Source organism: Schistocerca nitens, chromosome 3, assembly GCF_023898315.1.
Source record: "Schistocerca nitens isolate TAMUIC-IGC-003100 chromosome 3, iqSchNite1.1, whole genome shotgun sequence".
NCBI lineage: Eukaryota > Metazoa > Arthropoda > Insecta > Orthoptera > Acrididae > Schistocerca > Schistocerca nitens.
In genome coordinates, this window is record NC_064616.1 from 639,771,039 (window position 1) to 639,915,217 (window position 144,179).

The 144,179-nt window shown below is 40.8% G+C and overlaps 1 protein-coding gene across 2 annotated transcripts; it reads right to left on the reverse strand.

The window, feature by feature from the left end:
• Nucleotides 1-8,711: 8,711 nt before the first annotated feature.
• LOC126248594 (uncharacterized) lies at nt 8,712-52,179 on the reverse strand. 2 transcript variants are annotated; one of them, XM_049949717.1, is made up of 6 exons: nt 52,017-52,179; nt 50,387-50,535; nt 49,236-49,335; nt 31,247-31,434; nt 31,099-31,149; nt 8,712-10,794 (listed from the first exon to the last, which is right to left on the reverse strand). In XM_049949717.1, the coding sequence occupies exons 2-6, from the start codon at nt 50,471-50,473 to the stop codon at nt 10,711-10,713; spliced, it is 510 nt and encodes a 169-aa protein (XP_049805674.1). In that variant the 5' UTR covers nt 50,474-50,535; nt 52,017-52,179; the 3' UTR covers nt 8,712-10,710. The 2 variants fall into 2 exon arrangements, with proteins under 2 accessions (XP_049805674.1, XP_049805675.1); XM_049949718.1 differs by having other exon boundaries at nt 52,012-52,179.
• Between the last annotated feature and the right edge of the window lie 92,000 nt (nt 52,180-144,179).

The following is a 144,179-nucleotide window of genomic DNA, read 5'->3' on the forward strand; positions in this document are numbered from 1 at the left end:
TAAACCATCCACAAAATCATGCATTTTCTTCAAAGCACTCATGCAAATACGTCAGCAAACACCCTTCTGATCAGCTGAACTGTGCTTACCAGCGTATATTTCAATAATGCATTAGCAGCGAGAGCTTCATTGTTGCATACATGTTTGCTACATTTTAATCAACCTAACCCTGAATAAGAAAAATGTCTCTTCTGATCATAAAAAAACTGAAAGGTAGCTCTGAATGTCTAGATTGGTAAGTCTGGTCTCAGTTGGCATGCTTTGCATCTGGACATGGTACAGCGACTGCCATGCCTTGCAAATGTTGGACATTCAGTGGGCTTTGCACCTGAAGACAATGTGGAGTTAGCAGCTTCTGCACCTGAAAAATATTTTCTACAGCCATTTTCAGCAGTTTATAGTGGTTTTTGCACCCTGAAACCTATTCCATCATGTAGGGACTGAAAAAATCTATATGGCAGTGTGCCCAACTCAAAATCAACAAAAAATCCATTTAGCAGCTTTTGCACCTGGGGTAGTTTAGAGCTGACAAATGTATAATAATGGTCTAGTAGGATTTCCTTGCCGAACAATAGAATGTGCAACTATAGTGCAGTTATGTTTGAAATAATCCCTTGTAACATATTTTAAAAATGGGCTCTTTCAGTTGCATGGCCGTAGGCTGTGGTACTTCGTAACATTCAATCCTGTGATTGACCTTACTTTGAGATCACTGAGGCATGCCAGCCAGTAACTATGAAGTATTTTTAAAATTACATAAGGTGTGTCATTCTCCAAACTCCATTTACAAATGGAACAGGAAAGGAGGGGTACAATAGTGGTATCAAAAATACCTTCCACTACTTGTGTAGTACAGATGTACATACAGAATATGGTAATCAACGTGAGACAGTGGTAGACAACCAGCTGAAGAGCTTCCACTCCCCCCCCCCCCCCCCACACACACACACTGTTTGAAGTCAAATATTGAAGAACGCATTTGTGCCAATTTGTTGGTCCACCTCAGTGATTTGAACTCTTGAACTCCCTACCCGTCAGCTCTTAGCGCACTGTGCTGCGGGTGCCACTTAATGCCGGAACTGCTGAGCTGCAGAATGCAGACCAGAGTGAGGGAGAGTGCTTGGCCTACTTGCAGAGAGGGTAGTTCTGGCTGGTAGACAGGCACAGGGCCTGTGTTGATATGTAGTGGTAGTATGTGTGTTGTGAGCTTTGATTTCAGATTCAAACAGAGACCAACTGCTGTGGCTTGGGCTATTCTCTGATGTTGGGTAGTTTTGATAGCTTGTTGCTGAATTATGTCTACTCTGTAGTGAGTATCCCATTACTACAAACTGTAATCAGCCTAGGTAGTTTTGATAGCTCATTGCAGAACTTGTGCCTGCTCTATTGTGGGTGATCCATTATTATAAGTGTGTTTGTCAAAGTCATGTGGTTGCTGGTAGCTTGATATTACGGGTTGTCTTCAGGCAACATGGTTTTGGTTTGTGACACCAAACAGTGTAGAGTTTACTGGAAGCACTGGCCACTGGTATTTGGGTGATGTTTGTTGCTGCATGGTGCACATAAGATGTGAGATCATCGTATGTTGAGGTCGTTGGGGCACACTTTTGATCACACCATTGGTTATTGGTGGATGTGCTTAGTTTGTTGGTTCAAGGCGTTTGAAGTTGATCACTGAATTCTGCTTCTGCATGAGTGTTTCCTCATTAATCCATTATTACTTGTTAGGAGACATTTGTTCACTGTGTGTGTAAAATGCTGGTGCAATCCATGAGTTATGATTTTTTGTCTAGTACCTCATTCTGTTTGTTGTATTTTTGAGTTTGCTCATCAGTGAGAAAGGGGTTGCCTTGCCATCCTTGTAAGAGAAGGACACTATTCGGCCAGACAAAAGACAGTCAAATGATGGCAAGTGAAGTCGGTTACCGAAAGGACAGAGTATATAAGTCTGCTCTTGTTATTATTTTAAATGGTTGGTTCATTGATGTTGCAAAAGATTGGCAGTTGATTCTGAGTGTGTCATGTAAGTATAAGTTGTCTGTGGGTGAAACTTGCTTAGTTGTATTGGCTGACAACTTGAGCTGTTATGGTACAGAATCCGAGTGGGTTTCCAGAGACACTGTCAATGGTATTAATTGCTTGATCTTGTATTACTTGAATGGTTTTGAAAGCACATACTGTCCAAATACCTAGAGGTCCTGTTGTTTCAATCTGTGCTGTGGTGACTTTGTGTTTCCGTACGAATGACTGAGGAAAGCAAGGCTTAGTTACCTCAGTTCACTTTAGGGCACAGAAGGGTTTTTCGGTACTCAACCATAACTGCACAAGTGGAACATTGCAGTTGAGTGCTGTTATTTGTATGTTCTGCTAATGCATGATAATGGTGTTCACTGCCTTGTCCAGCGTGTCTCTTAGTGATTAGCAGTCAGTGATTAATTACGCTTGCTTCCCTGCATATAAGCAAGCTATCACTAAAAGTACAGTTTAACTTGTGTTAACTGAGCTAGTACCTGACTAGTGATGTGGGGCTAAAATCTGCCAAGTATTAAGATCTAAACTAAGTTATTGCCAGTGCCAGTAGAAAAAAGATTTGATCCTACTAGTTGAAAATTATAAGAACTGAGTGAACTTAATGCCTTGCTTTAAGTGGTATTATAGTTACTGAGACTATGTAGTTGTAAGAGAGCTCTAGGTGTGCAGTAGGGTGTTTTTTAATTTTATTTTTTATTTTTATCTGTCTTAAAAACCGTGTGTGTGTGTGTGTGTGTGTGTGTGTGTGTGTGTGAGTGAGAGAGAGAGAGAGAGAGAGAGAGAGAGAGCCCTGTGGAATCCAATGTCCTTGTACAGTGAAATCTGGTATTTTGGTGCTCACTTATTGAAAGACGTTTTTGAACATGACACCACATGATATTGAGATTTAATTGGGTTTTATAATCATTATTAAAATAACCTTTTTTTAGTATTATAACTGTTAAAATAACTTAGTTGTGACTTTTACCAGAGATTTTATAATATTAAGTATCTTGGAGCTCCAGAGTTTGCTTGAGACATTGTTTACTCATTCCATTTTTAAGTCTGGTTATGTTACAGTTGCATGGCTGTATTGCTTTAAAGAGGTAGATATGATGTCTATATGCCAAATTGATTAGTTATTCTGGTTTCTGTTACAGATCAAGGGTCTGCCACCAGTTTCTTCACCCATGGGGATCCTCATAAAACGCACTGTTGCAGTCATCGACAGTGTTTGCTACAGCAGTGAGGAGCAACGGTGTCTGTTGTTTGGTCTCCTTAACCAGCACACCACTGTGCCTACACGCAAGGCTCGGAGTTCTGTGGAATTGGAATTTCAAGAGCATAAATATAATGCAGCAAGATAAATAAAAGAAATCTGAATCAACATGACTTATCCTTGATTAAAAACCCAGCACTCAACATCCCAATTTCTTTGGTATTAAGTAGTGGCACATATTTCAATTGCTGCTCTCAGCAGTTGGATTGCAATTGCTTCCCTGGTCCACAACACGATACAGTGGATGGTATCATATCTGCCAGAGCTGACACCCTCTCCCTACTAAGAATGGGCAGTTCTGAGCTTCAGTATTATAAGAACTTTGTGCTGCCTGCTCAGAGTTTAGCAGTTACGAGAATGGGTGTAGAGCAGTAAGTCTCCAACAGCTGTCACTCCACCCCTGGGATCATTCTTGCCACTGACGTAGCTTCACATAATTTGGCTCTCTTATGTACAAGTGCCCACCCTATGCCACAGGTCTCAGTTCTTTCAAATGATTTCCAAGTCCATTCATATCCTATTACAGTTGAACCATTTTTTGTCCAGGTTCTCCACATGCTTCTCTGTCAAATATACAACCTACTTAGATCAGGAGAAAGTGCAGTTGGATTACTGGAACATGCTTTCAGTAATGTCTGAAATTCCGCACCAGGGTAGCAACTATATGCAGTTATGTAACCCAACAGGCACAGCTGTTTTGTTTCCTTTGCTGTCTTTTTCATTACTTCTCCCAGCATAGTGAAAGTACTGATGACATGGGTGAAGATAGTCTCTTTCAAGCAATTATATACTGTTTTCATCAGTCTAAGAGGGAGTTTGGGGTTTAACATCCCACTGATACAAATATCATTAGAATAAGCTCCGATTGGTGAAGGAAACTGATTGTGCCCTTTTCAGAGGAACTATCCTAACATCTGCTTTAATCAGTTTAAGGAAACCAAGGAAAACCTGAATCTGGGTGGTCAGGCAGAGAAATGAACTGCTGCTCTCCCGACTGACTCCTTTGTCTTAACCACTGAACACCTTACTTGGTACCAGTCTAAAGGTGAGCTGGAGATATTTGGGCTGGATTCTGCTACCTTTGTTGTGCTGTTACCCCGACCTTGTTTGTGAATGATTTAGGATAAGAGAGACCACTCACTAAATAGCAGAAGTGTTGAGTCGTTGACAAACCCACACAAAAGAGAAAAAACTTGCAAAGTTTCAAATAAATTCTTTGACAAGCTTAGAGAAAGTGCTCACCCCAGCCCCGCCACATACACACATTTGTGCCCTTACATTGCTCTGGCTGGACACACAATGCGGATTTGCATTAAAGCAGATGGACTGGGGTGGGGGTTGTGTTGGGCAGGGAGGGGAGTGGAGGGGACAGGAGGGGGAGGGTGGGGGAGGGGGAGTGGAGGAAGAGGGTTTGGCGATGGGTAGCTAGTGGCTCAGAGGGAGGCAGCAGGTTGGCTAGGAATGCAGGTGGAAGTGATGGCAAGTGTACAGGTTAGGCATGCGCTACAGGGGTATTGGAGCTGGTGAGGTGGAGCACACAAAGATTATGTGGAGTGGGAGAGGGTAATATGACAGAGCTGGGTGTGGCAACAATGGGTTAGCACAGAGTGAAGCCAGGAGGGTTACAGGAGAGAAAGGCTGTGGGAACGAAGGATGTGTTGCCAGGATAAGTCCCATCTGTGTAGATCAGAAAATCTGGTGCTGGAGAGAAATATCCAGTGGCTTGGATTGTGGAGTAGCCATTGAACTCCAACATGTCATACCACTTTGCTCTTGACCCCAGCTGGTTTGCTGTCATGCCACCATAAAAAGCTGTGCAGTGATTGCAGCAGAGTGGTATACGAGATGGCTCCTTCTACAGGTGGCTTCTGATGGGATAGGAAAAATCCGTCAGGACTTTTCGACAATTCGTTTTCTTGAAGGTTGTGACATATGTTAAAGACTGTAACTCTTTATAAGAACTGATGGCTCAGCATACGTAATATGGTTAACTATCTTCAGCTATTCACATTTTTTTATTTGTGGTAACACTGAAAACGGCTTCTCATGATGCTCAAGTGATTTACACATACACTAGTAATGTCAAACATTTATTTCACAATTCATATGCACCTAAACTACAGTCTTACACCTTTTACAGTATAGGGAAAAAGTAAGGAAGATTAGGGTTTATTGTCTTGTTGACAAAGTTATTAAAGATGAAGCACAAACTCTGATTGGGAAGGAAATCAGTCATGCCCTTTGAAGAGAACTGTCCCTGTATTCACCTTAATCAAATTAGAAAAATCACAGAAAACCTAGGTCTGGATTGCCAGACTGGAATTTGAATTGCTTATCAGAATATGAGAGAGTCCTGCACTATGCAACCTCACTAAGTATTTGCATCACAGGATAGTATGGTCAAATCTAAAACTTAAGGCATTGCACTGAGGCTTTAACATGTTGATTGCTGCACACATAATGATGGATGTTTCACAGTCAGGCACAGATCAGGTGTGCAGTTCTGTTGTGACTGCCACCAGCCGTCATGTTAACATGTTTACGCAAACTGAACTGAAGGTAAGAATGACAGGTTACATCCTCTGCAGTTCGTCATTGACTTTCACTGAATATATTTGATTTCAATTACCCCTTCATTTACTCATCAATTTTGCAATAGTACTTCCAAAAGTGCATTAGGTCACCGTCAGTACAAAATCCTTGCTAAAATTGAATATTTTGAAGAACTGATTTTACATCTGAAGGAAATCCATAGGATTACGTACACTTAATACAGATGGAATGTGGGAGGTGTTCCCTAGCAACTGTTCAATAACACCCCAAAAATTAAGAGTATCCTCAATTATATTGTCACAGATTAGACATTGAGGTTTAAATTTCTATGTTCCTTGTAAACCAGGCCAACTTTTCACTATCAAGCCTAACAGAATTTGCTGACGTATGGCAACAGAATATAATGGAGGCCGGCTGACACACTGACATCTCCCTCCCCCACTCTGAGTCCATACGTTTACGCAATCATTAATGGCTGACACTGATTTTTCTACTTCAAAAGTATGATGTAAACGAACTGAATAAAAACTCTGAACAAAGAAGAAACAAAGTATAGTGCGCGCAAAATGCCATGGCTGCTAGATGCGCAGACAGCTGGGGAAGTGTGGGGAGAGCAGCAGTTGTAGGCGGTCGCTCAGAGAACTTTAGGGGAAGTATCGAGTGCTGGAGGGGAAGTGCTGTTCTAAACTGAAGCCTATGCTCACATTTTTTGTAAATATTAAGTGGGCCCCCTCCACACTCACACTTGAATGGTGACCATTCAAAAAAATCTACTGTCACCTCTGCTTTCGTTAGTATCTAAAAAGAACTCCACTGAGAATGCAACGACTTATTTTCGCCTGCCTTGTTAACCGTTTGTAACTTTCAGAGAAACATCATGAATAGCAAATTTTGAGTGAAACCTACACATTTCTCTGGTTGCCATGTCAAAATTTGCTTGTTTTGCCAAAAGGCAGTGGAGTTTACACTGTCTCACCTCACCTTGTGCAGACACAGTTGTGACAGAATTCTGAAACAGTTGTTTATTAAGTTTATTAAATGAGGAACTAAGGAAAACTCAAGTCAGTAGCTTGTGAAATTGCACATTCTCTATATAAAAAAGCCTGTAATGTCTTCACATATGTTGTTCCAAAACCTATAGCATTTCTCGTTTCACCAGCTATTGATGGCCCTTAAAAATTACATTCTTTCACCAAAAAAATTAGTAGCTATTAGCATAACACAGTAGATAATGAAGTTACTAGATAATAACGATATGGTAAAATACTCTTCTCTTTGCATACTATCATTTGCCAAAATTTCATTTCGATATCAGAAACCGTTAACAAAATACGAGGAATGTTGTGGATATTTCACTCTGGCTTTATTGCTGGGACAGCACCATCACAAATGAGTGTGCTACATCAAATCAGTTTTCTCAAGATTGGTGACTTGTAGATACTTCTACCCATGTCTAAAGAAAATTTCAATGTTACCCAAATTTCATATGCAATAACATATTATGCAATATGCACCAAATGCAAAATCATAGCGACCCCTATTTTTCATTGCACACTTTCCGAATTTTGCACAGTATTTTACTTTTGCATAAATCACAATAACTAATATCATTAACGAAATGCTGGGCACATCATCAGTAAGATGCCATGTAAAGCTATCAGCAAAGCAAAAATGAAATTTTTTTACTGAATAGTTTCTGTAAAATCATTTGAAAAAGATTGCCGGGTGCGCACATCGATTCTGTCATCGCTGACTAGTCGGAAGGTGGAAAACACTTGTTGGCCTCCTCTTCCAAGGAAACGAATGAACTAGCCCAGCGCTTTGGACGAAAACTGCACATTGTCCAACGTATCCTGTGAGAGGTGTACAGGGAATTATCAATAGAATACAAAAAGTTTGTCACATATCCCCCCCCCCTCTTCCCCTCTAAAAATAAATATTAGGAATCACTTATCACATAGTAAACAGCACCTCTTGACTGAAAATAGGAATTCTAGGAGGGGAAACTTTCTTCATTGAATCACACAGCAGATTTTCAATAAAACATATGTTTATTAAACATTTTACTGCATAAAATATTGTAAACATTTAACAAATGTATGTACGTAAAAATGCATTTGACAAAGATGCAACAATGGATGGATTAGTTTTCACAATGAAACACAGTTTCTTAATTGGACGGAATTGTGTAGAATACTTTAAGGTACATTCTGAGTAATCAATGTTTGACAATTTTTGTGATGAAAAAATAAGAGTCAGTCTTCATCAAAGACTAACATTAACTACTACAAAAAGTACAAATATAACATTCAACTACAAAATAACATTACAGTAAAAAAGTTTTATAATACTTCTCACTAATATTTTATTGGACATATTAAGAATTAGAAACAATGATGCATGTATACGATTTTCCCCTTGCAAACAGTGGTGTGCAAAAAGGCAACCACAGTTTAGTAAAAGATTATTAATAAATTTAAATTACTCAGTGGGGAACAGAGAATGAATGTTTCAACACAGACTGAACATACAAAATAATTCAACCCTCTAAAAACAGAACCTGTGGCATCTCTCCTTAATGCACAGTATTTATGAATTTGAAAGTATGACAGATACTTTTAGATTAAAATTTACTGTGTACATAATCAATACACATTAGTTCATGTGTAGCATTTTATAATAATCTTACTCTATCTAAAAGTACTATTATGCTAGTCACTTATTGGTTTGTAATGTACATTCTCTGACACTTCACAGTAGGTGTGAAATATATCTTGTCTATGTTTACAAACTCTGTGAGATTAGAAATACCTTCAGATACTGATAACAGGATACACTGCAGCATTAATCTTATTTGTAAAATGATCGCTGTTTTTGTGTGTGTGTGTGTGTGTGTGTGTGTGTGTGTGTGTGTGTGTGTGTGTTGGAAGACTGTGATGCAAGAATATTTTAATTACTGAAACAGGCAGAAGCAAATTTTGCATCTGCATGATGACAAAACTGTACAACATATAGCAAGGCCTCTTTGCTGTAGAATAACTTTAAAAATAGCCAGTTTTTTCAGTGATAATCACATGTAAACTAGATAGTGGCTACAAGTGTAACGGAACACAAATTTTAAGAATGCATCTACATTATCTTTGAAAAACTACAGATGGGTGTTATCCATACATTCAGAATACCAATGCCCACAAATGGTAATTCTAAGTCTGATTGGTTGACAGGAACTAGTTTGTAGTATTTACTGATACCGTAGCATGGAGTAAATGTTCCAGAACATAGTGTTCCAATGTATTATTCATATGAATGCAATATAAATCACAATGGTTATATGGTAAGATCCACAAATGAACTTTCCTCACAATGAAAACTAAAAATAGACATAATGCTATGGACACTTTTATTTGAAGTGGACGTACTGTTTCTATTCACGTGAAGTAACATAATAAAGCCAAAGCATGCTGGGGAATTTTACTGGATATTGTGCGCATAATGAGAGACCAGATCCCTGTGTTCATCTGAGGAAAGAAAGGAGGAAAAATACTTAACTTCATGCCAGTAGTGGCAACATAAGAAAATACAACAAATACTTTCCCATTAAAACTTACTTGCTGAGCACATACTCAACCAACATGCATTAGTTGTTGGGTTGTTTATACTAATCTTACAGTATCTAAAAATACTATGATGGTATATTTCTTCTGTGAATAATGCCATCCAGATCACTTAATACATTTTGATTAAGAGAGGAAAGAGTTAGAGCTAACTACAAGATTCCATAATTAAGTTAATTTTCAAAGCTCTGGTAAAAGGAGCCACAGCTGGATCTTATATGCCTTTATGTGAATATCTTGGTGACTTCACGCAACTCCCGAATCATACTTTCCCCTTAGCTGCTAATCGTAGGAACCTCCATTTGTGAACATTTAAGTGTTTAAGCCACCTTTTGTTTTCATTTGTGGGAAAAGAAACAAAAATGAATTATAATTAACAGACCACCACCATGAACTAGCAATTTCTGGCTTATCTTACTGTTATCTGCTGGAGCATGGTGCTAGTTTTTGATTGTAACTATGTAACAACGGATCTAGTTCAGAAACAATGAATATAGGATGCATTTGGCACAGTTAATGAGTAAAATGCATGTCACTTATTCAATTAAAGAAACCACAAACAAGAGAACTGCAAAAACAGAGGTGGTGCATGTATTCTTAAATGGTATTACTGATGACAAACTGGTCATGACAATCTCATAAAAAGTTACAGTTACTATTTTATGAGCAGACTGAAGGCAATACTGGTTGCCTCAATACTTCAGTTTAGAGAGACCAATCATTTCACTGAACAAATGAAAATAAAAGCAGCACTGAACAGAAGGCAAAAAGCCACTACAGATCACTTTCTTATTAAAATAACAAAACAAAATTTATAAGAAAGCTACAGATAAAACAAACCCTTACATTATTAATGTCACACTTGATAATTAAGTTCCAAATCTCTTCCAAAATAAAAAGCTCTTGCTTTATGAGTGCACCTGTTACTTTTTCTTTCACAAAAGGTCATTAGCATTCATTCTTTGGTTACTCATAATACAGAAGTTTCATGTCACGTAAAAACCATCCTTCAAACTTTACACACTGTCTCTGTAAATACTGGAGTAAATATTCATTACAAAAATACAAAATATCAATATGAGATTCATAATCTTGTACATGAATTAAAGTTTCCTCCTCTTATAAACCTGAAACTTTACACACTCTTATTTGATATGTAACTCCCCGTTTAAAAAAAATTGTGGTCGTAACTATATCTAATCTATTCATAGATTTAGATGGTGCTTTTCTGATGATCAGAGCAACTGCTATAGTTCACGGGTACAGCAGTTCAATATTCGGAGACTGCATTTCCTTAAATATCTGGTACAAAGAATACACACAGGTCCAGCAGTATGCCTGAAAAAGAAAAACAAAGCTCCAGAAAAACCTCTAATCAAATATCTTAATGGAAAAAAAAACAGCTGTTCTTTCGTAAAACTCATCAACACAAGAACTTAAAAGTTAAATTAGAATTAGGTTCACATGCAATTTCATTTTGTTGCAGTGATTAAGAACACCACAGTGAAAATGTAACTGAGTAGTCCTGAGCCATTATAAGGAAAGACTCAAGACAGTTAAAATTTTGCATTTTGTTAATTAACTGTACAAAGTTTAAAACAATATATTAAACAATAGTGGCTAATGTGTGTTGCCCACTAGAAGCTCATCTGCTGAATATAGCATTTACTCCTATTTTCATAGTCTTATCAGCTTAACATGAATCTTACGTCACACTGCAAAAAATAAAAATCATGTTTATATGCGAAAGGTACTTCTTCATATTTTAAATAAAATATGAATGGTCCCAAGCACAGCACTGAAAAGATTTGTGACTATTTGCAAACAAATGGCAAGCTACTGAATACCTGATGTCGCAAACTGCATTTCAAAAACAAAAAGCAACTACTTTAAACTGTTTAATATAAGATCAAACGTCTCTTCATTTCCTTGATGTACACTACTACTGATTCATTTTTGGAGCAACTCTATGCAGACTCCACTGTTTACAGTGTAGTGGAATCAAGACTGCTACAGCATCACTGCATGCACCACCTCAAGATCTCTCTGCTCAAGTGACTTATTATCACAGAAAAGTAAATACGCAAATGGTTCAAATGGCTCTGAGCACTATGGGACTCAACTGCTGAGGTCATTAGTCCCCTAGAACTTAGAACTAGTTAAACCTAACTAACCTAAGGACATCACAAACATCCATGCCCGAGGCAGGATTCGAACCTGCGACCGTAGCAGTAAATACGCAGAATGAGCTAGTTCCACAAACCAGTTAACTGTTGGGCTGCAGAATATCGTTCAACATGCAGTCACAAAGGTTGCTACACTGAGTTACATGTTTTATTCAGCCAACCTGTACCCTTTTGAAATTGATTACACACACCCAGGGAAACTGTGGTGTGTAGTATTATCAATGCTATAGTTGTCTCAAATAACAATACAAACAAAAATAGATGCAAGCTTGAAAACATTGTATCTTAACAAGAGTACTATGTGAGAGAGAATGTGTATGCATGCACACTGTAGATAATGTGACAATACTTATTTTTGTGAAAAACTGAATACCATACATGGATGATTATAAAAGCATGGAACTTGTGGGATATACAAAACAATGTTAGACATGAATGTGATTAGAAAAACTGCGAGAAACTATATCTACACAGCACATTACTTCATAAAAGGTGGTAGTAGTCGTACAGAAAACGATCTCGCAAGGAACCAGACAAAGTAACTTCATCAGTGAGCTGTAGATGGTCAGAAGGCATTCCTGTTTCAAATTGATCTTTCGCTGTAGCTAGTCACGTGGTGAAAATTATGTGGCTGGAACATCAACAATTCAACTCAGTTCCCGAAGTTTATACACTAGAAAAAATATTAGAGGATTTCACTATGTGTGAGTGATAGTAAAACCAGAAAGGGAATCCTGCATGGTAATATGCATCTTCATATGGGTCTTCACATTCAGGGCATACCAAACTAATATGTGAATTACAGCATCTCAATACATACAGGTGAAATGGAAAAGCTTTTAAATACAATTACAAAATCTAAACCCAAAATTAAGAAATGTAACCAGGCATTAAACACACAAACACTAACACTGCACATAAGGTGTATCATTTTCCTCTATCACACCTTTTCTTAAAAAAAAAAAAAGTATCGGCAAAAAACTACCTGTGGAACACTAACCAACATGATTGCCAGTTTCTGTTAAATGTTTCATAAGAAAGTATACTCAGCAGTACGTCTTTTTTTAAATAGTATCCTACATTTTTTATTCAGTAATCTTCTTCCTCTCCTCAAGAACTCTTCCAACACATCATCCAAGGATATTCATTATGTTGATCCATATAAGTAGTCTTGCTATAAGTGGCACTTCATTCAAAAGACTAGAAAGAATTAAAGAGAGAAAGTTAGCACATGCCTTGTGCGTTAGGTCACCATTGATGAAATAAGGGACAATAATTTTAGTATCAAGTATCCCACACCAGAAATTAACTCTAGATTGACACTGATGTTATACATGCCTGAGAAATCTCTGGTTTTCACTGGACCAACAAATGTATGTTCTTTGTATTTATCTGTCTTTTGTCTGAAAAGGAACATTTATCAGTAAAAAGAAAATCAGAAAAAAATTCTGGTTCATGAGGATTTGCTGCTGTGTCTACTGGCAGAATTGTACGCAATACTGGAAACCATTCCCATGCAAATCTTGGTGTAGGTCTCCATGACATATCTAGAACTCGCGACGTGTTGGAATGCAATGTACACTGGTCCTAGGAATGCCAATAACCTGTTCAAGCTGTCATGTGCAACAGAAACAGGAAGAGTAACTTTGTTATCTTCATCTGTGTATGTTCTATGTTGTTTCTGTTGCTTCGGGTTGAAACTTCTTGTTTCCTCAAGCATCACAACAAGAAGAAAAAACATTCATCATCAGGAAGGTGGTTTTTGTCAAGATACTGCTGTCTGTAGGGTTCGTCTGGCCGAGTAGCAATACACCTACCTCAAACCACAATAAAAGGAAAGTGATTGCAGTGCAGTTTTTAACCAAGTGCTGCATTCACTGTACAAAACACATCATTTAAACAAACTTAAGTACTGTACTACATGTACCCACATTGTAAATACAACAAACATTATTGTAACGACTATGCTGTTAGCTTCATTCTCTGTAGATGAGCAGCATTTCTGCCCACTCTTTGTTGGTATACATTTTACTTGCACAAAGAGTCAACGGAAGACTGTATGACCAGTGTGCTCTTTCCTTGAGTTTCCATTTGTTTACAGTCATCACCAGAAAGTGGAAAAGTTGCGCTATCTCAAGTACCTGCATTATGTACTGGTACAGGACACTCAAAGGCAATTTTGTGTTACATTTCTGTTAATGTCATGCTTGCATGAATGGTACAAAGTGATATTTTTTAACATGTCTTGAGGAGAGGAAATTGACTGCTGAATAAAAAATATAAGGTGGTATTTTAAAAAAAGTTTACTACTGGTCATATCTTCTCGACAAAATTAAAAGAGAGGTAATTACACTCGATACTGTATCCCTGGTAATAATATAACATTTGCTTGATATGTTTTTTTTTATTTTGTTTCTGAACAAAGAGTTATTTGGGGTTGTCAAGATAATGGAAAACCCCAGGACAGACTTGCTGAATTCAATACAGATCATAGAACTGATATTACAAGAAACCAGATTCACAGATGAAGAAACACTAGAGTCAGATAATTATCAAATCTTGAAATGGAAATAAAGACATTGTGGAAAGTGTACCACACTTACTAACAATATCCACATACATTTGTACCAAATTTATTATTATATCCAGAAATAGTTTTGGGAACAACTGGAAGAATGGTTGATTAACTAGTAGGGTTGAAAGGAACTGAACAATAAAGCCATCAGTCCGATCTTCCTTTAATAATCCAAGCCCACGAGATTCCATGAGGAGAAAAGGACAGACAGCCAGTATGATCTTTTGCAGTATCATCTGATGCATAAGTAAAAAGTACATGGCGGGACGAACAAACAAAATAAAGTAAAAAAATCAGTGAGGTGGGGGAGGTGCAGCATCCAGCAATCAGCCAAAGGACCATCGAGGGGCAGGGGGTAAGGAGATTGCTCCCCCCCTCCCCTGTTTCACATAAAATACAATGGTCAACATAAATGCATAAAGAGTTTAAAAAGTGTTTATCAAGCTGATATACCACTCAAGGCCTGCTACACAGCCAACCGAATCTCAAGTAATTTTATCTGAAGTGTAAAATATTGTCAGAAGAACAAAGTTAAACAGCCATACAAAAATGAAACAATACAGTGAGGTAGGGGAGGTGTGGTGGTCGAGACAGCTGGAGATCCTTTGACATTAGTGCTGCAGGTCAACTTCCACACCTGACTGATGACCTTCCAGCCACTTTAGAATACAGGCAAAAGGCCTGCATCACAGAAAAGTAAGAAGAGGCGATGAAGCTGTGTTGACAGATTTTAAATGACGGTAAACAAACAACTCTCTTGGATAAAATGCAAGACCACATCTGCCACATGGATATCATTACCTAACAGCAGGGGTATAGAGTCTTCATCAAGCTGCAATGTTTGCCAAAAAGCAGAGAGCTTGGGTACTAACAGGATATGGGCCACATTCACAGGAGTACCACAATCACAACTGCGTGGCTGCTTATCTGAGGATGTGACACCGAGTCAGCTAGGTGTGGACAATACACCAACCGCGGGACTGCTACGGTCGCAGGTTCAAATCCTGCCTCGGGCATGGGTGTGTGTGATGTCCTTAGGTTAGTTAGGTTTAAGTAGTTCTAAGTTCTAGGGGACTTATGACCTAAGATGTTGAGTCCCATAGTGCTCAGGGCCATTTGAACCATTTTTTTGACAATACACCCTTTGGAAAGCGTGAAGGCAAGCCTGCCATGCAACCATGCACCCTTTTAGTAATTGCTGCTTGTGAATAGCGACCATGGCATGCGAACACCCCTCCCCTTTGCCTGCAGTCCAAACCTCCAAAAGTTGAAGATGCAGTGTTGACTGCAAGTCAGACCCCAGGATATTCATCTTCTAGAGTAATTTCCCGCGGCCACCTTTGTTAACTCATCAGCCAGCTTGTTCCCATGAATTACAATATGGCTTGGGGTCCAGAGGAACAAAATCGAGCTCCAAGTACCCTAGAGGTCGCAGAAAGATCATGTATGGTCGAAACCAATAGGTTCTGAGGATAGAATTGGTTTACGGCTTGTGGAAAAGAAATCTGTGGGTCTTCTATATGACACTCAGTTTGGTTTTAGGAAAGGAAAAGGTACCACGGAGACAGTTCTGATGTTATACTTGATAATGGAAGCAAGAATGAAGAAAATCAAGGATTTGTCAACCTAGAGAAAATGTTCAATAAGATAAAATGATGCAAAATGCTCAAATTTTCAGAAAACTCGGAGTAAGCTATTGGGATAAACAGGTAGTATACAATATGTACAGGAAGAAAGGAGGAACAATAAGACTGGAAGACCAACAAGGTGCTCGGAGTAAAAATGTGTAAGATAGGAATGCAGTCTTTCATCTCTGCTGTTTAGTTTATACATCAAAGACGCCATGACTGAAATAAAAGACTGGTTCAAGAGTGGGGTTAACATTCGATAAGATTCATTAATGACACTGCTATCTTCAGTGACAGTGAATAAGAATTAATGGTCTATTCAATAGAACGAATAGCCTAATGAGCACAGAATATGGATTAGCATAAACTGTAAAAAGACAAAAGTAACAAGAAGAAGCAGAAATGACAACAGTGATAAACTTAACATTAAAACTGGTGATCATGAAGTAGATGATGTCAAGGAATTCTGCTATCTTGGAAGCAAAATAACCCATGACCAGCAAAGCAAGGAGGACATAAAAAGCTGAGTAGCACAGGCAAAGAGGGCATTCCTGGCCAAGAGAAGTCTACTGGCATCAAACACAGGCATGAATTTGAGGAAGAAATTCCTGGGAATGTATGTATGGAGTCCAGCACTGTATGGTGTTGAATCATGGACAGTGGGAAAACCAGGACTGAAGAGAATCGAAGCATTTGAGATGTGGTGGTACACAATAATTTTGAAAATTAGGTGGACTGATAAAAGATGAAATGAGGAGGTTCTCCACAGAATTGGTGAAAAATGCAACACACAGGAAACACTGACAAGAAGAGAGATAGCATGTTAGAACATGTGTTAAGACATCAGGAACTTCCATGGTATTATTGGGAGATGTAGAGAGTAAGAACTGTAGAGAAAGTCGAGAGACTGGGATGCATCTAACAAATAATTACAAGTGCTACTCTGAGATGAAGACATTGATGCAGGAGAATAATTTGTGGTGGGTTGCATCACACCAGTCAGAAGACTGAGGACTATAAAAAATGGCTGCAGACTACTTATAATTAATGTCATTGCAGATTAGAAAACTCTCCCAAGGTTGAGTGGGCACATAACAGAGGGCTTGGACAATGGCCATTAATTCTGCTCAAAAAAGTGTGCCCATATGGGATGGATGTTACTTGTGACCCCCAGAATTTATGAAGGGACAGCTGGTGATATTATCAACTTCAAGCTGTAACTACAGACAACTCTGGAACGTGAAAGTTCCACAAGAAACGAGAAACAAATACGAAAACAGGTGGTCTACCTTTTCTTTCTGTCCAAATTAGAAGTGGATCCTTCTATGAGGTATAAACCACTGTTGAAGAGGGGGTGGGGGTTGAAGGGGGTTGGTGGTGGTGTGTATTACAAAGGTGATCTGATAAGAGGATTCAATGACAGAAGGTCAAGATCACAACAAAGAGATTCCAGATGAACTTCTGCTGGGACACCCAACCTGGGTCACCTTTGTGGGAGGTGAATCATCCTGACAGGAAAAAGAATATGGTTCTGGGAAGTTGAGGACATGTATTGCAAAACGCAATGGTAACTGGTGGCACCTGATGTGCAGAGGAGGAATTCCAGCCTCTGCGAAGATTCTATCCACAGAACTTGTCCAAAAGGCACCAGTTACAAGTCAGATCCCACAATGGTGCACTGTGTACAGTAGCTGTAATACAAATGTGGCCACTAGTCCATAAGCCCATCAAAATAGGACAAGGGCTTAGCAAAGTTTCAGCAGGATGGAAGCCCTGGCTGAGGGCCCAGTGACTCCACTTTCATTGAGGCACCTTGTAGCTGGCATTCAGCAACACTGGCAGATGAAGAGCTTTCATATTTACTAAAGTTGTCAACATACAGGGACAGTGAGGTAGCTGGCCCCACAGCCTATGTGAGCCTGTTGGTTGATTGATTAATTGAGTGGGGTTATGGGGCCAATCGGCGAGGTCATCAGTCTCTCAATTCCGAAGTGAGTCACAGAAGAAAGATGGTCTGCTAAAAGTGGACGGATCCAGTCAGGGGAGTCAAATTATAAAATAATGATAATTACACACACACACAGTAAAGGCATAAAAGGTGAAACCAAATTTAAAAACTGGCGGTCATGGGGTCACAGACCGAGAAGACTGTAAAAGAATTCCCAACCACAACCAACCTGCCCCTGCTGCAAGACTAAAGTAGAACCTTATATCGGGAAACAAAAACCACTTTCACGGAGGAAACTGAGGACCAGGTCAACCATCCATCGATCGTCTGCTAATATTAAATTTAGGGAATCGGGAAGACTATATTTAACACAATGGGCCAAAAGAAGGGGTCATTCTACCAATATGAGAGAGATCGTCAGTCTGGCTCCACAACCACATTGTGGGGGTGGGTCATTATGTAGGAGGAAACAATGGATGAGCTCGGTATGACCGATGCGTAAATGGCATAAAACAGTTGACTCCTTGTGAGAGGAGTGGAAGGAAGAGTGCCAAACTGCAGTAGACTCCTTGATTGTGCAGAGTTCATTGCTATGAGCAGTAGCACTCCAGATGGCATTCCACTTTTGGGCAAAGAGAGATCTGACGTAAATTTGCATATCTGCAGATGGAATCATAAAAGGAAATGGGGGGTAAGCATCTGCTTCTCTAGCCAAACGGTCAGCCAGTTTATTCCCTGGGATGCCCACATGACTTGGGACCCAGAGAAAGACACCTGAACAGGCAGAACGCTCAAGGGCAGCGAGAAGGTCATGGATAGCAGAGACCAAAGGGTGATGAGAGTAGCATCGGTCGATAGCCCGTAGGCAGTTGATGGCATATGAACAAATTAAAACACTGTGGAGGGAGGCCTGAAAAACAAAAAGGAGGGCCCTGTGAATGGCTAAAAGCTCTGCTGTGAACACACTACATGCTCCCGGCAATAAATAGTGTTCGAAGACGGTAGGGAACATGAAAGCGTATCCTACCTCATCGATTGTCTTAGAACCATCAGTGTAAAAGATGGTGGCACCCTGGAACTCTGCAAGGATGCCACATACAAGACGCTGGTAAACCGTATGAGTGACAGATACCTTAGAACAATGAAACAGATCGGTCCTAATCCATGGTCTAGGCACCATCCAAGGGGGGTATGGGAGGAAAGACATGGGGTGCAGTCCAGTGAGTGTAGATGGAGATCCTGATACAGGGAAGTGAGACGCATGCCAATCGGCAATCCCACCCATGAGTGGGCGTTAGCAGGGAGACATCCCTTATTGGTGAAGAGCACAGGATACGCAGGATGATCAGGGAATTGGCGAATGACGATTGTGTAAGAAACAAGGATTCAGTTCCGTGGGGGAAGGGGAATTCCCGCTTCTGTGACAAGACTATCAACAGGACTACTGCAAAAGGCACCAACAGTCAGACGCACCACACAATGATGGGCTTTGAAGGAACTGCTGAGCCGTAAACCTCACTACCACAATCTAGTCGGGACAAGACCCAAGACCCCAAGATGTGTGGGCCAGAAGGCAGAGAGCTTTAAGCTTCCGTATACATGTAATCTTTAGGTGGTTATCAAAAATAAGGCCCAAGAAACAGGACTGTGCTACAACATTGAGGAGCTGGTTGCCTAAATAAAGTTCTGGATCGGCGTATACTGTGGGTCAACAACAAAAATGCATAACCCGCGTTTTGGAGGGAGAAAACTGGAAGCCATGGGCGGTGGTCCACACAGAAGCGCCTTAGAGCTGGTGGTCAGCAGATACTACCGAGCGGGAGCTGCATCAGATGCAAAAATCGTCGACGTACAGTGCTGGGGTAACCAGAGGCCAACAGAGATCACAATCCCATTGATGGCAATGAGGGAGACTGTCACACTTAACACAGAACCCTGTGGGATACCATTCTCCTGAATCTGAGGGGCAATGAGTGGAGTGCCAACTTGAACCCGGAAGAGCCGATGAGATAAACACTCGCGGATAAAAATCTGAAGATCACGGAACCACCAGTCATGGAGGGCAACTAAAATGTGATGGCACCAAGCCATGTCATACGCCTTATGTAGATTAAAGAAGACCGTTATCAGACAAACTGCAACTCAAAATGAATGACACTGGCCCATGTGGCAGTGTTTAGCTTGTCAAGTAGGTCCAGATGAGGTAACCATCCACTGAAGTTTGCCAGCTGAGTAGGACTTTTCTACCAGGAGGTGGGGAACTGAGGTCCCTGTAGTTGGTGGTGTGGTAATGTATGTTTCCTTGACAAAGTAGATGTGGGTATCTTCACCTTTGCTACATACAGAAAGCTTAGTCCCAATGTTCTCAAACTTTTCTGTCATTTGAAATCGTTGTAGGGCTTCACTTTTTTCCTTTGCTTCAAAATACGTAAGACACACAAAATTTTCAAAAGATTGAAAATCTGACACATTAAAACTTAAAGGTAATAACATGGAATTCATAAAGCATCTTTGAAAATTGGATTCAAGAAATTTGGAAGAAATAAAACAGGAATTAACCTGTGCAGAAGAAGAAATAAACTAAGTAGAAAGAACAAGAAAACACTTCTCGTGGTAAACTGATTGTGACAAAACAGAAGAAAGTCTAGTGGCCTAGAATTGTGTTATTAAATATGCAAACAAATCATTAGAAGAATCTGAAAACTACAGTAATGTAAAAAAAAAAGAAGAAAGAAAGCTACAGAAATTTTAGCCACCAGATCAGTGTTTTAGGGACCAAGACAATATCCTGTATACGAATAACAGAGACAAATGTAAAATTTCAGCTAGATATTAAAGTTATGAAAAAATCTGGGAAGACACAAAAGTTACAGAAGAAGTGAAAAATAGTACCTAACCACACACCACACAAAAATGGGCGAAACATGTCAATAACTAAAGTGGTATATCCTTACGCATTGCAGCCATTTTTTCCTGCAGCATTTGTCAGAAGTGCTGAACAACTGGACGCAGAATTCCGGAAGTCTTAGGCAGGGTTTAGGAAACATAGGTGGTTAGTAGAACCAGGGTGTATACGTGGACAAGGTAAAAAAAATTCCCGGATTTTCCTCGGAACTATAAAACTTATCAATCCATAGAATCAATAGGTTTTATACACCGGCATAAAATTTCCCGGCACTTTACAAAATGAAACTCAGGTGCGGGGGGGGGGGGGGGATACACACACACACACACACACACACACACACACACACACACACACACACACATTTTGGAAATATCTGTGAGCAGCAACGTGTACGCTGCATATTTTCATATTACGAAAGTGTAAATATGAATTCCACCAAACACCTCATGTTACTTTCTGAAGCATTAAAAATCGAGATTGCGATGCGATTTTGTAAGCCAGTCATAGCTCATGTCACGTGATCTCTCACCAACCAATGATGGCAGATATTTAGAGCATAGGACATGTTATGTAGTCAGCCAATAGCAATATCACTGTCAAGAAGTGCGACCACACAAATAGGAGAAGTTAATGGTTTAAATATACATAGTGTAGCTACAAGAAAAGCAAAGCTTTCACATATAATACTGGCCTCAAAGATTAATAAGCTTTAACAGAATCTAAGCTTTCACACATAATGTCGATCTTTTATAAGCGTGTTACACTTTAAGATACATCACAAAAATGCGACAGTAAAATTTTTGATGATGGCATAAATGTCTGATCATCTTGAGTTAAAATTCTTCAAAAGGTTGTCCTCAAAGAGTTGATTTTTAAATGAGAGTCAAGCACTCTTGTGATTTACGAAATTTATCGTATATTCTCGCACGTAATTCATCTTGCGTAAAAGGAAATTTACTTTGAAAGTAACGCTTTTCAAAGCACCATTCTCAATATTTTCCCACAGCCTGTTAGAAATAGGTTCGTTTCAGCAGTTGCCAGAGAGTGCCAGATAATAGGCGTCACCGCACCTGCGGAGCTACGATGACGCTGGAAGCCCATATATTTGTAAGTGTAAAACATTAAAAGATCTTACATTATGTCATAAATGAAACAAGACATCAGAGGACACTCCAAGAGCATCAGAATTTTGTGAACCCTACTAAAATGCATGATTCGGCTTAAAGTGGACACTTGTGCTTAAAGTGCACACACTTATGTCCAGATTCAGATGTAAATTTTCTTGGAGTACCAGTAGTGTATTACCACATGTTTGGTTCTTTATTATGGCATAATGCCATACATGCTAGAAGATGCAAACGTGCACTTGAAATGCAGAGAATTAGCCAATAGTGTGGAATTAATTGCTTTATTTCAAATAAATGGACTGCCCTCAGTAGAAAAGGTTAATAAAAGCCCAATTTCTTTAGCAAACCGACAAAAATAACTTCACTATTCTACAAGGCGATTAATGTTTGACTGTCAGAAAGGTGGAAATAAAATAAAATCTGAAACTAATAACTTGTTTTAGCCTTCCATAATTATGTGAATGTGTTTTAATTCACTTAATAGCTCCCAGCTACAGAAATCCTTCTTGTTTTCATTTGACGTGAGAGCAATAAACAAAGAGGGAACAGCAAAATCACTAAACATAAACAAAGATCACGTGGAGACTACCCACCTCCCCACTACAACTCTGACTGCTTGGTTGGTTGGATTAGAAGAGGGGGAAAGGGACCAAACTACGCGGTCATCAGTCCCTTGTTCCGAATAAAACATTGCCACAAGTGCGAAAATAAAACAAACGAGACTGACTACTCAAAAGAGAATGAAAGGAAAAATCACAAAACGATGAAGGGCAACAAACATGTAAATGGACAAAAGGGGACAAGAAAACCACAGAAACACAAGAAACGGGATGAAGAGATTAAAACAAAAATGCAGATTACCATGGCTGGCTGAACATGAGAATAAAAAAGGAGAATCCAGCCATTCCGCAATACATTGAAGCCTCCACTCTAGAAGCACTAGGGTGTAGGACGGAGAGGGACAAAGGACATGCGCTAAAACTTAGATCTAATGATAAAACTCACCCTCACAAATAAACCATAAAACTAAATCAGCCGATGAGGCATTGTCAGAAAAAATTAGCGGTGAGTCCGGTAACCCAAGATTTTGTCGCTGGGCAGTCAAAATGGGATAGTTAACCCGGTGCCACACCAACACTCAGGCAGGTCTTCACGATGCAGGAGGTAACTGTGGGTCGCCTAGCATGGCCAATGCAGAGCCGGCAGAGGACAACTGATTCCCTGCGAGAGGCCTGCATGGAAGACTTCCACACATTTTTAGTCTCCTTAATGACACACAGTTTGTTGGGTGTACTGTTACGCCATTCCGTCTCCCAAAGACAAAAAACCCAATGGCGAAAGTCAGAACGCAGGTCAGGTTAAGATATGCCCATCTCCAGAAGCGGTTTCCGCGTAGCCTGTTTGGCCAGCCTGTCATCAAGTTCGTTGCCTGGGATGCCGACATGTTCTGGGGTCCACGCAAACACCACTGAACAACGGGACCGGCCCAGGCCATAGATGGACTCCTGGATGGACACTACCAAAGGATGGCAAGGGTAGCACTGGTTGATAGCTCGTAGGCTGTTCAAGGAGTCAGTACACAGAAGAAACGATTCCCCGGCGCATGAAAGGATATACTGAAGTGCACAAGAGATGGTCACCAGCTCAGCAGTGAATACACTGCAGCCATCGGGCACAGAATGCTGTTAAAAATGGCCTCAGTGGACGTAGGCGTAGCCAACATGACCATCACCCACCACAGCATCAGTGTAAACCACTTCAGAGCCGCGAGACACGTCAAGAATCGAGAGGAAGTGACAGCGGACAGCAGCAGGAGTAGCTGAGTCCGTAGGGTCTTGCAAAAGGTCCAGACAAATTTGCGGCCTAGGTATAAACCATGGAGGTGTATGCAGACGGACCTGGATGGGAGGTGGTAAAGGGAAGGAGACTCCAGTTCAGACAGAAGGGATTGCATGCAAACCGCAATAGTTAGCCTTAACCTGGGCCGCCGATGTGGGAAGGGGCCATCACACAAAGGCCGAAACATAGGCCGAAACATGTGAGACTCCTTTTAGTCACCTCTTATGACAGGCAGGAATACCTCAGGCCTTTTCTAACCCCCGGACCCGCAGGGGGCGAGGGGGGGGGGACTCTGACTGCTCTGCGTATCAGTCCTGGATCTACGATATTTCCAAACTGGAGTAATACTAGATAGTGGTGCCCCCCCCCCTTCCCCCTCTCCAGCGTTTGAGATAGGGTGCCAAAAATTAAATCAACTTTTCAAAAAAAATGTTCATTTTGTAGCGCACATCTTTCTGAAGATGTCTCATACATAAAACATATGTCTTCCAGGAAATGAAAGCCATGTTATTTGGTCTTAAGTGTTCCAAAGTACATTGCCACGTCTCTTCACACAGCATTCTTCTACCGCACGTCACTGTATTTCGCACTGTCGAATTCAAACGTGTTTATTTTGTAATGGATGCCATTAAACTATACTCAGGACAGTGGAAATTAAAATGTCCCGTGATGTCTCTCCTGCACAGTGTCGGCCGGTTTGACATCCTGCCCCCCCCCCCCTTTTTTTTAAAGACCTCGCAATTATTATTAGCTGTGATTATTTGTAACCGAGAGAACAAGAAATCCTCAGAAAATTAGCACTATTTATCATCTATTAGCTAATAACTTTCTATTTGGTGTGGCATATTAAATATAGGATACATAAAACCAGTAAAAGCAAGAGGCCAGCAAGACGTACACACTTCTCCAATCCTTATGTCCCAGTATTTTTTCCTCTCTAAATTTGCTATGGCTTTTCATGGTGTGCTTCCCTTTCTGCGAAAGAATCTATTACCTCCCCAAAGTTCCTCAAACGTTTTGCTACATAAAAAAACGAAATGTCATTGTCTAATACTGAAAAAGCTGTTAATACAAACAGTACCCAAAACTGGCGTGGTTTCTAAAGCTGATTATGTGTATTTTGTCACTGTCTGCTAGTTACAACAAAATAGCCCTGTCTAATATTGCAGCAATTTTAATACACACCAAATAAACGAAACTGTTTTGGAACAAATGGCCATATAATTCACAAAGTACCAATATCGAACGCCAAGGCCTACTACAAGCAAAAAGCTTTATGATAGGAAATAGTTTTACATTTCATTCATAGGTGCCAGTTTCTCAAGCACGAGATCAAAAAGTAGTGGTTCAAAAGTTTTGTATAAATTTGGAATTGTCATATTCTTCCACAACTTGTGTGATGTCCCCATTTTGTCTCCTTCCTCATTCTAACAAACTATCTTGTCATCACTAATTCTGTAACTATTGCCTACCAGTGTCAAAACATACTCTCTGGTTAACTTCACTAACCCTGCCACAATCGCTGGTTTAGTTATCCTATGTTTATTCTCAGGTTAGGTGTTCTTATGCGTTCGTACAACGCGTTTTCCGTGCTTCTCTCACAATAGAACTTACGCGCCTGCTAGCAGGGGACTGTAAAACTGGCCCTTACTAGTGTACTGGTCTGGCCAAAAACTTTGTCAAAATTTCATTTTCTTGGATACACCGGGAAGATAACACATAATCTTTCTTACTTGTTATTCCTGTTAGTCCTTTATTTCCACTCTGGCAGTCTAAATCTATGGCTTTTGCTAGTAATTATAACAATGCTGAACATTCGCAAAACCCAGTCAACCTCATAAATAAACTGCAATTGGCATTCACCCATTCGGCTTTATTTCGCTCAGCTCATATAGCCCCATTCCCTTTTGTTTGCAGGAAAGTTTATTTCTAGATGCGACAGGGGTTCTCCTGGCAGAGGGATCATGTACAGTACGCACGCATTCAAAAATCAATTTATGATACATTCAGAAATCAACTTAGAATGTTTTCAAAAATGTTCAAAAACCAACAGAGATGTGTTTCTAAATCATATGAAGAATCAATAGGCCAATGTCACTGGACGCTAGACACTTTGTGAAAAAAGGTTTTTCCTCAAGAATATGAATTTGGCCCCACCCCCTCTGAAATTGCCGCACGGGGCAGATACCCAGGTTTGTCCCCGCAGTCTAGATTTGTGCCTGTTGCACATGCGTGAATCTGGCAGCTTGGGAGTGCCAGTAAAATTTTTTTGTGTAGCATCTGGCTGCTTGCTGCTACTGCTTATACAGCTAACAGCCACACTTCTGTAGCCAGAAGCGGGAGAAGGTACTACTCATACACAACTAAATTGCGCACGCGCATGAGCCCGCCCGCAACTGCGCAAACAAATTTAATGTAAATAGTTGTGACGTCACATTCATTGGAGGCAATTTGTCATTCTGAAGTATGGCATAGTCTTCCTAAAACCTTTATGACACATTTTGCTCTTGGCAGGCGTTTGACGAACACTGTTTTTTCCTTGTATATGGTGTTGTGTTGGCAGAGGAGCCAACACCGTGTTACTAGAGGAGGCCGAAATGCACGCGTTTTAGCTCACACAGGCAGGCATGAGGAGGGAAGGACTATACTGACGTGAGGTCTGGAAGACAACAAGGAATTAGAATTCAGAAAGCGGACGTAATTAGTTTGATGCTTAACTTTAATCCATTAATGATGAACGTCGCTCTTGACGGTACATGATTCACAATATTATCTGTTCAGATTATAGTAACTGAATATGGTGCCTTGCTAGGTCATAGCAAATGACGTAGCTGAAGGCTATGCTAAACTGTCATCTCTGCAAATGAGAACGTATGTAGACAGTGAACCATCGCTAGCAAAGTCGGCTGTACAACTGGGGCAATTGCTAGCGAGTCTCTAGACTAGATCTGCCGTATGGCGGCGCTGGGTCTGCAATCCTGATAGTGGCGACACGCGGGTCCGATGTATACTAACGGACTGCGGCCGATTTAAAGGCTACCACCTAGCAAGTGTGGTGTCTGGCGGTGACACCACATATGGTGCATTTCCTTTATAACTAAGTTTTATTTTCATTTTTTTCCCTCTCGTTCATGTTTTATTGCTGCAATATTATTCTGCAGTGCCAAGATATGGTAATATCCTTTGTTAGAATATTGGTTCTTACCAGTCAAAATTACAAAAATCTAATTGAAAACTGAAACCATGAAAAATTCCCCAGAATCTTAAAAAAATTTACGGGCTTTTCCCAGTTTTCTCCCAGATGAAATAATTCCCGGGTTTTACCTGCATCTACTGGGTTGTATACACTCTGAGAACAAATCAGTAATCGCTTCTGTACAACAACCAACTTGATGCACTGGACAGACTGACATGCTCGGCACCACCTCATTCTATTCATCTACATTCAATTACCCTTGTTTTACTTTTGTCGATACTCGTACAACAACCTCCCTTCAAGAAACTGTCTGGTCTGTTCAACTAAATCGTATAACCTTTCCCTTTTTATCCTTCTGTTTTAAAGCACAGGCTGAAAAACATTGATGTTAGGCTACAATGTTGTCTCAGCCCTTTGATTCTTGTAACTGTAAGTCATGTTACCGTAGAAATTGTATATAACCTTCTGCAACCTGCATTTTATCTCCACTACATTCAGAATCTCAAATTGTGTATTCCTCTCAACATTATTGAAAGCTTTCCTGAAATCTACAAGTTCTTTAAACATAGGTTTGTCTTTCTTGAGTCTATTTTGTAAGGTAAGTCATATACTTATTTATTCTCACAGAACATTAATTCACTTTCAAATTCCTCCTCAGACTGCTCAATGTACGACAAGTCGTAAATTACCTGTAGATCAGAGTATCTCAGTTAACAATGCTAAAGCTTTTGCACAAATGTTATAAACAAAAGTTTATTTTCCTTCAGCCTAGCTTCTTAGATGAGCTCTAGGGACAATATTGCCTCGCATGGTCCTACATTTCTCCAGAACCCACAGTGACCATCCCTGTGGCACACTTACACCCAATTTTCTGTAAATAATTCGTGTCATTATTTTGCAACCACGACTTGTTAAACTGATGGTGTGTTAATATATGTGCCAGCACTTGCCTTCTTTGGAAATGTAATAACTACACTTTTCTTTGAGTTGAAAAGTTTTTGCCTATCTCATATATATCCAGTTTCAGGTGAATAATTTTGTCATGTCATGGTCACCCTAGAACCTCACTAATTCTGAGGGAATAACGTCTACTCTAAGTGCCTTATGCCACCTTAGGTCTTCCAGTGCAATGCCAAATTCAACTAGCAATACTGCACTCTCATTTCATGACTTCCTTTTTATAAGGTTGTCTTCAAGTTTGTTTCCTTTAAACAGCCTTTCTGTTAAGCCTTCCACAGTTCTGACATTTCTTTTTTGCTCAGTACCGACTTACCATATGCACTTTTAATATTCATATTGGAGCTTCTCGTATTTCCAAATGTCTCTTTAATTTGCCTATAGGCAGCTTCTATTTCCCATATTCATGCATGCTTCTAAAGTTTTCTCCTATAGCAATTTCCCGCTTTGTCACTATGCAGTTTCTGTCAGTCTAATTTTTAGCTGGTGTTTGTTCACTTTTGCTTTCAATTATTCACTTCAGTTTCACATAGTCTCTTTTTGTCAAATTCAGTATCTCATATCACCCAAAGATTCCTACCGATCCTTGTCCTTTCCTCTGCTACCTTCATTATTTTATCTCAAGATCTACCCACATCACTTTTATTGTATTCCTTTTATCTGTTTCAGGTCAATATTGTGCAATACTCCCAATGAAACTCTCAACAGCCTTAGGGCCTTTCAACTGGTCCAAGTACTCTCTCTCAAATCTCGTACCTTTCTGCAGTTTCTTCACTTTTCATCCACAGTTCATAATGAGTAAATTATGGCCACAGTCTACATCTGCCCCTGGAAATCTTTCGCAGTTTGAAAACTGTTCTCAAAAACACCATCTTATCATTATATTTCTTGTATGTAGATAACCTTTTTTCGTGATTTTTAAAGCAGGTGTCAACTATGATCAAATTGTGCTCTGTGCTAAATTCTACTGGGCAGCTTCCCCTTTTATTTCTTTTTCCTTCAATTCAATGCCAACCTCCCAAATGACAATGTTATCATCTCTCTTAACATTTGAATGATGTCTTGTTGTACATATGAATCTAATGTTGCTAATAAGAATGAAAAGGCTACAGAATACTGATGAACATTTCTAAATTTCGAACAATGCTTATGACCCTATACACAGGCTGGTTCTATTCCACAATAAGGAAGAATTTGGAATGGAAAAGAAAAGACAAGAGCTATTGCAACAAACCCTAACAAACACAATATCCCAGACAAAATTCATGGAATAAATATCAGACCCATTTCACACGAAGACACAAGTTTGACAAGATTATCGACTATTCCCTGTTTAACAGTGTGCTGTAAAAAAGATCACAGTATGGAGGAAAACATTTGCAGAAACAAACACCAGAAGGGGAATAAAAATAGCTTGGGAAAATAAAATCAAAACTGGCAGTTTAGCAGTTGCAGATAATTTAGCAAATACTGCACCATCAAGATTAAGCACGAAGTATGGAATAATCAGAAGAGTTCATAAAAATTTAAGTCCAAAGAATAATGGACAATTCGGAAGCTAACAGAGCAAGATTATGAAAATGCATTAATAAAAAACATCATTCCTTTAAACATAAAAGTTTATCACTAGAAGACTGTCATATGGCTAAAATGCATGTATGCATCAAAAACACTAGTTTTTGATGATTAAAGAATATGAAAAAAAAAAAACCAACAGAAAAATGAAAAGAAAGAAGTGATGAGGACATTAGGAAACACTGCAACAGTAGAAACATCTAAATTAAGAAGTAACTCTGAGGTATAAAAATACATAGGAAAATATTGCATTAGAAATTGGAAAATAAAACTAATGTTTTTTGAACATAGACAAAGAATGAATCCTACCATACTGACAAGAAAAAAGATAAAATATTTTGAAAAATTAAAAGTCAAACCAAACTAATTCGGGTAAGTGCATGGAGATGAAGATATTGGCGTAAGTACACACGATATGCACAAAGAACAAAATACATAAACAAAATTAACTAGTGATAAGGTTTCCAAAAAAAGAGCTTGGGGGGGGGGGGGGGGGGGGGCACAGTTACTAGATAAAGCTGGTTTGTAATGAAAGAAAAAGAAACAAATACAGAATATCAATTCCAACTGCACAGTTAAATTTTTTTTCATTTCAACTGCACAGTTAATCACGTCTCTTACATTTCTTATGATGTAAAAACCAGCTGCACATATAGACTGTAAATGACAGTTAAGAAATCATCACCCAAAGCCAAGCTAAATCATTGTGGGTGCACGGCTGTGAATTACTTTTCAACTACTCATGTTAAGCAAATTATTTTGTAAGCCCAACAATTTTACATTTGCAACAAAATCTCCACATGTTACTTGCCATGTCAATTTATGTGAAAGCATTAATACAAAAGCAACATCTCACTCGACATTTTAAATAACCACAGCATTTTGCCTTTGTGTACTAATGGTCCCCTTTCATGCCTTCTACAAACAGATCTGCTAACTTGTATTTACCTCATTGATACAAATGTAGGCCATGAGAAGAGTACCATGATCCGTCTATAGCATCCACTGCAATAACATTGATGTGGTATCTCACTTAAAATCTAGGCTTCCTCATCTCTACATATATACACTTTAAAACATAGTCAACAGCAGCAATGGAAGTGGAACCATAGGGCTTCCACAAAACACACATTTGTGTGTTCAATATATGTTCTTATTTTGTCCATGACACACAATACTATATTTTATGCCATTAGCTAAATCACTTCCAGTTCCCACCTTTCATCACTAACCTTCTTAAAAAAACCTTACAAATTTTTCTCAAGTTTCATGCTGGTATAGTCTAGGAGCTGGTTTCACAATACTTGAGACCTAATACCCTGAATCTAATTTTTCATGTAGCAGCTAGCCTAAACTACTTCCATGACTACTACTAGGTGGCAGGACTCTCATATTATACCATGTGATCTTTAGGAAATCAAGCAATGGTTTGTTGCATCCTTCATTCCTCAATACCTTTATGATGCTCTTCATTGTCTTATTCACATGAAAAACAAAGAGTGATCATCTGCACTCTTATAAATATTTAAATGTCATTACAGATGAAAACTCAGATTTAATACAGCACAACAAAAAATATTATACCATTTGTCTCAAAAATATCTTACATTTTGCTCCTGTTATTTACATTTCACTAAGTTTTGCTCAAAATTAAAAAAAAAGGGGGAATGAAATAACAGTGATCCTAAACCAACAAAACTTACATTGTATGCCATCCAAAGCCAATCAACAAGAGCTGCCATAACGGAATCCAGCTGCAAAAATAATGGTTTAATTTATTTCAGTGTAATCATTGAGTTACCACCATTAAAATATGCTTGATATTAACTCACTAAACAATAATATTCTTACATATATGTAGTATCCACCAAGCAACCACAGGCCAAAAACTAGCTGAAACAATATTACTATTCCAAAGCAGATCATCCATGGCAGCATCATTCCTCGATTAGTTTCCACCACACCAAAAATGAGGAATACAGAGAGTGCAATCAGCAGCAGCAGGTAGGCAATGAAAAACCCTCCAACACCAAGCATAGCTGCAAAACAAAATTGTAATCAAGTTTTTGCAGTACTTTCTGAGAAATAATAAATCAAGGACAAGCAAATATTAAATAATCAAATTTCAATGTTCATTCCATTTACAAACTTGACTTACTTCCACAGATGTTTATCATTACTTTCTATGTGCATGAGTTATTTACTCTTGCATTTACTACTAGCTGACTGCTGTTTTCTACTATGGTGCCAACAATGAACATTACTCACTGCATTCTTGTTCATAATATTTAAATAAATTTACAATTTAAGAATGCTCAAAAACTAGAAGTACTAAAACAGTTCACCCTTTAAGTCAGAGCACATGCTATATTAGGAACAATACCGAACTATTTGCATAAATACACTTTTTATGTATACTGATTGTATAACATTGTGTATTTTATATTGCCAAATTTTTATTTCTATATGTTACTTATCTACATTGAGTACATAAAAAGTCCATAGTATTTTAAACTTCCCGGCAGATTAAAACTGTGTGCCGGACCAAGACTCGGGACCTTTGCCTTTCGTGGGCAAGTGCTCTACCAACTAAGCTACCCAAGCACGACTCACAACCTGTCCCCACAGCTTTAATTCCACCAGTACCTCGTCTCCTACCTTCCAAATTTCACAGAAGCTCTTCTGTAAAACTTGCACAACAAGCACTCCTGAAAGAAAGTATATGCAGAGACATGGCTTAACCACAGCCTGGGGCATGGTTTCCAGAATGAGATTAATCTGCCAGGAAGTTTCATATCAACGCACATTCCTCTGCAGAGTGAAAATCTCATTCTCCATACTAGTTGTTGTTGTTTTCAGTCTCAAGACTGATTTGATGCAGCTCTCCACGCTACTATGTACTGTGCAAGCCTCTTCATCTCCAAATAACTACTGCAACCTACACGCTACAGTGAAGTTGTCTGGTCACATGTAACAGGTCTAGGTGTAATCAAGTTAACCATTTGATGTTTTTACCAGCCTCCTGATTCTGATGTGATGGTTTTAGAGTAAGTGAAATAAAGTCTATGGTCAACAGCACAGAAATACCCAGATCATGTGTTATTAATTGGAGGTGACTTAAGCCTACAGAGTATAGACTTGGATGTCTATGGATTCATTGCAGGGGGCACAGATAGGCAGTCTTGCAAAGATCTTTGAAACACATTTTCCGAAAACTGTCTTGAGCATCTAATTTGATGGCCTTCACACAATGGAAATATTTTAGATCTTGTAGCTAGCTACAACCACGGCTGACCTAATCAACGGCATCAGTGTCAAGACAGGATATTTCTGCTAGAGAGAGCAGATAGACAGCTGTTAGCATCTCACTTAGACATTAGACAATGAACTGGCATTATTCAGTTCCAGTACAATGGATGTAGAGGTATTACGGGAAAAGTTTAAATGGATAGTAAATCATTCTCTTGAAAAGTATGTGTCGAGTAAATGGATTAAGGAAAGAAAATATCCACTGTGGTTTAACAATGAAATTCAAAAAATGCTGAGCAAGCAAGGCCTGTTGCATTCTTGGTTCAAAAGAGAATGTGCAAATGACCACAGGCCAACGGTAACAGAAATTGGTGCATCTCTAAAAAGACCAATTAAAATCGCTAAGTTGCTCTAAGGGTTCTATAGAGTCACCCATTGACCCGTCTGGTGTGTCAGAGGAAGAAAGCAAAAGTAAAGCCAAAGTTTCTAATTTGCATTTAAGAAATTGTTCATGCAGAAGAATTGTACAAACACATCATCATTTGACCATCGCACAGACTCCCGTATGGAGAAAATAGCAACAAGCCTCCTTGGCACAGACAAGCAATTGAAGGAGTTGAAAGCAAATAGGTTGCCAGGTCCTGAGAATTGCTATTCGGTTTTTACAAAGAGTCCCCTATGGCACTGGTCCCTTTCTTAGCTAGCATTTATCGTTAATCTCTCGCCCGATGCCATATGACTGGAAAAAAGTGCGAATGACTCCTGCATAGAAGGGTAAAAACATGGACCTGCGAAGTTACAGACCAATATCCCTAACATCAGTTTGCTGCAGAATCTTTTAACATATTCTCATTCAGAACATAATAAATTTCCTCCACAGGGAAAAGCTTCTGTCCACAAATCAGCATGGGTTTACAAAGCATTGCTTGTGAGAAACCCAGCTTGTCGTTTTCTCACATGATATCCTGTTAACTATGAATGAAAATCAACAGGTAGATTCCATATTACAAGATTTTCGTCAAGTTTTTGCCGCAGTACCCCAATTCTTACTGACAATGTAGGTACAAGCATACGGAATAGGCTCCCGGGTACGTGAGTGGCTTGAAGAGTGATAGGACCCAGTACGTTTTCCTCAATGATAAAACTGCTACTATGTTCCATACACACAAATGATCTGGCAGATAAGGGTAAACAGAAGTCTGCGGCTGTTGATGATGCTGTGGTGTGATTGTATGGTGTCATTGTCGAGTACAACGCAAGATCACTTAGACAAAATTTCTAATTGGTGTGGTGAATGGCAGCTAGCTCTAAATGTAGAAAAATCTAAGCTGATGCAGCTGATTAGGATAAACAAATCCATAATGTCCGAATACAGCATTAATAGAGTTTTGCTGGACACAGTCACTTCAATTAAATATCTAGGTGTAACACTGCACAGCAATATGAAATGGAATGAGCATTTAAGGGTTGCAGCCGGGAAGGCAAACAGTCAACTTTGATTTATTAGGAGAATTTTAGGAAAGTGTACATCTGTAAAGGAGACCATTTACGGAACAACAGTGCGACCCATTGTTGGGTACTGTTCAGTTGTTTGGGATTCACAACAGGTCAGATTGGGGGAAGAAATTGAAGAAATTCAGAGGCAGGATGCTAGATTTGTTACTGGTTGATCTGAACAGCATGCAAGCATTACAGAGATGCTTCAAAAAACCTCAGGGGGAAACACTGGCAGAAAAGGGACATTCTTTTCGAGGAACACTATGACGAAAATTTAGAGAAATGGTATTTGAGGCTGACTGCAGAACAATTCTACTGCTGCCAAAGTGCAGTATCCGGACATCTGGCTGAATATGACTTACAAGATTGTGGCACCCTCCATTGGTAATGCTGGAATTCAATATGGTGTTGGCCCACCCTTAGCCTTAATGACAACTTTCTCTCTCAAAGGCATACGTTCAATCAGGTGCTGGAAGGTTTCTTGGGGAATGGCAGTCCATTCTTCACGAAGCGCTGCACTGAGGAGGGGCCTGGCATGAAGCCTGTGTTCCAAAACATCCCAAAGGTGTTCTATACGATTCAGGTCAGGATGCCGCGGAGGCCAGTCCATTACAGGGATGTTACTGTCATGTAACCACTTCACCATAGGCTGTGCATTATAAACAGGTGCTCGATCGTATTGAAAGGTGCAATCGCCATCTCCGAATTGCTCTTCATCAGTGGGAAGCAAGAAGGTGCTTGAAACACCAATGTAGGCCTGTGCTGTGATAGTGCCATGCAAAACAACAAGGGGTGCAATCCCCCTCCATAAAAAACACGACCACACCATAACACCACAGCCTCCGAATTTTACTGTTGGCACTACACATGCTGGCAGATGACGTTCACTGTGCATTCACCTTGCCCACGCCTTGCCATCAGATCGCCACATTGTGTACTGTGATTTGTCATTCCACACAACGCTTTTCCACTGTTCAATCATCCAATGTTTACACTCCTTACACCAAACGAGGCATTGTTTGGCATTTACCGGCATGATGTGTGGCTTATGAGCAGCCGGTCGACCATGAAATCCAAGTTTTCTCACCTCCCACCTGTCGTAGTACGTGCAGTGGATCCTGATGCAGTTTGGAATTCCTGTGGGATGGTCTGGATAGATGACCGCTTATTACACATTACGAACCCCTTCAACTGTCCGCGGTCTCTGTCAGCCAACAGACAAGGTCGGCCTGTATGCTTTTGTGCTGTTTGTGGCCCTTCACGTTTCCACTTCACTATCACATCGAAAACAGTGGACCTAAGGATGTTTAGGAGTGTGGAAATCTCGTATGACCAAAGTGACGCCCATCACCTGACCACGTTCGAAGTCCTACTTATTCATCTTCTTCTGTGATTATTACCACCCACACATCCCTCCAATACTCAATTTGTGATCCTATGATGTCTCAGAATGTGTCCTATCAAATGACCCTTTCTACACTGGTTGTGCCACAAATATCTTGTCTACCAATTCCATTCTGTAGCTCCTCATATACACTCCTGGAAATTGAAATAAGAACACCGTGAATTCATTGTCCCAGGAAGGGGAAACTTTATTGACACATTCCTGGGGTCAGATACATCACATGATCACACTGACAGAACCACAGGCACATAGACACAGGCAACAGAGCATGCACAATGTCGGCACTAGTACAGTGTATATCCACCTTTCGCAGCAATGCAGGCTGCTATTCTCCCATGGAGACGATCGTAGAGATGCTGGATGTAGTCCTGTGGAACGGCTTGCCATGCCATTTCCACCTGGCGCCTCAGTTGGACCAGCGTTCGTGCTGGACGTGCAGACCTGGTGAGACGACGCTTCATCCAGTCCCAAACATGCTCAATGGGGGACAGATCCGGAGATCTTGCTGGCCAGGGTAGTTGACTTACACCTTCTAGAGCACGTTGGGTGGCACGGGATATATGCGGAGGTGCATTGTCCTGTTGGAACAGCAAGTTCCCTTGCCGGTCTAGGAATGGTAGAACGATGGGTTCGATGACGGTTTGGATGTACCGTGCACTATTCAGTGTAGGAGATCGCTCCCCACACCATGATGCCGGGTGTTGGCCCTGTGTGCCTTGGTCGTATGCAGTCCTGATTGTGGCGCTCACCTGCACGGCGCCAAACACGCATACGACCATCATTGGCACCAAGGCAGAAGCGACTCTCATCGCTGAAGACGACACGTCTCCATTCGTCCCTGCATTCACGCCCGTCGCGACACCACTGGAGGCGGGCTGCACGATGTTGGGGCGTGAGCGGAAGACGGCCTAACGGTGTGCGGGACCGTAGCCCAGCTTCATGGAGACGGTTGCGAATGGTCCTCGCCGATACCCCAGGAGCAACGGTGTCCCTAATTTGCTGGGAAGTGGCGGTGCGGTCCCCTACGGCACTGCGTAGGATCCTACGGTCTTGGCGTGCATCCGTGCGTCGCTGCGGTCCGGTCCCAGGTTGACGGGCACGTGCACCTTCCGCTGACCACTGGCGACAACATCGATGTACTGTGGCGACCTCACGCCCCACGTGTTGAGCAATTCGGCGGTACGTCCACCCGGCCTCCCGCATGCCCACTATACGCCCTCGCTCAAAGTCCGTCAACTGCACATACGGTTCACGTCCACGCTGTCGCGGCATGCTACCAGTGTTAAAGACTGCGATGGAGCTCCGTATGCCACGGCAAACTGGCTGACACTGACGGCGGCGGTGCACAAATGCTGCGCAGCTAGCGCCATTCGACGGCCAACACCGCGGTTCCTGATGTGTCCGCTGTGCCGTGCGTGTGATCATTGCTTGTACAGCCCTCTCGCAGTGTCCGGAGCAAGTATGGTGGGTCTGACACACCGGTGTCAATGTGTTCTTTTTTCCATTTCCAGGAGTGTATTATGTGATTTATAGTACTAATCAAAACCTCAGCATTTTTTCCCCCTTTCTTTTTTGTCTTTTGCAGCATCACATTTCAAAACCCTCTATTCTCTTACTGACTGAACCGTTTATTGTCCATGTTACACTTCCACACATGGCTACACTATACAAACACTTTCAGAAAAGCTTCGTAACACTTAATTCTATATTCAATGTTAAATTTCTCTTCTTCAGAAGCACTTTTCTTGCCATTAGCAGTCTATGTTTTACGTACTCTCTATTTTGGCCATAAGCAGTTATTTTGCTGGCCAAACAGCAAAACTTGTGTACTACTTTGAAGTGCCTCGGCCGTGAGCTAATTCTCTCAGTGTCACCTGATTTAATGTGACAATATTCCATTATCAGCGTTTTGCTTTCGTTGATGTTCACCTTATATCCTCCTTTCAAGACACTGTCCATTCTGTTCAACTGTTCTTCCAAGTCCTTTGCGCCTCTGTCAGAATTATGTCTTCATTGCCCAACATCGAAGTTTTTATTTCTTCTCCCTGAACTTCGAAATTTTTCTTTGGAATCGCTCAATGTACAGATGGGACAACATCAGGAATAGGCTACAACCCTGTCTCACTCCATTCTTAACCACTGCTTCCCTTTTATGTCCCTCAACTCGTAACGGCTGTCCGGATTCCGTAAAGTTTCAAATAGCCTTTCACTCCCTGTATTTTAACCCTGCTCCCTTCAGAATTTCAAGGAGAGTATTCCAGTCAAGACTGTCAAAATCTTTCCCTGGGTCTACAAATGTTATAAACATAGGTTAGCCTTTCCTTAACCCATCTTCCAAGATAAGTCATAGGGTCAGTATTGCCTTGTGTGTTCCTACATTTCTCCAGAATTCAAACTGATCTTCCCCGAGGTTGACTTCTACCAATTTTTCTGTCCTTCTGTAAGGAAATCGTGTTTGTATTTTGCAACTGTTGTGTACATAGTTCCACGTAGTCAGCGCGTACACAACTTTCCCACTAGAGCGTGGCCCGCTAAGCACAACAGCGCAGGCGCAGCGCTCGTCCGTCTCCGCACTACGAGATGGCGCTATCTTAGAGATGGACCAAATTCTGCTTCCTTCGATCCGCATATTAATATGTAACGCAGCCAATGAGATTGCTGCTAATGTAGAACCTTTTCTCCTCGCTGATCACACTCGCGCACTGATACCTGAAGGCTCGAGGTATTATAACGAGTGTACAGACCTCCGATTAGTCAGTCTGCATTTGTCTGCACCAGTCTGCAGTCAAGTTTCAGTCTGCGCCTAATAAGATTATCATATTCCTGCACATAGCCATGAAGAGAAATGTATAGACACTTTGTCAAGTATCAGAGATGTGAGAATAAGAGTAACGTACAAAGACCCAAAGGAACTTCACATTCTCAATTGTAAATAGCATCCAGAACCAAGTTAAGTTATTTTTATGCTTGTTATTATTTTAATAACTGTATTTGAAAATTAATCAAGTTCTGTTAAAAGTTGGTCACCGTCAATCTGCTACTCTAAGCGTGCAAGTGGCATTTCTATCGTCTGACCTAACGGCAGAAGATAAACACGCCACGATAAGACCACGAGACATATTGTTGACACTCGCCTACTTCGTTACAGCTACAAGTCAAATAATCTGATGGTGTGTGTACCGAAGGTCTTACAGTACGCACACCACAGCAACCTGACTTATTAAACAGGTATTTTGGTAATGTTCACACCTGTCAGCAGCTGCTCTCTCTGGAATTGGAATACTGCATTCTTCTTTAAAGTCTGAGGATATTTAACCTGTCTCAAATATCTTGCACACAAGATGGAAGTTTTGACATGACTGGCTCTCCTAAGTTATCATTAGTTCTGATGGAATGCCATCTACTCCAAGGACTTTGTTGCAACTTAGGTCTCTCAGTGCTCTGTCAAATTATTCTTGCAGTATCATAGCTCCCATCTCATTTTCATCTACATCCTCTTCGATTTCTTTAATAGTGCTGTCAAGTTCATCTCTCTTGTACAGACACTGTAGATCCTCCTTCCACCTTTCATCTTTCCCTTCTTTGCTTAGGACTGGTTTTCCATCCGAGTTCTTGATATGCACACAGCTACTTCTCTTTTTTCGAAAGGCCTCTTTGATTTTCCTGTAGGTAGCACCTATCTTTCCCCTATTGAAACATGCTTCTAAATCTTTACATTTGTCCTCTGGCCATTCCTGCTTAGCCAGTATGCATTTCCTGTCAATCTCATTATTTAGATATTTGTACCCCCTTTCACCCGCAAAGGATTTCTACGAGGCCTTGCCTTTCTACCTATCTGATCCTCTGCTGTTTTCACTATTTCATCTCTCAAAGCTACCCATTCATCATCTACTGTATTCCTTTTCCTGTTCTGGTCAGCTGTTGCCTAATGCTCCCTCTGAAACTTTGAACAAACTCTGGTTCTTCCAACTTATCCAGGTGCCAGCACCTTTATTTCCAACCTATTTCCAATTTCTTCAGTTTTAATCTACAGTGCATAACCAATAAATTGTCGTCAGGGTCCACATCTGCCCCTGCAAATGTCTTACAATTTAAAATCTGGTTCCGAAATTTCTGTCTTACCATATAATCAATCTGAAACCTTCTGGTGTCTTCAAGTCTCTTCCACATATACAACAAGTTTGGGTCCCTCTTGCCTTCAATAATGTGTTAGGTATGCTGTTCATAGTAACTAACTCACATTAATATTTTCTTATTCAATACTAAAATTATTCCTGCATTACCGCTATTTGATTTTGTATTTCCCAGACCAGAAGTCCTGTTCCTCCTGCCACCAAACTTCACTAATTCCCACTATATGTAATTTCAACCTATCCATTTTTCTTTTGAAATTTTCTAACCTATCTGCCCAATAAGGGATCTGAAATTCCATCCTCCAATCTGTAGAATGCCAGTTTTGTTTCTCCTGGTGACAACATCCTCCTGAGTAGTCCTCACATGGAGATCCGAATGGGGGATTATTTTACCTCTGTAATATTTTACCCAAGAGGAGGCCATTATCATTTAAACATACAGTAGAGCTGCATGCCCTGGGGAAAAACTGCAGCAGTAGTTTCCTCTTCCTTTCAGTTGTTCACATTACCAGTACAGCAAGGCCATTCTGGCTTCAAATGGCTCTGAGTACTATGAGACTTAACATCTATGGTCATCAGTTCCCTAGAACTTAGAACTACTTAAACCTAACTAACCTAAGGACATCACACAACACCCAGTCATCAAAGGCCGTTCTGGCTGATGTTAAAGACCAGATCAATCAATCATCCAGACTGTTGTCCTTGCAACTACTAAAAAGGCTGCTGCCCCTTTTCAGGAAACACATGTTTGTCTGGCTTCTCAACAGATACCCATCTGCTGTGGTTGCATCTATGGTACAGCAATTTCTATCACTGAAGCACACAAGCCATATCACCAACAGTAAGGTCCATTGTTGAAGAGGGGAGGGATTTAATTCACTTTTCCTTTTATTTCTTCTCAACTGAATTCTCAGTGGCAAAGAAGTTTTATCTGGAGGATGCATGTTTTCAACACTTATGATAATCATTTCATATACAGGTGATTACTTGTTATACAGGGCAGAGAAAAATTCACGCACGTTGATATCACAGCACGATTCCTCACATACTTGCAATACAAAAATGTCTGTCACAAAATTTCATCCTGCACATATTTTTGGCAGTAAATGGGTATTACAGATTGACAGTCACACTGTAATCATATTCATGGTGTCAGCATATAGGCATAGTGCTGTGCAGCTGGTATTGTTTATGAGGTTGGGGGTTCGATTCTGTTCGAAGCACATTTGTTTTCATTTGCCATTTTCATTCTGCCATATAATACTGTAGAATACACCATTTCTTAAGCCACATATATCCAACATTTACATAGTACAGTGACTTGTAACAGTGAACATAACAAAAACATGATCAGACAAGTCATAATTGGATAGCTGAAACAAATTACCAGTCACACGATAAAACAATTACAAAAACAACAACAATTTTGCGATGCTAAAGATGATTGCACTCAACATCTACTAGTCATTTATACTACATGCAATACATCCACTCAGATGTAACACATTAGCAACCTTTGACAATAATAATTTCCATTTACAAATGACAGAGCACAGCAGTCAGTCATCCTTTTTTGCAGGTTTTATTTGGCAAATTTAGATTTTGGCTAGTGCCCAGCCATTATCAATGCATTATTTCATAGTATCAATGCATGTCAGTCCCCTGTTGTTCGAGCGTCACCATTCTTTCAAGACTACTCTTGAAAGAACTAACAGACATCCGATCAACAGGGAACTGACATGCATTGATACTATGAAATAAAGCATTGATAATGGCTAGGCACAAGCCAAAATCTAGATCTGCCAAATAAAATGTGCAAAAAGGGACTGCTGATTGCTGTGCTCTATCATCTGTAAATCATATCACAGTCACTGAGCGCACCCACATTCCTAGTGGAAGGTAATCTGATGAATAATTTCCATAGTAATGACCACATGATGTACACAAAAGAATACACTGCCCTCAGAGCAGATGCTCAACGCTATCCCCCTGCAGCTCCGAACATTGCACGACCTGCTGTGTCACACAGCTGTGATCTCTTCACAACATGGCTGCATCCAAAGATACAAGAGCAATATGAACATGTGCTACCAGTTCTTCCACAGGCCCCGACGGAGTATAATACTTTTGCTCCTTCAAGTGTCCCCCCAGAAAAAAAATTCAGAGGACTTACAGGTCATCTGCAGACAGCATCCAGGTATTGCATTAAAGAATAATGATAAGAGTGCAACTTATGCTTGTACAGCACATCAACAACTATGCACTGTGAGACACGCAGCTACCTTGCTACACTACGTATACTTTGCTGGCATTCTTGATGTTTAACCTACAGAATAGCTTCCTCAGTAGCTGGGGTACGGGGAGTCCATGGACGACCTCTATCACGTGATAGTGGAAGGAGGGAACCTGTCTCCCAAAGACGAAGCTCCACATGATGAAACACATATTTATCTGGACGATTTTGACCAGTACATCTAGGAACATATTCATGAGCAGCAACACTAACCCGGTTATCAGCTGCATAATGGACCAGAAGCATATCCACATATTCATTGTTTGTGTATGCCATACACCTGCCACACTGTTTTAAAATAACACAAGAAGAAAATACGATATGTGTACGAATACACATGGAGTCTGTCACGGGCACGTTACTCTACAAGCTACTAGTTCCTGTCTGGTGAACAGTGCATACAGCACAAACCCATCATTACTTGCAGCACGCTGTTCCACTTTACATGCAGCGCCTTTCTTACAGCCTCTGTCCTGCAGATTCATCCAGACACTGCTAATTGTGAAAAGTGCTTTTTTTTTAATTACACTGTTTCCCTAATGGTAATGGACAAGATGTTTCTACATTTCCATCAATTATAATAATGACGACAATGATATTAACGCGTGGAGATAAAAAACAGCAAGTGGTTATCAGAATCAATGTTGAAAGGCATAATTAGTGGTTCGATGGTAATAATACACACACACACACACACACACACACACACACACACACACGGTAGATGAGTTTGAAAATTATTTGAAAGCATGTTGCTAGCCCTACTGGTGATGTAAGGCCCTAACGAATTGTAATGGACCAGAACGTGGCAAGAATAACAGTTCATACTAATCGATGGAACCACTGTGGGAAAGTACACAGAAAACAAGTCTGGAATCTAGTAGACACAGTAGTGCGAAATAATTTGTGCCCACGACATGCAAAAGACTTTTTTAAAAGCTGAGCAATGATATCAACTGTAAAACTTCCTGGCAGATTAAAACTGTGTGCCCGACCGAGACTCTAACTCGGTCGGGCACACAATTTTAATGTGCCAGGAAGTTTCATATCAGCGCACACTTCGCTGCAGAGTGAAAATCTCATTCTGGATATCAACTGTACTTACATTTCTGTGTTCATAGTACATAAGTGAAAATGTTTTGTAGAAGACCAACTGTAATCACTGTATGACGATTAAGACGTCGGATACCGTACCACAAAGACTACATTCACCAAATAAAAACAAATGTGTGTCGATCCAGAATCAAACCATTGACCCCCTGCATAGTAACCCAAAATACTTTGCACTACACCAACTGCACAGCACTACTACATGCTGACAGAGGCTGACATGTGATTACAGTGATGCCAGATTGCTAATCTGTGACATCCATTTACTGCCAGAAACATGCGGAGGACGAAACTTTACAAGAGACGTATTGCTTGTACATGAGGAATCGTGCAGCGAAGTATGAGTGCATGAATTTTTCTTCACCCTCTGTAATTTATCCTAACAATTTACAGATTCCTTAAAAAACAGTAAGCCCACTGTTCACTGACTATAACAAGCTACTCACTATTGCATATAATGTGCTCTCACATAGCAATGTTTTATGTTTTTAGCTGTCTCACAGCATGGGTGAGGTTTCTGTATGAGAAGTGAATTCAGCACTAGTATGGTGACAAGATGTGTACACTATTACAATGGGCAATTCAAAAAGTTCAGAAAGTGATCATACCATGGACACGGGGTGAATTTATGGATGATGCACAATGGTGAGAGGCCATACTGTGTTGTTCAAAAAGCAACATGCTTTGTCTTATAGACAATCATCACATAATCAATTCACTAAACTATAATCATACCAAAAAACTGGCACTTATTTTTCTTTGACCACTAAAGGTGCAAGCAGTCAATTAGGGTATGGCAGCTGGGGCATAAGCCCTAGGCATGTTTTGTGAGGGTGAGCGAAAGGAAGAAGTGGTAAGCTCTTGCTAGGTAAACATGGTCCCTATCACACAAATCTCTCCACTACCTTCTATAGCTGTTGCTATATGGAAATACGGAAGCATCCGATCCCACCCGTCGGCTTTGACCCATGACGTCACAAATATGGCGGAAACGACCATAAACGACAATTCCAATATGGCGGATATAAAATCGTTGCATACGTATCATAAAGACGAAAATACATCGAAAAAAAAAAAACACACACACGTTTCACAAAAAGCCTAATGATTCTAACGGGACAAGCGTGGGAAATTGGGGGTTTTTGGGTGAGGAGAAACTAAATATAAACAAATTTAGCCACCCACCCCCATACAAAACCACGCAAGACGATAAAAAAAAAAATTGACATCACAAAACTCACCAAATACCACAAAACACATTATTATCTGGAATCAGAAACTTCCCTTGACCTATATAGATCTACAGTAGCTCCCGATCTCATAAATTGGGATCGAACACTTCCCTTGACCTATATAGCTCAACAGCAGCTCCCGATCCCATCTCCCAATGCAAAAATCAAAATACACTGCAAAACATTACGAAAAAACACTTCCCTTGACCTACATATATCTACAGCAGCTCCCGATCCCATAAATTGCGATCGAACACTTCCCTTGACCTATATAGCTCAACAGCAGCTCCCGATCCCATCCCCCAATACAAAAACCAAAATGCACCGCCAAACATTGAGATTGAACACTTCCCTCCAACTATATAGCTCAACAGCAGCTCCCAATCCCATAAATTAGAATCGACCACTACCCCTGACCTATGTAACTCAAAAACATCTCCCAATACGAATACCAAAACCAACCTTCACAGCCATAAATTTCAATGAAACACTTTCCTATACCCCAAAACACAACACATACGCCAAAAACAAAAAAATGAGAACTTACCACAAGAAAGTTCCAGCCCCACAAACTAGATTGGCCATCACACGCACGCACACACACACACACACACACACACACACACAAAAACTAGATTGGCCATCACAATCACACACACACACACACACACACACACACACACACACACACACACCCACCTCAACCCCCTCCCCTCCCCAACCCCAAAATAAAAAACCCATAAACAAAAACCAAATGCAACATAAAAAACATCTCAATCACACACTACAACTCAACAAAAACTTCAACAAAATAGATCCTTCACAACTAAAACAAAAAACAAACACACTCCCCCTCTCCCCCCCCCCCACCTTAACAAACACTATACAACAAAATAAACCACCCACCCCACCCTCAACCACAGCCACCCACCCACCTACCCAGCCCACCCTAACTAACCACTTTCGGCCTATACATTTTACCCACAGCCCTTAAGAAAACCCGAACAATACAATAGCCCTCTGGGACACTCTTCCGCCAACAGTACTCATCTAAATGAGACTGAAGGTTGGAAGAGCGCCTCTTCCCCCTCCCAAGAACTGACGTAACCGCCCCCCACATCCCCTCTATTGTATTAGTACAAGCCCCTGTCTCATAATTCTTAAACTCTAAACTATGGTTCACTACTAAATGATTAAATCCCCCTCTCACCCAACCCCCTATAAGAAGAAAAAGCATCAGAAACTATTGTGGACCCCGGCTCTATATATTCCTCAATTAACCCCACTAATTCAGCCTTCGACCTCCATTCCACAACCCTAAAAACACATTCGGAACCCCCACCCCCCGGAACAACAGCCCCCCACACCCAAAGACCAGCCACAGACTTCCCCCTCCCATACTTCCTTTTCCCAAACTGTGACTCGTCCACCTCCACAACCACCCCATGGCCCCCCAACCTTACCCCCGTACTTAATAAATTCCGAACACACTTCACGACAAAAGGAATACCAATCTAAAACAGTCCTCTCACTCACACCAGTCTCATGCGCGCAAAAACTCTGTGGGAATCTATAACAAAAATAATATGTAACAAGCACAATCTCACGCATGCCCAACCTAGACTTCTCGAACCAGGTACCGCGCCGTATGGAACGCCATACGTCATCTTTGCGACAGCGCCACATGTAACCGTCCATGGTCCGAGAGGCCGGAACTTTAACCAATTTCATTGGTTCATGGCACACACCGCACTTCACGACCTCGGCAATTAAGCCAAATAGCTGTAGGAATTTAATCAGCTCTAAAGCTGTGTCCCCCATCATAGCCCTCAACCGAGAACTATTAATCTTGTCTTTCATATCCATTCCTGAACAAAAAACCACAACCGATTACACTTAATAACAAACCCACCCGACGTACAGCAATCATCACTACATTAACCACCACACAAAACCGTTAACTCACTGATACAAATTCCGCTTCAAAAATACGCACGCAGCACTCACCACTGAGCAACAGCAAACTGAGCCCAACACACCAAACAAACGAAAACCATGAACATACCACCAGAGGGCACAACAAACAACAACACGACGACATCTACAAACACGCCACACTCACAAACCAAACTCCGCGCCGTAATGACGTCACACACCACAACACCCTTACGTCACAGGTCAAAGCCGACGCGTGAGATCGGGCATTTCTGCAGACCAATAGTAGTGTGAGACATGTAATCTATATTCCAATTCTCTCCAAAGGTGTTGCAGCACTGCAGATGAAACATACATGATGGTGCAGGTCTGGTATATTATGAAATGTGATCTGGTACATTTGATTCTTGACAAACCCTCAACAGAAAAACATCAAGTGGGGTAATGTCTGGACTTCTTGGGGACCAATACAGTGGATAATTAGACTCCAGCTGACACAAACGAGTCACACAATGACTCAAAAAGTGCAATAAAAACTATGTAATGCTAGTTGCCGTTAGTGTGACATCCTCATACACTCACTGTACAAGGTGAGCCATGATGCTGAACTCTTCAAAGACATTGCTGAAACTGTGTGATCCCCTCATCTGGACACACAACCACAGCAGCTCATGCACATACCAAGTGCAGCTATTCACAAGAACGTAATAGCAGCCTCAAGAACCTCATGAAGTATTGCTAACTTCTTTGATTTACCAACAGATTTAAATGCACATTACCCACTAACTAATTATGCATCACCTTCAATCCCAACAGGAATATGTCATGGCAATACACTGTTTGTATCGAAGCAAGGGTATCATAATTGTCTTCACTCAGTTTTAATACATCTAATGAGTTTCAAAGTACCTTAAAAGTTAAAAAAAGGACTGTACAGAGGCAGTTCTTATTCATTAACAAGAGTCACTACTTCTAGCATCTACTTACGTTCACATAAATATTAAAGCACAGAAAGATACTATTTTTCAAAACAGTACCTTCACAAATACAATGCTGACTTTAGCTTATTTACATGTGATTATAACTAAATACAAGGTGCCCGCATTATACATATAACAATATAAAACATAATAACTTGAGGATTAATTGATGTATTTATTGACAGTATGTTCCTATAAGTATGGGAACTCATAATCTTTATTAACACACCCTACACCCTGATATGCAGACCAATAGTAGTGTGAGACATGTAATCTATATTCCAATTCTCTCCAAAGGTGTTGCAGCACTGCAGATGAAACATACATGATGGTGCAGGTCTGGTATATTATGAAATGTGATCTGGTACATTTGATTCTTGACAAACCCTCAACAGAAAAACATCAAGTGGGGTAATGTCTGGACTTCTAGGGGACCAAGCAGTCGATGGACTACCTCTCCCAGACCAACAATCCTGGGACCCACAATTCAATAAATACCTCACAATGTTCACAAAATGGTATGGTGCGCCATCTTGTTGAAATATCATGTCACGATGTACCAGTGTAAAAAGACTTTAGCTCCCCCAGAGAAACCACATAGAACACCTGCTGTGGAGTCCATATGGATAATAATGAGCGTTCACATAAACAAAGCAGTTACCAACTGCTGCAAGCAAACACACAATATATTGTAATAAAATAAGAAGCATAAAAGAAATTTAATTTCTTTACCGGTTTTGGGCACTTAAGAGCCTTTTTTCAGAAGGCCATGCCTATCGCATTATTTGTGAGTATCATATAAAGTGCATACAGCACAATGCCATGATCCTAAAAAATATATGCAGGGGCAATAAATATTACAATACTGAACCCATTAACGCAATAAGAGCTCTTAGATGCCTACATGTAGTTTGGTGTTTGCATAAAACTAGTACAAAGAAGTGAAACAAAAATAACATGCTCTTTAAAATATTGTATTAATGGATTAAGTATTGTATTACTTATTGCTCCTGCATATCTTTTTCAGGGAAATACGGAAGCATCCGATCCCGCCTGTCTGCTTTGACCCATGACGTCACAAATATGGCGGAAACAAAAACAAACACACACACTTTCCACAAGAAGCCTAATGACACTAACGGGACAAGCGCGGGAAATGGGGTGTTTTGGGTGGGGGGCAAACTAAATATAAACAAATTTAGACGCCTTGCGTAGCTACAACGTGTAAGTGAAGACAGCCATGCATGAATACCCACCCACCTCCCCAGGGGTCGTAACCCCTGCAACCCATAGAAGATAAAGATGCTTCAGTAGCTGATTAGTGTTTTTTATCTTTTTTTTTAAAGATCTCACGGGATAGAACGAACAGATCAGAAAGATAAATATAATAAACTAAAACAGAAATTGGAGGAAACAGATAATTAAAATAAGTAATAAGTGTTTTTAAATTAAAAAAAAAAAATCTCACGAAATAGAACGAACAGATCAGAAAAGTAAATAAAATAAGATAAAACAGAACTGGAGACAGCCACACTCAAACCAAACTCCGCGCCGTCATGACGTCACACACGACAACACCCTTACGTCACGGGTCAAAGCCGACGCGTGGGATCGGACGCTTCTGTCGACCCTTTTTCAGGACCACAGCATTGTGCTGATTGCATTTTAGTACTGACACTCGCAAATAATGTGATATGTGTAACCTTCTGAAGGAGGTCACGAAGTGCATGAAACCAGTACAGAAATTAAATTTCTTTCATGCAAATGGTTGCTTATTATTTCATTAAATACAACTACAATTGCTGAGGATGGATAAAATACTAAACAACACCTTTTGAGATAGCATACTTGTAGAAGAAAACTGTCAACAAATATCTCAATTATGTCTCAAATAACTACCTTTTTATATTATACGTTTAAAGCGGACACCCTGTACTAAATTATTGGGTGACCTAATTTGTTGTTATACAGATTTTTGTACTACTTATAATATGATATTAACTTACATCCTCTGACATCCGTCTCAAATAATGGTGAATATAGCTGGGTTGATTCCCCACCACTCATCATATATGCAATCAGTGTAATTAGGACAACACTGAAGGACTGGAAACAGAAACCATATCAGTACACATGAACAGTTACTTTTGATGGCACATATAAAGTGGAAACTCATTACGCACAACTTAATTTAAATCGTGTAAACACATCATTACAGTCTGTGGGTATTGTTATAGATCGCTTCACATTTTTTAATATGTCTTGAAGAAACATAATTTACACCTTACTTCATCAGTATACAGCTATGTATGTGCACTGCCATCCTATGACTATAGTGCTCATCACAAGCATAAAACAATCTCAACAGTCAAACATAAATTTTCTATTGTATGAGCTCTTGGAAAGCAAGTAACTTTTAAAGTACAAAAAACAGGGAAAGACTCAGGTGCTCCCCAGTTTGGATAACTGAATGTTTTTCACACACAGTGACACACAACTTTAAGATAGTAATCTGAGTGCTTTTGTTCAATAAATGTATACAGCTAAATCAAAAGGGACTACATATTAAAAGTGATCCCAATGATTTTAAACAATTAGAACTTTATGACCAAGAATATTTCATAAACATTTGACAACTCACATCCACTACATGGCAACCAATGTAGAGAACATTGCACTTACACAAAAACTATGCCACCACATAAATCCATATCACCATACATATTTTTCTTCCACAGACATTATTTTGCTTATAGTGAGAAAACACTACTTAGCTTCAAGTAATATAATTTTAACGTAATTTGAATTCCACACAGTGCGTTACAACTGTCCCAGGAATGCTTTTATTCAGTTGTTATATGCACTACAATGAAAGACTTTTGTATGTCTTCCAAAATGCTAGCTTTGAGGTCCAAGAAGCATTTACCTCAACAAACAATGAGCAGTAACTGTTATAATAAAATGGACACACTGTGAACAAATGAATAAGTTCATTTTCTTTTTCTGACAAGTACAGATGTCTATCAACATCATAGATTACAGCTTCAAATTTCTATCCATAATGAATTTATCCATGGGAAATTCCACTTTGATCAAAAATACAAATTAGATCAATACATGCAAAATGTGTCACAGCATCTACGAGTCAAACACTTACTGCAGTATAAGCTGCAACCATGTAGGTTCCAACTTTGACATTGCTGTTCCATATGCAAGGAGACCAACATGATCTTATGGCAACCATCCTTGTTCCAAATATTCAAGGGATATCAGGATTTGACAGCAACAAAAAGGCAGCAGCTGGTGCTAAAATAGAAAAATAATTATTTTTTTTTATATCATGCATGAATTTGATATCTAAGTTTATGGGGTAGTTTAATACTTCCATGTTACTCAAAAATAGCATTCTATGAATTGATTACAAAGCACTGTATGCAAAGCAAGAATGAAGTTTAAACAACATGATGTCACAGATGAAACAACTACGTAAACTACAGTAAACTGGCAATTAACTCTTATCTATTAACTATTGCATACGCGCCTATACTGAATATTGACAAACCACATAAAATTCAAGTGCACTTTTGCAGGCGGGGTACAATGTAGCGCGCCAACTGCATTACTTTACTCACGTTACTTCTAGAATTTTTGTTATACCATGCCCATAAATTGTTGTAACGGTGATCCTACAACTCAAAAATTAACGCTCCGCCGTCGGGCTAAAATAACCTTCTGTCTTAAGGTGATTCTAATCGAAGGTTCAAATTACTTCGCACTGTAGTACTGGCATACTACACAAGGTACAATATAATTTTGTTATTAGGTAGTGAATGTAAGATATGTCAAACAATGACGACGAACATAATTTACTTCAACACTTTCGTAAACGCAATCTTGAATATAAGAATATGAACCGTGTACCTTACATGTCTCCAGTTCTTCAACCCTAATTCGAATTGATTTGTCAATATGAAGTGGTTCCCTATTAGCCACAGATGTAAACATATCTGTGGGCCAGCTGCCGCAAGGTGCACATGCATCTCTCTGCCCCGCGCAATGTGCACATTTACAAACACACAATACATAGTACCTTAGGCAGGCAGATACACGCATGTAAGTCAACCATCGCGAATAACATACTATCACAACGTATTTCATAAAGCTACAGTGGCACGACAACTGTGAAAAACAACATACTACCACAACGTATCTCATAAAGCTATAGTGGCTTGACAACTTCTGCCAACACGAACTGCTAATAAATAAAATATATGCCTGTATCTTTTGTCACCGGAGTAATGAGTAGGATTATACACGAAAGGTCAGTAGAAACAGAACTTAACTCTTTTAGTTCAAAAAAATCCATGGCCTTAATGAGATATCTCGAAGTACAAAAACATTTTTAAAAATCACTGTCACTTTACGCAAATACACGAGATTTTTCCGACCAAATGAAAACAGTTACTTTCAGATGAAGGAGAGATTTCGCAAGGGGGCATTTTAAGGACTAGTAAACAACACTGAAGAACGGAGTGCAACGTGTAACAACTCTTGTAATGTCAAGCAACGCTGGTTTTTTCATGAACGTGCATAATAACCTCTTCCACATATTTTACAATCGGCTAACATTATTCTAATTGTAGACGAACATTATAATTCACGTTGTTTCGGAAACACAAAGATTTCTACATTCAGTGCATTTCAACATCATTATTGTGGACTGTCAGGCATATTTTGAATTTTTTCAGAAGTTATCCGATGTCTCAATTTCTGCTAATAAACCTCACCTTAGTATAATAGGCAGCGGCAATAGACACACTCGTAGCAATGTTTCACTCATCAGCTGGCTCCACGATCCATCCAAATAATTGTATTCATCTCAACATTATCCTAACAGCAGAAATCAACAAAACAAGGCAACGCCCTGGCCTAACGGATTCAAGCATTCCGACGACGTAAACACCAGAGAAGTAGTATATGAGAAACTGCGCGTGTAGATAGAAATATAATCGCTGACTTCTGTCGAGTCAGTTCAATTGAAGGTGAAAAATACAGTCGTGTAAGACGTTATTTGCTAAGTAGGAAAAACAGAATAGATTAGCTAACCAGGCTCTATGTATTCCCTTATAAATACTGTTTGATGTGTATGTTTGCGCCAGAAAATAAATGCCTGTGTTTTCAAATGTTTCATTTCCCAGCAATTTGCGGTACAAAACTGATCAAGGAAATCCGTTATAAAGTTGGCTTTGACCACTAATAGGCTTAATACTTCTTAGTTTTTATACTATATTTCGCCTTTTTGTGTCATGGATGGTGTCTCATAACCTCACTTTCACAGTTCGGTATTGGACAAAGTGAATCGATATCGTGTTGATTTTCCGTCTTGTGTGAACCGTCACTAATTGATGGTAACATTGGCAGGCCGTCCGTTCCACCCCATCTAGTATGAACTGGTCTCTAACGACATCATGTGGTAACAAAGGAGGTTAACCTATTTTCAAAGCGTCCTCACATGTTACAGTAGTAGATTTTGAGCTTTTGTCTCCTCTCAATGTTTATTTATTCTGTGCTTTGTTTTAGTGGAACTCTGAAAATGTTTCATGACAGCTTGGATATTTCTCCATGAGTGTTCTTCCAAAAATAGGCAACATATTCGAAAACAAAAATTATTTATGGTTTACAGTGCCTAGGGGTAGCTGCACAAACTCTGTTCTTAGAATAATTCTGGAAACGCGTTGTACTAGTTCGAAATAACGGTTAGCTGATGTATAAAGATCGACGAGTAGTCAAAAATAGCTATACAACTTTACATTAATGATGAGATTTTTCAGAATTAGTTCCCGGCAAAATAAGAAGAGATAAACAAAGATGTTGTCACCATTCGTTTGAAGAACAGAACGACTCATAATTTTTAACTAGACTGTGAGCCAGTTGTACAAGCTACCAGCTAAACTCTGTTCTCAGAACAACGTGGGACACGCGTTTTACAAGTGTGGAATAATGCCTAATAGGAGTAGAAACTCGAGGTAAGTTAATTGGCGACATTGGCTCGGTTAGCAAAGTCATCTGGAGAATAATTTTGATAAGTAGTCAGAAACAACTATAGAATTTGCGCGTAGTTACAAGATTTTGCGGATAGTTAGAATGAAATGAGATAAGAAAGTGACGTTGGCCCAATTATTTTGAAGTATATGTGGACTCAGAATTTATAACTACTTTTTCTCTAGTAGAGGAAACTGACCTTAGCTTTTCGATCTTGTAAATGAGGGATTGGATAATATGATACCACGAATCTGGAGCTATGTTTCAGCTTAATTCTGCTATTTACTGTATGTATAGTACACAACGTTAACTGAGACATACGTTTTTCCTTACCAGAATTTCAAGGAGAATATCTGGTAGTGTTATTTGTAAATAAATTGAGTACGTGTCAATTTGCGCTAAAAGAGTCTAGAATGTATCTCCTGTCCAACATTCCCGTGTCCCTGTGTAACCAATGCTACAGTATTTAGCAATTCATCTTTTAATTTAGAAAAATCATGCTACATAGGCCTAAGCAATACTAAAACAACCCTATTTGAAGATAATTACAGTTGGACCGAATATTCCGACCTTTTTTCTTACCTCGCCAATGATAAAGGTAGTTTCTAATGTTCCCACAGTGACAGTATTTTGATAGCAGATAATGTTATTCCCTTTACAAGTTATACTTTCTGTAAAGAGGTCAACAGTATTGGAACAACCTTCTCTTATTTTGTTGAAGTAGTACAACGACAGGCTCATTAATGCTGAAAAGAAACAAAACTGTATCTCACCTTGCATCACTTTCATCCTTACTGCTGTTAGGATTATATATTATGAACCATATGGACTATATTTTTTTACATGTGTCCTGAAGAATATGTGTTCCAATATTGATCCAAATCAATGAATTGGCAGTGTTTCCTATAATGACTACGACTGATGCTGACCTACACAAAAAATTAAGTTGTCAACTGGTTGTCTCACATAATTTTCCCTTCAGAAATGACTTTTCCATCAATGAATCAGCTGCTTCTGAATTTCAGATATTTCTTCTGCAGATTTCGTTCTGTTTCTTGGAGATTTAGACTAGATTGATAGTGACAAGGCGACAACCAGCAGTACAAGTTTTAGTCTAAGAATCCACTATTTAACTTGCCCTTGCACACATCTAATTTTCAAGCACACAAGAATAAACTGCTACTGCACAGAGTACTTTTTCAATATAGCTCCATTCCTCCGAATATTTGTTACTATACAGTGCTCCTTATAAAAATGAAAACACAAGGTAGTGAAATTATGGTTTAATCTACCGTACATGCTATGTATTTTATGTCATTTGTGGGGCAGCTCAATGACTTTCACACATTTTGATTTTAAAATGACATTGTTACAGAAACAATAAAACTATATATATGATAAAATATATGTATGTCTTGTTTCCTTAAGCACAAAGTGCCATATACAGCTTGCAGTTGTAATTGTAAGGGTCTATTTGAAAATCTACAACAGTGTGTTTTTTATAGTTTGCAAGAAATGGCTTCCAAAATTTTTACAACATTCATATTTCTGACATTCTCCAGACGCTGTTATATGTAGAAGATCCCACAGGGCAATGGATTCAATTTTTTATGAAATAGCTTTTGTGAGTCTTGCCTGAGTATTATATGGTTAAAGTTACTGGTATACTAACTGACAAAAAGACAGGGAATAACATCTCAGAGTTGTCAGCAGATATGTTTCGGTCAATTATCCCTTAGTTGTCAAGGAATGAAAGACACTCCAAAATACCACATACTATAGAGTAACACTTTCACTTAAAAATTTAATTTCAAAACCTTTACTGCAGTATGTAGAATTATAATAATCACAGGAGCTGTAGCATTATGTGTCATACAGCTTTTGATGCTGGCAAGTTAGCTTAATTTGATATGCATCAAAACTCTGTTCTCTCAAATATTGTACTGTACATTACACAAGATTTATGTTCTGTGCACTGAACACCACCAGTCTGAAACCCATATTGCTTTTGCTAGTCATAATATTTCCTTGTTTATTTGTATGAGAGTCATACTTCTGCCTCAACTGTCCACCTAAACATTTTCCGGTTTTTTCCTGAAATCTGCATGAAAAAGTTCGGGAATTGAAAATCTTACATTCTTTTACCCGTTTTTTCCGTTAACAAGTATCTCTCACTGGCTAAATAACATACAGCGTGCGGCGCATAAATCCAGACAAATTTCAATCTGAATTTCCCGCCATATCGTAGTTCCGCCAGAGGTCGCGGTTAGCGTTCTTGAAAGCCATAGGCATCTAGTAAACTGTCAAAACCTCAAAATGGATGAGATGCTGCAGACAAGTGTGGAGTACAACCGAACAGCCGCGATGATCGAAAGTCTTCGCGACAGGTATTCGCCCATTGAAATAGTTCGATTCTTTGGATACCTGAGATAAACTGCTTACGATATTTTGGCCAATTATAATGCTTCAGAGAAGTTTGGGAAAGGTTCCACTAACTTGGCGAGGAAACCTCATTCGAGGAAACTGCAGCAGTCATCGAAAAGGCTCAGGCACCAATTTCTCAGGACCTGGGGCAATTGCTAAGGAAATTGGCGTCGCTATAGAATGTCAGCGAGTGAAAAATGAGTCGGATAGCAGAAGAGGACCTCATACGGGCTACTTAATCTAAAACTGGCTCTTGGATAACACTGACATGTTTTGGTCAAAGGAGTTCAGGCCCCCTCGACTGCTATGTTTGGAATTTAGTCGAAAGAGTTACCAATAAGATGAGGCACCCTAATGTTTCATCTCTATGCACTGCTATCAAAGCAGCATTCACGAATATGGACAGTGCTGTTTTAAAGAGTGTGTACGATCGCTTCAGGACAAGATTGGCGTGGTCATTACAGCTGAAGTTGGATACATTGAGTAATGTTACTCTTGAAACATACCACTGCTGATATGTAAAAGTATTTTCATTTTCGTATGTGTTGTGTTTTAATGAATTTGCTTTTATAAAAGTTTCATTTGTCCAGATTTAAGTGCTGCGTCCTGTATATCTGCTTTTTTACTTAACTGTGTATAAGATAAGAGTGGTGTGTTATATGTCCAGATTGTTTTCAAGCTTTGTGAAGTATTTCTCATTAACCCTTAGACTGCTGTTGACGAGTTTACTCGTCATGCTGCGTGCCGCTCCCTGGGTGCTAATGAGGGGTATAGTCGCGGCCGCCGGTTTTCCCCTGAGCGCTGTTGACGAGTTAAGTCGCACCCGCTTGCCGGCCCCTGAGCGCTGACAACGAGTATAGGTGCGCCGCTACCTGAGTGCCGATGACGAGATTACTCGGACAGAGGACTTCTCGTCCCATGTCTCAGTAGCCTTTAGCAGTACTGGCCGCTAGCTTGTCTGATGTGAGCCTAGGCTTCGCTCTACAGTTCACTGTTCATCGGAACTTACATCAGTGTTCTTAAGAGTTCTGTGTTTTACAAGGAAAATGGCGAGACGTCCTGGTTGCACTGAGGAAGAAATCTTGGCGATTCTTACAAGGAGATTAGATTAGATTAGATTAGATTAATACTTGTTCCATAGATCATGAATATGACACTTTGTAATGATGTGGGACGTGTCGGTTGCGACAGTAATGGTGAACTACTTGATTTGGAAGAAAGTGACAGCTCTTCCACAGAGTCCGAAAGCTCTATCCATAAACCGTCCACGTCAGCAGGGGTGTCAAAGCAGTCTGGAACCACGCGACTGCTATGGTCACAGGTTCGAATCCTGCCTCGGGCATGGATGCTTGTCACGTCCTTAGGTTAGTTTGGTTTAAGCAGTTCTAAGTTCTAGGGGACTGATGACCTCAGCTGTTAAGTCCCATGGTGCTCAGAGCCACTTGAACCATTTTTTTTGTCAAAGCAGTCTGATGTTTCAACAAGAGATGTTAGATGTTCTGAATCTGAAGAATCAGAAAGTGATAGTGAAACGCATATGAAGAAAGCACATCTTAGTGATATATTAGACTGGAAAGAAAATGACTTTCAGCCAGTTAATCACACATTTGATGATACACTGTCGGGACATGTGTGTCAAATAGGGAATGAGTCAAGTATTCTGTCAGTTTTCATGTTATTCTTTACAGAAGAACTGATGAAATATATAGCTGACGAAACGAATCGGTTTTATTGATTCACCAAGGAGAATACTCCCAAATCGGTGCATTCTCGAATCTCAAAGTGGAAAGATACTGGATATGAAGAAATGTATTGTTTCATAGCTGTTTGCCTTCTGATGCGTCGCGTGCAAAAACTGAAAATTAGCGAATACTGGACCAGAGATGTTCTTCTAAATACGCCAATTTTTAGTGAACTCATGTCAAGAGACCGCTTTTTGTTACTTATGAGAATGTTACATTTCAGTGACAACAATGCCAATACTGGAGGAGACAGATTATTCAAAATTAGGAACATTGTCAATAAAGTTTGTACAGGTTTCTGTTGTGCATTTCACATCAGAAACTCTGCATTGATGAAAGTTTGTTATTATTCAAAGGACGCTTATCTTTCAGACAATTCATTCCATCGAAACGGAGTAGATTCGGTATAAAAATATTTGTGTTATGTGATTGTAAGACTGGCTATGTCTTGGATTTCATTGTTTATAGAGGCGTATCAACAGAAACTGAGTTCCACAATTTGGGGAAAAGTGGTGACATAGTGGCTACACTTATGAAGCCCTATTTAGAACGTGGACATACCCTCAACGTCGATAACTGGTACTTAAGCCCAGACTTGTTTGCCTGGCTTCACAGTCATGGGACGAACGCATGTGGTACAATCCGTAAGAACAGACACAACATGCCGAAATTTCAGAAGAAACTGGAACGTTGAGATATTCAATTTATGTGTACTGATCCAGTGCTTGCTATAAAATAGTGTGACAAATGGGAAGTGTGGATGTTGACCACATGTAACACCACAGAAATGGTTGACACAGGAAAGATTGACAGGAATACTGGAGAAAAAATCAAGAAACCACAAAGTACTGTAGATTATAACTTGAATATGGGAGCAGTTGACCGTTCTGATATGCTGCTTAGCTCTGTCAGATGTATACGGAAAACAATGAAGCAGTATAAAAAGTAATTTTTCACGTTCTAGATCTGTGTGTTTTAAATGCTCATGTCCTAAACGGATAACTAACAGGTTGTAAAATGACGATAGCAGAGTTTCATCTGTCACTGGTAAGGGAAATCACAGAAAAGTACGTGTTAGAGTGCAGAAAAGCTGGCAGAGGAAGAAGTTCTGATGATAATCCTCTAAGATTTGTGGGAAGGCATTTTCCAGGCATTATAACAAGTGAGCAATCCAAGAAAAGTGCACTAACGCGTAGATGCACTGTTTGCTGGAAACAAAAAGTGCGTTGAGAAAGCAGGTACGAATGTAAAACTTGCAAGGTACCGTTGTGTGTCGTACCCTGTTTTGAAAAATACCACACAAAACAGAATTACTAATTGCAGCATAACACGAATACAATAATGCTATTAGAAACAACTTCGAAAACGAAAAAAAAATTACAGAAAGGGAAAAACCAAATAAAAATGTTTTTAACTTCGCCAGTGCCAGTCCAAAACCTGGATAAAAAGAAGGATGGGAAACATACTCACAAAGTGTAAAAGTAATGCCTAAATTCACAGTTCATGACTTTGAATTTTCTCTATAAGTGAATTTAATGTGCTAACAAAAAGACAGAGATTTCACAGCTTTCAAATGTTGGAAAATCTGTTGAATACTTATGTGCAACAATCACTAGTATTGTACAAATTTCGTCAAAGAAACAAAGTTACGCATAATCGGGTAATTACAAAGTGCAACAAATATTTGGGCAATTCAGCGATACAAACAGTAGGACATGTGAAATTTCTTATCACACCAGAATACGAATCTAACGACATGAAGTAAAATTGTTCTTACTATTGCTCACAGTAAATTTCGATATTGTAGTGCGATATGAAAGATGATCTGTATGTCGCTTTCTCCTATAAGCGACGTAATACGATATTCTGAACAACAAAAATAACGTACAGTAATCTATAACCTACGTCTTATTTAATTCGTTCTTGAGTTAATACAGTGAGGAACGCATAGATAAATGTAGACATTATAAACTGGTATCCAAGAACGTACAATAAACTATTAATGTAAAGCTAACGAATCACGTCGCTTTCGGCATAATCTACAAAACTAGTGCAAGAAAACTACAAGCAAGATATCATTCTTGGTGACGGAAAATAGTTTTACCAGACAGTTTGATTCTGTAGTAATTCAGCTGCAAGGGAACTACGTAGTGAGAGCATTTACCAGTTTTCTGTATCAGCCGTGAGAGGACACAATGTTTCGCGTGGAGTCGCAGTCACTGCAAAAATATTCAGCACAGGGCGGGTGGGGCAGCGAGGGGCGCTCCGCCCCAGGAGGCAGCTCGAGGGTCAGCCACATTAGTGCAGGTATACGGATGACAGTACAGGCCACAGCGCCTCAACGTGCGAAGCGGATCGTGCGCCTCCAGCAGTCAAAGGATTAATATTTTAATTAGATGAAAGAACTTTTTGATTTTCACAACGTTCTTGAGACCCATAATCATGTCCACTGGTTTCATTGTTCTTAATGGCGTAATTCTATTATTTCTATGGTTATCACACATGTTTGCAATTTATATTTCCTGTGATGATGGCGAAATAAACTGAATATCGTGACTTTGACATGCAAAAATGCTCCAAAAGCTGAGTTTGCTTTGGCACTCTAACTGAATTGGAACACCATACCAGGAATAGCTAACTGGGAAATAAAATGGCATCATGCAGTGTGCGCAGCATACTATGCAGTTATTCCAGGCTTTATTCTGTGATTATACAACTGGTCCCTAGACAAATAATAATATTGGTACATATACAGGAATATAAATTGGTTTTTACAGTAAGTAAGCATTTTTACCATTGAAAAAGCAGACTATATTTAAAGTGAAAAGTACAGTTGCTTTTGATTTACTTATTAAAACGCAATGTTGGCTGAAGGTATTTGAAGGAGGGTGTTGCACCAAAGTTTTCACTGTTGCAGTTTATATGAGATGCTTGGAAGGGAAACGATTTCTTAACTTGGAACCTTATTTCCCAACTTGCAATACCAATACATTATATTTCAGAATATGCCTTTTTGAGAGGTTGTGAAGAATACCAGCACATAAAAAATCTTAAGATCAGACACAAGATTACAAGAAAACAGAATATGTCAAGTAAGATGATTTCAGTTAAATCCAGTTTGTGATTTTTGAAGTTTTCCCAGCGTAATGAATATTCCGAGAGATTTCAGGCTTCTAGCCAAATGATGTTGACGGCTTTCCATGATGCTGAATGGTTATCAGCTGAAATTTTATAGAAAGATGTTGACATCATTAAATCTCATGGAATTATTCCAATATGCTGGGCATGCAGACTTCTGCCATGAGCAGCTAGGAATACAGAAACATCGCATGACATAATAGCCATATAAAACCAAAGCACTTAATCTTTAAAACACTGCAAAATTTGCACCATGTTATAAACATAAATATAATGCCCACAGTTGCACCAACAATACCATGTTGCCATAGGTCAAGCCACTTTACCACTTGAGACAATGTTGCCACTAAAATCAATTTACAGTTGACAAAAATAAGAAATGAAGTTTGCCGATGAGAAAACATTTGTGTGCTAGAATACAAGAGAGAGCTAACCCTCAAGTTGTTAAAAATGAATTATTTACATATTTGGATATTATTATTATGTTTTACTGTTCCACAATGCATGAATAATTATTATCTTCTTTTATTTTTCCACTGTAGGAAAGAAAGATTCGGAATATCTCTGAACAACAATCTTTCAATGCGAGAGGTAACAATACATCAGCTAGGGCTAACCAACAGCACATCCACTTGCAGTCGTTTGTTTTAGTGTTGATATTATGGGTGATGTTGGAGATGATTCTGTGCCTATTAGTTGTGAGAAATCTAGAAAAGTGCAAGAAATGAAAATTGCTGGAAGAAAAGAAAGACAAAAGTATGAATAAACACGAGACTAGACTACATGAATTGAAAAAGAATCAAAACCGTTCCAATGATAAAACAGGGTAACCGTTGCGATTATGCTGTGAATTTTATGAAAAATAACCTCATTTGGTACAAATATCACACATTTACAGTAAATGAAAGGGACATTCTCTTTACTATACTCTGTAAAATGCTGTTTTGTGCATTCTTGTACATGATGGAGGATGTAACAGAGAGTATAGAAATAGCGCATATTTTGATTGTGTGAATAAATGAAAGTAACTTTTTTCATGTTGTATAAAGAATTCAAATGGTGTTTTAATAGGGGTATATGCTGAAGAATTTTCTGATGTATTTGCAATATCCAGAAAGCATCTGTCTACCACTAGAGGAGACTGAAGACGGAAACATCTGATATTCATCAAGAAATGTTTAATGACATTGATGATTCCAGTGACAAGTCTCACAATGCAGAAACATTAGAAAACAAAGCTTACATATCTTCTCCTTATGTTAACCAAAAACGAAAACATGGCAAACAAATGTCAAAGTTTATCGATTTAGAAAATGGAATAATTGATCATACAAAAAGATTTTTTCTTTGTACAAGAGCCATTATATTAGGAAGAAGTTGACATGGAAAGATACACATTCTGTGAAATCTGTAGCTGAAATTACGAAAAAGAAATCGAAAGGAATGGTTTTTAGAGTGTCAGGTACATATTAGATATGACATTCACAAGAAAATTTAATATAGGTTTAAAGATGTCTCATACTGATACATGTAAGGTGTGTGATGTAGGGATATCCAAACAACAGAGTATAATATATCTGGATATTCACCTACACCAAACACAAGCCATAGCTGTTTATAATCTTCTGAGCCAGTATTGAGCTGAATGTTGCAAAGAAGAATCAGACTATCGTTTTGTATAATGCTTTTCCAACATCCACATTACCTACCAAATTTGTATTCTGTTTGAGGCAACTTTGTGTGTATGACTTTGGTATCCACATATGTAATAACAAAATAGACGTTATGTGTATGTGGCTTGAAAATATGGCTTCAAGATGTGCTTCAGAAATCGTGTCTTGTTTGTTTAAATTTATAATTATCCTAGAAAACGTACTGAAGAAGAAAAATTTACATTTATTTACCGATTCCTGCTCAACACACAGCAAGAATAATGCATTGTACATGGTATACTATGTCCTTGTACTTTAATGACTTGAATTTATGATTCCATAGAACATTCTTGCGTAATTCTTTCACATACCGTTTTAATTTCTTACAATGACATCGGTGTTGCTGAGAAAAAGATTAGGAAAACATACTGTATCTTTAACCCAGCGGACTGATACAGAGTGGTAGAAAAGTCCTGTATATAGAATCCTTTCCATGTGCAGATGATGACCACAGAAACTTTTCGAGATTTGCAAGCTGCAACTTCAAACGAAGATAAGAGACAAATGTGCACATTTGTAAAGAAGAGGAAATTTCGCAAAATCCGTTGGTTAGTTAGTTTCATGTTCCTGTTATGATTTCCTTTGCATGCTGTGTGGTTCTTTAGTAGTGGATACAGGAGCGAGGAACATGCGCTGATCCTGAACATAGAATTCATATGTTCATATAGTGATTTATTCTACATCTAATATCAAACAGTGTAAATAATACATAGCTTTGTTACTGCATTTGAAGTATCAGTTGGTAACAGTAGCTTTGAATGTTGAAACTTATACAGATACAAAAGATGTATAAATCTATCACTCTCCAGTACAATGTCTATCCAGCAGATGTCGAGCCCTGGCCACTATTGAAGTCTGTAAATGTTAATCAACTGGCAAACACAGATAACGGGGAGAGTGTATGAATGCTTGATCTTAAGTACAACAAACGCTGGACCTCTGGAGAGGGGATGCTTACGTCTCACTGGCTGCAGCGCAATCGATCATGGCAGCGCACTTGTGTTGCAGTGGTGACTTTAGGAAACATGGTGCCATAACTGGTGGTGGGCATATTTGAAAGTTCAGCCAGTCAGACTGCAGCTGATACTGTAGTTTCATGGATTATTTTGTATGATAAATTGTAAAGATGTGGAATGAGTCATTTACTTTACTAATTTGTAAATAAGGCTATATGCTGAACATGTTTTCAAGGAGAAACTTTTTCAGTTTGTTTTCGAACTTTACTTTGCTATATGTCAGGCATTTTATATCCCCAGATAAATGATCAAAAATTTTAGTTGCAGCATTTGAACCCCTTTCATGCTAAAGACAATCTTAAAGTGGAGTAATGAACATACTTTTTCCTTCTGTACTGTAATCATGTATACCAACGTTCCTTTTGAGCTACAATTGATTATCTATAACAAATTACATGAGAGGATAAATATATTGTAAATCAGTAGTAAGAATGCTCAAATCCTTAAACAGATATCTACAAGATGATTGTGGGTGAGCACTACATATTGTTCTTACAGCACATTTTTGAGCTATTAAGACTTTCTTGTTTAAAGATGACTTACCTCAGAACATTATTCCACATGACATTATTGAATGAAAATATGCAAAGTATGTAAATTTACTGATTTGTCTCTCCTCAAGATTTTCAATGATCCTAAGTGCAAATGTGGCTGAATTAACTAATTGTTTTAGATATTCCAAAATGTGCTTTTTCCAGTTGAAATTCCCCTGTACATGGACACATAAAATTTTTGAAGTTACCACCTCATTCATTGTTTCCATACCATACATTGCACTTATTATTGGTGTAGCACCATTACTTGTGCAGAACAGAATATGATGTACCCTTTTTAAATTCAGAGTGAGACCACTCGCAGAAAACCAGTCAATGATACTTTTAAGAAAACTTTACAATTTCTTCTGTTTCTGTATGCATGCTTCGACTGATAACAATACTAGTGTCATCTACAAAAAGAACTAATTTTGCTTATTGTATACTAGACAGAAGATCGTTTACATGTATAAGGAACAATAGTGGAACTAAGTTTGAGCCTTGTGAAAACCCACACATGATTCCTCCCCAGTCAGAATAACGTCCCCAGACTGTATTGGTTGAATTACAAGGTTCTACTTCCTGCATTCTTTATGTTGGATATGACATTATCCATGGGTTGGCTATAACACCAATCCGGTAAATCTTCAATTTATCTAGGAGAATACTGTGATTCGTACATTACATTACATTAATACTTGTTCTATAGATCATGAATATGACAATATGTGTCAGTTAAACATAAGTTTACATTACACAGTTTATTTTTTTATTTTACAGTTACTGCTTCATATCTAAAAATTCGTCTATTGAGTAGGAGTTGTCACTGAGAAATTCTTTTAATTTGTTTATAAGTATTGGTTGGCTATCTGTCAGACTTTTAATGATATTTGGCAAATGCCAAAAGATTTTTGTGGCAGCATAATTCACCCCTTTCTGTGCCAAAGTCAGATTCAACCCAGGATAGTGATGATAACCCTTTCTTCTAGTGTTGTAGCTGTGCACTGCGCTTTTATTTTTGAATTGGGGTAGGTTATTGATAACAAATTTCAAAAGTGAATATATGTATTGCCAAGGTACTGTGCATATCCTGAGTTCCTTAAATAAATATCTGCAAGGTGATCTTGGGTGGGCTCCAGCTATTATTCTGATTACACACTTTTGTGCAATGAATACGTTTTCTCTTAATGATGAATTACCCCCAAATATGATGTCATACAAAAGCAGTGAATGAAAATAGGCATATCAGGCTAACTAATAGCAGTCAGCGCTATTTTACTATTTGATACTTGTAAAATTTGATGAGTGTATGCCAGTCTCAGTAGGACAACTCTTCTGAAATTCAAAATGTGATCTTCTGATGTTATTATTGTTGTTCAGGTTGCATCTATTCCAGAATCAACCACTTTCTCAAATATTTTGGAAGTGGTGTCAGCAGTGAGGTAGGTCAGTAGTTATTGACATCTCTCCTGTCACCTTTCTTAAATAGAGACTTGCCTATGGCATATTTTAGTCACTCTTGTAAAAGTGCCTTGAGTTAGTCATGCGCTAGATATTTCAGGCAAAAACCACTCTTATTTTATGGAAACAAATCTTTAGTATTCTATTGGAAAATTCACCAAAACCAGATGAGCTTTTATTCTTGAGAAAATATATAAATTTCTTAATTTCTGAAGGAGAAGTTGGTGATACATTCATATGACTGAATTTTATGAGTGTTATTTTTTCAACATACTGCATACTGCTATAATTTTTCTCTGCAACTATTTGTCTCTATACTTCCTCCTATAGTTAAGAAATGTTTATTAAATTTGATTGTCTGTGATTCATCATTTATAGCTCTTCCATTCATTACAGTTTTGTGGCTGGTTGTCCTGTCTCTCATTTCACTACATTCCATACAGCCTTAAGTCTGTTGTTGGAATTACCAACTTAAGACACTATGTGTATGTTCCCTGATTTTTTAATAACCTGTCTTAGCAATTTTGAGTAGTTTTTGTAGTGTGCAACTTCTGTGGGATCTTTATTTGTTCTTGCCAATAAATACATTTCTCTGTTCTTTCCACAAGTTACTTCAATCCCTCTAGTAATCCATAGTTTCTTTAATGAGGCTGTTTAAAGCCCATTCTGGTTAGCTTATGTGGAAAGCTATTTTTCAAGTAAGTGTATAAATTTATCATGGAATATATTAAATTTTATGTTAGCATTTTGTTCATTACAAATTTCATACCAGTTAATCTCCTGTAAACTATTCTTAAAAACATTTGTCCTGGAGTTTTTAATTATTTTGATTTCCACTGAGGAGTATCCATACTGTAAGGGACTATGGTAGTTATCCCAACCAACAGTGCATCATAATCAGAGAGAGCATTTGTTACTGGATAAACAGTTATTGTCTTGATTTGAGCTTCACCAAGGAAAAGATTATCAATTAAGGTCCTACAGTCTTTATCCACATGTGTTGGAAAGTTAGTCACTGAGATCAAATTGAAGGATCCAAATAAGGTTTCCAGATAATTTTTCTATCAGAGTCCTTTAAAAAACTGCATTGAAGTCACCATAGACTATTAGCTGCTTGCTGCAGTCTGACACATAGCACAGTAAGGAATCCAGGTTCCTCACAATCGTTTCATAATTTGCCAGTGGGGATCTATGCACATATAGTTACAATTAAGAATGAACTATTTTTCAGTATTAATTGACAGCACAAACTTCTATATGCTGATAGCTACAAAATCTACTTGTCTCACTGTTTTTGAATTTGTGTTCTGTCTTAATACACTGAAGCGCCAAAGAAATTGGTATAGGCATGCGTATTCAAATACAGAGATACGTAAACAGGAAGAATATGGCGCTGCAGTCGGCAACGCCTATGTAAGACAAGAAGAAAATGGCATAGTTGTTAGATCGGTTACTGCTGCTACAATGGCAGATGTGGTATACACCACTTCTAACAAACACCGAACAACGCGGTCCAGTACGCGGCCGCCAAATACATCGCTGGCCGCACTTCTCTGGGCGGCCCGCTGCTTTCATCGCTGGCAGTCTTCACACGCACGCTCCCTTACGTGGCCGAGAAATACAGCGCTGGCCGCACTTCTCGGGGCGGCTCGCGGCTACCATCGCTAGCCGCCTTCGCGCGCGCGCGTTTGTCAGCACACAGCAATTGGCTACGCCAGGAAACATTGCGATTGGTTTTCCCTGGAAAACAGCGACCCCAGCCGACGGCTCCGTTAACTATCAAGCCTTATATAAACCCGGCCGCCGCCGCAAACGACAATTCTCGTCGGGAAGTGCAGTACGCCGTGTTCCAGCTGCTTGTGGATGACTCGCCACACCACTCGAGGATACCTGGCTGCTCGGCGGAAAATCTTGCAACTTCACTTGGAGAGCCTGAACTTCAATGGACTTGGGAATAATTACGGGACGTGCACCCCACCATGCACATTCGGACATTGGTATAACCAAACTTTAATTCTGCATTACTTCTGAGTGTGTGCCTGGGTAGACGCTTAGCTAACATAATTGTTAAAAAGTGATTTGTGATTTAATAAACCAGACTGAAGAGGTTAATGTGTTATTCTTGGTTATAACAGCAGTTAATCAAGATTTAAGTGAGTTTGAACGTGGTGTTATAGTCGGCGCACGAGGGATGGGACACAGCAACTCTGAGGTAACGATTAAGTGGGGTATTCCCCTACGACTATTTCAAAAGTGTACCGTGAATATCAGGAATCCGGTAAAACATCAAATCTGTGATATCGCTGGGGCCGGAAAAAGATCCTGCAAGAACAGGACCAACGACGACTGTAGAGAATCGTGGCAGAAGTGCAACCCTCCCACATATTGCTGCAGATTTCATTGCTGGGCTATCAACAAGTGTCAACATGCGAACCATTCAACGAAACATATCGATGTGGGCTTTCAGAGCTGAAGGCCCACTCGTGTACCCTTGATGACTGCACCACACAAAGCATATGCCTCTCCTGGGCCAGTCAACACTGACATTGGACTGCTGATGACTGGAAACATGTTGCCAAGTCGAACGAGTCCCGTTGCAAATTGTATTGAGCAGATGGACGTGTACGGGTATGGAGACAACCTCAAGAATCTATGACCCTGCATGTCATCAGGGGACTGTTCAAGCTGGTGGAGGCCCTGTGATAGTGTTGGATGTGCATTTGGAGTGATATGGGACCCCCTGATACTTTTAGATACGATGCTGACAGGTGACATGTACATAAGCATCCTGTCTGATCACCTGCATCCATTCATGTCCACTGTGTATTCCGACGGTCTTGGACAATTTCAGCAGGACAATGCGACACCTCATACGTCCCTAATTGCTACAGAGTGGCTCCAGCAACAATCTTCTGAGTTTAAACACTTCCTCTGGCCACCAAACTCCCCAGACATGTACATTATTGAACATATTTGGGATGGCCTGCAACGTGCTGTTCAGAAGAGATCCCCATGCCCTCCTACTTTTACGGATTTAAGGACAACCGTGGAGGATTCACGGTGTCAGTTCCCATCAGCATTACTTCAGACATTAGTCGAGTGCATGCCACATCGTGTTGTGGGAGCCCTAAACGATATTAGTGAGGTGTACCAGTTTCTTTGCATCTTCAGTGTAATGTAACAACTCCTGTTTCCCATATAAGTTCTGCCTGAGTAAGCTACTAAAGTGTAGTCTTTTATATGTAACTTATCTAATTCTGTAGTTAACTATAAATTTTCCAAGCAGAGAAGTGGCTCTTCTATCTCATTACCCAGCCCTCCAATATTTCTTTGAATTAAGCTAAACTTACTTCTCTGTACATTCTTAAGCATTTTGGGGGATCTTCTGTTATTCTGAAACAGGATGCCTGAATCATGATTCTAAATCAAAACTATGATACATCTCTTTCAGCATTTATCATAGGGATCTTGCTTTCTGTGATGGTGCCCCCCTGTGTATTATCTGCGAGAGGCTCTGTCAATATCTTTCCTCCTCCTATTCAGGTGTAAGTCATGTCTTGTATATCCCTGTTTCGAAATTGCAGCAACAGGCACTGCACGCGTTTAGACTTTCATTTCAGTCAGTTCAACACAGTGTTCACAGAGCTCACTGCAGTGTTAAGACAGGGCTGGTCAAATGTGCTACAGGACCTCCACAAAACTCACGTTCGCTTGTGTAGTTGCTACTCCTATTTCATTCAGGTTACCCCTAATGCTGTAATTATTGTCCTTAGTGTAGTAGTTCCCTGCTCCAACTACTACAATCACCTGATCTTCTTTGCCAAAATCCTTCCACAAATTCCCTATACCCTCTGTCACAAGGATACAGGTGGCAATTGGCTTCAGAATACTTGTGACTTTGAATCATGTTCCCAGTTTGTCCTGTATTATCTGGCCTGCACTCCTCCCATGGCTACTACCTGAGACTCTTGTCTTCCCACATTCTTTTGTTATCGACCTACACTGAGTTTCTTTGCTAGACGTCTGCTGCACCCTATTATGCCTATAGCTGGATGAGGCTCTTCCCCTCCTACTTCGGGTAACAAGTCAAATTTATCCGACATTGTAAGCTCAAATACTGTATAGATGAAGTTGAATAGCAGTTCGCCATTTGCCCAGTGCTTGTTACCTTTACCCAGTTCCCACGATCTTTTTCCCTCCTTCAACCTATCTAGATCAAATTTTGCGTGTTCTAGTTTAGTCTGGAGGGTACAAATCGTTGCCTCCCATTCAGCGATTCTGTTGTCTTTTTTTGCAGAGCCTACAGTTTTATGGGAGAACTTCGCTGAGTTCCTGATTCAGTTCCCCACCACAGTCGACCAAGCGAAATTCCATCTGACAGTCTACACATAGTCTGTGTCATGAAAATCGAAGCCAGGAAGCCTGGAACTAACCAATTTATAGAAAGCTACTCTCCATTTGCTTTTTTGGAGGAAGTTGAGATTTTGAAAAAAAAAGTACTGGACCACGTTGTGTACAGGTGGTCGAATGATTAGGACTTGTAAATGGGCACCCAGGGCTAACGTTCAATGATATAACGGGAAATTTGGTCAAATAATGAGAATATATTTCAGTGTAAGGGATACAGAGGGTGCACCTAGGATAGGAAGTTGCTAGGTGTGGGGCAGTGTAGGAAGTCGAACAAACTAAAGCAAGTAGGCAACAGGAGGGGAGGCAGTTCATGCTGAGATCTGTTGGTGGCCAGTCATGAAGTACACAGCTAGAGGCTCTGCCTCCCAAAAAAGGTGTCTGCTCTACTTGTGGTCTGGAACACAAGAGAGAGAAGTGACTATGTCCAGCTCACCAGAACACTTCATCGTCCACACATATGACCTGCCTCTCACCCATGCTATTGGCTAAACTGATGGTGTGACTTTGCTAGAAACTTCAGAAGGGGGGGCATGAATTTGCTAGAAACTTCAGAAGAGGTCTGAAAGCGTCTCTTGCCAGCAGCTTCAAATGGACAGAACTGCCTTGGTTCTCAAAGGGAGGCAGCTTGTGTCACGTAGGCACAGTCTAAATTACTCTGCGAGAAAACTTTTAAAAACTTGACGGGGACCTTTGAAATAATTTTTTTTAAACAAGTTGTAACACCATAGCTCTAATACTCTACTGATTTAATTTGCTTTTGTTTTATTTAATGTTATAACATTGAGTATCTGTAAATGTGTTTGAATCGATAACATAAAATTGTATACTCCTTTCTTTGTTAAAACTTTGATGTTGTTGTTTGATTCTATGCAATGTAGTGTATTTGTCATTTAAATTCTTTGTCCCATTTGGAGGGAACAAAACTTACTGTATATAATTGTAATTTCTGTGTGAATAATTTTTTGTAGAAATGTCAATATGTGCTAATGTTCTGTTTTTAATTAATGTATTTGGTTACTGTTGTGTAAACTGCTGATCCTCGCTTAGGGTTCTTAGTATCTTGTGTGTAAGAGATAGTGTGGTTCCCCTTGGGAACGGAACTGTGTAGTGCGCGCAAATTGTGGTTGGCCCAGGTAGAAAAGGTGGACCCAAGAGTCAGTCGGGGACGAGCTACCTAACTGTGCACTGCCATGTCAAAGTTGTATATGGTGCTGGTTCCGAAAGAGGCTTTTTCTGCCACTTTCCAATGCCTCGGATGGATGGATAAATAGCTGGAACGATTCTGGAATTGGTATCCATCATCGCCGCCAAGAAGGGACAGAGTCCAGCAATTCTGCTTGAAAATCCACCTACCAACATGCAGTTGCCACCACATTGCGCAATCACTGTAACGGAATGCTATAATAATGTACAGTGAAGGATCAGCTTATTGGACGTGTTAGTGTGCTTGAATATAAGGTAACTTACAATTGAATTCCCTATCACAACACCTTTCAGGTTCCTCTCCATTTAAACTATGGTTACCGAGGGTCTTAGTTTGTGGAAAAAATGAACATTAAATAATGTAGTTTGATCTTTGGTAAGAAGGGAGTATTCAGATTTACCGTGGATTTGATGAAATTGTGGGAGGCAGTAAATGTAGTCTTGTGAAAGCCTCCCAGGGATGGAAACAGTCTAATTTAAAGTTTTGTGGAGTTTCAAAGTCTCCTATTTAATCATTTACTTGCAAGTAGAAGACTGTGGTAATAAAGACAATTTGCAGTTTCTTTTAAAGATTAAAAGCTCTTAAAACTGAGGCTTATAAAATTTTGCTTGGTAAATGATCACATTGCTGCCTGTAATAAATTCTAAAAGGTGAGTCAGTTTCTTGCAATTTTGTTAACATTGTGTTTCACTGTAGTAAAAGTGGAAAACTGCAATAGTAGAAAATTATATGTTCATGATTGCTAATTGTTTGTCTCTCATGTGTATTGGAAGTGCATATTAGTAGTATAACAGGATCCACAGTTTGTCTATTGTGCTGATTCTAGGTAACAACTAAAGGGAAGACCACTATTTATGAAAACCATAATTTCTTTATTCAAAAGATAGTGAGAAACAACCTGTTAGTGGATTCCAATTAACTCTCATTTTAAATAGTAAAGTATTTAACCGAGAGAGACCTAACCTATGTCCAATTTATGATCTTGCAGTGAATGTTAATAGTAATGTTATAAAGACCATTCAATTTGAACAAGCCCTGAAAGTAATAGTGTGTTCCGGCATCTGTTATATTTTTGCCAATAGTTTGTACTGCTCTAGCTGTTAGCTTCAATCTTACCATAATCATATGTATGTGTCAGAGTTCATTGCACTCGCGTGTGACAAAGTATAGGTTGTGTTTGTCCATTAAAGTTACTCATACCTACTTTCTTAAACGAGAACGTTAATCGTTCTCTTGCCTAATTAGGCTGGCGACCGTTTCTCTTATTCATTAAACAGTATAAGTAGTCAAAAATATTGTTTGTTACTGTTCAAATATTTACGTAATTCTGACTTTCACATCCGATAAGCCACTTCCGTTAGGTACAACACGGTCAACACAACAAAATTCCTCTCAGAGGGTAACACTGCTCTGTTGCTTTATACCATAATTGCTTTAATAAGATAGTTTTATTTCACTATCTGCCTTCAACTTTAAGGTTATGGTATAGCAGTAGCGGAAAGGAGTGTTATAAAGTCTTCTAAATATCCCATGACTGGCTGCCACGTTGTACACTTGGAAACACAGAATATCAACAGATTTCAACCCCATCACTGCTTATTCGCGCTTACAAAATGCAGAATGCTTGTACCCAGTGACAGAAAGATTGATGCTGCAAAATGTAAGGATTACATGTCCCTGGTCCATTACATCTGTGTAAACCATCATGCTGCATACTGTGCTCTTCAGTCAGAGACTGAAGGTGAAAATAGCGAGGAGGACTCATATTACTAAATGTAAGTTTAGCTTTCGATGGACATGGCTTGTCAGTGTGACTTGGACACCAAACACTATTAGTAAACCATACATGCAACAAGAGATTCATGTTGAAGTAAATCTGAACCTAACTGCAATTTAAAACGAGCAATGTATGAAAACTGGACTGACGTAAAAGTAACTCATTTTTTAAATTTAATTTTTCATATTTGGCGAAACAGAGCTGACAATTACCAGATTAGTATTGCATATTAGATGAGATTTTAATTTTTCCGTATTTTTGGCATACAAACAATTGTTTATGAACCAAAATGATGTCTGTTAATGTGCTCAATTTCATACTATAAGGACAAAGCCAAAACTTAAAATATCTCAGTTCCATGTGTGTGGCCTAGCTCCCTCTCAAATTCTAGCAGTGATTTCCTCTGAATCTCAATCCTCTTAACAAATGTGTGAACGAAGCCAAATGTTTATTACTGCTGATGAAATACCAATGCTGATAATGCTATACGTGCATGCTAAGGAGTAACCAAGGAGGCTAGAATAAAAGAAGATGGGCATTACCTATTGTAGCATACAGAGTACAAAGAGAAAAAAATAATTATATAATGATATGATTAATTAAGTATCTCAACTTAAATACTAAAACTTTCAATTTATGGTTCATGTAGAGGACTTCATGTAAAAACTAACTGTAGATCTTAAAACAATATCTAAATGACATTACCATCACTGAGAAGCATGCTTTCTTAACAGATGTGGTACTCCGACTCAGTATGAGCACATGGCTCTATATAACATACTTTAAAGAATATTTTTACAACAATAAAGCCTTCTCTTCAGAACAACAGTTCGCATCAGCCTTTCACACTTGTTCTGATAATGTTATTATATTCGGTATGACCACAATATTAAGTGAGCTAGTCAAGCAGAGGTGTCTAATTGTATTTGTTTGCTCAATGGCTGGCGAGAGAAGAAGCGTAGAGGAATAAGAAAAGGAATGAAAGTCACCAAAACATTTGATGGACAATTTTCAATCAGAGTGATTTTCTGTAAGTGTCTTCTATCTCTGCTAACAACTACAGTGCTTGGTGTAAATATTACCTGTATTGGACCAAAACACTACATAGCCCCTAGAGACTTCCAAATTTACTTTAGACAATTGGACAGTTTTTCAAAATAAACATTACGTCTGATGCAAAGTTCGTCAGATGTCACAGATTCGTACTTTCTTGGTTCCGTTAGTAAACGTCACTCAAGATCAGTCCAAATTCGCCTTGATTTGATAGATGTATTTAAACACATATTAAAAATGTAGATTTTTATATACACACACACAAATACTTGTAAATACAATATATATATATATATATATATATATATATATATATATATATATATATATATATATATACACACACACACACTACTGGCCATTAAAATTGCTACACCAAGAAGAAATGCAGATGATAAAAGGGTATTCATTGGACAAATATATGTTATACTAGAACTGACATGTGATTACATTTTCACGCAATTTGGGTGCATAGATCCTAAAAAAACTACCCAGAACAACCACATCTGGCCGTAATAACAGCCGTGATACGCCTGGGCATTGAGTCAAACAGAGCTTGGATGGCGTGTACAGGTACAGCTGTCCATGCAGCTTCAACACGATACCACAGTTCATCAAGAGTAGTGACTGGCGTATTGTGACGGGCCAGTTCCTCGGCCACCATTGACCAGACGTTTTCAGTTGGTGAGAGATCTGGAGAATGTGCTGGCCAAGGCAGCAGTAGAACATTTTCTGTGTCCAGAAAGGCCCTTACAAATGGTTCAAATGGCTCTGAGCACTATGGGACTCAAAAAGGCCCTTACAGGACCTGCAACATGCGGTCGTGCATTATCCTGCTGAAATGTAGCGTTTCGTAGGGATCGAACGAAGGGTACAGCCACGGGTTGTAACACATCTGAAATGTGACGTCCACTGTTCAAAGTACCGTCATTGCGAACAAGAGGTGACCGAGATGTGTAACCAATGGCAACCCATACCATCACGCCGGGTGATACGCCAGTATGGCGATGACGAATACACGCTCCCAATGTGCATCACCACGATGTCACCAAACACGGATGCGACCGTCATGATTCTGTAAAGATAACCTGGATTTACCATTCGTGCACACAGGTTCGCCGTTGAGTACACCTTCGCAGGCACTCCTGTTTGTGATGCAGCGTCAAGTGTAACCGCAGCCATGGTCTCCGAGCTGATAGTCCATGCTGCTGCTAACGTCGTCGAACTGTTCGTGCAGATGGTTGTTGTCTTGCAAGCGTCCCCATCTGTTGACTCAGGGATCGAGACGTGGCTGCACGATCCGTTACAGCCATGCGGATAAGATGCGTGTCATCTCGACTGCTAGTGATACGAGGCCGTTGGGATCCAGCACGGCGATCCGTATTACCCTCCTGAACCCACCAATTCCGTATTCTGCTAACAGTCATTGGATCTCGACCAACGCGAGCAGCATTGTCGCGATACGATAAACCGGAATCGCGATAGGCTACTATCCGACCTTTATCAAAGTCGGAAACGTGATGGTACGCATTTCTCCTCCGCACACGAGGCATCACAACAACGTTTCACCAGGCAACGCCGGTCAAATGGTTCAAATGGCTCTGAGCACTATGGGACTCAACTGCTGAGGTCATTAGTCCCCTAGAACTTAGAACTAGTTAAACCTAACTAACCTAAGGACATCACAAACATCCATGCCCGAGGCAGGATTCGAACCTGCGACCGTAGCGGTCTTGCGGTTCCAGACTGCAGCGCCTGTAACAGCACGGCCACTTCGGCCGGCGAACGCCGGTCAACTGCTGTTTGTGTATGAGAAATCGGTTGTAAACTTTCCTCATGTCAGCACGTTGTAGGTGTCGCCACCAGCGCCAACTTTGTGTGAATGCTCTTAAAAGCTAATCATTTGCATATCACAGCATCTTCTTCCTGTCGGTTAAATTTCGCGCCTGCAGCACGTCATATTCGTGGAGTATCAATTTTAATGGCCAGTAGTATATATATATATATATATATATATATATATATATATATATATATATATATAGACTTAGAAACATTGTATAAAATGACTTTTTCTTTCCTGTGCCACTTGAATATTTCTAAGAGGCTTTCTTTGTTCCTCATTTCAACGACACAAAAAAATTAAAAAATTCTGAATAGAACTTGTAAATACTCTCTCTCTCTCTCTCTCTCTCTCTCTCTCTCTCTCTCTCTCTCTCTCTAATATATATATATATATATATATATATATATATATATATATATATATATATATGGACATCGCAAGTTGACAATAATCGGCATATCAGTCATTCCGACTACAGCGGACTCAATCTAACAACTAGTCCTCATCACACAGCCACAGACCATAGAGTCTTAATGGAAATAAAAATTGTGACAACTGTGATCACTGTGAGAAATGTGACCAACAATGTGACCAAAACTACAATAACAGGCGACCAAATCAGTGGTAGCATGACCACCGTACAGAAAGATGTAAGAACCATTCACACAACTATGAACATGATATTAAGTGCAGTAAGAAATTTGCGACTTTGTACATAAAGGTTTCTACCATTCAATTAAAAATATATATTTGATAAAATATTATTCAGTGCAATGGATTTTTAAGTGATCTATAGAAATCAAGTGTGTATGTTCATCTCTAATCATTGGTGTGCGAACATTTTTCCATTTAATGTAAACAGCGTACCTCAAACGTCACCTGACTGTGAGCAAGCATCACTCGCACACCGTGTAGGCGACTTTCCTGACACTGTTGTATCTCCACTCAACAACAAACATTGTCTACAAAAATATGTAACATTTGTACACTAAATTAAAAAAGGAGGCTCAATTGCTTGGTTCACTTTCTCTGTTTCTTTCTTTATTGTCGTAACTTCAGTAACCATAGCCTGTTCTCCTTCTTTCAGTTTTCTAGGCACAGATTCCTTGACATGGTTTCACTCGGCAGAGATGGTCTTCATTGTAATTGGTGCTCCCTCTCTGTCTTCTTTAACTAAGTCGAACTAATTTCTCCAACACACTATTCGGTTGCCAACATGAAATTATATAGCTCGGTTTCACTAAGTAAGTTCTGATTCTCCTATCAATAGGAGAACTTTTCCTTTAAGGTTTGATCAGTGTGAAATTCCTTTTCCTTTAGCCATTTGGCCATATCAGCCCGCATGGACTGCTGGTGTTTTGCTAAGTGTTCCATAACTGTAGTCTCTTGCTCTCTGGCAAGAGCGTTTAACTGGTTCACAAACACAGCCTGCACTTTGTCATTGTCAGTTTTTATTTGCACTTGGATGCTCGCAGTTTCCTTTTGAGCTTTGGCGATGTCGCCGGCCGTTGTGGCCGAGCGGTTCTAGGCGCCTCAGTCTGGAACTGCGCGACCGCTACGGTCGCAGGTTCGAATCCTGCCTCGGGCATGGGTGTGTGTGATGTCCTTAGGTTAGTTAGTTTAAGTAGTTCTAAGTTCTAGGGGACTGATGGCCTCGGAAGTTGAGTCCCATAGTGCTCAGAGCCATTTGAACCATTTTTGGCGATGTCATTTATTTGTATAGCTAATCTGGCTTGTGCTTATGCCTGATCACCTTGATTTTGTGCAAGCTCATTTATTTTCACTACCAATTTTCCTTTTGTCTGGTCTAGTGTTCGCGAAGCCGTTCACGTAGCTATTGTGAGCGTTTCTGACATCCACAGCATTTTATTTGTGGGAGTACAAACAAACTGACGCTTGATAGCTTTCGGCTCCGTTATGGGTTATTCATCACTTGGTTCTGAAGTCATAACGGACAACTGTTTTCAAAAATTGATTTAATAGAGAAATAATAACAATAAATACTAAGAATATTTATTAGTACTTCTACCAACAAGAACATACTATACTATATTGCTGTAGTGACACGACATGAATTCTAAACTTCCGTTTCCACTCATCATGTAATGGTGCATGAATTACTTTTAAAAAACTAGTAGCGTATCCACCACTATAAATTGATGCACTAAAAGTCCGCCATTAGATTAGGTGAGCTACTACTACTTTTATGCAGCAATGGTGGTGGTATAATTAAATTTGACAAGCCTTCCTCCACATTGCAAAAATTTAGCAAAAGTGAATTTAACAGCTCTATGCAGAAAATTAACTATGAACAAAGGAAATTTCTGGCTGTTTTGTGTCCAAGAAGTAAGCTGTCTATTGGGCCCTCCCAAATTTCCGTTATAGCTTCCTCCCTCTGTTTTAGTGCATCATTGTTCTTGGCTCCTATGGATGGGATTATTGATAATGAAACAAAGAACAATATGTAGAGTAGTTTCACAATAATCGAACCTTTAAAACACAATGGCCAATGTAACATACCACATACAAAGAGTGAAAATAAATACATGTAATATATGGTTAATTAAGTATGACAGCTTAAATATTTGTACTTTCAACTTGTGACATGTGTAGAGGACTTCGAGTAAGAACTAACTGCAGGTCCTCAGGAAAATCTCTAAATGACATTACCTTCGCTGAAGGCATGAGTGAGTGCTCAAATAATGATCAAGATTGCTATGAGTAAGAAATGAGCATGCTGAAACACTACATGAGTCTTTTACCTTTTAATCATTAAGTCTGTTCAAAATTAAAATTTGCACCAGCCTGTGGCACTGGTGCTGATAATATATTATTGTATTCAGTGTGACAATAATATTAAGTGGGCTAGTCGAGCAGTGGTGTCTAAGTGCATTTGTTTGCTCAATGGCTGACAAGGGAAGAAGTGCCGAGGAACAAGAAAAAGAATGAAATTCACCGAAAACAACTGGTGGACGAATTTTCAATCAAAACGCTTCTATGTAAGCGTGTACTCTCTCTGCTAACAACTAGGGTGCTCTATGTAAATATTGCGGGGGTAAGTCAATCATTATCCGCAAAGTAGCTATAAATTTTTATTATAATCAAATAGAAAACTTACAAGAACATCATTTTTCGTCATAGTCTCCTTTGCGATTCCACGCACTTGGTCCATCATTGTTCAAGCTTCCTAATGTCCTCATATAAGAAGGTTGAGTTGCGAGACAAGAATGCACCGCTTCTTTCACTGCTACGTCGGAGGCAAATCGACGGCCCCTTAATGCCTGTTTGAATGGACAAAACAAGTGACAGTCAGAAGGGGCAAGATATCGAGGATGATCCACTACTTCAAATTTGAGTTTCTGGAGCGTTTAGCAGTGTGGGCAGCAGCATGCGGACGGGCATTGTCGTCCAATAACACAACACATTTTGACAGCAGTCCTCGTCGTTTGCTTCGAATTGCAGGCTTTAGCCTGGCAGTAAGCATCTCACTGTAACGTGCACTATTTATTGTTTTTCCTCTTTTCCCATAATGTTCCAGCACTGGACCTTGTGCGTCCCAAAAACCCACAAGCATCAGGCAGTTGGGTCTTGAACTTTCTCTTGCACGGTGACTTTGGATGTTTCCATTCCATACTCTGCCGTTTACTCTCCGTCTCGTAATGGTGGATCCATGTTTCGTCTCCAGTAATGATCCTGTGTAAGAAGTTGTCCCCTTCCTTACCATAGCGATCCAAATGTTTTTTGCAGATGTCTAAGCGCATTTGTTTATGCAACTGAGTTGTTTTGGGACCCATCTTGCACAAACTTTATGAAACCCAAGTTTGTTGTGGATGATTTCGTAGGCAGAACCGTGAGTAATTTGCAGACGATATGCCACTTCGTCAATAGGTAATCGTCTGTCTAAGATAATCATTTCACGTGAACGCTCAATGGTTTCTTCATTTGTAGCGGTAAACGGTCGTCCGGCTCCTTTATCGTGCGTGACACTTGTGCGACCATTTCTAAGTTTTTCAATCCATTCGTAGACACTCCGTTGTGGCAAAACACTGTTTCCGTAATGTACCGAAAATTTTCGATGAATATCGGCCCCTGATACGCCTTCCGACTACAAAAAACGGATCACTGAACGTTGCTCTTCTTTGGTGCAAATAGACAGCGGAGCAGCCATGATTAACAGCACGGCATCTTTAACGAAACTAACACAGCAGCTTGAAAATTGCAAAGATGTAACAACAAATAAACAAAGCATGCGTCAGCAAAGTAAAACGACAGTACTACAAAAATAAACAAAAATATAACTAAATTGCGGGTAATAATTGACTTACCCTCGCAGATGTATTGTATCAAAACACTACACCTTGCTAAGAACAGTCATTGGGTGAACCCAAAAGCATGACAGTCCGCCACCTTGGGGAGATCAAGACTACGCTTCCCCCATTAAAACCCCGTGAGAAACTTGCCCTCTTTACTTAAAGCCACTGAATTGACAGTAACTTCCGAATACGCGTTTAGATATGACTTGTTGTCGTGGAGGAATACTCATAATCAGATGGCAGCCTAACTTGTTGATGTGGAATTAAATGAATTAAGAATAGATTACATCGTTGAGAAAATGCCGATCACTATAATTTAAGCCGAGCTAGTAGCTGCAATAGTTTCCAGTACAAACGGTATAAGATTCTTCCAGTCAGTTCACAATGTACAATTTTCGTGATGTCAGCAGAGATTACACATGACAACACTGTATGGAAGTTACTGTCCAAGATCCTGAGCATTTAAGTGTTCCCACTGTAATGAGAAACTTACACATAAAGACAGTTTAAGTCTTTCTTTGTCTGTATAATAAATTTTTGCTCTTTTGAGAACTTTTTGGTCATCCTACACACTACCAATTCCCTTTTACAGTTTGAAGAGTCAGGAATATATAGTTCAGTCGTTATTTCGGTTTACCATTGCGGTAACTAGTGGACATAAATTCAGTTCAGATGGCAGTAAAAATGAATTTGTTCACTTAAATGATTATTTAATTTACAGCAAAACAATGCTCCAGTGTTACGTGAAATTAAATCTTTACTTCAATTTTGCAAAAAATGGAGGTTATTAATCAATGTACTTTATCACATATCTAGTTTGCATTGTCTTTCAAAAATTTCAGTAGGTAAAGACCATATGACCACATGAGCCACACACTAGGCTGAAATATCCAGTGATTATGAAGTAAAGATTGATGTATTCAGAAATAATGTCTTGTTTACCACACAAACACACACACACAACTTCACTAAGTGTTAAATCAATGGAGTTCTCCACAGAACCCATACATACAAATACAATAGTAACAACTTGTGAAACCAGATGCTCCAATCGTACTTTCACATCACTTATTGTTTCAAACATAGCCCAGACATTATCCTGTGGTCTTGTAGAATAATAGTTAATTGTTAATGCAAAAGACTTCGAAGCTGAGACATATTTCGTAAGAATGTAAGAACCTGTAGTGTTGGCAGACTGATATTACAACAAATTTTCATTTATACGTGATACTCTCTTAAGCACTGAAATACTCTCTTCATATATGTAGCTGTTCTTCTGCAAGGCCTTTATCGCATCATGCAAATTACTGTTCCGCTACTTGAGCTGAGAGTTTGCCTACTGAAGAAGCCTGATTTTATTGTGTGTGGTTGGAGTTTTCAAGCACTCAATGGCGAGGTTATCAGCTCCATCACGTATATTAAAGGAAACGAATGTGGATAAAATGGGTAAAATTGTTGTCACTCAGGAAGGAGGAAAACGATAAAATGACACCCATTCACTCATTTCCAACTCACTCGCTTTGACCCACACAATCACTCTATCTCACGTGCCTTAAGAAAATAGAGAAAGGGTGAAAAGTGCTATACCTGGGATTAAAACATAAGTAAAACGACAGAGGAGCTAAAATAAAGGCATAGGGTAACGTGGCTGGCTGAGCACTTACAAAAAATATGGGTGAACCAGCCAGCCTGTTATCACATTAAGAACATCTCCCTGAAGTTGGTCATATAACACTACCTTAAAACTCTCATCATATTCATTAACGTCATTTAAAATAGAGGGAAGATCTACCGGTAAATCTGCTGCTGCCCTCTGGTCTGAAAATAAAACACATTGTAATGAAATGTGGCGCACAGTGATCTGTACACCGCAAGTGCCACACATTGGAGCACCCTGTTACCAGAGCAAGGAGCCATGCGCAATACCGCTGTGGCCTATGCAAAGATGAGGAAGAAGGACCCTGTCCTGTCCGCATGGCTGGAAGGAGGCACACTGTGCCCATGTTGTGGGCTTTACTGGCCGGAGCTTATTGCCTGCCACTTCCAGCCCCTCATCTTCCCTTCAATGCATTACTCTGTAACTCAACAGCAAGACGGTAGGATGCAGGGGTATGGCCCACTGGACTAACTGAGCATCACGACATGCCTCTTTGGCTGCTACATCCGCCGTTTTGTTCCCCGCAATACCCATGTGCCCTGGCACCCAGCAGAAAGACACCTCCTTCCCATCGTTTGTAAGTGGAAAAGCGTGTCCTGGACTACTTTATCGGCTGAATACAAGCGTTGCAGAGACTGAAGGGCACTCAGGGAGATGGAACAGACGATGAATTAGCAAGCATGGCACATCTCACCATCTCCATCGCCCTCAAGATAGCATATAATTTGCCCTCGAATACAATGAACTGTCGAGGCAGTCTTGAGGACATGATCTAGGGAAACAACAGAGCAGCCAGCAGAGTACCCCTTTTTAGATCCATCCGTGAATACAGCCACATACTTGTGATGATCAGAAAATATAGTATTAAAAACATAATCAGAGGTGCAATCTCTTCCAAATCAAAATTACAATTGGTTTCTCCAGTAACAAGGGTGACAGTCAGTTAAAACCCTGGATTTGTGCCTTTATGTGCCACGCACAAGGGATTCCAGCAAACATTTCACGCGGATCGCAAACGGCCTCATTGCCCATGGACGATTGATTCCATAGCTGGACAAGCAATGGCATGGTATGCTGGTGAATTGGGAGTAACGAGGAATGTTCACGACTGACACATCATGAGGAGTTGCCGCTGGATGGTAAGTGCCAGTTCACCAGTCTGAGCGTAGGTACTGGGTATGGGTCTGGTCCTGTAGGAGCACATGGCCATCCTGATCCTGTAATGATGTACAGCATCAATTATCTCCAGGTAAGAAGGCCTCACTGACCCATACACTGTGCATCCTTACTCCAGCTGTGATCTCACGAAAGCCCTATAAAACTTAAGTGGAGATGCCCTGTCCACTCCCCAAGATCTGTGGCTAGCGCACTTCTATCTGTTCGGTGCCTTCTAGGTCCTAGCCTTCAGGTGTGGTATCCACAACAGCTTGGAGCCAAAACTGAGGCCCAAAGCCTGCACAGATTTCTAAAAAGGAAAACGGTGTTCCATATATGCAATTCAGAGAAACTAAAAATACGACAGGAACGATTAAAATGCACACACACACACACACACACACACACACACACACACACACACACACACTTCTCTGCAGAAAGCGTAAGGCAAGTCTTTGCAGTCCACTTGTCAACCCCTTTACTGTAAATTGGGACTGACGAATTGCTGCTGCGATATTGGAGGAGGAACAGAAAACTGCAAAATCGTGCACAAATAAGGATCCTTGTCCAGTGTCGTACACGCGAACGATATCAAAGACTACACCTATACAATGCCATTTACGTAGGAAAGACTGTTGGACAGCCGCCTCCAGCAGGATCAGGTTATCGATGGTGGAACAACATCTGAATCCACATTGAGAGCGATTTAGCAGCGGCCTGGCCTCTAACATCCAGACCAGGCGACAGTTAACCATTTGCTCCACGGACATTCCTATACAGATCGCAAAGGCGATGCTCTGCTAACTACTGGGATGTGTTCTGCCCTTTCCTGGTTTGAACAGAAGTATCAAAACTACCTCCCTCTAGGAGTTGGGGAAGTGGCATGTTTGTCATATCTAATTAAAACGCTGTGAAGGGACTTCTTGTAAAGCTCGTTTCAAGTTCCACAGCAAACTGTATCGGATTTGCTCGTGACCAGGCACAGTATCATGAGCCACAGACAGTGGTGAATCCAGGTCATACGTGGAGAATGTGGAGTTGTAGGACTCTAAATTGTTGGACCTCAAGTCTAGCTCACTCCTTTTCATGGTGACACCGTAATGATGGGACACTGGATCCTGGCTGGCAGTGGAAATCTGCTGTTACACCAACTGCCACCAGCGGAGCAGAACCAATCTAATGTAAAGTTCTGTGAAGTGAAGTAGGTATCATGCATTGGAATATTACACTCATTTATAAAAGAAACTAACATAACTTAGATGCTGCATATATGACAGAGACTATGAAAAATGCAAAGCATCGTGTCATCTCTGATGCGAACACATCACATCAATGTTGGACCGGCTGTAGCTTCACTGAAATGCTCTGAGCATATGCTATAACTAACTGGTGCTCCATATTTCATCACCAGCCTTGATCCATAAACTTCTCCTTGCACTGTCCATTGCAAACTTCTATGCTGTACGCAAAAGTTTGAAACTAATGGACAAAATTATCGAAATGAAGAGTCCATATTCAAACAAAAAGTATTAGTTAACAGGCTGTTATGTTAACAATATACACAGGAAAATTTTCCGGAAATCAGTAACATGTAAACACTACATTTTATTTTACATTACAGTTTCATTCAGTATATATTTACAAAATTTGATATATTGGCAAACTAATTAGCTTGCCTGAACTTTGCCTCCTATTAAAATACCCTGTGCAGCAGCTATTGCTTTCTTTGTGTGTGCTTTTAACCTAACATGAAGATTAACAGTAGCAGTGTGTCATATCAACAGTGATTCACACGTAACTTCACAAACAACTGCTGAGAGCTCAATACTAAACTTTCAGTGTATGATACCATTTGAAAAACTAAAGCTTCACTAGTCAATTCTCCAGCATCTGTATTCACTGTGCTACCCAAGCAGCCCATAGCTTAAGTACACTTTTTTGCGATTGTTCTATACAAAGTGCTTTCTTATTGAAATTCTATCAGAAATAAGTGCACACTCTTTAACATATTGTTAGTTACTGATATTCTGTTTTAGATAATTGAAAACCTGTGTTTGCTAGCCAGGTTCACAATTTATACAAGCACAAAGAACGCTGGGGTCGGGCAAAAGAAAGATTGAGTGTACAAATGTATGTTCCAAATGAATACAAACATTCAGAGCGAGGGAAGATTGTTTAGTTCATTCACTATATCGCCTGCATTGCTATCTTTCACGACTGTTTAATTTGAGTTACAATAAAATCTGAAGTAAATCCATTAATATGTTTTTGAGCACGCTTTCAACTTTATCATTTATACAGCTTCTTTTCACCGCTATTGCAATCAATTCTAAAAACTTTCGACTTTTTTGACGCTACTTAAGTTCCGTCTACAATATTCTCATTTTTTTCTCTAAGAGCCAAGATCTTGGAAGTTACTTCAGTTTCAACACTTGCATCACAGTTGCCATGACCAATGACTGACAACGAGTTCACACAAAGTATTTATTGTTTATAGCTCATTCATCCCCTGAAACAAAATTAAATCAATCCAGCATGGATAATTATGAACTACAACAACGACTTTTTATGATGAATAATACCAGTCAAGACGCAATAATTTAATTAGGAATGCTTCTTCTTCACTATTAGGTTGTTTTGTCTATAGCGCCATTCTCAAGTAAACCTGTAGATGTTACATTTTGTTAGTCTATTTACATTTATAAAAGTTGTATATAAAGATCAGATTACATATATACATATATCTAGTTGGAAGATAAACTCATATTGCATCAGTGAGGAAACTGTCGACTGTCTGCTTGTTGCTAGATTGCTTTAATCAGATTAGTTATACGAGGGTCACTCCAAAAGAAATGCACACTATTTTTATAAAAATACAGTTTTCATTCTGCATGTGTGAAAGTTTTACAGTGTGTAGATACTTCCTTCCCGCTTGTTTTCAAACTTAGTTCAACCTGTCCCCGTGAGTGGCGGCGTCACAGCATGTCTTCAAGATGGCTGCTCTACTTGACGTTCGTCAGAAGCAACATGCTGTCATAGAATTCCAGTGCTGTGAAAACGAGACAGTGGGAAACATCCACAAGAGGTTGAAAAAGGTGTATGGAGATGCTGATGTCGATCTCAGTACAGTTAGTCGGTGGGTAAGCAGGTTACGTGATAAAAGCGGGCACTGCAATATTGAGGGTTGTCCTCGCAGCGGCAGGCCTCGTACTGCACACTCTCCAGATAATGTGCAGAGAGCTAACGAATTGGTGACTGTTGACAGATGCATCACAGTGAACGAAGTGTCACGCTACGTTGGGATAGGGGAAGGAAGTGTTTGCAGAATACTGAAAGTGAAGGCGTTAAAAAAAGTTTGTGCCAGGTGGGTTCCCATGATGTTGACAGTGGCTCACAAAGAAACAAGAAAAACGGTATACAGCGAACTTTTGGAACAGTACGAGAATGATGGAGATGAATTTCTTGGAAGAATTGTGAAAAGTGATGAACCATGGCTCCACTATTTTTCACCAGAGACAAAGAGGCAATCAATGGAGTGGCATCATGCAAAATCACAAAAAATTCAAAACCACACCTTCTGCTGGAAAAGTTATGGCTACGGTGTTTTTCGATTCCGAAGGACTCTTGCTTGTGGACATCATGCCAAGTGGAGCCACCATAAATTCTGATGCATATGTGACGACACTGAAGAAACTTCAAGCTCGAATGAGTCGTGTTCGACCACATCGGAAAAAGCAGGATATTTTGCTGTTGCACGACAATGCACGGCCACATGTCAATCAAAAAACCATGGAAGCGATCACAAAACTCGGATGTACAACACTGAAACACTCTCCTTACAGTCCTGACCCGGCTCCATGTGACTATCATCTCTTTAGGAAACTGAAAGACTCTCTTCGTGGAACAAGGTTTGAAGATGATGACTCCCTTGTGCACGCTGCCAAACAGTGGCTCCAACAGGTTGGTCCAGAATTTTACCGTGCAGGTATACAGGCGCTGGTTCCAATATGGGGTAAGACAGTTGAGAGGGATGGAAATTATGTGTAGAAATGAAAATATTGTTCCTAAAGGATGTATCTACACACTGCAAAACTTTCAAACATGTAGAATAAAAGATGGATTTAAAAAAAATAGTGTGTATTTCTTTTGGAATGCCCCTCGTATTCGTATAGAACATTTTCATGAAATAACTTTTGACAGATGGACGACAGTTTATTGTAGTTGATGCTTCATATTTACTATGTAATCTTTGCTGGTCAGTAATATTAGAGGTATTTCATTAATTTTATAATTTTGTTATGATTTGTATCTATGGTTATCTTATTTTTTTGTTTAATATGTTTTATCTCTTCTCGTTTTCTAAAACGTCAATTAAACTTTCTAGATAATTTTTATGTTTTGGATCGATTTGTTCATCAGGCATATCGTTTGAACGATTTTTTTGTGTGCACATATATATTTCTGATACTTCCAAGATATTCATGCTATGTTCGTTTTTAATATTCTGAGTAGAATAAGTAATATGTTTTCTTCGTGTTCTGCTATGTGGCTTTGGTTTTTGAGCTGCAGGTAAAAGGTTGATCGATTGCTGTCGCCATCCTGCATGTTCTTTGAATCTAATGCTAACATCCATCCTGTCTGACTGATATAGAATTTTGAACATTTTTTACATGAAATATTGTATGTGACTGGCTTGACAAAAACCAAGAGTTTGGCTTTTCCAGATCTAACTTTTGTTGCATGTTGTACTTAAGACCTTTGTTAAGCAGATTTATTTCTTGATCTGTAAATTCTGCATTTTTAAAAACTGTACAGACTTGGAAAGGTAACATAATTTCTTGAGCTTACTCTTCTTTGTGGTGCTGGGTGTGCATTAAATTATTAAATTTCTAAACCACAAACTACTCTATCATATATTTGCATCAAGGTAACAGCAAAATCCATTTCAGTGACACATCAAGAATTACAGAGCTGCTGAATGGATAAAACAAGAAATCAAGAACAAATTATATCATACAGAAGAATTGGACCAAGAGCTGCATGCAGCACACTTATGCCTAAGTAACAGTGTAACACCACTGATATACGATTACATCGATAAATTTGTAGGCAGGTATATGTGTACACCAGTCAACATGATTGCACAGCACATAAAAAGAAATGTAATAAAATCTATACAAGCAGGTTGAAACTTTTAGTACTGTATTCGTATGGACCATAGAGTGAACTGTTCAATAATAACCTAAATTTTACCAGAACTTTCCCCTCATTTAATTATCCTCACAACTAACCTAGACAGGATCCTTTCCAAATGTTGTGCAATCCGAGTGTCCCGAAATGAAAAATTAAATTTTGTGTTAATAATAATTACTTGCAGACCTAGTTATGTTAGAATGGTGTTTAAAGAACTGTTTTGTTAATGAACCAGTAAATGAATAACGAAGGTCTAACGAAGTTGAAAGATAACTTTAATATTGATATATTAATGAAGTAGAGAGGATATAAAATGTAGACTGGCAATGGCAAGGAAATCGTTTCTGAAGAAGAGAAATTTGTTAACATCGAGTACAGATTTAAGTGTCAGAAAGTCGTTTCTAAAAATATTTGTATGGAGTGTAGCCATGTATGGAAGTGAAACATGGACGATAACCAGTTTGTACAAGAAGAGAATAGAAGCTTTCGAAATGTGGTGCTACAGAAGAATGCTGAAGATAAGGTGGGTAGATCACGTAACTAATGAGGAGGTATTGAATAGGATTGGGGAGAAGAGAAGTTTGTGGCACAACTTGACTAGAAGAAGGGATCGGTTGGTAGGACATGTTTTGAGGCATCAAGGGATCACAAATTTAGCATTGGAGGGCAGCGTGGAGGGTAAAAATCGTAGAGGAAGACCAAGAGATGAATACACTAAGCAGATTCAGAAGGATGTAGGTTGCAGTAGGTACTGGGAGATGAAGAAGCTTGCACAGGATAGAGTAGCATGGAGAGCTGCATCAAACCAGTCTCAGGACTGAAGACCACAACAACACAACAATGAAGTTTCATTATTTTGAGACAGATATAAAGGTATTTAAATGAACAGTAAATAAGAAAAAAAGAGTAGTAACTCATATACTGGAAATCGTGAACGCATAATAATTTCAGTAATCAATTTTTTTATTAAGTTTCAGAGTCCCTCCCCCCCCCTTTTTTATTCATTTGAATTCTGAAGTGTTCTAAATTGGTTTGGCCAGCAAAAGTTAAAGTCAATATAAAAGCCAAAATTTATCAGTGTTTTACATTTATTAAAATTGACATTTTGTGTGTGGCTCGAAAGTACTATTTCTAGGGTAACCTATGCCCAATTTGAATCAGATCAATAGACAGTATGAAGTTTTATAGTATACATTATAGTGTAGTGTTATGTATTTATGGTTTTTCCATATCAGTACAGAACGTGAAACTATCAGTTCAATAGATTTTCTGGTTCTAAAATTTTACTATATTATGCAGTGTTACTACGAGTTGTTTTGTATGAATATACACCAACTTGTACCGGGAAGAAACTCAGTTAATGCCTAATTAGGCTGGCGACCGTATTATTATTAAATTGGTAGCATCTTCAGTGTTGCTTTTGGTACATACTGACGTGTAATTGCATTTTGAACTTACTTGACGGATCATTGTTATTACAGAGTGGGTGTAAGTCTGATTTGCCACCATTCAGGTACACGTGGTAGATATCTATACGAAAATCCTTTCTCATAAGGTGAACCCCGCTCAATTACCATAGCACAGGCTTTAACGAGTATTGTGTGCCCCACGCGCACGTTACAAGTGGCTCCCAGTGACAGGACATCCAGTTGTTGTCGGTCACAAATTAGCGTGAATACCGAACAGTGGATGTTCAGTGGCACGAATTGCAATATTATTCAGTAAAGTAAATAGCAGTGAACGTCAAGTACGGTAGTGAGGTGTAATTTGCGTTCAGTATGGACAAGAACGTAGACACAGTAGATGTGACGAGCGTAATGGAGGATGCGGCTGGCAATGACAGGAGTTTACGCGGCCAGATAACAGATGGCGGTAACGGAAGACAATTGGCGTACATACAATACCACGTACATGTTAACGAACAGATTGAAATGTCGAGATTGCCTAGAACACAGCAAGGAATAAAACAGGAAGTAGAGGATGACTTTGTAGATGACAGTGGGTACGTGAACGAATCCACTAACATGTTTGATTCACCACAGATAAAGAAAGAACCGAAAGAAAATTTTGATGTAGGATCGGAACACACCGGTTCCGTAGAACAAAACAGTGTGAAAATTTTAAGCATGTACGACTTATTTGAATGATTAACCAGGACAGAATGATCAGCTTAAAACACACGTTGACGAGCTCAAAACACAATGATCAGCTTAAAACACACCTTGACGAGCAGTTTAAAACACAAGTTGGTCAGCTTAAAGCACGGGTCGAAGAACAAGGAATTAAAATTAGTAAACAAATAGAACATGTAGAACAAAAAGTGGGTAATTTAAGTTCTGCAGTAAATACTATGAAGTCTGAAACTGACACAATTAATAAAAATATGAATACTATGCAGGGGGAAATTGACAACATTAACAGTAGGTTTGATGTTGAAATTCTCAACATCCAAGAGAAAGTAGAGCCTCTAGTTGAAACAAAAGTAGACGAAAAAGTTTTCGGCCTTAAAACTGAGATCATAAACGAATGCCAACATGGGATCTCACAGTTGAAAAAGGCAGTTTCAGATACTGAAAGAAATTTTGGCGAAAAAGTTATTGGGTGTGTGCAAAAGTGTGAACAAAATACATCGAAAATTCAAGGCAAAATTTTCGATCTCGAGAGAAATATCAAAGATAGGCCTGGTGCTGTCTGTAATGGCACGCCACTTACGAAGCTGTTGGAAGGTGAGGAACGCTTCGATCCCGCCAAAAAACATAACGGATGGCATCCGTTGGATTTCATCAAAAATTGCGAGGGGATGTTTCCTGAACACCTGTCTGGTTAGGAGAAGATAAACGTAGTAATTAGCGCCTTAGCAGGTGACGCTAAGCGCTGGGGAATTAACTTGAATACCGAACTAATGACGTTCGAAGAGTTTAAACAAAAGTTTATGGAAGAATACTGGCCGGAACAAAAACAGGATCATTTGTGGCGCGAGTTTATCATGGCCAAACTTCATGATAACAGGGGCAGGAATTTTTTGAAAGATTTCTGCGAATATTGGTACCGAAAGTTAACACATTTAAGAGGAGAAGATCCGATTTTGAAATCGTATGGGAGCTATATAAAAAGCTTCCAGAAGATTCGAAGAGATATGTGGGAAGCAATCATCGCAGCTTCCAAGCGTTTCTCGAAAGGGTCGAAGACGAAGACCACTGGCGCGAAAGTCGTGCCAATTATCAGAATTTTAGTAACAGGAATAACCGCAATTATGACGGAAGGAATGACGGCGATGGTTTTCGCGTCAACATGATACAGAGAGGTAGAAGTAGAGGAAGAGGAAGAGGGAGCTATCCAGGTCGCGGTAGAGGGTATACCGCGCAAAATAATAACGACGCGGGAAACTGATTTCCGCGAATGTTGCGGGCCAAACGGAAGCGGACAGAACATACTGGCCCCGATTTAAGAAACATTACCGGAGTGACAGTGAAGTTATGAGACAGGTTAGGGACAGGCGTGGAACGACGCAGCGTGTTGTGGCGAAGCAAGCGTTAGGTGCGTGCGCAGATGAGTCATCTTCGCCGCGCAGAGCGATACATGTTAACAGGCGAGTGGAGCATCAGAGGGCAATAGCCCAGCCTAGCAGAACAGCTGTTCAGAGAGAAGCCGCTAGCAAGGCGGCAGAATTAGGTACAAACATTGCCATAAGAGCTGGTGAATACATTACGAGTGGTAATTCCGTGGCGAAGGAAATAATAGATGATACAGTGGATACACAGAGAGGTGCGGTTAGCAGTGTTAGTAATGAAGTAAATAGCAAGAATGAATTAACAGAAGTAACTGATTGGCGTGTGCAGATCGACGATCTGTACAAGGGCCTCAAGCAATGTGAGTGGGAGGATTTTAAGAAGGAATATGAGGCAAGGAGGTTAATTAGTGAAAAAGGAAATAGTAGGGACGTCGATAAGGTGATGTGGTCCGAATTTGAAGAGGAGAGAGTAAATAGCGCCGCGCAAAGTACGCGTGCTGCCGATAGGACAATGGTTAAAGATAGGAAGGAATTGGAGGATGAAATCCTAAGCACTGACGAGGAAGTAACTTCTGTTAACGATCCGCCAACAGTACAAGCTGTTACCGAAAGGCACCATGGGGAAGGGGCAGGTAATTACCGAAGAGTAACTGAAGTCCACGAGGATTACACTAAATATGAAGTAACAGTGGATGTGAGTAAAGCTGATAATGAGGTCGTTTTGCCTAAAGAGGATACTGAGTTAAAATCAAAGCCTGACGAAAATGCAGAGGAAGAACTTAGTGCCTGTCTCAGAAAAGCTTTTATGTTAGAACCTGAAAGCGATCCAGAATGGTCGGATTCTGACGATGGTTCAGATAACGCGTATTTCGGTACTAGTGAAAATAATGGGAATACAGCTAATTGCGATATTGTACCTACTGATGACGAAGTTTCAAAACAAAAACCAGATTTTGAGACTGAACACAGAAAAAAGGAGCCACCGGACGACTCAGTGTTATTGTTACAAAGAGTTCAAGTATTTAAAGACTTTGAACTCCAGAAACCGAAAAAGCCACCACATATAAATGGTTCACAGGTCAGGAACGTATCTTGGGACAATGTCACAGTCGACCAAGGTGCGTTGTGGAAAAAACAGGAAGGGGCATGATTTAGAGCCTGGGGCAGATTTATATCAGACTTGGAGAATGTCATGAACACCTTACATCATGAATCTACTGGGTTCCCACTGGAAGAAATTTTGTTAGGCAGCAGAAGTAAAAGTTTAATTGAGGAAAAACTAGAGTTACCACCTTGTACAAGCTTGGGATTGAGTCAAAAGAAAGAATTAGTAAAAAAAGGGCAAATCAAAAACCTGAATCTAAATCTAAAAGACATGATAAAAACCTGAAAGTTTCAAAATTTAAAATTGGGGATTATGTTCTTTTAAAAACCCACGAAAAGTCTAGTGAACTGAACCATGAAATTTCCAAATTTAAATATATTTATAATGGACCGTATATAATACAGAATATTCCACATGATAATGCTTACTACCTGATCTACCCAAAATCCAAGAGACCTTTAGGTGTAAGAAACGTTGTGGACCTGAAACTGTATGTTCCTAGGAGTGAGTGACCTAAGTACAATCAGAAAGCAATCTGCAGTAAATGTGCTGTATCTTATGCTGGAACTATTTTATTCTAAATGTAACAAATCCTTGTAAATGTATGTATACTAATGTCAGTGTGCTAATGTACTTATGTGAGTTTCAGATTACCAAATGTACTATAAATGTAAAGATGTATGGAGAAAAGGGCTGAAAAGAAAGGGTAAATGCTGCAAGCCAAATAAAAGATGGGACTGCCAAAAATCAAAGAGGGCAGATAAATAGTCAAAGGAGAATTGTAAGTGTGGTACAGGTGATGTGATAAAATGATGTGAAATGGACTGCCCAAATCTGAATAATAGGCAGCAAATATGTGTAGTGATTTTTCTAAATAGTATTGTGTGTTTATTAGTAAATAAGGAAATGACTGCCATTCAATGCAAGCAGCAACAAATTGTTTTATAGTATATGTAGGTATTTGTATATGCTTTGTAGTCAAGTGTTTGTGTTCCAGATTTTGATTTTATTTATCTGAGATATTTAATAATAATGAGTAATTTGCTACTTAAATAATGTTGTGATAGGAGGTTGGACTGTGCCAAAGGCATTTAAGTAAATGATAGGTAAATGTTCTCAATATATTAAAAAGTATAGACCTATATGATGTGAGTGAAGGGAAGTTTTGCGATATAAAATTTTATGATGGCACATTCACGCAAATTTGCACTTAGTGAAATTTACTGGAAACAGGGGCATGTGTAACAACAACGACGCTGTCCTATTGTACATATAATATTTTTTTCTTCTGATTTTTCGATATACTCGTGTAATTAATGTTCTGATTTCATTTCTTTTTTGTTTCATGCTATTGTGTTAAGAAGACTGTAAAAAGGTTTCAATGTGAATATTAATGTTTATGTCAAATGTCAAGCAATATTGTAATAGAATTGAAATGTAACAAATGTTGAAACTGTTGTAAGATGTTTAAAATTGTAACTGTGCGTCTGGTCCATACGTAGGCAATGTGTTAGGATATGTAGAATGCAAAACCTTGGGTGAATACCCTGTCCGTAAGGGAGCGGTAAAAGGTGGATGGCAGGCGAGCGCGGGGAAATGCACGCGGGCACTGCACGGCACAACGGGCTCAGCAGTAGTAGTTGGAATTTGGCACTGGTTTGAGCAACACCGTCTGGAGCGAGGAGGCTCTCCTGGAAGACGTAGGTTCACTGAGCCTCGGATATGCCGTTCCAACGCCCTCACAGCATGGCAAAATTCCATAGGCACTAAATGGAAAAGTATTGCGACGCTAAGAAGAATTAAAGTGCCGATACGTCAAGAGCCATAGCTGTGGCTATATGTGTGCTCTGTGCCTTGCCATCTCGCCGCTCGCTAACCGCCGCATCGATACAAGCAGGTTGAAACTTTTAGTACTGTATTCGTATGGACCATAGAGTGAATTGTTCAATAATAACCTAAATTTTACCAGAACTTTCCCCTCATTTAATTATCCTCACAACTAACCTAGACAGGGTCCTTTCCAAATGTTGTGCAATCCGAGTGTCCCGAAATGAAAAATTAAATTTTGTGTTAATAATAATTACTTGCAGACCTAGTTATGTTAGAATGGTGTTTAAAGAACTGTTTTGTTAATGAACCAGTAAATGAATAACGAAGGTCTAACGAAGTTGAAAGATAATTTAAATATTGATATAGTAATGAAGTTTAATTATTTCGAGACAGATATAAAGGTATTTAAATGAACAGTACATAAGAAAAAAAGGAGTAGTAACTCATATACTGGACATCGTGAACGCATAATAATTTCAGTAATCAATTTTTTTATTAAGTTTCAGAGTCCCCCCCCCCTTTTTATTCATTTGAATTCTGAAGTGTTCTAAATTGGTTTGGCCAGCAAAAGTTAAAGTCAATATAAAAGCCAAAATTTATCAGTGTTTTATCTTTATTAAAATTGACATTTTGTGTGTGGCTCGAAAGTACTATTTCTAGGGTAACCTATGCCCGATTTGAATCAGATCAATAGACAGTGCGAAGTTTTATAGTATACATTATAGTGTAGTGTTATGTATTTATGGTTTTTCCATATCAGTACAGAACGTGAAACTATCAGTTCAATAGATTTTCTGGTTCTAAAATTTTACTATATTATGCAGTGTTACTACGTGTTGTTTTGCATGAATATACACCAACTTGTACCGGGAAGAAACTCAGTTAATGCCTAATTAGGCTGGCGACCATATTATTATTAAATTGGTAGCATCTTCAGTGTTGCTTTTGGTACATACTGACGTGTAATTGCATTTTGAACTTACTTGACGGATCATTGTTATTACAGAGTGGGTGTAAGACTGATTTGCCACCATTCAGGTACACGCGGTAGATATCTATACGAAAATCCTTTCTCATAAGGTGAACCCCGCTCAATTACCATAGCACAGGCTTTAACACTCTAAGCGCCAAGCCCGTAAAATTTACGGGCCTGGGATCGCGCGAAAATCACCAAGCCCGTAAAATTTACGGGCCGCTACATTTAATTTCATTCAAAACACTGCAACGTTATTTCTACGGGTTTGGCCAGCGCTATACGTTTTTCAGATGTTTATTAACAAAATGCGTCCATAGATGTCACGGCAGCGCTGTAATTCATGTTAAAACTTATCTTTGCGTTCTCAGTCTGTATATCATTCAGTTGTTTGTCATCATGTTTCGGCGCGGTTTATCAGACGCAGAAATTGCGGATTTGATCAATCATAGCGACACTCTGGATAATGTAGAGAGTGATTCAGACGATTCTGAATGCAATGGTGTGTTTGAAGGTACGTATTTCCGAATTTTCCACGTAATTGTGCAGTACGCACATATCTGTTGAACATGTGTAAACGATGTATGTAGTTACACATAATGTGATATTCTTTTTAGAAGACGAGATTGATGACAGTTTGTCTTCAGATGAAGACGAGAATGATGTTGAAGGTGTTGCTTCAAATCCAGCAGCTGTGCCGTATCCGAAAGACAGTGAGTGGACTGCAGTTGACACCTACCGACCTCTGCCTGTCAACACGACACCCAGGCAGATACTAGTGGATATTGATGAGTCGAGTTCTGTACTGGATTGCAGTAAAGTGTTCCTTACTGACAGTGACGTAAATGAACTCAAGAGACAGACAAATTTGTATGCATCACAGACAATACAGAAGAAAAGAAGAGGAAATAATCTGAAGCCCCATTCAGTTTTGAGTTCGTGGAAGCCAGTGACTATAAGTGAGATGAGGCGTTTCTTGGGTATTATTTTCCACATGTGTGTTTCGAAAAAGCCAAAAATTGCGGACCATTGGAGCACTAATCCTGTTCTTAGTTGTAACTTTTGTCCCCATGTCATGAGCCGTTTGCGTTTCACTCAGATACTGTCATGCTTGCATCTTGTTGACAATTCAAATCAGAAAAAACCAGGCGAAGATGGATTTCATCCACTTTACAAAGTTTTGCCATATTATAATAATTTGAAGGAGCGATGTATCCAGGCATATCGTCCCTCAGAAAAAGTGACAATTGATGAAGGAATTTGCCCATTTCGAGGTCGTGTGAGTTTCCGTGTTTACATGCAAAATAAGCCTCATAAGTATGGACTGAAAGTATATGCTGTTGCTGAAGCCAGTAGTGGCTATGTTGTAAATTTTGAAGTTTATGCTGGTAAGCATATTGTTGACAATTCTTCGTCTGCGGTTATTTTGCGATTGTTGTCTGACAGCAGCTTGCTGAACAAAGGCCACACTGTGTATTTAGATCGATTTTATTCCAGTCCAGAGCTATTTCAGCAACTGGCAGAGAAAGGCACTGGAGCTGTTGGTACTGTGAACAAATCCAGGAAAGGATTGCCTAAAGATTTAGTATCTGCTAAGCTGAAAAAGGGCGAAATGTCTTTTCGGCGTAAAGATAATGTATTGGCAATGAAGTGGAAAGATAAGAGAGATGTGTATACATTGTCTACAAGGCATCAAGCAACATTTGGTACGCATACTAAGAGAAATGGGTCTGTAGTATTGAAACCACTTCAGGTACTTGATTACAACCTCAATAAAATTGGAGTGGATATTGGAGACCAACGCCTGCAGTACAATCCGTTCCAGCACAGAACTGTGAAATGGTGGCGAAAATTATATTTCCATTTGCTGCTTATGGGAGTATCAAATGCATTTTGGCTGTACAATGCAGTGCACAGGAAGAATATTACAATAACAGACTTTATAACAGTGCTTGCAGTTCAGCTTGTTGAAGACGACACACTTGAATTCATTCCAAGAAATGAAGGAACTGTAGGTCGGCTAACAAAGAGACATTTTTTGCAGCACATACCTGCAACTACTAAGAAGTATGCTGCTCGTGTGTGTCACGTGTGCAGTTCCAGGAGCAAGAAACAGAGTGGCAAGGCTTCTCGCAAAGAGACACGATACGAATGTGAACAGTGTGGCGTTGCACTCTGCCTGGAACCTTGCTTTAAAATTTTCCACACTAAAAAACAATATGATTCTGTGTGAAATTTATATGTAATACTGTATACTATCAGAAACATGTAATGTAGTGCCACAATTTTGGTTAAAAATAAATCACAATTGTATTCCCTTATTCGTATGACTTTTTCTAAATTCTTAAAACATCTAAGTGATTTCTATAACTGTACCTTAAAGCTGTGCATTGTAAAGTAGTTTCTTTCACTCAGAATTAAAGTAGAAATGTGCAGCTTCAAGATGGTACCAAATTTGCCACAATCCAAACAGTAGATTTGATGCAGTAATTTTTTTAATATTGGTAAAATTGCCCGGTTTCTAGGGACGGGTGCATAAAATAGGCCTGGTACAGAGAGTGTTAACGAGTATTGTGTGCCCCACGCGCACGTTACAAGCGACAACCTCAAGACAGTCTGCCACCTTTCCAATTCTGTACATGTATTGAGATGGAACTGGTTGTTCCACAGCATTATTTTATCTCAAGGTACACTATCTTCCTTATTAATGATGACACATTGGTCATACTCAGATTTTGTTGTTATACCGAGAGCCTCTTATCAAAGGATGAACACCACTGTGTTTATTTATATACCTTACTCTGCACATCCTTTTCCTATTCCTATAATGGTGCTATCAGTTATGGAGTGCATTATTATTTTTATTGTGATTTCGTGGCTAGATCAGATATGGTTCAAAGGTATATATTTCACACAGGTTTGACGCAAACCTAATTTCTAGTGAGTTCAGTCAAAGATGTACCTGTAGTGGTGGAAGTTTTAGTGGGTTGTAGGAAGTCCTTTCCTCCCATTCAGGAATGAGTCGAGTGAATCAAGGAGATCAAAAAATAGGGAGCCACCCTTAATAGGACTGGGCATGTTCAATATTTATAGACAATACTAGTCTGTCAAATCTTCAATACATTGCAGTGACCACACACTATCAATAATATTGAAAAAAATTTGACAACGCTATTTTACAAGGTTAACATGTCGAACACTCAAAAGAAACCGTTTGCTGCAATTATATTAGCTATTACTGACTGAAAGCAGAATCATGGACCCAAAAGTTCTCATAAATTATTTTCCAATGAGTATGACAAGTTAGTACTGTAATATGAGATAAAACTGAGAATCAAAATACGTTAATGAGAGAGGCAATCGCATTTGACAAGAGAGTAGGTGACAGACAAATCATTCTAATGCTCGAAGTTAAGTTTTGAAATATCAGCAAGCAGAATTAGTAAAATTCTGTCGAAAACTGTGAAGCAATTACATCTGCTTAGCAAAGACCTGTTCAAGCAATTAACGTAAAACATATTTTTATGCTTTGTAATAATCTGGCGAAACTGACATGCATTTTGCAGACCTCTTACTAGTCACTGCAGATATGTGACGTATCTTTCGAAATGGAAGCGTTTTTTTAAAACTGCTATGTAACATAGTAATCCATATTATATGTTCAAATTAATAAAGTAGGTAAGCAGTATCACAGAGAATCCTCCATTAATCCTCCTAGAGTGGCATATAGAATGATTATCTTTGCATAAGTCTATTGAAATTCTTTTATGTTAAAAGACTCCTAAAAAACTGAGTCTGAGGAATGACACACAATAGCGAATTGAAAAAATAAACAGTGCACAACAACACTGCATGGTTGGTTCCTGAAGCTTTGTCATCGTCTGAATGGAGAATAGTGTCAAACTGTGAATATTTGACCCCACACATTCAGTATGTATTGACAATATTGAGAACATTTTGAGGTCTAACAATACAGCTCGTCAGTAGTTCTAGTATTGACAATACGTCAATACGTTCTTCGTGAAGTGTTGATTCATTGTGCTGCTTTTCGAAAGAGTATCATAAATTCATTAAGAATGGTTTGTTGTGTTGGCTACAGAAAGTGTCATCACTTCTGTCTCTAAGCTGGTTGTAGGTTGTGTTCTAAAAATGAACAGCATAGAGACAGTGATGACACTTTCTGCAGGACCTGGCCATCATTTTGCAGGACAATGCTCAAGCACGTACAGTGCAAGCTGTTACTGATTTGCATGACTGATGGGGCTGTTAAGTGCTATACCACCTACTGCATTCCCCTGAATTAAAATCTCGTAACTTCAGCTCGATTTCTAAACTGAAGGAAACACTTCATTGCATTCGCTTCAGAACTGCTACAAATTCGTCGGGCAATAGACTGCGCCGCTCGAACAGTCAACACAACTGGCACTACTAAGAGTGTCCTACGACTAGCACATAGCTGGCAGTGGGTTATACACAATGCTGGTGACTACTCTGAAGGTCAGAAAAACTTAGAAACACGTATCTATTTTGTATGAGCTGTAAATAAATAGTTGCCACTATTAAAGTTCCAACCCTCGTATTAATGACTTGCCACCCTATGTTCATGAAGGTGAAAAGCTAGTTCTTTTTGTTGATGATACAAATACAGTAATCACAACCAAAAAAGAAGAATGAGGTGAGGAAATTGTAAATAATGTCTTTCAGAAAATTATTAAGTGGTTCTCTGTAAATGGACTCCCACTAAATTTTGAGAAAATACAGTACATACAATTCTATACAGTAAATGGCATAACACCATTGGTAAATATAGACTTTGAACATAAGTCTGTTTTTAAGGCAGCATATTCAACATTTCTGGGTGTGCGCATTCATCAGAAATTTAATTGGAAGAAACACATTAATGACCTGCTGAAACAGTTAAATTCAGCTACTTATGCTATTGGGGTTATTGCAAGGTGTGGTGATGAACATATCAGTAATTTAGCCTACTACACCTATTTACATTCACTGTTTTCATACTGCATCATTTTATGGGGTAATTCGTCATTAAGAGAGAAAGTGTTCATTGCACAAAAACGTGAAATCAGAATAATAGCTGGAGCCCACCGGAGATAATCTTGCAGACATTTATTTAAGGCACTCAAGATATTCAAAGTACCTTCGCAATACATATATTCACTTACGAAATTTGTTATTAGTAACCCATTCCAATTCAAAAATAATAGCGTAGTGCATAGCTACAACACTAGAAGAAACGATGATCTTCACTAATCTGGGCTGAATCTGAATTCTCCACAAAAGGGGGTGAATTATGCTGCCGTGAGGCATTTGAACTTTTAGAAGTAAAAGGTGCTGTAAATGAGTCAGATTATCCTCTCTTCTGCAGTCTCACAATGGAGGTTATATCAATAAAGCAACATATAGAATTTGATGGCCGTTGGCACTTTGGCTATGTTGATATTGGATCTGCTATTGACTCAGATAGTTTGCCAACAGCGAAACAGGCAATGGGATTCTTCCTTGCGGGTGTAAATGGCAGCTGGAAACTACTAGTTGGATATTTGTTAATAGCAGGAATGAATGGAGTTCAAAGTGAGGAAGTGCATTGTTCTCTCTGAGTCTGCAGGTGTAAAAATTATATCTTTAACGTGTGATGGTGTTGCATCAAATCTTTCCATGGCAACTGGACTTGGTTCTCCTTTGGTAGCGTCAGCTTTGCTTTCTACTTTCAGTGTTTATGAAAAACACAAATCTGTCTCACTTTTGCTAGATCCCCCACATATGCTTAAATTGATAAGGAATACTTTAGGGGACAAAAGAGATTTACTTGTTTGTTATGAGAATACCGTATAATGGGGCTTTATTGAGACAGTGCACAGACTTGAAAAAAATGAGAATGTTCATCTAGCTAATACGTTATATACAAGCCACATCAACTGGGTTAAAAACAAAATGAAAGTAGCACTTGCCACTCAGATCTTTAGTGATGCAGTAGCTGATGCTTTAGAAGAAGTAGCTTCCCTAGGAATATCAGCTTTCCATCGGCGCACTGCTACTGTGACATCATGATTTCAAGGAGCATGGCACAGTCTGGTTGGAAGAAGCCAGTCAGTGTTTCTAATTATGCTGAGACCCACTACTTCCTCACAGAAGCAAGGCAATACATACTAAAACGCAGTAATGAACTGGTCATTTCTGCTGAACAGGAAAACTGGATTCGTTGGAATTTTTGGTATGAATATCAAATTTATTGTATCTATATGAGGTGTTTATTCAGGGCAATGTGTGTACACTCGTGCTGAAGTATTTTCCTCTTTACAAATGTTCACAGGACCACTTAGAAATAATATTTGCAACGATAAGGTCTCACGGAGGTTGAAGCCTATTGTCTTAGAAGATCTGGGCACGGTTGAGGCAATCTGAAAAGATTTTAACATATTTCTAGCACTATTTGTATTTCTTAAACTTAATTTCTTTACTGTATATTAAAATACACATAGCTTACATGTGGACCTAATAACCATTTCCTCTTGTCCATCACGACGGTTCAATCCCGCGTCCGGCCATCCTGATTTAGGTTTTCCGTGATTTTCCTAAATCCCTCCAGGCAAATGCCGGGATGGTTTCTCTGAAAGGGCACGGCCGACTTCCTTCCCCGTCCTTCCCTAATCCGATGAGACTGATGACCTCGCTGTTTGGTCTCTTCCCCAAAACCAACCAACCAATCCTCTTGTCCATCGATTACTGCATCCATATTCAACACAAATTTTAATTATTTTTCTTAGGAAAGGATAGTATCACTCTAAAATTGCAAACAGAAAAACTGCAAAGAAGGACGGATGCCCCTCTCCAATATGGAAACTATTGAAGACTGTCAGGGTTTTCTGGGCAGAGATGGCTTTGAGTAGTGTCTTTAGTTTAGTATGGAGCTCGCTATTTAAAGAATATCCATATGTTTTAACGTCCTTGGGCATAACCTAGCGCTGTGGAATAAAACTGCCATTGTGAGAGGCGATAAAGAAATGACAGAGTCTCCTCAGTGTGGTGCAGTCTAACAGGGACATCTGGAACTGTTTCCCCGTGGCAGAGAGGGTCCTAGTGCTCTGGGACGCCGTGGTAGCTCTACTGGCAAAGACACCAGACACTGTACATGGGACTCAGTGGAACATTTTAGATCTGGCATCTAGCTGAGGGTGGCAGCTTTACCAGCAGAACTGCCACTGTGAGGTTCTGATGGCAAGTCTGCCAGCCTACGTAGCTTTGTTTGAATTCCTCACGTGCGATGTGGATAGTTTTGACATCGAATATTTTATGTGCGAGATTCAGATGATACCAGCGATTTGAGACACTTCATCTCAGTGCTATTCGAGCCACAAACTGAAATAAACATGTTGAGAACAAGTTCTGAAAAATTTTTGAAGAAAACAATCATCTTTGGAAGGAAAAAAAAACGAGCTGGGTGTCTCAAAAAACATTTAGTTATATTTTGCTTCATTTTAGTGAACATAAATCTGTTTGTCACTGGAAGGACATATCATCATCCTCTGTCTCAATACCTGACGCATTTATTATATGCTAAAAAGGGTTCTTTTGGTAGTGAACTGTACCGCAGGACATCCGTTAAGTCGGGATTAAGTGCATCCGTAATAAAGAGTAACTATTCTTGGTGGTTATACTCCGATTAAAATTACTTTGTGATCGGCACCTCAACGAGTCGAGTGGTAAGGGACATCCACCAGCCAATTGTATTTCTTTCTCGATTGACACTTGCTTGCAGTTTTGTAGATATGTGGAGCGTCTTGTGAAGTGTGTCTGGCTGTACGCTGGCTGGCAACACTGCTCGCTGCCACTGAAGTCTGTCGATCACAAAGTGATTTTAATCGGAGTCTAAGATTGCAGTGCAGCTACTCACGGAGGTCTAGTGTGGGATGTAGTTATCGTATGTCAACGAAATTTGGTAGATATGCTAATCCGTTAATACAGAATTGATTTATGCTGAGAAAAAATTTAATCCAGTTTCATCCACCACAGTCGAAACTGACGCTTTACAGCATCTCATAGACGTCGCCAATGTAAGCGGCAGTTAATTATAAAAGTAACATTATGCCTTTCTCACTTATTTGACCTTTTCTGCCCACATCCTGTTTCCAGTTCATTTCATAAGACAACATTTCTATATGTCTTTCTTACATTCACAGCGTCAGATATGCAGCCGGTGGTCAAAACTACAATTTTTTTCCAGTGTAAATCGATTCCGCGGTAACGCATTAGAATATCTATCAAGTTTCGCTACTATACGATAGTTACAGCCTGTGGGGTTCGTACTGAAAGACCTTCGGTACACACACCATCAGATTATTTGACTTGTCGCTCTAACGAAGTAGGCGAATGTCAGCAATATGTCTCGTGGTCTTATCGTGGCGTGTTTATCTTCTGCCGTTAGGTCAGACGATAGAAATGCCACTTGCACGCTTAGAGTAGCAGATTGGCGGTGACCAACTTTTAACAGAACTTGATTAATTTTCAAATACAGTTATTAAAATAATAACAAGCATAAAAATAACTTAACTTGGTTCTGGATGCTATTTACAATTGAGAATCTGAAGTTCCTTTGGGTCTTTGTACGTTACTCTTATTCTCACATCTCTGATACTTGGCAAAGTGTCTATACATTTCTCTTCATGGCTATGTGCAGGAATATGATAATCTTATTAGGCGCAGACTGAAACTTGACTGCAGACTAATGCAGACTGGTACAGACTGGTGCAGACAAATGCAGACTGACTAATCGGAGGTCTGTACACTCGTTATAATACCTCGAGCCTTCAGGTATCACTGCGCGAGTGTGATCAGCGAGGAGAAAAGGTTCTACGTTAGCAGCAATCTCATTGGCTGCGTTACATATTAATATGCGGATCGGAGGAAGCAGAATTTGGTCCATCTCTAAGATAGCGCCATTTCGTAGTGCGGAGACGGACGAGCGCTGCGCCTGCGCTGTTGTGCTTAGCGGGGCGCGCTCTAGTGGGAAAGTTGTGTACGCGCTGACTACGCGGAACTATGTACACAACTCAGCCCGTACTGGACCTCTGCGAGTAGCTGCATATCACTTAGAATCCCCCGGTATACGAAGGTAATCCCAAAAGTAATGTCTCCTTTTTTTTTATATGTACATAGACCTGTTTATTTCTACAATGCTTTGCAACAGTTTATAGCTTGAACATCTGGCTATTTTTCGACATAATCACCATTTCTGTCGATGCATTTTTGTAGACGCTGTGGCAGTTTTTGTATGCCCATGTCATACCAGCTCGCCGCCATGCTGTTCAGAAAGTTATGAACCTCTTCTTTGACCTCGTCGTCGGAGCTGAATCGCTTTCCGGCCAAATGCTCTTTTAACCTATGAAACAGGTGATAATCACTGGGTGCCAAGTCATGACTATAGGGTGGGTGGGTGGCTATGTTCCACTGAAACTGTTGCAGGAGAGCAACTGTTTGCCGAGCGATTTGTGGGCTAGCGTTGTCATGGAGGATGTGTACGCCCTTGCTCAACATTTCTCTTCTCCGGTTCTGAATTGCCCGTTTGAGTTTTTTCAGAGTTTCACAGTACCTGTCAGCGTTAATTGTGGTCCCAGTGGGCATAAAGTCGACCAACAATACCCCTTTCCGAGCCCAAAAAACGGTTGTCATGACTTTACCCACAGACTGTGTTTGTTCGAATTTCCACGGCTTTGGCGAAGAAGGATGCCGCCACTGCGTGATTGTTGCTTGGTCTCAGGTGTAAAGTGGTACGCCCAGGTTTCTTCACCCGTGACAATTGAGCTGTCCTGTTTGGCTGCAAGGCGGTGAAGAAATGGGCGGGAAGCATCAAGTCTTTTGACATCTGTGCACTACTCACCATTCACTTCTGTCAATTGGCGATGGATTTCAATCGGCGCAGTGCCCTTTGCCTTCAAACACCAAATAACTGCGCGCAATTCGCACTTGGTGGTAACATCCAACGGGAGGTCCATTCTCAACGGCTGCCAAGCCAAGACTGAGAGCCTCAGCGCGGCGTGCGCATGTTTACACATAGCTCATGAAGCACTCTTCATAACAGTGTGACCAACTGCCACACAAGCAGAGTTCTGTAGTTATAAAAAAAATAGGAGACCTTTATTTTTGGGATTACTCCCCTCCTCCTTACGATCCAACACAAAGCTCACAATACACTCCACCTCCTGAAACTCCTGTCTGGCCAGACACGGGGACAGCATTCTTCTACAAACCTTCAACCTACAAATACTTGGTCTTTGATCCTTTGTTATGCCAATGTCGCTTGGATTTCCATCCCGCCCAAATTATATAAATGCCTCCAAATCCTTGAACGCCATGCACTCCACCTCGCTTTCCGTATCCGCCTCCTGTCCCCCACACAGATCCTGTATGACCTTATCCCCTTCCCACATCTTCTCCTTTTCCTCAAACACATCCACACACTGTATGTCGCTCGCAGACTCGTTACTGTGATGTTCTACCCTCTCTCCATCGTCACATATTCCACCTCCTTTCCCAATGCAACTTCCAGCGTCAACCCCTCCTGGCTGATGAGCTTCACCCTGATATGTACCCCTCCTACCAACTCTAACCTCACCTTCCCCCTACCCCTCCTCAGGGATCCCCCTCCACTCCCCTTCCCCTGAGAGGTTTTTCCCTCCATCCTCCACCCCCTCCCCTTCCAGTGCATCCCTTTTGCATTTCTGTGCCCCCTTGTGACCTGCTTTCCCCCTCCATCTCCCACCCTGACCGCCTCCTGCCCCTTGGTGCACCCCCAACTTGTTTTCATCCCACACTCTCCATTCCCCCTCCCCTGCTACCCCCGCCTCTCCCAGATTTTCCGTCCTCTTGGGCCTCCCCTCCCTCGGCACATCCCTCCTGGTAGTTTTCATTCTTCATTGTGTGTGCTCCATCTCGTGGAGTGGTTTTCAGTGTTGTCATTCTGGTGTGTTTTAAGACTGTGACCAACTTTTAGCTTGTGCATGTGACTTCAGTGTATTTTTATGTGCTATGCACAACACCAGCTGTGTTTTTTTATCTTTGTGTGGACTTTTTTTAACTATCCTACAATGAACATCTCCAAATAAGTGTATATTTTAACCCCCATTTTCTCCCGTTATTTCTGTTCTTATGTCACCCTTTTTATCGCCTTGTATGTATATCAATTTCGTCTTTTTATTTGTACTGTCACTCGGCTGAAGAGCCGTGGACTGTGCCACTGACAGTTCTCCCTTACCCATAGGGCTGGGGAATGAAATTACAACAAAGGAAAAAAGGCCATCACTCACAGCGTAAGATCGATCATGGTATCATGAGGAAACCGAGGAGCTGCCAACGCCAGCCATACGGTTAAATCGTCTAACCTTTCTCTATTTTCTTTTAAGGCCAGATGTAGTAGTACTCTTTGTAATTTTTGCTGCAGCTTTTCTCTGCCTTATTTTAATCTACATGTAATAGTACTGTAACTTTGCTGCTCCTACCCTTGCAGGGACAAAAATTCTGAAGGTAGATTCAGTATAAGCCGAAATCGGTAAATAAACAAATATTATTGCGATCTTGATTGTTGGTTTTAATCTAAGTACGCAAGTGGCAAGCCCTAGAGGAAGAAGACAAAATGTTTGCATTATCTCTACTTACTTCGTAGTATTCTCAAAGAAAAGATAATAACCACCAAATTCTGAATCATGAGCGTCATAAACGAAGCCCAGTTCTAAGAATACGTCCCTTCACGTTGCAACCACATTAAGATCATTAATAACAATACACATTCAGGACTGGCCAGTTTGAGAGTGTGGAAATTATCCTCTATGAATTTTCTCACAACCTGTTCTTGGTATTCCACTCCTATCACAAGAATTCCAGAACACAGACAAAGCACATTACTATCCAGGATTGGACGTTTTTGTAAAACCCTAATCCCAGACCGAAATAGTGAAACTATGTCTCCTGCTGCAGCAAGTGTTGCTACTAGGTTTGATACATCAGATGCTGAAGAATTATTTTAAGATATAAGACGTGTCAACAAAAGAGGCCTCATACTTTTTGTCTCAAATATTTATAGTATAGAAAATGAGTTTATTATAAAGTACTTCTGAAATAAAAACTGAAATATCAGTTCTATGTACAGGGATGGAAAGAAACTAGCAACACTGGGAAATAATAAATGCAGAGTAACGAAATTTCCCGAATACATTTGGCAAAGTAACATATTTAAGTAATTAACATTGTAATATCATAGGCTAATATAAGTGCAAGATACGTCATTGCAAATGTGAAATGCTGATGCATTAATAACGGATGTAACCATCAGAATATTGAATGCAAGCATGCAAACGTGCATGTATTGTGTTGTGAAGGTGTCAGATGTCACTTTGTGGGAATGGAGTTCCGTGCCTGTTGAACTTGATGGGATGATACAGGGACAGTTAATGCTGGCTGTGGATGGAGCTACAATTGTCGTCTGATGATGTCCCATATGTGATCGATTGGTGATCGAGCAGGCCAGAGCAACATGTCGAGACTCTGTAGCGCATATTGAGTTTCAACAGCGGGACTGCAACTGCTGTGTTCGGATGCAGGCTGAGTTGGCATCCCTTCGCTCCCAGCTTCAGGCAGTGTTGGCTTCGGTCACACAGCTTGAGGCTGTTGCCAATGGGCATCACTGTGGGGGTCCGAATGAGGGTTTGTAGGGGACGGCCAGCTCGTCCCACGCATCCCCCGATCGGACTACGACTGTGGCTGCCCGGGATACTGCCCACATTGAGGCTGATCCCTCACCTGTGGTAGAGTGGGAGGTTGTCTCGGGGTGTGGCAGGGGGCGAAAGACATTCCGGAGGGCTGAACGGAAGGCCTCTCCAGTTTGTCCGACGAACCGGTTTCAGGCTCTGTCTCAGGCTGATACTGATCTTCCGCCGGACATGGCTGCTTGTCCTGTTCCAGCGGTTGCCCCTCAGTCTGCAAGATCCGGGCGGTCGCAGAGGGCGGGCTTACTGGTAGTTGGGAGCTCCAACGTCAGGCGCGTAATGGGGCCCCTTAGGGATATGGCAGCAAGAGAGGGGAAGAAAACCAATGTGCACTCCGTGTGCATACTGGGGGGAGTCATTCCAGATGTGGAAAGGGTCCTTCTGGATGCCATGAAGGGTACAGGGTGCACCCATCTGCAGGTGGTCGCTCATGTCGGCACCAATGATGTGTGTCGCTATGGATCGGAGGAAATCCTCTCTGGCTTCCGGCGGCTATCTGATTTGGTGAAGACTGCCAGTCTCGCTAGCGGGGTGAAAGCAGAGCTCACCATCTACAGCATCGTCGACAGGACTGACTGCGGACCATTGGTACAGGGCCGAGTGGAGGGTCTGAATCAGAGGCTGAGACGGTTCTGCGACCGTGTGGGCTGCAGATTCCTCGACTTGCGCCATAGGGTGGTGGGGTTTCGGGTTCCACTGGATAGGTCAGGAGTCCACTACACGCAGAAGGCGACTACACGGGTAGCAGGGGTTGTGTGGCGTGGACTGGGCGGTTTTTAGGTTAGATGGCCTCGGGCAAGTACAGAAAGGGCAACAGCCTCAAAGGGTGTGGGGCAAAGTCAGGACACGCGGGGACCAAGCAGCAATCGGTATTGTAATTGTAAACTGTCGAAGCTGCATTGGTAAAGTACCGGAACTTCAAGCGCTGATAGAAAGCACCGAAGCTGAAATCGTTATAGGTACAGAAAGCTGGCTGAAGCTAGAGATAAATTCAGCCGAAATTTTTACAAAGGCACAGATGGTGTTTAGAAAGGATAGATTGCATGCAACTGGTGGTGGCGTGTTTGTCGCTGTTAGTAGTAGTTTATCCTGTAGTGAAGTAGAAGTGGATAGTTCCTGTGAATTATTAAGGGTGGAGGTTACATTCAACAACCGAGCTAGGTTAATTTTTGGCTCCTTTTACCGACCTCCCGACTCAGCAGCATTAGTGGCAGAACAACTGAGAGAAAATTTGGAATACATTTCACATAAATTTTCTCAGCATGTTATAGTCTTAGGTGGAGATTTCAATTTACCAGATATAGACTGGGACAATCAGATGTTTAGGACGGGTGGTAGGGACAGAGCATCGAGTGACATTATACTGAGTGCACTATCCGAAAATTACCTCGAGCAATTAAACAGAGAAACGACTCGTGGAGATAACATCTTGGACCTACTGATAACAAACAGACCTGAACTTTTCGACTCTGTAAGTGCAGAACAAGGAATCAGTGATCATAAGGCCGTTGCAGCATCCCTGAATATGGAAGTTAATAGGAATGTAAAAAAAGGGAGGAAGGTTTATCTGTTTAGCAAGAGTAATAGAAGGCAGATTTCAGACTACCTATCAGATCAAAACGAAAATTTCTGTTCCGACACTGACAATGTTGAGTGTTTATGGAAAAAGTTCAAGGCGATCGTAAAATGCGTTTCAGACAGGTACGTGCCGAGTAAAACTGTGAGGGACGGGAAAAACCCACCGTGGTGCAACAACAAAGTTCGGAAACTACTGCGAAAGCAAAGAGAGCTTCACTCCAAGTGTAAACGCAGCCAAAACCTCTCAGACAAACAGAAGCTAAACGATGTCAAAGTTAGCGTAAGGAGGGCTATGCGTGAAGGTTTCAGTGAATTCGAAAGTAAAATTCTATGTACCGACTTGACAGAAAATCCTAGGAAGTTCTGGTCTTACGTCAAATCAGTAAGTGGCTCGAAACAGCATATCCAGACACTTGGGGATGATGATGGCATTGAAACAGAGGATGACACGCGTAAAGCTGAAATACTAAACACCTTTTTCCAAAGCTGTTTCACAGAGGAAGACCACACTGCAGTTCCTTCTCTAAATCCTCGCACAAACGAAAAAATGGCTGACATCGAAATAAGTGTCCAAGGAATAGAAAAGCAACTGGAATCACTCAACAGAGGAAAGTCCACTGGACCTGACGGGATACCAATTCGATTCTACACAGAGTGCGCTAAAGAGCTTACCCCCCTTCTAACAGCCGTGTACCGCAAGTCTCTAGAGGAACAGAAGGTTCCAAATGATTGGAAAAGAGCACAGGTAGTCCCAGTCTTCAAGAAGGGTCGTCGAGCAGATGCGCAAAACTATAGACCTATATCTCTGACGTCTATCTGTTGTAGAATTTTAGCACATGTTTTTTGCTCGCGTATCATGTCGTTTTTGGAAACCCAAAATCTACTCTGTAGGAATCAACATGGATTCCGGAAACAGCGATCGTGTGAGACCCAACTCGCTTTATTTGTTCATGAGACCCAGAAAATATTAGATACAGGCTCCCAGGTAGATGCTATTTTTCTTGACTTCCGGAAGGCGTTCGATACAGTTCCGCACTGTCGCCTGATAAACAAAGTAAGAGCCTACGGAATATCAGACCAGCTGTGTGGCTGGATTGAAGAGTTTTTAGGAAACAGAACACAGTATGTTATTATGAATGGAGAGACGTCTACAGACGTTAAAGTAACCTCTGGCGTGCCACAGGGGAGTGTTATGGGACCATTGCTTTTCACAATATATATAAATGACCTAGTAGATAGTGTCGGAAGTTCCATGCGGCTTTTCGCGGATTATGCTGTAGTATACAGAGAAGTTGTAGCATTAGAAAATTGTAGCGAAATGCAGGAAGATCTGCAGCGGATAGGCACTTGGTGCAGGGAGTGGCAACTGACCCTTAACATAGACAAATGTAATGTATTGCGAATACATAGAAAGAAGGATCCTTTATTGTATGATTATATGATAGCGGAACAAACACTGGTAGCAGTTACTTATGTAAAATATCTGGGAGTATGCGTGTGGAACGATTTGAAGTGGAATGATCATATAAAATTAATTGTTGGTAATGCGGGTACCAGGTTGATATTCATTGGGAGAGTCCTTAGAGAATGTAGTCCATCAACAAGGGAGGTGGCTTACAAAACACTCGTTCGACCTATACTTGAGTATTGCTCATCAGTGTGGGATCCGTACCAGATCGGGTTGACGGAGGAGGTAGAGAAGATCCAAAGAAGAGCGGCGCGTTTCGTCACAGGGTTATTTGGTAACCGTGATAACGTTACGGAGATGTTTAGCAAACTCAAGTGGCAGACTCTGCAAGAGAGGCGCTCTGCATCGCGGTGTAGCTTGCTGTCCAGGTTTCGAGAGGGTGCGTTTCTGGAATGAGGTATCGAATATATTGCTTCCCCCTACATATACCTCCCGAGGAGATCACGAATGTAAAATTAGAGAGATTCGAGCGCGCACGGAGGCTTTCCGGCAGTCGTTCTTTCCGCGAACCATACGCGACTGAACAGAAAAGGGAGGTAATGACAGTGGCACGTAAAGTGTCCTCCGCCACACACCGTTGGGTGGCTTGCGGAGTATAAATGTAGATGTAGGTGTAGATGTGGGAAAGCGTTATCCTGTTGGAAAACATCCTCTGGAATGCTGTTCGCGAATGGCATCACAGCAGATCGAATCACCAAACTGATGTACAAATTTGCAGTCATGACGCGTGAAATAAGCACCAGAGTGCTCCTGTTGTCATACGAAATCACCCCTCAGACCTTTACTCCAGGTACAGGTCCAGTATGTCTAGCACATACACAGATTGGTTGCAGACCCTCAACTAGCCTCCTCCTAATCAACACACGGCCATTACTGGCACCGAGGCACAAGCTTCCATCAGAAAACACAGGAGACCTCAACCCAATGAACTCTCGCTTGACACTACTGAAGTCGCAAATGGCGGTGGTTTGGGGTCATTGGAATGTATGCCACAGGGCGTCCGGTTTGGAACTGTCGTTGAAATAACCGATTTATAACAGTTCGTTGTGTCACTGTGGTGCCAGCTGTTGCTCAGCTTGCTGCTGCAGATGCAGCACGATGCGCCAGACGCTTACGCTGAACTCGGTAGTGTCACGTGGCCGTCTGCAGCTTAGTCTTCTTGCAGCCGTAGATTCTCGCGACCTTCACTGCCAGCAGTTACGTACGGGGGCAACATTGCTAACAAGTCTTTCTCCAGTAACGCAAAATGGACGTGGAGATGGGACGTCCATCTTCTGGTAGCCGTATTACACGATCTCAGCGAGGTGTCGATAATGGCGTCTTTGTCGCCTTAAAAGCATTTTTGACTAACATCGGCTCATCAATTCCAATCTCAAAGGTAACCAACGTTCACGACCGTTAGAGCATGTGTTTAAAGCAAATTTGATTTGCATCGTGGTAGTGGCACTACTACCGCCACTCTTATGCGGCTTGCGCGAAATTTGAATAGACATCATCTTTTATATGTAGAAACGCGCCTGCTAACTTTCGTTCATGTCGCACAACTCCTTCTTGGCGCAGCGATTTTTTTCCTTCAGTGCATGTGTTACAATTTAAACTTAAATTTTAAAAATCACTGCAAACAACAGATAATTGGCTACTGATTAATGTCACGAAATCTTTTCATCTGGCTAGATGGCTAGTCTTAAAACTGTTCTTTCTCTTCAGTTAATTTTGGCCGATCTCCAGATCTCCAATAATTTACTGAATGAACACACATAATTGAAAATTTTTTCGCTGTAGTTTCTTAAATAATTGCGCAGTGCGTGAAATAACCCGTTTTGTCACAATCTGCAATGAAATAATGTTCCCATAACTACTTGTTTCTGCATCCTCTTTTTATTTCAACGTGGCACACAAAGCACAGTTACTAGCTCTTCCACGTCCATTCTGATACTGAGCGCAATTTCTCCGACGTTCTGCAGGCGTCTCATACTGGCAGGCTGGAGAGCTGCCAGCACACTTGCTGTGGCGTCCCAATGTGGTAGGGCCCAGGGATGCAAGCGTTCTGCCTGCTGCTACGTACAAGCTCAGGCCCATCTCTGCTGAAACTACAGTGTCTGCTGAGGATTAGCAGTAGGAAAGCAATCCAAAGTTGATTCTAAACATAAATGTCGACGTTCTGAATAATAATAATAATAATAATAATAATAATTATACGTGGTTCAACCGGACCTCACTTCAGCGACTTGCATTTTCCTAGACCACCACAGGAATCCTACCAGGGAAAGTGGACCTTCAGTTCAACAATGAAACTGAACCACGTGTCGGTCCTCATGAATCTTTAAATCATTGAGAAGTGAAGGCTAGGTTAGAGGCAGACTGAAAATTCCATGGTCTAGTCATTATTCGATCTCAAAACCTTTCACTTGTAAACATAGGTTTCATCTCTAGTTCCCCAGCATTGACTGATGTTTTAAAATGTATAGGCGACAATTTTCCTGTTGTTGCATTTCTCAGCAGAACAATTCCAATGCCGTTTGATGAGGAATCGGAGGCTAATATGAGAGCTCTGGCAAGGTCAAAAGTAGCAAGGCCGGAGGCCTTTTAAGGACTGTTTTAAGGCTTCAAATGCTGCTTGACAGATGTCTGTCCAAACGAATCATGCACCTTTTTTGAGTAAAATGTTTAAAGAGTAAATTGCTTGAAGGTTTAAAAATTTTAGATGCCTTCAACATGCATTTAGAGTAATAATTTATTTTTCCTGAGAAAATGTGTACAGCTCCTCTACGTTTGTTGGTAAAGGTACGTGAGTAAAGGCTTCTATACGTTTATGCGTCGGTTCCGAACCTTTACTGCTTTGGATGTGGCCTAGTTATACTATTTACAGTTGGAAGAATTCACATTTATCCAAACTGTGCCCCACACGATTCTGCTGGAGTTTGGTAAAGAGCAAACGCAGAATGTTAGGGTATTGAGCTCCCATGTCCATTGACTATTATACCACCCAAGTAATTACCCCAACTGTGGCTGTCAGAAATAAAATGGTGGAGGCAAAGCTGGAAAACAACTTGGGTGCTAACAGTTTGGAAAGGGAAGCAAATGTAGTGATACTGACAAAATGGCGTGTTGAGGACCATGTACAGGAGAGACTGTCAAAAGAAAGCTTGAGATATGCATCTGCCAGATAGTTTTTGGAACAGAAGCAGCCACCTGTCAGTTTAGTCAGGCCTTCTGGGCGAATCAACTACAGATTGAGTGTTGACAGTGGATTTAAAATCCTCCTTAGGTTTCTTATATCTAGGGGCGTAGCTCACTGACTGGGTGATACCAGCATTAGAACGTGTTCCTGTTCGATACGATCAAGTTCTTGTTTGAGGGGACTGTGGAGAGCGCCAGGAATAGGGTGTTGACATTAATGGACATAATTTTTTATGCTTGATCATGTAACTACACTTAAAACTAGTTTCTTTTTTTGTCTACAGGTTACTACCTTCTAAATAAAATTTCGTTCATGGAATAGAAGGCTTTCTGCAGGAGAACTGATTTTAGGTTAGGTTTAAAACTTGCTTTGCTATTTGTCAGATGTTGTAAGGCATTGGAGAATTGACCAAAAATTTTTGTTGCTGCATATTGAAATCCTTTCTTAGCCACTGACAACTTTAATAATGTGTAATAAATATTAATTTTTCCTCTAGTGTTGTAGATAAGGACGTCACTATCCTTCTCAAATTGTGATGAATTATTTATGACAAATTTCTCTAGGCAGTATACACTGATATTCGCTGCAAATGGAGATATCCACAGAGATAAGCGGCTTTGCCAAAGGGCAGATTACTGTAAGCCAGAGCCTGCGAACGAGTATCTCGAAACGGCGAAGCTGGTCGAACGTTCACATGCTACTGTCGTGAGCAACTACGGAAAGTGGTAAAAGGGCGCTAAATGGTTGGACGTCCACGACTCTTCACAGAACGTGGAGTCTGGAGGCTTGTCTGCTGTGTAAAGTAGTGTACATGGCGATGTATGGCACCTCTAACGAAAGAGCAAAAAAAATGTTCACATCTGTGTGAAATCTTATGGGACTTAACTGCTAAGGTCATCAGTCCCTAAGCTTACACACTACTTAACCTAAATTATCCTAAGGACAAACACACACACCCATGCCCGAGGGAGGACTCGAACATCCGCCGGGACCAGCCTCACAGTCCATGACTGCAGCGCCTTAGACCGCTCGGCTAATCCCCGCAGGAAAGAGCACAATGACAGTGGAAGCACAAGTGTTTTGGAGCACACCATTAAACACATACTGCTGAACAAGGTGCTCCACAGCAGTGACCCCTGCGTGTTCACATGTTGGCCAAACGACATCGTCAGTTGCGATTGTAGTCGTCTCAGGATCATCCAGATTGGACAGTTTATCAGCGGAAACGCGACGGCTAGTCGGATGAATCACGTTTTTCTACACCAGGTTGATGGTCGTCTCCACAAACGCTGTCATCCAGACGAACGGCTGCTCGAAACAAGCACTGCGCCATGGATGCAGGCTGCTAGGACCAGTATCATGCTATGATAGACATTCTCTTGCTCTTGCATGAGGCCTGTGGTAGTAATCGAAGACACTGGGTCAGCTGCGGACCAACTGCATCCCTTCATACTTGATGTCTTCCTGACAACGATGTCATCTTCCAGCAGTATAGTTGTCCATGTCTCGTTTCCACCACACTCGTGCTACAGTGGTTCGAGGAGCATGATAGTGAAATCACGTTAATGTCTTGGCCACCAAATGCGCCTGATGTGAATCCAATGGTTCCCATCTGGGCCGCTATCGAGCGCCATCACCGCATACATAAACCAGCGGCCAGTTATTTACGGGAATTACATGACTTGTGCGTAGATACCTGGTGCCACATAGCTCCACAAATCTACCGACGAATTGTATAATCGAGTATACGCAGAATCTGTGATATATTGTGTTACATAGATGGCCAACAATCTGCTAAACAGGTGGCCATAATGTTTTGGCTCATCAGGGTTTGTACTGTGAAGGTGCACTTAAAATGCCTCACTCCTTGAAGAATTCCTACATGATGACTGCTGGTGAAAACCACATATATTCTTACTGCTCACTTTTGTGCAATTAATATTATCTTCCTAAGTGATGAATTATCCCAGAAAATTATTCCATAAGACATTATTGATTGGAAATATGCAAAATATGTCAGGAGGTAGGTTCTTCGTTTTCAAAACTAGCAATTATACGAAGAGCAAAAGCAGCTGAACTGAATTGTTTGAGCTGCTCAATAATATTCTTCTTCCAGTTAAATTTTTCATCATCATTTACAACCAAAAAATTGGATCTTTCTATCCTGTTTACTGATTCCCATTCACAAGCAATTTCAGTTATTGTTGTCTCTATTTGTTACATAAAACTGAATTACTGTGTTTTCTCAAAAATTAAGGGAGAGTCAGTTTTCAATAACAAATTAATCATCATCATCATCAAATTTGCGATCGGGGACCATGTAGATCTTGCGCCAACCTCACAATGTTCCTCCATAGATGGCGATCTTGTACACTTTGGATCCTGTTGTCACGGACTCCTAGCTGGCAAAGGTCTTTCTGGAGCTCATTCTTCCATCGCTTCCTGGATCTTCAGATTGAACGGGTACCATCAGGTCTTCCCATAAGTATGGCTTTTTCCCGGGAGGTGCCTGGTCTCCTAGCAGTGTGGCCTGCCAAGCTTATTTTCCGCGCTTCCAGTTTTTGAACGATCTTCTGTTGCCTCATCAGCTCATACAGTTCTTGGTTTTTTTCTTCGTCTCCACGAGCTCCCTTCCTGAACAGGTCCAAAGATCCTTATCATAATTTTTCTTTCGAAGTCCAACATGTTTTCTTCATCCTTCTTTGTTGTGCTTAGGGTTTCTGTACCATATAACAATACTGGCACTATCACGGCATTGTATGCTTTAAGTCTGGTCTTAATTGTCAGATGCTTGGATGACATTATCTGCTTTACACTGAAAAAGGTTTTAGACCCATTCACAGTACGTTGGTTTATTTCCTGTTTTAAATTATTCTGCCTGTTGATCCATGTACCAAGGTATTTAAAATTTTCCACTTTAGCAAATTTCCATATCTCTACCTGTAATGGGATGTCATTAGGGGCTTCTCTTGACACCTTTGCGGCATTAACCCGTAACCCGACCTTACTTGTATTTTGCGCTAGGTCCTCCTCTACAGTTTCTGCCATCTCTTCCTCTGATTCTGTTAGAACTCCGATGTCGTCTGCACAACGCAATAAATCTGTCCTACCATTTAGTGTCACCCCTTTGTTTTCTTTTTTCATTTTTAGGATTGCTTTCTCTAGGATCAGATTAAATAACAGTGGTGAAATAACATCACCATGTCTAACACCAGTTCTGATACGGAATTCCTCGGACAGGTCCCCTTGGTATTTGACTTTGGCTATCGTCCCCGCTGTGCACACCTTGACTATATTTATTAACATACTGTCATAAGCCTTTGAGAAGTCCACGAACGTCACCAGAAACCGATGGTTGAATTCACAGCACTTTTCCCAGATTTCCCTCATGGTGAAAATTTGATCGATGGTCGATCGTCCTTCCTGGAAGCCTGCCTGGCACTCCCCTACAATATCTTTTGCAAATGGCTTACGTTTTTCAAATATTATTAAACATATAACTTTATAAGGTACACTTAAACTTTGCAGGCTGCAGTTTTTAGAACGGAACTGACAGTATAAAATGACCTCTCTGAACTAGAACTTTAAGGGACCTTGTTATTTACATCAACGTCTTGAAACTTGTTATAGCTTTATTATTTAAAGGGTTTCATCAGCTGCTGCAATCAAAAATATGGGAGAAAGAGGAAATCCCAGAAGACTGGAAATAAGTTGTCACTATCCAACTGCATAAAAGAACAGTAATGACAACTTAATAACTCTTGGAAAAACAAAACTAACAATCTGCTGCATTCTGTCTAATGGGGCTTGTTATAAAACTAGTATCATCTGAAAAAGTACGAAATCTGTTTAGTGGATGTTGTGTGGTAGGTCATTCACATATGTAAGGAATAGACTTGGACCTAAAATTAAACCCTGTAGGACTCGCTCTGTGATTTCTTCCCAGTCATTATAACGTACTCTCTCCTTTCAGCACTGTTTGAATTATTCAGCACAACTTTTTGCATTATGTTTTTTAAGTATGATTCGAACCAGTTGTGTATAAACTCATCAACTCCATAAGTTTTTCTAAGAGGATAACATGATTTACACAGTCAAACATGTTGGAAATATCACAAAAAATATCACCTGGTGATATTTTATTATTTAAGGCTTGCAGTGGTTCGTGAGTGAATGTACAAACAGCGTTCTCAGTCGAGCAATCCTTCTGGAATATGTGATGTAGTTAGTAAGTTGTTTCTACGTAAATGTGAGACTTCTCTTCAGTACATTACTTTTTCGAATATTTTGGAAAAACTGTAACTAAGGAAACTGCACAATAATTATGTAAGCCTTTCCTGTCACCTTACTTGTAATGAAGCTTAGCAATTGCATATTTTGATATGAATGGGAAAAATCCTTGTGCTAGTGATGCATTACATATACATACATGAAAAAAAGTTTTGCATCACGCCAGTTCCCAGAACTCCTGAAGATAGACGTTGACTGTGGATATTGTATCACAGACGCAGTCCGTTTCACTGTTCAGAGATGTCACTAAAACCGCCCAGACATGTAAACAACCATGCATGAGCAGCGCCTATTAGACGGAGGAAGTCCGACAGCCGATCAGTTTCAGTCCTTCCACCAGCATTCCACATTTGCAGTGACTCATGTCGTACTTTCATTCACCTGTGATCTTGCAATGTTAATCACTTAAATATGTTACCTAGACAAATGCATTTCTGAGAGCAGAATTTATTCAGCTATATTACTATCAGAAGCTCAGCAACGGACAACGATAAAATACACTCCTGGAAATGGAAAAAAGAACACATTGACACCGGTGTGTCAGACCCACCATACTTGCTCCGGACACTGCGAGAGGGCTGTACAAGCAATGATCACACGCACGGCACAGCGGACACACCAGGAACCGCGGTGTTGGCCGTCGAATGGCGCTAGCTGCGCAGCATTTGTACACCGCCGCCGTCAGTGTCAGCCAGTTTGCCGTGGCATACGGAGCTCCATCGCAGTCTTTAACACTGGTAGCATGCCGCGACAGCGTGGACGTGAACCGTATGTGCAGTTGACGGACTTTGAGCGAGGGCGTATAGTGGGCATGCGGGAGGCCGGGTGGACGTACCGCCGAATTGCTCAACACGTGGGGCGTGAGGTCTCCACAGTACATCGATGTTGTCGCCAGTGGTCGGCGGAAGGTGCACGTGCCCGTCGACCTGGGACCGGACCGCAGCGACGCACGGATGCACGCCAAGACCGTAGGATCCTACGCAGTGCCGTAGGGGACCGCACCGCCACTTCCCAGCAAATTAGGGACACTGTTGCTCCTGGGGTATCGGCGAGGACCATTCGCAACCGTCTCCATGAAGCTGGGCTACGGTCCCGCACACCGTTAGGCCGTCTTCCGCTCACGCCCCAACATCGTACAGCCCGCCTCCAGTGGTGTCGCGACAGGCGTGAATGGAGGGACGAATGGAGACGTGTCGTCTTCAGCGATGAGAGTCGCTTCTGCCTTGGTGCCAATGAAGGTCGTATGCGTGTTTGGCGCCGTGCAGGTGAGCGCCACAATCAGGACTGCATACGACCGAGGCACACAGGGCCAACACCCGGCATCATGGTGTGGGGAGCGATCTCCTACACTGGCCGTACACCACTGGTGATCGTCGAGGGGACACTGAATAGTGCACGGTACATCCAAACCGTCATCGAACCCATCGTTCTACCATTCCTAGACCGGCAAGGGAACTTGCTGTTCCAACAGGACAATGCACGTCCGCATGTATCCCGTGCCACCCAACGTGCTCTAGAAGGTGTAAGTCAACTACCCTGGCCAGCAAGATCTCCGGATCTGTCCCCCATTGAGCACATGTTTGGGACTGGATGAAGCGTCGTCTCACGCGGTCTGCACGTCCAGCATGAACGCTGGTCCAACTGAGGCGCCAGGTGGAAATGGCATGGCAAGCCGTTCCACAGGACTACCTCCAGCATCTCTACGATCGTCTCCATGGGAGAATAGCAGCCTGCATTGCTGCGAAAGGTGGATATACACTGTACTAGTGCCGACATTGTGCATGCTCTGTTGCCTGTGTCTATGTGCCTGTGGTTCTGTCAGTGTGATCATGTGATGTATCTGATCCCAGGAATGTGTCAATAAAGTTTCCCCTTCCTGGGACAATGAATTCACGGTGTTCTTATTTCAATTTCCAGGAGTGTATTATATATAAATGTGTTATTTACTAAGTCATACGCCAAAATATTGCACATGGAATTCTTTACTTTTTTTCTGTCTTTCAGTTTACCATAATTCGCTTTTGCCTCCAAAATTTATGAATTTAGGCCCGCAGATGAAAATGTAGTCCCAATTAAATTATTTTAAAAAGTCATAAAGCCATTTTAAAGCACTAAATATTGTACCGAGTCTGTGTGTAGGTGGGTATAATTCAAGTTACCAAATTTGATCCTAACATATCGGTACGTATTCTGCCGACTTTCACAGTATAGCTACGAGCAAACGGAGATTAATTTATTCTGGGGAATGGATCGTTTTCTGCTTTGTTTCTCTGCATTGGTCGATCTACCAACAGCTAATTTTAAGTATTTCGTAACATTTATCCAGGATGATATGGGCGTAGATTGCCATATTTTAATTATATAGGTGGCCAGTTATACCGAATGAAGCTAAGTCCCACGTACCTAACCACCATCTCATGCTATTGTCGTAACAGCCCCTAGCAAAAATAGGAAACTTCTCCTAATGGCATGGATGAATTAAAGCAAAAATGTACTTAGCGAACATACATGTCGGCTGCCCATCCTACTTCAGGTATAAAAGAGAAACAGAAATGAAAGAAAAGTGATTACTGCCACCCCAACGTTAAATTATTATAGTTCGGATTAGTTTATCAGCCCACTCCTTTCACAAGTACCGATCACAAGCAGGGATTCGTAGATCAACTTTGCAAACGGTAAAACAAAATATACTTACTTCTGAATGACATATTATTCTCACATATTAGTTTCCTTCAGAATTTAGGCGCCCGCACACTGAACACTTAACAAGTATTTTAGTGATGTCTTTTAATCAGAGTTATGAAGAATGTATCAACAATTCTGCCAAAAGTATTGTGCTGCTGCGATACCAACCATTTGCTGCCCAGAATTCTGGCAACAGGAGAAAGAGACGTTCTTGTTGAAATGTGATGCTTATTTGTAGTAACGATTGTGAAATGAGTTATATGGAGGTTGTTGCAGTTGTTCCAACAATGATGACTTTCAACTTCATCAGATGAATTCGCAATTGCGAATAATGACTACCATCAGCTGTAGAATGGAATGACGAAAATGAAAATTCGTGTCAGAGCGGGACTCGAACCCGGATTTCCTGCTTATCACGAGCGGTCGCCTTACAATTTTTTAAAATCTCATTTTGTTTGTTAGTGGTCGTTGTATTGGCTTGGGGCGGACGTCCCATGACGCTTGTTCACGTTCATCATTGATCCATTAACTCACTTTTTTTATTACGGAGGGCAGCTAACCCTGTGACCGAACACGGTGAGCTGCAGTGCCGGCGTACCATTTGGCTATCCGTGCAGGACTCATAGCCAGACCCAAACTTCCATAAGTCGCCAACCATTCTACAGCTGATGGTAGTCATTATTCGCAATTGCGAATTCATCTGATGTCTTTCGTAACGGCTGTGGTCGCCGCAGTGTATCGTCATCAGAATAACACAGGCAGTGCAATTTCGTACTCTCAACTTCAGCCGACCACTGTAACAAGAGGATAGGACCAAGTTAATGGAAACACCACAATATACGTTATTTTCGTAAAAAATGTAAACTACAAGAAATGCCTAATATTATTGGTAATAACGCGCATATGACGTTTTGTGGCGCCAAAAGCGGCCAGTCATGAAATTTATATTCATTTAGGTAGCATTGTTAAAATGTAAAAAAAAATCCATGTTATTAATAGTTTATCACGGAACCAGTATTCTGCGGAATACAGTTTGGGAAACTATGTACTAGGGATATTACGTACAGAGTTAGAGCAACTTTTCAGAATTCTGCGTGAAATGCCATCAATATCATAGGAGCATTCCCTTTTTTTATATTTTTTTAGAATTTTTATGATTTTATTAATTTCAGTGAAGGTTTCTGGCGGTACTTACTGCTGTTAAAAGTTTTGTGGAATGACGATCTTAATATAATCTCTTGGTTCTTCAACTGAACCTTTTAATCACATTTTTGCTGATAAATTTGTAAAGTGACGTTAAACATACTTGCAGCTTGTGAATTACCAATCTGATCATTAGTATTAAGTTTAACTGTTGTGGTATTTTGTACAATTACTACATTTCATATTATGCCATATAGTTTTACTCTTATTATCTCCATTATTAATTTCTGTCACGATGTGCATATTTCTGGACATTTTAACGACTTTCCTTAAAAAAAATTACAGTATTTTTTATAGAACACAAGTAACGCCAGGGCTTGACATATTCTGGCCTCTATATAAATTTCCCATATTCTCTTACATGAAACTTTAGTCCTCCATGGCTTACTTGTTTTCTTAATGGACCTTCTGGTTAACTTTTTAGGAAAGATACTTTCAAATATTGACATAAATTTACGATGGAATATATTGAATTTTACATTAGCATCTCTTTCTCTCTTTCTATATATTTCTACATATACTGCAGCCCATATTACCTCTTTTAACTTATTCTTAAAACATTGTACCATGCTCTGATTAAGAAGCCTCACTACTTTATATGAACATTCCTCAGAGCTGTAAGGTGCTACGTTGTTTATTTCCATTAATTGTGCATCAACGTCATATAGCCCATTCACAGTTGAGTACACATTAATTGTTTAAATTGAGCACTGTCTATGAAAATTTTATCAGTCAGGATCCTGCCATAATGCTGCTCATGAACTGGAAAATTTAGCACTGAAATCTGTTTCCAAAAGCCAAATAATTATTCCATTTCATTTGCTCTGTCTGAATCTTTTAAGGAATCTATAGTGAAATCTCCACAGACATTTGTTTCTTCTTGTCTGACAGGTAGCTCTAGCTCAATAATGCATCTAGACATCTCGTAAATAGCTGAAAGTTTTCTGGAGAGGATCTAGAGACTGTTACAATTACAAGAGAAGTATTCTACAGTAACAACTCACAAGCAGATGTTTCTAGGTTCTGGTCCACAAAAAAACTGCTTGTATCAATAATTTTGACTCCGTGTCCAACTTTTTCATATGCTGCTACTCCTCCTTCTTCCATGTACGCTCTAGGTGAAAATGATGCTAGTCAATAATCCCTTACATTTAACATTTCTACACCAGTGTTTAAGTGATATTCAGAGAGGCACAAAACATCTACCACTTCTGAATTTTCCATATCGTCTAGACATACAAGGAGCTCATCTGCCATGTTATTCAGCCCCCAATGTTCTGATGAAACAAGCCTTTTTTACTTTTCTGAAAACTGATATGTGTATTACGGTCCTGATCTGTTATAATGTCTTTCAAGACTGTCTGTCTATAATTTGAGTCTAACCTAAAAATTTTGCCCTCTGACTCCAGTACTCGTAGTGATTTTCTCTTGTATGCTTGTGGTCCCCTTGCACTTTCTGCAAGATTCTCAGCTAATCTGCGCTTCCCACTCCTATTCAGATGCAGGTCATGATTTGTCTATCCCCATTTCCCAACTGCATCCACTGGTGCAGCACAGGTAACAGACTTTTTTCAGTCAAAAACAAACGCTCAGTTCTTTGTTTACACGTTAGTCAGCTGATTAACCCAGGGCTGGTCATGGCACTAGAAAACCTCCACAAATCCCACATTTGTGTGTGGTGTTGGTGCTCCTATTTCCTTCCGCACTCTATTAATACTATACTCTAAGTTGCTAGCCTGGCTGATCCTGCTCCTCCTACTAAACTACCTGATACTCTTCATCAAAATCTCTGCACAAAGCCCCTATGTTATCTGTCACTTGGTTACACTTGTCACTAGATTTCACGATGGTTGTGATCTGGTATTCTACATCTGGCCTGTATCCCTCCCATAAGCAGCACCAGGACTTTTTTCTTTCTACTTGACTTTCCTACCAACCTAGCCTTAAAGCTGTTCCTACGGGTCTGCTGTACTCAACTTTGCTCAAAAACTGGTTGAAGTTTTTCCTGTATTTCAGGTAACAGGTCAAACTGATTGCCAACCGAAATTCGAAAGGTGATTTCTGAGGTCTTCTCCTTTGGCTTATTGCTCGTTACCTGTTCACAGCTCCCGTTATCTGTTTGTCTCTTTAACCTAGCCATTTATAGTTCTCCTTGAAGGGCACAAAACCTCTCTTGACTGTTCCATGAGTCTCTTGTCTTCATTACATAACCTACAGCTCCATGGGAGATATTCGTCTCATACTTACTACATTCCTCACTACAGGCAACCCAATGAAACACCAAGCTACAGTACTTACATGTTTCCCCATCCAAGTAACCCACGGCAACATCCACATTTATCACAAATGACGCTACTTTAACAGTAGAATAAAAAGCCATAACACACACTTAAACTTTAATAAAGTAAGAATCACTGAAAACTTGTCTTCAATGAGCTGCGCAGCTAACTTCCAGACGGCAAGTGGATGTAAGCATGAGAACCATACAGAAACTCACTGAACACAAGTTATAGATCGCAGATGACACGAAACAAATGAAAAATAAAATAGAACGATATTTTTAACAACAATCATATACAGAAACTATTCCAAAATAATGGAAAATCACAGTAATATATCCAAAGTAGCATGTAGCGTTCTGCACTGTTGGTACAGATGACATACCGCTTAGGTAGAGCTTGCGACAGGCCGTCACTTACTGCCAGCTATCAGCCTGTGTGCGGTCCAATTTCTTGCACAACCCAGGCTGGTGTCAAAGAGGGGAGAATACTCATCTTGTGACGTCTTTCGAGAGTCGAAAGGAGTGCATTGCGAAATATTCTGGAAATTGTCAACGATCTGAAAGCCAAAGGAGTGAATGCACAGTTCTGATATCAAATTTATATGCAAATTAATGAAATTGTGATAGCTGATTGATTTACGACCATAACATATTGTTATGCTAATTGATTTATGACCGCCGGCCGGAGTGGCCGAGCAGTTCTAGGCGCTACAGTCTGGAACCGCGTGACCGCTACGGTCGTAGGTTCGAATCCTGCCTCGGGCATGGATGTGTGTGATGTCCTTAGGTTAGTTAGGTTTAAGTAGTTCTAAGTTCTACGGGACTGATGACCTCAGAAGTTGAGTCCCATAGTGCTCAGAGCCATTTGAGCCATTTGAACTCCTATTGAGGAGAATGCACAAACAAGTACCGCCTCCTGTGTAGTCTTTTAGGAAGACGATTTTCCCCAGTACATGTGCTGCATTATGACCCGTTCATTATGAGTGCTTGTTTTTTCACGACAATTTCGAAGTATAATTAGACCTGTGACGCATTTCTTTTCCCTTAGTTGTGGTAGTGTGTATTGGCTTCGATTACCTGGGCTGCAGGATGGTTTTTGAGCAGATATCTGTAGTGAACTCTGACATCAAACAACGATAGATACTGTATGCTTACAGGTAACCCTCTCTGTCCAAGAAGAACATCTCATCAGGAACGCATTTCCTGCCAAAAAGAATACAGATAGTACCTCGCAACTCAGACTTTTTCCCGCCAGCTCGTTGGTGTAGGGTAGAGTTTGAGTGCGTTTATCTCTAGTTTCGAGTGGTATTGTGAAAATTTTCCAAGCAGTATAACACCAGTTGTATGGTATCGTCAGTTTTTCAATTGTATTGCGATTTTATGACATCCTTGTGTAGCACAACCCATATGATTGTGTAATTAGGTCCGATCTTTGTGATTAATTATGTAATTAGGATCGATCTTTGTGGCACTTTTCTGAAAAAAATAAATAAAGTATACTAACCTAACTTTCATCTCCCGCATCTGTGTAGTTTCATTGTGTTATGGGGTGCACTTGGGCCAGGTGGAGAGCTATGATAGGATCTCAGCACAGCCCTGGTACAAAGAAATTCCCACGAAAATTCGAAGTTCCCGCCAAAATTCGAAATTCCTGCCAAAATTCGAATTTCCCGCCAGTAGGGTAGGTTGGGGGGAGGGGGAGGCGGAGGTGAGGGCTGTGGCACACATGCAGCTGAGAAAACACGTGACTTCATCCTCGGGGTGCGGTTGGCCATGGTCGGGGTCGGGTGTGGGTGGGAGTAGGCGGAAAGGGGTTATTAATTGATCAATTTGATTAATTTTCATATCAATTTGATATCAAAATTGCATCCATAACCCCACTATACTACTAGTCAGGAGTTGGGTGCAGTTATTGTCTTTGAAGAAAAGTGTATTTTTAGAATGAGATTTTCACTCTGCAGCGGAGTGTGCGCTGATATTAAACTTCCTGGCCGATTAAAATTGTGTGACCGACCGAGACTCGAACTCGGGACCTTTGCCTTTCGCAGGCAAGTGCTCTACCATCTTTTTTTTTTTTTGGATATGAATTTTTTTAACCCTTTTTTGTATAATGTATAATGTATAATCATGGGACTGGTGAGGTATCGAACCTGAGACCTTTTGTTTTTTGTTTTTTAACCACTCGGCCACCTTTTTTTTATTTTTTGTTTTTTTTACGCTGACCACTTTTTTTTTAAAGAGTGTTCATTTATGAGTAGGTGGAGACAAGGCGGGCAGGGGTCGGAACCCGAGGCCTGGACGCGATGTCTCGCCCCTCCCGTCCCTGAATCATTCCCTCAAAGTAGCTTTTTGATTTATTTTTGTTTTATTTTATTATTTTTATTATTTTTTTTCACCAGGAACAGGGTAAATGAACAAAAGATCTTTATTGGTACAAACTTAAATACAACAGAAATGCCATCCTTCCGGCAAAAACAACACAAGATATTATACTCGTACAAGGCGAGCAATTTTTTTTATGAACAAGGTGTACGAAAAAAATAATAATAATACTGATGTAAGCTAAGAGGTGTGAAGCAATAAACAGTGGAGTGAGGGAAAAACCAGTGTTTTCTGGTGCAGTGCATAAAAGAAAGGAGGCGCGCGTCCATGCGCCTACTCCACTGTGGGTTACAATGTAGAAAGTAGCGCGGGGGGTCTCAGATGTCAGCATGGGGGGGGGGGGGGGTGAGTGCTGTCGGCGTGTGGCACCATCCAACTGAGCGGGGGTGACGTAAAGATCGCATGTAGGTAATTGGCGAAGAGGGCGCGGTAACGCGGTCGGTGTTCGACTTCACTGTGGGCGGTTTGTAAGTACTGCCAAAAATCAACGCGTGATTTGTCGCCATCATTATACATGTAGGTGATCTTCCATCCCTTGACCCATACAATCGCATGAGTTTTGGTGGCGGGGAAATAAGTATTCTCAGGATGGATAAAAGTCCATGGGTCAATCGAGTCCGGCGGAACGCGGAGGTAACAGGCAACAAACTGTCGAGCAAGTTTCCAGACGTCACTGGTGGCAGCACAAGTCAGTTGATGGACATCGTCATCCACGAGGTGGCAAATGGAACAAAGTGGAGAGTCCTTTAGTCCGATGGCGTGAAGACGATGATTTGTGGCGAATTTTTCATTTGCGACTTGGTACCATGTTGCCCGGACGTTGGAGGGAAGAAAAGGCTGGTGGATGTGACACCAAACCGTTGGCCAACGCGTGGACGGATGTCTCAGTTCGATATTGTTGCTGGATATGGAACGAAGGAGTGGGGTGTAAAAATCTTTAGGTCGAGGAGAACGCGTGGTCGGTAAATGTGTGTGAGCATAACTGAAGTCGACGATGAAATCAGAAATGTGCGTCAGATGGTGTTTGATGTGTCCGACTGGTACTGGTGGTGTTATGGTCACGGGCACAAGAATTTCCAGCAAGCTGCGTGTAAGGGAGGTGCCCCCGTGCCACTGCTTGTGCATGGTGGACATGTACAAGGACGCCGCGCGGAGTCGCACATTGACAAGGCCGAGGCCCCCCGCTCGCGGGGGAAGGGTGAGCGTGTCGTAGCGGACCTTAAAGAGCGTACCGGCCGTAAGGAAGTATCCGAAGGCAGCCTGGAGGCTGCGTCCAATAGTTGATGGCAGCGGGAGGACCTGTGCAATGTGGACCATTCTGGACGCCACATGTTGATTCAGATATTGGACACGTTGTAAAGAATCGAGTCGTCGGAGAAGATTTTGTCGCACCGTCGTGCGGATAGTTTGGAGTGCACGCCGAAAACTGATGGCAGCGGAGCGGCGCACGGTGGAGGTGAAAATGATACCAAGGTATCGTAGTTTTTGTACACACGGGAGAGGTGCTAAGTCGTCGTGTGAGAGGCCGCGTCCAATGGGCATCGCCGCGGATTTAGCCACATTCATGTTACTGTCCGCTGCAGTGCCGTACGTTGATATCAAATCAAGTACCGTGTGTGTTTCACTCCGTGAGCTGATCAAGAGGAAGAGGTCGTCCGCATACGCACGACATCGAAAACTGTGCTGTCGCAAATTGAGACCAGAAAGGTGGCTCGTCAGACTACCGATGAGTGGCTCCAGGCTTATGGCATAGAGTAGGGTCGAAAGTGGGCAGCCTTGCCGTACGGAACGCCGGATCGCCACTGGTCCCGCCACACGGCCAATTAACCTGAATCAGCGATTCGGCGGTGCCGTACAGGCGCCGGATCACGTCGATAAAGGCTGGTGGAAAACCCATGCGGTTCATCACTGAGAACAGAAAAAGATGCCGCACTTTGTCGAATGCGCTGTCAAAATCAATGGCAACCACTGCGGCGCGGAGTCTGCACGCCGCTGCCAGTGCAATTAAATCGCGACATTCTTCTGTGGCCGTTTGTATATTAACTGAGCCGCCCTGAGTTGTCTGTTCCGGGGATAAAATGCTAGGCAGGACCTTGCGGCATCGCGTTACCAGTAGGCGTGTAAAAATTTTACAATCTGCGTTAAGCAGAGTCAGGGGACGGTAATGTGCTGTCGTCACACCTGGTGTCGGTTTGTGGGTGGGTATAATAATTCCCGTAACGAAGGATGGCGGTACGGCGTTCCCCATCGTCAGCAGTTCATGAAACATCGTTGTCCACCGTGACGCCATTAGTGTGAAGAAAGCGCGATAAAATTCTATCGGCAATCCGTGGACACCAGGTGACTTATTCAGAGCACCTTTTTTGATTGCATCGTGGACTTCGTCACGCGTAATGGGCTCCATCAGCTCGTCTGCTTCGTCGCTGGTGAGGGTGCGAGTTATGTGTGGTAACACAGACTCCTCAGCGTGGTTGTTGGTAGTCTCCTCCTGGTACATTGTGCGGTAGTGGTTGACAAAGGCACTGACGCTTTCGGCCTGGCAAGTGACGTGCTGGCCGCGACAGGTGGTGATCTCGGTGATGAGTTGTAGTCGTCGATGTTTCCTATCGGAGGCGATATGATGCATGGTCGGATGTTCTTGTTCCGTCGAATCTTGACGTCGGGTTCGCACCATAGCCCCCTGCAGTCTACGGCGTGTCAAAGTTACAATTTGCGCCTTAATCCTGCTGCGTTCCCTCTGGGTGTCGGGGGTGGGCGGTTGGGCGTTCGGGTCGCGGAGAACGGCGCAGAAATAGTCGATAGTGTCCGGCGCCACATAGCAACTTCCTTTCCATACTGAATCAAAGTACGTCGAATGGCAGGTTTGGCACATTCCAGCCACCAGGTCAAGGTCGTGCAGTATTTAGGTAAGCGACGTTCACAGGTGGCCCATGTCTCGGTAACACGTTGAAGACATTCGGGATCATGAAGATGGGAGGTGTTTAGCTTCCACGGTGCACGACTACGCCAGACCACTTGCTTGGGGAAGAGAATGTTGCAGATGTAGGCACAGTGGTCCGAAAAGGCCAGGGGCCAAAGTTCTGCACCTTGGACTGCAGGTGTGAGTTCCCGAGAGACGTAAATTCTATCAAGGCGGCTCGCGGAGTGACTCGTCTGGTAAGTATGTCCAGGCGCGTCGCCGTGCTGAACTTCCCAAGTGTCGCGGAGCAACAGATCTCGGACGACAAGACGCAGTTCTTGACAGGTGTTGTAGTGGGGCACTTGATCCTTAGGGTGCAAGACACAATTAAAATCACCCCCAAGCAAGTAATGGTCGCAGCGTCCAAGAAACAAAGGAGCGATTTCTTCTGAATAGAAGAGTGCCCTGTCGCGTCTGCGGGTGGAGCCTGACGGAGCGTAAATGTTGACGATACGCGTCCCCATGACGGTGACGGCCATGCCTCTGGCAGATGGAAGGTATGTGATATCGGCCACTGGAATGCCTTCTCTGGTGTAGATGGCTACGCCGCGTCCCAAGTGGTCACCAGGAGAAGGATAAGTGTTATATCCCGCGACGTCTGGAAGTGTGGCCAAGTGTACTTCCTGTAGTAGTGCGATATCGACGTCCGACGCCCATATCATCTCTCGCAGCAGTTGAAGTTTCACGGGTGAGCTAATGGTGTTAGTGTTCATCGTCGCTATTCGGTAGGTTTGGAGCCGTACCCCGCCGTGGAGGGGAACTCCACCGGCGGAGGATGAAGAGGGGCGAGGCAACGGCGAGTCGTGCCGTACGCCACCTGACGGTGCTATCAACGGCGTAACGATGCTTCCGTCTGGGGTAACTCTGTCCCTAGCGTGTGGTCCGGGTCCTCATCGACGTCCTCACTCCACACCATTGAAGGCGTTGTCGTTGTGATGGTCGTACGTTCCACTTCGGTCTTAGGGGCGGAGGACGTCTCGGCGGCAGTCACATCGGTGGAGTCCATTGGTTCAGGAGCACCTGAGCGAGCCAGTAGAGTAGGCATCGACACATCCACAGTCGGCGTCATGTTGTCGTCATTCGTATCGTCGTGTAGGTTCTCCGAGGCCTCGTCGGGTCGGACGGCCTCTGGAGCATCAGGGGGAGGTGATCCGTCTCTGCGCCTCTTAGGTGAACGTTGTTTGCGGGTTCGTCCCTCCGTGTCGGAAGACGGATGGGAGTCGCGTCGCTCTGAGAGGAAGGCCGTCGCGGGAACGTCAAATGAAGGGGCGTCCACATGTTCAGGCGGGTGGGTGTCGGAAGTCGTCGCTGTTGGTAGTGGCGCCGGAGTAGCGTCAGGCTTTGAGCGCGACGTGTCGGCCCCGGCGGTATCCGTAGCAGCTGGGTCACCGGTACGTGGTCCGATGGGCGGCGGCCGGTGGGAGGAGAAGAGAGCGCCGATGCGTGGGTGATCGGTAAAACCGTCGTCGGAGCCGGAGGTGCCACGGTAGCGGCTGGTAATTGGGTGATTCGTCGCTGAAGACACTCAGATCTGAGGTGGCCTTCTTTGCCGCACCCGGAACAGGTCTTGGATTGGCCGTCGTATATGACAACCGCGCGGCACCCGCTAATTTGCAGGTAAGATGGCACGTGGCGATGGAGGTCGATGGTGATCTGCCGTACACCGTTAAGAACGGGGTACGTTTGGAATTGCGCCCAGCGTTCGGCAGTGTGGCCATGTACAGTGCCATAGGGGCGGAAAGCCGGCCAGTGTGGCCGTGCGTTTCTAGGCGCTTCAGTCTGGAACCGCGTGACCGCTACGGTCGCAGGTTCGAATCCTGCCTCGGGCATGGATGTGTGTGATGTTCTTCGGTTAGTTAGGTTTATGTAGTTCTAAGTTCTAGGGGACTGATGACCACAGATTTTAAGTCCCATAGTACTCAGAGCCATTTGAACCATTTGAGGGGCGGAAAGCCGCGATAACGTCTTCCGCCGGAGGCTCGAACGGGAGTTCGAAAACTCGTGTGGTGCGCATTCATAAGCCGGCATGGTCGACAGTGACCGCTCCGACATTGCCGTCGGCGTGGCAAAAGCGTAATCCATGGTTGGTGTCACGAAGTATTCTTTCACATACCGCGTCATTGACGACTTTGACGTATACAGTACTGCTTAATATGGACAAATGTATGCCCAAGATGTCGGAAGCTGGGATCTTAGCAACGTCGCGTAGGAAGCGTTCCACTTCCAAGGCCTTCGGTCGTGCGTAGTCGTTGCAGAAGGTGAATCGTAAAGTTGATTTTCGAAAACGGTTGGCCATGGTTCTAGTGCACGTAAGCGACACCTAAGTGACGGTCACTGAAATGTAAACAACAGGGAGCGCGCACGCTCCCCAGGCGGAAACAACAATACGTCCGCACTGCACGGCGGCGAAAGCCTGACTGACCATCTGAGCTACCGGAGCACGACTGACACCCGGTCCTCACAGCTTTACTTCTGTCAGTATCTCGTCTCCTACCTTCAGAATTTTACAGAAGCTCTCCTGCGAACCTTGCAGAACTAGCACTCCTGAAAGAAAGCATACTGCGGAGACATGGCTTAGCCATAGCTTGGGGGATGTTTCCAGAATGAGATTTTCACTCTGCAGCGGAGTGTGCGCTGATATGAAACTTCCTGGCAGGTTCGCAGGAGAGCTTCTGTAAAGTTTGGAAGGTAGGAGACGAGATACTGCCAGAAGTAAAGCTGTGAGGACCAGGTGTGAGTCATGCTTCGGTAGCTCAGATAGTAGAGCACTTGCCCGCGAAAGGCAAAAGTTCCGAGTTCGAGTCTCGGTCGAGCACACAGTTTTAATCTGCCAGGAAGTTTCAAGTGTATTTTTGTTCATCCCACTGCATATTTCTTTCAGTTACTTTCTGTACTATGCTGTAGGAGCTTTTTTCTTTTTTTTGTAGGTTCCAAGTTTCATCGAGCTCTGTAACTTGGGAGCCACAAAAACACATGAAATTTATTTTCGTTACCATGTTTGCCACATTAATGTATACGGTAAGACAAAGTTTTCGAAACCAGATTTTAATCTGTAAAACGTTCCCATGGCCACACGTGGACTCTGATCATAATTTATGGCTATGAACTGCAGATTAAAACTGAATAAATTCCAAACAGGTAGGAAATTAAGGATATTGCACCTCGATAAACTGAAGGAGGTAGTGGTTGTCGAGAGTTGTGGGCGGGTAGGAGTTTGGGTGGGCGGAGGGTAGCATTACGCAACATTTGGTTGAAACATTGGAGACCAAACAACAGACAACAAATAGGTAGCTTTGACGCGAAATAGTGAGGGCAGAAGAAAAACAGATAGGTAAAAAGACAAAATCAGTGCATATCTTTGTATAACACAGGAGATATTGAATGTAATTTGACGAGAAGACAAAATGTAAAAGGTTAGATGACAAATACATGCTATAAAAGCGGGACTGACTATTGGAAAGACAGATGCCCCTGTAGAAAAAGTAAAGAGATCTTTGGAGAAAAAAGGACCAACTCTATAAATATCAAGAGCTCAATGGCAAGCCAGGACTAAGCAAGAAGGGAAACCAGAAATGTGGAAGGAATATACAGGAGGGCTTTTCGAGGGAAATGAATTTGAAGCCAGTATTACAGAAACTGAAGTGTAAGTAAATGAAGATGAGATGGGAGATACGATACTCCAAATAGAAGTTTCCAGAGCACTGAAAAACCTAAGTGGAAACAAGGCCCCTGGAGTAGACGACATTCCCTCAGAACTAATGAGATCCTTGGGAGAGGGAAACCATAAGAAAACTTTTGCAAATGGTTAACAAGATATACGCTATGTGATCAAAAGTACCCGGGCGCTCCCAAAAACATACTTTTTTCATATTGGGTGCATTGTGCTGCCACCTGCTGCCAGGTACACCAAATCAGTGACCTCAGTAGTCATTAGACATCGGGAGAGACCAGAATGGGGCACTCTGCGGAACTCGTGGACTTCGGACGTGTTCAGGTTATTGGGTGTCACTTGTGTCATACGTCTGTACGCGAGATTTTCACATCCTAAATATCCCTAAGTCCATTGTTTCCGATGTGATAGTGAAGTGGAAACGTGAAGGGACACGTACAGCACAAAAGCGTACAGGCCGACCTCGTCTGTTGACTGACAGAGACTGGCGACATTTCAAGAGAGTCGTAATGTCTAACAGACAGACAGGAATTCCAAACTGCATCAGGATCCACTGCAAGTACAATGACAGTTAGGCGGGAGATGAGAAAACTTGTCGCCGGCCGTGGTGGCCGAGCGGTTCTGGGCGTTACTGTCTGGAACCGCGCGACCGCTACGGTCGCAGGTTCGAATCCTGCCTCGGGCATGGATGTGTGTGATGTCCTTAGGTTAGTTAGGCTTAAGTAGTTCTAAGTTCTAGGGGACTGATGACCTCAGAAGTTAAGTCCCATAGTGCTCAGAGCCATTTGAGCCATTTGAAAACTTGGCCGCGCGGGAATAGCCGAACGGTCTTGGCGCTGCAGTCATGGACTGTGCGGCTGGTCCCGGCGGAGGTTCGAGTCCCCCCTCGGGCATGGGTGTGTGTGTTTGTCCTTAGGATAATTTAGGTTAAGAAGTGTGTAAGCTTAGGGACTGATGACCTTAGCAGTTAAGTCCCATAAGATTTCACACACATTTGAACATTTTTGAGAAAACGTGGATTTAATTGCCGAGCGGCTGCCCATAAGTCAAACATCACGCTGGTAAATGCCAAACGATGCCTGGCTTGGTGTAAGGGGCGTAAACATTGGACGATTCAACTGTGAAAAAACGTTGAGTGGAGTGACGAATCACGGTACACATTGTGGCGATCCTATGGTAGGGTGTGGGTACGGCGTATGCAAGGTGAGTGTCATCTGCCATCGTGTGTAGTTCCAACATTAAAATTCGGAGGCGGTGGTGTTATGGTGTGGTGTTTTTCATGAAGGGGGTTGCACCCCTCGTTGTTTTGCGTGGCACTATCACAGCACAGGACTACATTGATGTTTTGAGCAAATTCTTGCTTCCCTCTGTTGAAGAGCAATTCGGGGATGGCGGTTGCATCTTTCAACACGATCGAGCACCTGTTCATAATGCACGGCCTGTGGAGGAGTGGTTCCGCAATAATAACATCCCTTCGTACCAGGCCTCACCGACCGACATCGATACCTCTGCTCAGTGCAGCACTCCGTGAAGAATGGGCTGCCATTCCCCATGTAACTTTCCAGCACCTGACTGAACGTATGCCTGCGAGAGCGGAAGCTGTCATCAAGGCAAAGAATGGGCCAACACCCTGTTGAATTCCAGCATTACCAATGGAGGGCGCCACGAAGTTGTAAGTCATTTTTAGACAGGTGTCCAAAAAATGGGTGTGAAATCTTATGGGACTTAACTGCTAAGGTCATCAGTCCCTAAGCTTACACATTACTTAACCTACATTATCCTAAGTACAAACACACACACCCATGCCCGAGGGAGGACACGAACCTCCGCCGGGACCAGACAGGTGTCCCGATACCTTTGAACACATAATGTATGAGAAACGCAAAATACCCACACATTTCAAGAAAATTGTAATAATTCAAATTCCAAAAAGAGGCAAGTTCTGACAGGTAAGAATATTACGTATCACCAGTTTAATAAGTCATGGTTGCAGAATACTGACACTATTTGGTTTTCGCAGAAGAATCGACAAAGTGGGAGAACCAGCCGTAGAGGAAGGTCAGTTTCGGTTGCGGAGAAACGTAGGAATACGAGAGGCAATACTGACATTAATGTGTCGCGGGCGACGTGTTGAAGAAAGGAAAATCTGTGTTTATAGCAGTTATAGATTGAGAGAAAGCTTTTGAGTATATTAAATGGTCTACACCTTTTTAAGGTATGGAGGTATCAGGGACAAAATTCAGGCGAGTAAAGATTACGAACTATTTTTCCAAAAAGTAGACAGCAGTTCTAAAGGTCAAAGAAAATGAACGAGGTGCAGTGGGTGAGATGGGAATGAGTGAGGACTATAGCCTATCCCAATTGTTATTCATCTGTACACTGAGAAAGCTGCAAAGGAGACCAAGGAGCAATTTGGAAAGGTAATTAAATTTCATGGAGGAGAAAGAAAAACTTTAAGGTTTACCAATGGCACTGTTACTCTGTCAGAGACATTTAATGAATTGGAATAGCAGTTGAACAGAATGGACAGCGTCTTTAAAGGAGGGTGTAAGATGAACATTACCAAAAGCAGAACAAGGGTAATGAAATGTAGTCGAATTAAATCAGCGATCTTGAAGGAATTAGATTAGGAAATGAGAAAAGTAGTAGTTGAGCTCTGCTATTTGGGCGGTAGAATAACTTATGGTCACCGAAGTACAGAGATAATATACTGCAGACTGACAATAGCAAGAAAAGCATTTCCGAAATAAAGGGAATTGGTTAACATTCAATATAAATTTAAGTATCAGGCGTCTTTTCTAAAAGTATTTGAGTGGAGTGTAGTCTTTTACGAAAGTGAACGTGGACCGACATGTAGTTGAGACAGGCAGAAAATTGAACCTTTTCAAATGTATGCTACATAAGACTGCTAAAAGTTAGGTGGGTAGATCGAATGGGTGGTAAATCGAATTGGTGTAAAAGAAATGTGTTTCGCAACTTGATTAAAAGAGTGGATTGGTTTAGAGGACGCATCTTAAGCCACCAAGACATAGCGAATTTTGTAATGGAATGAAGTGTCATGAGCAGAAATTATAGAGACATAAATACAATAAGCAAAAATGTTGGTAGGTTGCAATAGTTATTAAGCGAAGAGGCATGCACGGTGTAGGCTAGTGCTGAGGCTGCATCAAATCAGTCTTCGGACTGAAAACCACAACAATAACAAAAATTGTAGACAGCCGACGTAGGGTATAAGTAAACCAGCAGCGAGCAGTGACGACGTATTTAAGCACCAGTACTGGTTACCGAATTGGCCTACGTAACTCTCGAACTGAGCGGGTGGTACCGTCTGCAGAACGTTGCTCTGTGTGTACGTGTACAGTCAAGGATATCTTTCGAGATGGGACTCAAGTCAACCCAGCAATCCACGCGTCACAGCAAGCATCATCACCAAAATGACATATATAATTAGGATCAAAACCGTATAAAGAAAAACACTATCAACTCCACGAACACAATCATTACAGCTGCTATCAAAGGTTTGCTCTGGCAGCTTTGCAGTCTTCCTCAAACCACCAAAATAATTTACGCAGAAAAAAAATATGGAATCTCAAATGTCAGAGCAGCTTCCAGTCCAAAGTAACAGCTCCTGTCCTTACCATAGGAATTGAACTGCTCACTAAAATTACAGTTTACTCAAATTAACCTGCATTCAGTGCATATCAATGTGACAGGGAACTTAAAATAAAAACTTTCACGACAGAAATTCACACCATTATCTACTAAAACATTCCAACTATCTAGTTAGCAGTGTGTTGAGCCATCTTTGGTACGTAAAGACCTGTAACCTGCTTTTACTTTGTAAGGCTCCTGTTCTCGAATCTCTCGTTGTTAACTGTCTTTCCTAGTTTATTTTTTGTGGCTATCGGACCATCAGACTCAAGTATGGAAGCTTTTCATAGAGACAACAGGCTTCGTTACGAAATAAACCTGACCAAGTACCTAATATGAATACGTGTCTCCTTTACTTTTCAATTAATAAAGTTACTCAATTACAGATTGAAAAATGTCACTTTGAAATAACAATACAAGAAAAACTATTTTCTTTTATTGTCCCTTTTGCATGTGCGGTACTTTACAGAATATGAGATGCTACTGACTATAAGACACACCTTAATTTGTAAGCGTGTTTTTAATAACATTTTTACAATTTTTATTATTAGATTGCGAAGCGAGACTAAAAAAAATTCTAGGTCACATAACCCAATAGACATTTCAAAACACTGAAAACCATCTGAACTTTCTTCTTCTTATTCTTCTTCCTCTTTGTCGTCATCGTTGTCCTCTCCATACATAAGATGGTCTTCACTGCCATCGAGAGAGTTACTTACGCCGCACTTCTTGAAAGATTTTACAATAACGTCACCTCTCACTCTTTACCACGACTGTTTTATCCACTGACACACTCGTTTGACTGTAGGTCGTTTTAAAGCTCCCTTTGGCTTGAATTAATGTTGGGTTTCATTTATCATCCGCTTGTTACGTTCCTCTCTCATATACACTTCAAATGGTTTATTTATCAAGACATCAAGAGGTGGCAATTGCGAAGCAAGTCCTCTCGGAATAACGGCAAACACTGTATTTCCTTGTCTCAATTTTTCTTACACAGAATTTTTCAAATGACTGCGAAACTGATCTAGCACAAAAAGAGAACTCTTCCTCAATAAAGCACCTTTCCTTCTCTCCCATACTCTGTTAATCCATAGTTTTATACCTGCCTCGTCCATCCAACCCTTATCATGTACGTGAACAACAACAGCTGGTGGTGTTTTGCCCTTGAAAATGATCATTGTAAGTAGTATCAACACAACATGAAATGAGAACAGTGGAGTGCATTTTTTCATGTCAACTTGTTTTTGGAGTTACAGTTTTAGCACCGTTCATGGCAACATTTCTGTTACTCCGCACATCGAATGTCAGAGGAGTTTTGTCTATATTTGCTATTTGGCTTAGTTCCACACTGGTTTTCTTTCAGTGTTAAATAGTAAAGCAATGGAAAGATAATATTTTCCCCTCATACTCTTGTGGCATTTTCTGAGGTATATTGGTTTCGGTTAGCATGCGAAGTTCATGAGTCTACGTAAACCTGTAGCGCCAACCAACTCCACTCTTAAAGTCTATTAAGTTCCACTGTAGCGCTAGCTTACGAGCGTGCAGTTGAATCATTGTTATATTAATTCGAATGCCAGTTTGACGGTGTCCTCGAATCCATTTCAATACATCATCTTCTAGTTTTGGCCATTTTGCATTCATTTCGATATTTCATCATTTACTGTACCTCAGTTTTTCATTTCTTCTTTGCTAATCCACCAATCGCGAATGGTCTTTTCTGTTGGTGGAGGGCCGAAATGTCGTTCAGCTGCTTAGTTTCCACGTTCTACTGCATATGCTATTACTTTCAGTTTGCAGCCCGGGTCGTATGAATACCTTTTATATTTTTTCCATTACGAAACTAGCTACAAACAAAAATATTGTACTCTTCTTTCTATTGGAATGTCGTATTCCTCCGATTTTTTCACAACAAGGCGTGTGGCATCTTCCATAATATGACCTCGCTTTTGTTCAGTATAAAGACGAAGTGCCTCTATTTTTATATATGACTGGTCAAGATTCAAGTAATGCAACCTGAGTACAATTTACCAATCTCTATACATCATTCCAAAAATAAAGATAGCAAAGAAATGTGAAATTACGAGGGTTATTCGGAAGGTAAGGAACGATCGGTAGCGAAATGGAAACCACAGCGAAAATCCGATGAAGTTTTGTGGGTGTGTTGGGCAGTGTCTCTAGCATACCTGTCGATCGCGTTACGTCGTTCCTTTTAGTTCTGACCACATAGGGGGCACATAAAGATACCTAGAACAAAAGTGTCTCCCGCGAAGAAAGAGGACCTGGTGAGAAATTTCGCTTGGAGCTATGCACCCAACATTACATAACTGTCGTGCGTTTTCGTCTTCAAGACACTTCTCAGCCGCATTCTGCAGGGGCAATTAAGATGTTCCTGCATCGTTTTCAATTGGAAATGTCTGATTACCCACAATACAGCCCGTAATTGTCTCCCTCTGAGTTTCATCTCTGCTCACATTACCCGCTGGCTATGAAGACAACATTTTGGCACAGACAACGAGGTGTAGGCCAGCGTAGAGAATTGGCGGAAAGCACTGGCGGCTGCCTTCTATAACGAGGGTATTGGAAAGTAGGTACAACGCTACGACAAACGTCTAAGTCGGTTCGGCGACTGGAGATAGGTAGCTGGCAGTTGTAGCTAACAGCTGCAAATACAACGGATTTTATTTTCACTGTGATTTCCATTTTGCGAGCTATCGTTCCTTACTTTCCGATAAGCTTTAGTACGAGGGCTGTCGAGAAAGTAAGTTCGGATCGGTCGCGAAATGGAAACCACTGGGAAAATCCGGTAAAGCTTTGCACAGATGTGTTGGGCAGTGTCTCTAGTATGCCCGTCGATTGTGTCGTGTTGCTCTTTTCAGTTTGGAGTGAACAGTGAGCACGTAAAGATGCGTAGGGAATGGCGTCTCCCGCCAAGTATGAGGGCCTCGTTAGAAATTTCGCCTGTGTCTTGCAACCCACATAACACAACTGTCCAGCAGTTCCTTCTTCATGCCAAATCTCGGCCGCACACTGCAGGCGCAATGAAGATGCTCCTGCAGCGTTTCCGATGAGAAGTGTTTGATCACCCACAATACAGTCCGTAATTGGGTCCCCTTGAGTCTCATCTCTGCTCGCAGGAACCGCTGCCTACGAAGACAACATTTTTCCACAGACAACGAGCTGCAGACCAGTGCAGGTAACTGGCCGAAAGCACAGGCGGCTGTTTTCTATGACGAGGATATTGGAAAGTTGGTACAACACTACGACAACACTCGAAGTTGGAGCGGCGCCTACGTAGAGAAGTAGGTGGATGGTGCACCTAACTGTTACAACTAAAACGTTTCTGGTTTTTACTGTGGTTTCCATTTCGCGACCGATCGGAACTTACATTCTGGACAACCCTCGTACATACAGACGGCATAAGACACTGTGCAGCACCTCTGGTGTCCAAATTATCTTGTAGATTACATTATTCATCAATTGCAGCGACAACCTCGTCAAAATTTTCTGCCAGTGCTTTTACTGCAGCATAATGAGAACTCCAACGCGCTGTTCCGAAAAATGCCACACAAGATACATCTTGTGCAAAAAGAATGTTGGCCACATAAATTAATTGAATGATCAGTTCAGCCAACGAAAACGACTTTATGGTTTTTTGCTTTAATAATAGCTTGTAGTTCTCCATGTACGCCGGCCGCGGTGGTCTAGCGATTCTAGGCGCGCAGTCCGGAACCGCGCGACTACTACGGTCGCAGGTTCGAATCCTGCCTCGGGCATGGATGTGTGTGATGTCCTTAGGTTAGTTAGGTTTAAGTAGTTCTAAGTTCTAGGGGACTGATGACCACTGATGTTAAGTCCCATAGTGCTCAGAACCATTTTTTTTTTTGAACCTCCATGTACGCCGCTCATAACAGTTGCATTGTCATAACGTTGCCAACGACACGTCACACACTGGACTCGTATTCGGGAGGCCGACGGTTCAATCCCGTCTCCGGCCATCCTGATTTAGGTTTTCCGTAATTTCCCTAAATCGCTTCAGGCAAATGCCGGGATGGTTCCTTTGAAAGGGCACTGCCGATTTCCTTTCCCATCCTTCCTTCACCCGAGTATGCTCTCCGTCTCTAATGACCTCGTTGTCGATGGGACGTTAAACACTAATCTCCTCCTCCATCATAATGTCTAAACCGTAACTTTCAAGCTTCTTATGAATTTCGTCACGGTGTGTTTTCCTTTTAGAGACAAAATCCAAGGAATACTTCTTTTACTTCCACTTTCTATTATCAATTTTCACGAAACGAATCACTTCAGACATCAAACGAATATGTGAAATGTCAGCTGTGCTCTCAAACATAATACAAAATATTTAGACGATTTAATTTCGTAGACAAGTTCCGATATTACGTGGTTCGCTAAAACATTTATAAATTCATTCTGTACTTCTGGCGACAAATATGACACTTTATGTGATTTACCATGTTTCAAGTTCAAGATGTGTTCTTTCAACAGAACATCACAATTTTACAGTAGTTTCACTAAGTCTAAGAAATTGCCTTTATTTGTAGAGCTTTGTCCTTCATCATGTCCACGAAATGCTGGATTTTGTTAGGCCAGAAACAAAGTTATAGCCAATAACATCGATAAAAGATGCTTCCGCTTCAGTTTTTCAGTATCCGTTACCTGCAAGGCTGCGTCATCGATTGTTTTATGCCATTTTAGTCTCATTTCTAAAGTTTACCGCTTTTCAGGATTTTCCAGGTGTTCATTTGTAATTTCATGATCGGCCAATTTAAGATTAATTTTCCACTACTTCTGATATTCAGCCACAAATGTAAACCTTTCAATAATACTACTAGTGATAGCGAATAAACGACAGCATAAGCAGTAGAGGTTATTAGTTGTTGGAGAGTAAATCATCCAAGACAACAGAATTTTTTCACCAGCAGGCATTACGTAATAAAACCATTCCTTTGAAAGGTACCGCACATCACCTTTGGTTTTTGATCCGTACCTGTATACAGTGCCGAATGGCCTTTCTCTCTTTTGAAAATGTTCACTTCCTTTTTTATGATCGCAACGCGAACATTGTCACGAACAGGCACTCTCCTATGAGAGACGTCTCTCAAGTCCTGCAGTGATGCAGTCTTTGATACTAATAACATTATCATTATTATCACTGTCATTTTCAGTATTTTTATCTGATTCGTCTTCCTCATGGATTATCATCACATCTCTATTGTCGCTGTTGGCTTGTGAAGATGAGTTGATATTATCTGAATCATTTCTTGCATCAGCATGAGAATCTGTTTCTTTTGATGTACTTTGGCTAGCATCTGTTTTTATAGCATGTTTAAAGAAGGCGCCAGACGTGCTCTGAAGTGCATCAGTTTCATCCGGTTTAGCTTTTCTCCGCTGACATCCACTTTTTCTTTTAGATGTATGAACTCCTCGAGCTATATTTATTTTATTAGGGCTTTGGTACACATACCTAAAAAAAGGTATTCTGTATTAGTATAGTCGACCTCATATATACGTTATTTGTAAAAAAAAAAAACAAAAAAAACGTGATGAATGCAGTGACAACCAGATACTATTTAATATTTTCTAGTTTCAAGAAAAGTATTTGCGTGATGCGTCATTAAAGCTTCTTAACAGCTAGACAATGGCCTCTCCTGAGAACTACGTGTCTACTGCAGTACAGTATATGTATCTTCCATTTGCATGCGTTTAACGTTAGTATGAACATTTATCAATATAATGACACAAAAAATGCCATAGATAAATCACAGAAGAGCCGAACTCGTGAGACCTAACATCGCATATTTTAATCCGGCTGGAAAAGCACGCGAAATTCATATTGCATTACGTGACTGAGACCATTACATATTGCTGGGTCATTACCTTTTAGTGCCTTATTACAATCATGAAGGTGTTCCTTATTTCCGATGGGAATGTAAGATTAATTTTTATTTCACTAAATGTGACGAGCTTGGAAGCCAATAGTGAAATGCAAGATTCATGCGCCCTTTACGATGTAGCCTTTTTTTAGGTAAGTGTACCAAAGACCTCTAGGAGTTCATACATCTAAAAGAAAAAGTGGATGTCAGAGGAGAAAAACTAAACCGGATGAAACTGATGCACTTCAGAGCATGTCTGGCGCCATCTTTAAATATGTTATAAAAACTGATTCTGCCTCGTGATGGCTGGGTGTTGTGTGCTGTCCTTAGGTTAGTTAGGTTTAAGTAGTTCTAAGTTCTAGGGGACTGATGACCATAGATGTTAAGTCCCATAGTGCTCAGAGCCATTTGAACCAAAAACTGATGATTGCCAAAGTATATCAAAAGCAACAGATTCTCATGTTGATGCAAGGAATGATTCAGATAATATCAACTCATCTTCACAAGCCAACAGCGACAATAGAGATGTGATGATAATCCACGAGGAAGACGAATCAGAAAAAAATACTGAAAATGACAGTGATAATAATGATAATCTTATTAGCATCAAAGACTGCATCACTGCAGGACTTGAGAGACGTCTCTCATAGGAGAGTGCCTGTTCGTGACAATGTTCGCGTTGCGATCATAAAAAAGGAAGTGAACATTTTCGAAAGAGAGAAGGGCCATTTGGCACTGTATATAGGCACGGATCAACAACAAAAGGTGATGTGCGGTACCTTTCGAAGGAATGGTGTTATTAGGTGATGCCTACTGGTGAAAAAAATTCTGTTCTCT

What these genes read in the sequence shown, in the direction of transcription:
- LOC126248594 (XM_049949717.1), bottom strand. Translation starts at nt 50,473, where the DNA reads ATGGTTGCCATAAGATCATGTTGGTCTCCTTGCATATGGAACAGCAAT. An exon ending in TGAGACGGATGTCAGAGGAT is followed by an intron (nt 31,435 to 49,235) that starts GTAAGTTAATAT and finishes TTTGTTTTGCAG; the next exon opens with CTATGCTTGGTGTTGGAGGG. An exon ending in TTGGTGGATACTACATATAT is followed by an intron (nt 31,150 to 31,246) that starts GTAAGAATATTA and finishes TTATTTTTGCAG; the next exon opens with CTGGATTCCGTTATGGCAGC.